This window comes from Stomoxys calcitrans, chromosome 3, assembly GCF_963082655.1.
Source record: "Stomoxys calcitrans chromosome 3, idStoCalc2.1, whole genome shotgun sequence".
Taxonomy (NCBI): domain Eukaryota; kingdom Metazoa; phylum Arthropoda; class Insecta; order Diptera; family Muscidae; genus Stomoxys; species Stomoxys calcitrans.
Genome location: NC_081554.1, coordinates 10,950,086 through 11,086,597, shown reverse-complemented (window position 1 = coordinate 11,086,597; position 136,512 = coordinate 10,950,086). Strand labels below are relative to the sequence as shown.

The following is a 136,512-nucleotide window of genomic DNA, read 5'->3' as shown; positions in this document are numbered from 1 at the left end:
GGTGGTCTACATGAGAACTGAGGAGACAGCCCATCGCAGTTTGGAGGTCGGTATTCTGACGGATCTGAATATTATTCAACTGCGTGTCACAAAGTTGACGAGACCACACTGGCACTGGATAACTTACCAAAGTCTCTTTGTCTGCCCCCTAATTACTGCCTGCAAGTGACTTGAGGACCTTGTTTCTACTTTTGACTTTATCGCAAATTGCTGTGGCATGTGGGGAGAATGTGTAAGAGCTGTCAAATGTGACGCCAATTATTTTGGGACACTTGATGGTCGGAATCATTTCTCCATGGACCATCACAGTCAGCTCACGCGTATTTGTAGTGAACAATGTGGCTGAAGATTTGGTGGCAGATATCTTCAGATTTCTTGCAGCATAATATGAGACAAGTCCGTTGAGGTAGACGTACAACCTATCGTAGATGTAGATGCATGATGAAAGGGACATCTCTCATATAGACCGATTTTCAGCTTTAAATTCTTACAGCCTTATTCACAAATATTTAAAAAGAGCTCTATAAACCGAAAATATTGTTTTTTTTGTATTCACAAACATATAATAGCCTATTTTACTCTTAATAAACCTATTTTAAATTTTAAAAAGTTATTGTATGCTCAACTCTTCTTTAACAGTTGAGCCTATAGCCTATTTTTGTATACATTCAAAAAAAATTACAAAATGGATTACAGATGAAAATTTACATTAAGTCAGCTAGACACCATTTAATCTTTGTCCCAGAGCACGAAAATTCGATTTCAGAATACGCGGAGAATATTCCTGTCAATTTTGTGTACAAAATAAAATTTAATAATATTGTTTTGTATAGAAAATATTTTCATTTAATTCTAACAGTGTATGTAGGAGAACTTAAACATTTCAAAAAATGTTCAATTTTAAAATTACACGCTTTGGCCTAATAAAAAGACAAAATACCTGAAAAGCTGACACTTGCATCCCTAATGTACATATTGATTCTTTGTTTTCGCTATTTTTGAGGAAATTGTGAATTTCAGTATAATAAATAATTTCTTCATATGCCACCGTAGCGCAGAGGTTAGCTTGTCCGCTAACTAAGGAACAGGGGCAAACTTCTCACACATTAATGAGTGCAGTCCGATTCAAGTTTAAGCTCAATGATAAGGGGCCTCCTTTTTATAGCCGAGAGAAGCTTTACACGGCATAGTACCACACAAATTTTGCCTGCATTAGGAGGGGTAAACCACCGCTGAAAATTTTTTATGATGGTCTAGCCAGGATTCGAACCCAGGCGTTCAGTGTCAAAGGCGGAGTGTGGTATAATATACAAACCAACTCGGATTCCGAAAAGGAACCGGTTCATGGAACAGAAAAATTTTGTTTTTTTTTTGAAGTTGCGGGCAAGTGTCAAAACGCCCTATAAAAAGCTTTTGCGAAATGACTACGAAATTTTTTCAAATAAGCAGTACTAAGTTCTTTTTACGAAATGATTTAAACATGATGATAGCAACATTGTCAAATTTCGTAGATTTTAAATTTACATGTATATTATTGACAATTGCTATTTACAAAAATTGTCAATATAAATTTTTTAAGATATGTTGTCTTTTAATTTTTTGTTGCAAATTTTTTGAGTAAAGATACTCTGGATAACCTTAGGCTTGGACCAATCCCTGTAAAAAGAGGGACCAGAAAAGTTCGGACGCATTCAGCCCAAAGCTACCTCTCCGGGAAGACAAATTCCAATCCGCCATTGAAGAAAGATCCGCCCGCTACACAATCCGACGCATCGTCAATGCCACGTCGCCGTCCCACGCCATCGGCCTTCCGCAGAACAAACGAATGCCCGGAATCCGAAGAGTGCCATCTCTCTGACTACATCAGTCAGAAGACAGGCCTCAACGTTACGCCCTCCACGTACCACCTATTCGGACCATTAATGGTTTTGATATTGAGTGTCGGCATGAATGTTGTCTAACCCCGCTTGATACGCCTGTTTGTATTGTTTTATGTTGTGCTGCCAAGCATACAGCAGCTTCTGTTTCTAAATCCATTTCTTTGTTTTATCTCTTAAATTTTCTTCAAAACCAATTGGACGCCTTGTAGTTAAAAAATGCTAATTTGTTTTTAGTTTGGTTGACATTCGTAAGATAACAATGATGTCTCCATACAACTGTTTACAACCAAAACAACGCTTTAAACGCCAAATGAAAAGTTGAATTACAACTAAACAAATTAGCAACACTGTTGCAAACATTGTGAGATTTCACAGTTAAGAGATTAATGAAAACTAAAAATGTTGCCAGAACAAAACGAAAATTTGCTGATAAGTCTATCTTAACTATTGGGTTGTTGTTACACGTATTTGAATAAAAAATTTTAAAATAGGTTTATTAGACAACAAGTGTTCAATAGCAAAACTGCACTTCAAACCTATAATAATTTTTTTTAAGAATAATACTGTTAAAGTATGCATTCCAAATATGGTAAACATTCGCAACGCCGCTACACTGGTCTACGGTTTTCGTCTCTGGTTTTTCTCACCATTCATTCATGTCGTTTCTCATTTTCCCTTCTTACTAATCACGCCATAGAATCCAACTTATTGGAACACTTTGAACTTTTGCTTCTACGATGCCTTGAATAAGAAAATTTTTGTTTTTTTTTAATACATATTTTTTATTGTTTATGAAACATTCTTTTCTTTTTTACTGCTTTTATGCATTCATTATTTAATTTTGCATTTAAATTATAAACAAACGAACAAAATGCAAATATAAAGTTTTTGTTTTTAAGACTACAAGGGGGTGGTAGGGAAAGAATATACAATTAAACACAAACAACGTACGTACATATGTAGTACGTTTTTGGTAATAAGTAAAGAAGTAATTAATTAATTTATATTTGTTTTATATGAATGAGAAATCCAGAATAGAGATCTGGCCCTAGATGCGACAGACATAAAATTAAATAATAATAACCATAATTGATAATAACATTTGTATTTTTTGTTTTTTTATTATGTGTGAATTATGTTTTGTGATATTTTTTTTTTTATTTTTTGTTTTGTATTTTCCTTGGGTTTTTTTGTTTTTTTTTTCTTTTTTTTTGTAATAATATAATATAAATTAATAATATACGAGAATCTAATACTACATTTTTTAAGACACTTTGTTTTTCCATTAAATATTCCTATTTAATTCTTTTCTGCATTTATTATATTGGTTTAATGGTTTTCCGTTTTCTGTTTTTTTTTTTGCATTTTGTAAAGTAGAGTTTAATGATAAATTTGAAAAAAAGATATTTATATAAGGAAAAAATGTGGTAGAATAATAGGGGAGTTTGTTTTCATTTATATAGGGGGTAGGTATACTATATACTCAAAGCTTACAACCTAATTGCTTATATGTCTACATTTATATTTCTATGCATTTTTTATATATGTATGTATATATATATATGTATTTATTGTTGTTCTTGTTTTGTTTTCTTATTAATTATATAAATTTACTTGCTGTTGTGTTGTTGTTGCTTTACTCATTGTTATATAAAAAGCCATAATTATTTGATACAAACAAAAAAATCAAAAGTAGTATTTCAAGGAAATGGAGGGCTTTATATATCTACTAGTTACATGTAGTACGTTTATGTGTGTGTTTGTGTATTTATATAAATGTTGTTGTTTGCAAAAATATTATTTCCATTATTAGAGCTTTATAAATACTTAGCAAAAATAGTTGTTGGTTTTTGTTTTCTTTCTTAATAGTTTATATACATTGTTATCATCATTATTTTTAAGTTTATTTATATATATGTATTTTTCATTGAAAATTTTATTCACAATTTATTGCATTTTCTCCACATTCAGAAAGTTTTAGTCTTTCTCTGTTCAATATTCTTTATTTTTTGTTTTTTTTTTTTTAAGGGACATGATATATGAAAGTGTGTTTTTATATACATGAAACGCATGGCGTGTGTACAATAATATTTTTTAATTAGCTATTATTACAATCCTCATTGAAAAAACCTTTAATAAAAAATTATATACATAATAATAAGGCTTAAGTACAAAAGAACAAAAGAAACAAAGAGAATTGAAATAAATAGAAATAGTCCCACCTAGTTTTCCTAATACACATCAGTGCACATTATTTATTCACCACCAAGCAGCAGTTTACCTAAGAATGTATTAGCCCAAAATCTTTCAAAAAAAAAATGGAACGGTTTACAGTGTTTAAATTTGCAAATTACGAGACAACGCAATAAGTTCGAATTATGGGTAGCCAGCATCATAGCTCGTCTCTCGCGAGCCATATGTTGACGTCAAGTCAGGGAATTGGATTACATTCCCGGCACAGGATAACTACGAGCAACACAGTCTGGAATCGATCTAAGTGGTGTTCATAATTATCATCAGCTCAGAGCTACCGGAAGAGTACGTAGTAAATTGCGTATAGTGGAATGCTCCATGGGTATAAAGGGTAACTGCAATTACAGCCGCAGTATCGAGTGGAAAGTCTCCGTCAGAGTTATTGGCGCCTTTAAATAACCAATGGCCACAACGTTCCTTAGCGGAACATACGGATTTTGAGCCACATGTAAATATGTGGCTACTACAACTTCAACAACATAACGGTTATATTTAAAGCTAAACTATTAGAGTAGCTAATATAATAATATACATTCAATGTTCCGAAAACCATCAACATCGTTGGGAAAATAAACTTTCCATAGTAGAATTGGTTTCTACGGTATGGATGTATTAGATTTTCACCGAATTTAAATTCTTATTAAAAAAGCTCTAATTAAAAGAAATCAAATTGTAAAATGTCCCTTAAAAAAGACTATATGTATGAAAGTGTAATTGACAAGGGCATCTTTTATACCAGTGTCCTGCGCTGCTAACGTGGAGGTGCAAAGTATGGAGCCATTACATATATCGTCATTTTTTAAGTTTCTGTTTCAAGAACATAGGACCATTAGTTTGGGAATGCAGTGTGAATGTGCCCTTGGCCCAATGGCACAATGTCACAAAATTTAGGAGAAAACTTTGAAAAATTCATACTTGAGTCGAAGTTACACACATCTGCCCAACGGAGGCCATGTCACAGAGCGAAAACTTTATGTGGAGTAGCTTTTCAAGACTGAAGTGCTCATAATTGTTGCCAAAATTTAATGAGAGAATGGCGATCGCTGAAAAATATTTTCCTAGAAAAACCATAAACTTTTTGTCACTGTATTCGTTCGCCAATTCATCGAAATCAGCTGATTTTATAAAGGAGAAAAAACGGATTTTTAAGAATAGGTGAATGAATCGAGTGAGAAAAAGTTAATGGTTTTGATAGTTCACGTTTTCGATAGTATTCAAAGCCAAATACGTCAAGGGAAGAGTTTTATAGCAGCAACTTTAAATGGAACCTCAAATGGTAACCGCGCTAGAGCTTAACATTTTAAGAAGCAGCTTTTAAGCACTCGAGATATCAATAGTTAACAGATCAATAATATATAATAATAATAAGCGACATGTTTTTATTACTTTTTTTCTTTATAAATAAAAACAATTATATATTTTTAGAATTGAAATGTTAGTTTTAATTTTGATTTTTATTTTTTATTTAAATAAAAAAGTCTAATTGTATGCTGTTCAAAATGTTAATTTTAATTTTTGGTATTTTTTTTATATAAAAATATGTATAACCAGAACTGAACAGCTTTAGTTGAGAAAAATTATTCAGCATAGATTTATAGGTACTTAATTATCGATGTGAATTTTGCTCTCTCGCTCGCGCTGGCTTTTATTTGTAGGCAACAGTTGGCTTTATTACTTGGGGCAATTGTCGAGTTTGTAAAAGAGCGAGAGAGAGGTTAGGGGGATGAAAAAGAAATCATTTGTCTAACATCTCTCTCGTACGAAGCTTTACATATTCAAATATGTTTAACTGCATAGATTTACAGCTTCTTAATGCTTTGTCATGCTCTCGTAAACGTAGGAAACGTAATGTAGGAAAACATGTATGAAAACACTTGCAAACGAATTTTGAACTTCTGCCGAATGTAAACGGAACATTACTTATCGAAATGTCAAATTTTTCTCTCTCTCTCTCTCTCTTCCTTTGGCTCTATAACGGTTAAATAAAAAGTTAACAAAAGACGCAAAATATGCCATTATTTCAACTAATTTCCTTTCTAGATTCCATTTTAAGGTTCACAAAGAAGTAAATCAAAAAAATGTTTGTTTAGTAAATTCATTAAATGTATTTGGGAAAACAAAGAGCTATGAAAACAAAAAAGAACAAATATATTAGGAATAACTAAGCCATTTGTAACCTAAGCCTTTAAAAAAAATAAAAAATTAATAATCGTATTTTTAAGAACTACAATGTAAAAATATAATAACAATATAATAAATGAACCTTGCCTTTTGATGTTATTTTGTTAGTCAGTGGTTGCTGGCTGTTGAGTTAACACGAAGAAAACCACCAACATGGCATGCACCATTTGGGTTTTTTCTTATATGAGAAGGGATAAATGTACAAAAACCTATAAAAAAAAGTAGCCCTACATGATTGTTACTTAAAATTATAAGAAATGTATTAAAGATTCAAAACTTAAGGATATAAATTTACCGTTGCGATTGCGCATAAGTATAAACGTTTTTGTAAGAAATATTAAAAAAGGAAATTGAATCATTTTACATTATTTACATATTAAAACAAAACTATTCATAAAGTTAAGTTATAGAGGGTCAATTTAAGCTATAAAAACAGGTATTCTTTCAATGATGGTTTGGGGGAGGTTATTGTTGTATAGGGGTGCTGGCTGAATGTCACTTAAAAAAATGTGGCTAACTAATTTTATTTATTTATTGCATTTATTGGACCAGGGTTTGGTGTATTTTTGCATAGTTTTCATATATGTATGTAAGTATGTATGTATGTATATGCAAGTTCATATGTAAGTAAAAACAATATATTTACAACAAAATATAAAAATTAAAAAAATATATATTGGGGGTTCAAACTTTAATTATTTTTTTTTTTTTATTTTTTATCTATTCCATTTAGATAAAAACCAAGTAGGGGTGGTTTCTTGTTCCGAAGATGATTTTGAGGTGCGGTAGCCCACAAAAAGAGAACTTGTTTTTGACAACATAAATGTAAACAACGTGAAACTCTCATCTTCGAAGCATTAAAGATTATTCTTTTTTCTGCTATTGATAAAAAATTGACTAGAAAAATATATGAAAATATAACGAAAAAAGGTAAATCGGACAAAAAAATCATAGTAGAGAAAAGTAGACATTGAAGAAGGTTTTGCATTTGAGGGGTAGAATATCGTTTTTCCCACTATGGGCCAAGCGACAAGCCACCAGAGGCCAAGGTTTTGTTGGTGATTAGAGATAATAAATATTGTATTAAATATATCGCGGTTTTATATATTATTGAAATATATTTACAATGCTATGACTATTGCGTTTAATGACATTTAAGGCTGTTTGTGTCTCATCATCGTCGTCCTCATCATCATCATCGACTTCAACATCATCGCCGTTGTCGTTGACATTAACGGCGGTGGTGGTAGTGGTCACAGAAGCAGATACCGTGGCTGTTGAATTGAATGCCTGCGTTTGCATTGCATTTCTTGCAAGCTCTAGATTATTCACATTATGATAATCATGATGACCACCACTTTGGATAAAGTGCATATTCTTGGATATACAACTACTGCTGCTGGTGGCCGCCACCAACTCCGCCGTTGCCAATGCCGTTGCGGTGGTTGCTGTTCTTGGTACATGTTCATTTAACTCTGAATCAAAACTAAAGTCCATATGTTCAAAATGAACCATATTAAGTAAATCATCATTAGCTAATTGACCGCTGACGCCGCCACCGCCACTATTCGAACTACCACTACAGCTACTAGTGTTTATATTGCTATACATACTATCCAGTATGGTTGTGGAGGAGGTAGCCATTGGTGATGTTGTATAATTACACTTATTTACCTTAAACAGTTGATCGAGTTGGTTAGATGTTGTTGTTGTTGTTGCTGTTATAGCTTCACTTATAACCATTGATGGTGATAGCTCGGCTTCGGCATCAACATCATCATCATTTAAGATATTATTTAGGCAAATATTGAATTCATCGAAATCGACAAAGTTAGCTTGATGCTCGGGCAACAACAAGTTGGCCGCTTCTGCAGCTGCCATTTCATTGGCTAGTGACATTAACTCTTCGGGTTCATCTGCTTCACTATCGCCAATTTCATGATATGAGGATTTAACGTCGGCATAATTTTCAACGTTACCAACATCATCATCATCACCATCATTATCCTCAATAAGCACCAACTTTTCCAACGTTTTGTCTTCCTGTTGACTTTCTAAACATTGATTATCCTGCGCCTCGGCGGTCATTTGCATGATTCGACTAAAATTTTTATCTCGAGAATGTTCTTCTGCTTCCTCTTCATCATCTTGAAAAATGTATATCTCGAATTTATCCTCAGTTTGTAAAGCCGAGGCGCAAGACAATGGTCACTTATAGTCTCTGGATCCTCTTCTTCGGCGGCCTTCGGTAATCAAAGATTCTCCAATAACTGAAAATAAAGATGTTAAACGTAAAAGAAGTGTTTAGTTATTTTATACGCGTTTTGCGAAACAGAGAAACATTTATTATACGTAATAAATAGGGGTACAAATAGAAAATCGGGGTTTTCATGACATTTACACGTACGGGAATAAATTTAAACTGACAAAATCAAGGCCAAAACAAGATCTATTCTGAGTTCTGTTAAAGTATAAAAGTAACATGAAACTTCATTTTACACGGGTGGTGGTAAAAGAGCTATTTTGTCTAATAATTGTGCTTCTTTTTGGCAACACTGGTTTAAACAGCTAAGAAACGTCTCGTGTTTTGTTTCACTGTCAAACATTTTTCAGTTTGGTCTATAATTTAACCATGAATTGTTTAAAATTTAACCACTACAAGAGATACCAATGCATCCAGAAAAATTCGCAATTTGGTGTGGTTTATGGGCTGGTGGCATCATTGGACCGTACTTCTTCAAAGATGATGCTAATCGTAACGTAACTGTGAATGGTGAGTAGATGATATCTAACTTTTTTTGACCAAAATGCAAGAGCTTGACTTGCATGACCTGTGGTTTCAACAATAGACTTATTGAGGAGCGAGTTTGGTAAACATAACGTTTGGGACCGGTAAATTGGCCGCCTCGATCGTGCGTTTTAACGCCTTTAGACTATTTTTGTGTTTTTGTGGGGCTATGTTAAAGCTCTTGTCTTGTCTGCAAAAAAGGCCCGCTTCAATTGACTCATTGGATAACAACATTGAAGCATTTCTTCGTGAGATACCGGCCGAAATGGGGGATGGATGGACGCCACCGTAGCGCAGAGGTTAGCATGTCCGCCTATGACGCTGAACGCCTGTGTTCAAATCCTGGCGAGACCATCAGAAAATTTTTTTTTTCAGCACTGGTTTTCCCTGGCAACATTTGTGAGGTGCTATGCCATGTAAAATTTCTCACCAAAAAGGTGTCGCACTGCGGCACGCCGTTCGGACTCGGCTATAAAAAGGAGGCCCCTTATCATTGAGCTTAAACTTGAATCGGACTGCACTCATTGATATGTGAGAAGTTTGCCCCTGTTCCTTAGTGGAATGTTCATGGGCAAAATTTGTATTTATCGGCCGAAATGTTGTAAAGAGAATGCCAAAATTGGACTAAGCGGATGGACCATTTGAGGAGCAGTCAAATCTCGAGATCGGTTTATTTAGAATATATTACAAAGTTTAGACCACTTACTCCAGTTACAGTCTTAAGAGCGCTTGTGGCAAATTTCTTCAGTTACACAAATGGGTTGAGATTTTTTCTGATACTACTAAGGGCAACATGCAAGTTTCGGCGCCTGCTCTAAACCAAATTAAACGTTACCTATATTCCATTAAGCTATATGATCATATTTCTCAACATGTGCAACGTTTTTAATTTGCTCATTTTGGTATTATATTGACTTACGCTCACTACTACTATTTCGAAATGTTTTAAATCATCAAACTCCATCTTTTTGAAAATTAAATAAAATTGAACCCGATAAATTCAAGGAATCGCATAAACATCTAGGTACACGGCTTTTCACTATCTACAGAAAACATTTTTCAGCGGTGGGTATCCCCTCTTAATGCTGGCGACATTTGTGAGGTACTATGCCGTGTAAAAACTTCTCCCCAAACAGGTATCGCACTGCAGCACGCCGTTCGGGCTCCGCTATAAAAGGTGGCCCCTTATCATTGTGCTTAACTTGTAAAACTCATAGATATGAGAAAAGTTTACCCCTATTCGTTAGTGAAATGTTCATGGGGAAATAAAAAAAAATACGGAAAACAATATTGAGAAATTGAATTTATACCCCATCAACAACAACGGCCCTAAATTGAATCTTGGCAATGGCAAGAGCAATATTGACAACCTCCATACAATTGAAAGAAAGCCCATTGTCGGAAAAGGGTAAGGAATTGAACTCAAGCATGTCGACTGAACTTGATAAAGCATTACGCACGATAAAACTATTCACCTCATCTAAGTTCCCACTATACAAGAATTCATCGTCGCCGCCACACTCGGGCTCTCGAAAAACACGCCACAGTCCATCTGAACTAAGCCCATTAAATATTTCCGTCTTTTACTCCGAATAACGTACTTATCTTTGTTTCTATATCGACAATATATTTTCCATTTTTCAGAAGTTTTATGGTAATCAGAATATTTTAGGTTGCGCAGGGATCGAAAAAAACAAAGTTATTAGAGCTCGCCATTCATCCCCAGTATTCCTAATTGCCTTCCTAACAATAGGTACATATGAAAACAGTGACGATATTAACGCACACTTTGCATTAACATCCAAAGAAAATCCAAAGCTGCGAATATAAGTGCATTGCAGGAAATATCAGTGCATTGAACTTGAGCCGATAGCTGCCTTCGCAACCTCTGATAGAGTATAGTACAGAAATCTTATATTAAAGATATCCACTTTTGTTGGAGGCCACCGTGGCGCAGAAGTTGGCATGTTTGTCCATGACATCGAACGCTTAGGCTTAAACCCCGGTCAAAATCAAAAAATTATTCCGTTGGTTATTTCATTACTAACCCTGGCGACATTTGTGAGTTATTTAGACACCTTCTTCTCTTCCAAATGTTATAACTTTAATCGGACTGTACACATTGATATGAGAAAAGTTTCCAAAATTACTTCCTAATATCCCTATTTACTACACAGGAAAGAATAAAAACCGGTTTCAATCACGAAATTAATTGATCCAATTAATATTTAAATTGAAACGGCAAATTTTTTTGAAAAATCTGGATAAACAGATGTCTACCTCCTGGAAAATGAACTTGAGGTGTGTTGTTTGGCAAAAGTTCGTGGGCAATCCTTTCAAAAATCGGTTGTGGGGTGCCCTATAGATTTGTTGTTGTCGTAGCTGTGTGTTGTTCACTGAGATGGCAGCCCTTGGCCGCTTATGGGTCGGGTTAATATGGTAAATAGAAACGGCTGCCATGGGTTCGCTACAGATCTGAAATGTGGGATGTTTGGATCTTTGAAATCTCCTTCCATTTATATCGTAGAGCACGATATGTAATATAGTGTTTCAGTAAAATATATAAAAATTTTTCGATTCAATTAAAAAATGATTGAATCAATAAAATTTTTATTGAAGAAGATAGCATTTTCAATCACATCTTTTATTTGTATTTTTCAGATTCATCAAAAAATTAATTAGATCAATGAATTTTTTACTCGAAAATTGCGAACGTTTCAGCAACAAAAAAATCATATTTATTTATTTTATTTTTATTTATGATTGAATCACGTAATTTTTTAATTCAAAACGCATTTATTTTTATCTAAATTTCGTTAATATTCCAAAGGGGGATAAAACTTTTAATTGAAAATTTTAGGCGATTTATTTTCTGTGTGTGTTTAATTCTCTATTTCTAGACATTCTATATAAGTAATGTTTATCGTTTTTGAAAAAAAAATTAAATTTATAAAAATCAATTATGGAAGATTCCAACTGTCACCATCTACTATGACGCAAAGTTGTTCCTATCATATTTTGAAGAACGAAATAATTAAATAAATGGTTGATATGGAAAATGGGAATATTAGTAATTACAGGATTTCTTTACCTGAAACTCTGTATACATGTATGGGCCTTCGCTATAGAAAATTTCTTATTTGAAAAAAATTTTAACTCTATTAAGCTAATTAAATTTTTTCAAATAAGAGATTGTTAGTATTGGGTTGCCCAAAAAGTAAAAGCGGATTTTTTAAAAGAAAGTAAATGCATTTTTAATAAAACTTAGAATGAACTTTAATCAAATATACTTTTTTACACTTTTTTCTAAAGCAAGCTAAAAGTAACAGCTGATAACTGACAGAAGAAAGAATGCAATTACAGAGTCACAAGCTGTGAAAAAATTTGTCAACGCCGACTATATGAAAAATCCGCAATTACTTTTTGGGCAACCCAATACAATCACAATCTACTATGTAGTTTTGATAAAAACAAACAACGGTCAGGTTTGGAGTCTAATCAATTCTTTAACCGATGACAGCAAACCCCTGTCATTCATATACCTTCGACCATAGAATTAGTATTCGAGAATTTTAAGACAAAAGGCGGTTTATGGCTGAAATTGGTAACCTCACGATAGAATATGAACTATATTTTTTTATTGTCGTGACACATTCACTTCTTTGCGTCACATCAGAATGTTTTAAGTTAAAAGCTATAAATTAAAAATTATACTGGACAATACAGTATTTTGGACGATGTTTTTTTTTTTGTATTATTAAGAAATTAATAATATATAACCTAATGACCCCAAATGCTCGTGTATATTTCACACACACATACAATATGAATGAATGATTTCCAATTTTATTACTATGCTTTGTAATACCTACCAGCACTACGAGTTTTTCGTCGAGCTTCCGCTTCAGAATTTGGCAGCACAGTTGCTGCCTTTGATGTTCCTGTTGTTTTTGCTGCGCCCTCATTATTATTTTGGGTGGCAGCAGCATTCACATTGCTAGCGTTACTACCCCTAGAATAAATCATTTTATTTGCGGCCGCTGATGCTCTTACACTACGACGTGTACCAATTTTTTCGTTATCACTTGGACTATTGCCACTGGCTGTGGTGCTGCTGGGCGGTTGTGGAGCTGCTGCTGTTGTATGATTTGTTGTTGTGGCATTTGAGGTGGCCGATGCCGTTGTCGACATTGCCCCCTGTGTAGAGCCTCGTGTGGCATGTGTTGAATTTGTGGTTGTTGTTGTTATTGTTGATGCTGATGCTGCTGCTGAGGTAACGCTATTAGTGTTATTGCTACTGCCTGCCACAGATGTCGCTGCTGATGTTGTTGTATTAATATTAGTAGATTGACCAGCATTTCCATTATTTTGGTGCGCGGCATTTTTGAGGCCCTTTAGAGAATTAGTGGTACTGTCGCTATTGCTGCCACCAGTGGAGCTCACTGCTGTACTGTTTGAGGCTTCTGAAATTTATGATGATAAAAAGAAATACAATATATAGTTTCTGAATGGAATAGCCCTATATTAGTGTCCCAAAAAAACGAACAAATTTTTTGAAAAGCATACCTATATTTTGATCCTAATAAGGAAATTACGAAATATTATGGCTATCGGTTAACGATAACCCGTGCCGCCAGTGCTTTCTTAATAATCTCGTTGAGTATTTTAAGTCCTAGCTTGAAATTTGTAAACTAAGTATACATGTATACCGTAGCGCAGAGGTTAGCATGTCCGCCTATGACGCTGAACGCCTGGGTTCGAATCCTGGTGAGACCATCAAAAAAAATTTTCAATGGTGGTTATCTCCTACTAATGCAGCCAAAATTTGTGAGGTACTATGCCATGTAAAACTTCTCTCCAAAGAGGTATCGCACTACGGCACGCCGTTCGGACTCGGCTATTAAAAGGAGGCCCCTTATCATTGAACCAAAAACTTGAATCGGACTTAACTCATTGATATGTGAGAAGTTTGCCCCTGTTCCTTAGTGGAATGTTCATGGGCAATTTGCAAGTATACATGTATATGGAATTTTTTTCAAAACCACAAACTGTTTCCTGCACCACAACTGTGGCTGTGATAAAATGTATAGTTCGACGATTTTCTGGTGATTCGGCTTAGCCAAGTCCGTCTGTTCGCATATCCTTTCTGTGCTGATAGTCCGTCTCTCGTTTTTTTTTTATTAAAGGTAGAGATCGCATTGGTTATCCAACCATCATGAAAATTGGCTACATTATTTCTTCAACCCGAAATCCAAATCTGAACCGATGTTTACCAAAATTGAGAACGTTTGTCTTTGGGCTAAAAAAGTTACATGCAAATTTTCGTAATGTTTGGATGACAAATGCGATTTCCACCTTAGTTACAAAAAAAAGCGACAGACAGACTATCAGCACAGAAAGGAAATGCGGACAGATGGCTAAGCCGAATCAGCAGGAATTTCTGGGTCGAACTGCATATTTTATCACAGCCACAGTAGTGGTGCAGGGTACAATTTGTAAATGTTGATTTTTTAAGAGCTATAGGAAAGTTTTTCAATTTCAGAAAAATGCATGGAATCTTTACGAAAGTATGGTCCATATAATTTAATGTTTGAAGATTATTTAAAAAAAAAAAAACAAAAAAAGGTGGATGTCATATCACGGTAGCGCTCACCATTCACAGTTACGTTACGGTTCGCATCACCTTTGCAGAAATACAGTTCAATGTTGCCACCAGCCCATAAAACGCACCAAACAGTGACTTTTCTGAATGCATTGGTAGCTCTTGCAATGCTACTGGCTGATCTTCACGACAATTCTGCTAACTTGCGTATCCATTAAGCCGAAAATAAGCTTCGTCGCTCAATGAGAGAGGCGCGCGGATAACTTTCTCAACAGAGCACACATTTTGATAAAACAGGCCTGAGCTGTTTAAACCAGTGTTGCCAAAAAGATAATTGCTAAAAAATCAACCTTTAGTTCTGTAATAAATGCCATATAAATTTTTACTAGGTTTACCAATTTCATGCTAGAACTAAAATACTCAATAAGATTCCTTAGAAAGCACTATATGCAACTTTGGACGTCGTGGCGGCACGGATGATCGTAAACCGATCGCCATAATATTTCGTATGTTGCTTATTGGGACCAAAAGGAAAAAAATGGATGTTATGCGTAATTCTATTTGCAAATAATTCTCCTTTCTAGTACGGGACATTCTACGCTATATTGGTGGATAATACTCACTATTGTGTTGCTGATGAGAACGACTGTTACGTGTAATCTTTTCCGCCGTGTTGCTCTCAACCGAAAGGGGGTTGGTTGTGGCATTAGTGGTTGATGTAATAGTATGTTGGTTGTTAGTTGATGAGTTAATAGCTGTTTCATTGCTGCCAGCAGCTGCTGCTTTCGAACTTCTTACTTTCCCAGCAACCTCAATAAGGGGTTCATCGGAGTCGGATGACTCCTCTGCCTTTTTGGCTCCTCCAACACCAGTTGCAGAATTCTTTGTACTATTGTCATCATCGGATTTCTTATTAGCTTCGCTTGTGTTCTGAGTAGAACTGTTGGCAGCACAGCTGCCACTTGTACTGCCGCTGCGAGCACGTTTTGAATCCGTTTCACCTACACTAGCAGCATTACCGCCACTCTCTGATTCCAGCCTCTTGCGTTTATTAGCATTGTGATGCTGTTGTTGTTGAACGATGGTGACAGATGATGCAGGTGAAGAATTCGAAGGTGGCGTAGGATTTGTTGAAGTGTTAGTAGATGATGATGACGATGTGTTTGTCTGCTGATTGATCTTTGGGCTAACAGCTACTCGTTCGTGTATGGAGGATTTGGTAGCCATGAGATGTTTGTTCTTTGTGGCATTTTGAAGGGTAGTCGAGGCAACAGAAACCTCTAAAGATGGACTAGATTTAGCAGTGTCCATAGGACTCCCTAGCCTACTGCTAGCTCTAGTTCTAATACGTGGGGAGTCTACATCTGTATGAGTTGGAATTTCTATGGATATTGGTGTCAAATTAATGGTTAGCTCTGATTTTGCAGATGACTCCTCCTTTGTCTCCAGTGCATTGGCAGTAGCCTTTGCTGTTTCTCCTCCACCCTCTGCTGGTGTTGTTGTGTCATCCAGCTTAACACAAGACTCTGAGGTATTTTTCTCTCCAAGCGACAACACCACCACTTTATCGTAATTGTTGTTGTGGTTTATTTCAGCCTTAGGTGATAGTTCCTCTTTTAAAATTTGTTTACTTTTAGAGTCATTATTTTGGGGTTTGTTTAGATTTGATGAATCTTCTTTTACTGAGACTTCCTCCCTGACCTTCTCCCTAGCGTCACTGTCTCTTTTTTCCTTCTCTCTGAGCTCATTCTCCAATTTTTCTTTTGCTGCCTTTTCTCCAGCCTCATGTTCTTCTATTATGCTGGCTGTTAGGTTTTTTATTAAATCATCTTCGTCATCATCATCATCATGGATCTGATGATGATGATGGTGGTGATATCCATCCTTTTTTACGTGATCTTCAAAGAGAATTGTTCGATCGCCATTTACCTTAGTGGGATCGTTTAATTTGCCATCATTGGAGGAGCTTAGCAAGTGGTCATCTTCAGTGAAGCCCTCCATTTTGGCCAGTTCTTTTTCAATCTCATCATCGGCTAGATGCAATTGAGTAATATCCTCATTCGTCTTTGGTATTTCAACAGAGGTCACTTTAGTCGCCATCAATTGCGCTGGTAACTTTTCTGAAGGCATCTGGGGCTGTAGGGATTGTGGACTACATGAGGTCAGTTGATGCGGTGACTTTTCGGACAAAGCGTCCATAGACTCAATTCCGCTATCCTCGCCGCCAGTGCTATTAGCGTGTGCTGGAGTGCCACCTCCTGTGCTGGCGGGTGAGTTTCTTAACGTTGTAACAAGGGATGCTGATGAACTGTAACTCATATTATTAATACTTCCGCTTCCACTAACAGTTGTTGTTACCGCTGCAGTAGTATTGGCATTTACATTTGAATTGTTGGTATTATTCTGATTGGGTGTGGTTGCTTTCTCTCCAGCGACTGCATTGGTAATTTTTTCCTTAGCATTTACTGCTGACCCAGATGAAATGTCCAATTTTGCAGTTTGCGAAGCTGTTGTTGTATTTGTGGCATTGGTGTTGGCATTGGCATTAACGGAGGTGGATATTACTTGCGTAGGTTTTATTGTTGTTGATGTTCCTTGTATTACGGTTGTGGTCGTCGCCGATCCAGTTGAAGGTGAACCCGTCGTCGTTGAGGCTGCCGTCGTCGTCGCCGTCGCCGTATTAGTTGCTACAGGTTCATTGGATTTCACCAAGACATGTTCTATTACCTTTCCCGAGGCATCTTTGCGTTCGACCTTAGTTATTTCAACCCTCTTCAAGGTAGTAGCACTCGGTAACATTGTTACCGCTGCGGCAATCATTTGCTGTTGAGTCTGTTTCTCTGCTAGAGCGGCTAATTGTTGTTGCTGCTGTTGCTTCTGTAACTGCAATTGTTGCACCGCCGTAATATACGACGGTGGTTTATGGTTTTTTGTTATAGGCTTTCCTTGAATTGGTGTAATCGTGGCTGTCGTCTTAAGATTATGTTTAATTTGCAAATTACCCGACGACACTCCTCCACTCAAGCCACTCGCAGCGTTTGGATTCGTAATGGTACTCAAGGTAATGCTATTCGGCAGAGACGTAATTTTGGCCAATTGCTGCTGAGTTGAAGGCTGCAATAACTGTTGCGGTGGTAAATGGGTCACAGTACCAATGTTGCTGGAGCCAAGGCCTTGACAATCCATTAGTGTTTGCGATTTATTGCTAGTTGGGGACTCCAAGCTTTGCATTGCACTTATGGTGAGACCATTTTTTCCTGATAACAAAGCCGCAGCAGAATTTCCGCTAACAACTTGTTGGGCTTGATGCTGAGTTGCCAAGGAAACTTTGCCCTGCATGTCGTTAGATGTTGGCGAAGCACCATTCATTTGTTGAGTTTTTAAAACATGCTGTACAATTTTTGCCTGCTTTGCATCGGGCACATTCGTCGTGTCATCTGTGGAGGGCATTTGAGTAGCATCATTTGCTAAAGGAACCACTGCTGCTGCAGAAGCCGTTGTGTTATGTGCTCGTTTCAGCTGGGATTTCGTTTTGTTTTCCAGTGAATCCATACTGCTGCCATCCGTGGTGGCATTATTTGCATTTTGGGCTTTCTTGCGCTCCTTGCGAGAATTTTTAATAACAATGGAATTTTTGCCCCCGCGTAGGCTTATATGCAAAGGCGGAACTCTTGGCTCCTCAGTAGGGGTGGTGGTAGTGGAGCTATTGGAGGGTATCGAACTGTTTGTTGTATTTACACCGGCTGATGATTGAGGAAAAGTATTTTCCTGCAGATGTGTTGTCGATTGATGATGAATTTGATACTGAGGTGGCGGGTTTGAAGATGGCTGATTTTGCGATGTCATTTGCTGCAACTGATGATGATGTTGCTGCTGCTGGTGTTGCTGCTGAGAATTGCTAAAATTCAGATTTTGCTGAACATGAGCAGATGACATTTGCTGTTGCTGTTGTTGTTGTTGCTGTTGTAAAGTACTGTTCGATAAAAGTTGAGCATTGAGTTGAGACTGTTGCTGTTGAACAGCATCATTGCCAAAGGAATTATCCACTTTATAAGCCGGTGGTGCCGGCTCTGATTTGCCCAATTTCAGACGCAACTTTATTTTCTCGGTCGCTCCAATATTTGGCAGTGTCGCTGAAGAAGGCCCACTGCTAACGTTTTCAGCGTTTAGCATCGATTGGCCCGTTTTTGAAGGAGCGTTATGATTCGATACTACCGTATTGACGTTAGTGTTTGCAATTGTTGTACTAATGGCGCTTTTCTGCTGGGCTTGGACTGATACTCCGGCGGCTTTTGATTTACTGCCAGCCTTAGCCCTTTCCTTTTTAGGCTTTGGAGTGCTTGCATTCGCTTCTTTACTCTTCTTTTCACGTACACCCTGCTGCAGTTTATCTCTAAGTAAATTGTTTTTCGATTTTTTACTAGCACTTGGCGCACTGCCAGCCATCATTGCACCAACCGAAGGAGAGGAAGATGCCGATCTTGGCGAGCCCATATCACCTGGTTTATTGCACGTGGAACTGCTGGACACAGGCCCACCACCGCCAGCCGAAGAAGTGACAGCAGTTTTCGCTTTTTTGCTTTTCTGTGACTTATTCGATATTAACGAGTCCCTCGAACGTTCTGTGTCCGAGCCGGCGCCGAGATGGAGAGGGGTTCCGCTGTTATTATGGTCCAGTGCAGATAGTTTCGAAATTGCTGTACTACATGAATTAGAATTTGAATCTTCGGAAAAATGCGATGAATTGGGTAAGAGGTCATAAATGCTGCTGTTGGCGCTGTTATTTGATGTAAAAGTTGTATTCATTGAGGAATTATTAGCTGCTAGACCATGTGGTGTTAATTGGGTCTCCTGTTCCGCCTCTGTTTCACTATCATCGCTTGGACTAGGCTCCAATTCGCCTGTTAGAGGATTAATAAGAAATTGTTTTTGTTGCGACTGAGGTCTTGTACTAGAGGAGCTATTAAAAGTAGATGCAGGAGCGTTCGAAGAGGATGAGGAGGATAAATTGTTGAAGCTGGTTAAATGTTGCTGCTGCTGAATCATAAATTGGCGCTGAAGTTGTTGTTGCTGCTGTTGTTGTTGCTGACTTGCATTCATAAGAAATTGTTGCTGAGGCACTGGATTTTGGTTTATTGATTGTTGTTGTTGCTGCTGTTGTTGCATTTGTTGTTGTTGAAGCCGTTGTTGAAGTATATGTTGTGATTGTTGCTGCTGCTGCTGCTGTTGCGGTTGTGATTGTTGCTGCTGCTGTTGCGGTTGTGGTTGTGGTTGCATTGGTCTTTGCTGTTGTGTTTGAAGTTGCATAGGCTGCTGCATTATTTGCTGCTGGACATGCTGCTGCTGGTTTTGTTGTTGCGGTTGCTGCACCGCTATTGGCTGCGATTGTTGCATTTGCTCCATTGCCAAAGTTACATTTGGGGGTATTTGCTCATCCCCTGCTAATAGAGAAGTTGCAGCAGCCGCCGTTTCATCTATATCCATACCCTCTATCAAATCCAAATCTAGGTCTTTCGCATCTTGCAACAAAGACTCCAGCTCATTCTTATCATCCAAACTTAATGACGAATCAATATCACAGCTTAATGTAGGCAAAAGAGCATCCAAATCGTTTGTCGTTAACGCATCCAGACCCGTTAGAGAAATTAATTGTTCCGTCAATTCGTCCACATTATTGGGGTCTATAGAAGACGCGTCCACCACACTGTTAGTGCCACAAACCGCTGTTGTTGATTGACCCGCATTAACATTACCCATGAGGTCTGTGGACTTAGAAGGTGCAGCACCTGGTAAAGAGTTTGCAATATTTGAAATAATTTGTTGTTCTTGCTGTTGCGTTTGCTGCTGTTGCAAGTTGTACTGCATCTGGTATCGGGTGAACTCTTGAAAACTACTCTTGGTTGCAGAGTCCATGGGCTTGTTCAGAGCAGCCGGCCATCTGGATACTGAGGCAGAACCTGCTGTCACTTGATTATAATCGGGTGGTGGAGGTATACTAACATTCGCAGCGGATGTAGCAGACGGTGAAGAAGGTACAATGTGAGTTGTGGGGGTGGGAGGAGCAGCATTTGCATTATGCGCCAACGCCGGCGAAGGTGACGGTGGTGGCAACAATTGTTGTGAAATTTGTGACACATTGTGTGGAGATTGGGCGGGTGTTGTCGAAGGAGATGGTATTTGTTGCTGTTGTGGATGAGATGAATGTGGTGTCATATGAGGACTATGCATCGAATGGTGACTGGACGCGGGCGAATGTGCTGTCACAGGTGACATATTACCCGCATTAACGGACATATATTGTTGTTGTTGTTGCTGTTGTCCCGGTGTTATGCCCATTAAGCGTTGCTGCTGCAAAGGTGATTGTGGCGTTTGCTGCGACAAATTTCCAACACGTACTTGTCTCATCTGCTGCTGCTGTTGTTGTTGCTGCGCCAATAACATGGAGTTAGTTCCCATAGTTTGCTGCATGATTTGTTGCTGCGGCGAATGTTGTTGCATAAAGCGTTGCTGTGGTATACCACTCGCAGCAGCCTGCATCTGTTGTTGGCGCTGTAACTGCTGCTGACGCAATAAGGCTGCTTGTTGCGGTGACATCTGCTGCTGCTGTTGGAAACGTTGTTGTTGTTGCTGGGCATACATGCTACTGCTTGGACTTACCATAACCTGCTGTGGTCCTTGTTGAATGTTCCGTATGTTATTTGAAGCAGTGGGCGAAGAAGGCACATTTAACACATTATCTGGAGTTCCCGGAGCAGCCAACATATGTTGTTGTGGCTGAACTTGCTGCTGCTGAGCCATCATGTAATCCATACCTGGTGTAGCAGTTCTCATGGGTGAATTCATGATATGTTGCTGTGGACTGTTCATGGCAGCCATCATTGGCGACTGCTGCTGCTGGTGCAACAATGATTGTTGCTGTTGTTGTGGTGATGTCATTGGTGATTGCTTCATGTTGTTCCCTTGTTGCGAAGACATGGAATTACTATCGTTTTGCAGCAAATTCACCAAAAGCGGCGATGACATTGCAATATTATTCCCATTATTACCACCTGCACCAACTGTCGGCATTCCATTAGGTGCAGCTCCTGTGTTAGATGAGGCCACAACACGAGAATGTAAATAACTTGGAGCTGGTTTTGCCATTTGACCACCTGCAACAGGAGAATTCGGAGAATTAATATTTCCCACTCCCGGATATGGAGGAGGAGGTGGCTGCAAGAATTGTGATTTGCCTGTGGAGCCAATTGTGGTGGTAATCATTTCACCGCTGTGTGGATTTTTTATGACCTTAAGGGCAACATTAGGTGGTGGTCCCAAAGAACCCATCAGTTGTTGTTGTGTTATACCCGAGGCAACAGATGGTTTTCCACCGGATAGGGGTATGCCACCTGGTGTTTGTACCGATTGTCCGGGAGTATTTAAGGCGTTATCACGTCCCTGTAAAACTCGAGCTTGGCGCATACTTTCAAACGGAAACTCTCTGGAGCCGTTTCCAAAACTTCCCGACCCCACTGGCAATGGAGGCACGGGAACTTTGCCATCCATTGGACACACTGTGTTTGGTGACTTGAAAACACCTTGTTGCTGTGGCTGCTGGCCTACAGCGGCCCCATAAGCGCCCTGCTGTTGTTGTTTAACTGCAGCATTACTCGTACTGGGTCCACCGAGCATAATATTTCTACGCTGCTGCAGCATTTGTTGTTGCTGCAGTGACATTGTTTCGCATGTTCCCATGTTTTTGCCAAATCCAATCTGGCCTGGCCCAACATTAGCCCGCTGTTGCTGTTGTAGCAATGAGGCGGGGGTTTGTTGTGACACCTGTACAAATGCGCCACTTGTACCTGCAGTAGCAGAGCCAGCAATATCACCCACATTGAGTAGCTGCGATAGATCACCAATATCAGCATCGCCTCCGCCCCCACCATCAATGCCACTGACAGACGTTCCTGACGCCTCATGACCCAAAACGGATGATATGTCTGAAATACAAATTCATTATATTCGATTATAGTCAATTTTATCAAATGAGAAGATGTGCAGCTTATTTTTACCTGATGTTTTGACATCGACTTGCTGCCCACCAACATTGAGTGATATCACAGAATCCCCTTCTAGTTGAACGGAGCTAATACCGAGAGCCCGTAAAGTTGCATTGCTCTCGGTAGCCAGTTGGCGTAGCCTTTGCGCCGCATCCTTAGGGATTTGCACTGTTATCCGCATGTACGGTTCAAGCTGCTACAATAAATTAATAAACAAAAATCAAATTAAAATTTCGAAAAAAAATTTTGTAATTTTGTAATAAATTGTTTTCACTGTCTAATTTCTCTGTAATTGTATTGAAATTATGAAAACAGTCGATTCTGAAACCCCTTGACATCCGGGAAGATAATCTGCATCTTTCAAAGACTAGATTAGAATCCTGGTGAGAATACCAGGATACGTTTTCAGCGTCGCTCATCCCCTGGCTCTACAAATTGCTTTACCATGTTTTTCAGCTACGTCCCATTCGGATGCGGATAAAAAAAGGTACCTATCATTGAACTACAAATTGAATCGAAAAGCAATTGCTGATAGATAGAAAGTTTAATATTGTTGTTGTTGTAACAGTGTGTTGTACAACCCTTGCCGATGAAGTACTCCATCGGGTCAATCTGGTACGTACAACCGGCTGTCATGGGATTGAAAGTTTCCTATTAGTCGAATAATTTGATGTTCCTGGGAAAACTTTAGCATACCTGCAAGTTGATTACATGCCAAGGATGGATTACATGCCATCGGCCAGAGGCTGCCGCCTCAGAGAAGAAAACGTTGGACCATGGTTCTTTTCGGTGCATTTCCGTTCGTTCTCTGGCTTGACGTCATTGCGGGAGTACAGTCATACTAACTACATTGCAAATTGGTATACTAATGTAGTCGGCAGTGGGTCTTCGAAGACTTCGGTTTCTTCATCGTCAGACTTTTCCCGTATCCCAAAAACTTCTCTCCAAAGAGGTGTTGCACTGCGGCAAGCCGTTCGGACGCGGCTATAAAAAGGCGGACAATGAACTTAGCACTTGAATTGGACAATATTCGTTGATATGTGAAAAGTTTGCCCCTGCCCTTTCTTATTACGAAATAAAATGAATTGAAATTGAATGTTCATGGTCAAATTTATTTTATTTTCTGAATTTTATAATTTAAAACCCTATAAGAGCTTATTCAATTTAGTACCCCACCCCAATTATTTCCTAGCCTGGTCATGAGAATGCATCGTTCTTGAATTTTAATTGCATTTGTTTTTGAAGCAAGATTGATGATTTGATAGAAATAAAGCTGACCAACACCTGCAGCATCCAAAGTTGTCATGGTTACAATGTGCTACGTAAGGATCGCACACGGAATGGAGGCGAGGGACTGGTTTTCTTAATACATAAACCATTATTTATTAATTTATTCAATTCCTGTTGTAATACATTCTATGCAGTATAGACCAATCTCGCCAGCGCCTGGTGTCGCCTATATAAAATATATTTAGGACGTTGTTGGACCGCGAATAACTTGTGTTGTGTCCAGTTGCAGGTGAAATTTGCTACTGCAATATGTGACATATTCAGCAGTTGAAAAAAGGTAGCTGGTAGCATTAGGATTGCAGACATATATCCCATGTCAGCCAGTTGTGCGAACCTGATTGACCGATGGACTCATTCATTATTCAGTTGAGCGACTCCCTAGTAGAGAAATACACAGATACTCTATAATACCTCGTTTGACGCTGAGTTCCAATCCCGGCAAGAACATCAGAAAAAACTTCCAGTGATTATCCTCCCTCCTAATGCTGACGACATTTGTGAGGTATTTATATCAGGTATTCAGCACTATAAGCTTCTCTACTAAAGTGGTCTCGCTCTGCGACAAGCCATTCGGACTCATTATTATCATTGAGCTTTAACTTGTATCGGACAGCATTCATTGATATTGGGAAGTATCCCCACTATTCCTTAAAGGAATTTTCACTTTCATGAATTGCAATTTTATTTATTTGAACTGAGCACTTTTGCATCAACCGACATAAGATGTCAGATTGGTTCTTCATGGCTATGTGATAGCAAGCTCAACTTACCAGTTTGGTTTCACGACCTGGGATAACTATAAGCACCACATGGGTTGGAATTTTGATATCCGATTTGTGTTGTGCTCATCGTTATAGGTGGGAAGCTCAGCTAAGAGTAAACGGGCGCGTCCAAATGTTGCGGATAGTGGAAAGGTAAGATACAATTGCAGTCGGGGGTTCTAATGGAGACTCTCAGTGAATGGCCGGGCGGAATCCTGGCTCTTGCTTTAATATTGAGTGCCTGTGATACTCGATATGAGAAAGCGAATTATGCAAATATGTGGTAACAGCACAACAAACAGTATGGGGTTCACTGATTCGGTTTAAATTAAAAGCTTTGGTCTGTCGCCACAAAAATATCGTAAATATTGTAAAAATTTTTGTTTTTAATTGCAGACTACTATTACAACTTAGGTTATGTTAGGTTAGGTTGAAAAGGTGCAGATATTAATCTGCCTACAAAATCCTTTATTGTTTTCCATATCACTCCCCTAAGTTGGTTCATGCCTGGTATCCCCACCTAAGTACCGGTGTCTGTTAACCGCGAAAGCTGGGCAATGACATAGGAAATGCTCTAATGTCTCATCATCTTCCTCACATGCCCTACACATGCCATCACTTGCCGCACAGATTTTGCATCAGTTAGCTCGTAGTCCTATGTGTCCCGTTATGACACCAAAAGCTATACTGACCTCCTTCTTACTTCCTTTCAGTAATAGCTTCGTCCTCTCACGATCCGGATCACCACAACGTAACATATTGTTGTTATTGCTGTAGCCACATACTTACATGTGGGGGTGGCGATCATTGGCAAGCTCATGTGTTAGAGAGAGTTCATTCCGGTCTATGGACTCGATCGCAGAAGTCCTTGGCTAGTATTGTAGTATTCCTGAATAGTGAACCTTATCTACGTTTTATTGTCGTGGTTTGTCAATACTTCTAACCGCTTATTCTACTCTCAATGTAAAACAACAAACCAGCTATTCCCCGACAATGTACTTTTGTAAAAAGCTAAAATAACCAACTTAACCGGAACTGCATACTTAATTTAACCAATCTGCATAGCCATTGTTAAATTGTACATTTCACTGCCCACAGCACCTAATGACACTTGCAACTGTAATATCCCTTTTCCAAATTTATTTTACTACAATTTGTCAAGATATTAACACATTTAAACATTTATTTATTATTTCTAATTTGTATTCCTTATTTTGGGTCTATGCATTTATCGAGTATCTCAATATGCTGCCATGGATCATTTTCCACTGCATGGGTTAAAAGCAAAAGTCCGCCTTAAATCTTGATTAATACTTATACGGTAACATTGTTTTCTTCAAAAAGTATGGCAATACCATTTTGAAAGTAACGAGTTGTGGAAAATTAATTGTACATGCAATAACCATATCGAAAAAATCTCCACTTCTTCTGCATAGTAGTTTGATGCAATAAACAATTCAACCTTTTGTACGAAGATACATTTATTTTTGTTTTTGCATTTATTACTATAATTATATTTTAATTCCTTTTCTGTGCTTCATGGGAAACAAGTAATTTTGCATTCGAACGAGTAACCAGCATTCCAATACATTATATATAAACAAATGCAGTGTGCTAGAAAGGGAAAACTATAGACTCACGTTTGGTTGGAAATTTTGCATTGGAAATACAATAATTGTGTATAATGGATATTGCGTTAATAACTTTTTCTGTCTACACCACAAGCAATGCACTATTAATTAGAGCACAAATTTCATTTAAATTTGCAAAACAATGCGTTTTCCTTCTTTAATTTTGTATTAAATAATTGGCCGCCATTTTGACAAACTCGTCGCACGAGTGAAAATCGTCGAGTAGCGAGTGAAAACTTGATTGAAAATAAACTAAAACCAGGGTTGCCAAATTCCATTTAACCACTACGAAAAACACTTATCGGATTCTTTCTGGTAAATAGGAATTTGCTAAAAAAAAATCAAACATTTCTTCACCAATTTCTTCTCACCTATACAAGCCAAACCTTACCTGTTTAAGTTGCATATCATCACACGACGACAATCACGCTTGACGGGGATCTTTCTGCGTTGTTTTGATGATTGTTTTAAAAATTTTTGTTGATGTTTTCTAGCGCCTATATTTACTAATTATACAATTAGTAGATAACGCTAAAAAATTTTCTTTCCCTCCAATATATTGTATACATTCGCAATTGATTGCGTTCACTTTGAATCCAACAAGTTTTTTGGGTGGGAGAATTTTCTCAGAGAATACCCAAAAATCTAGATTTTGAATCTATGACCACAACTTTGCCATTTTCGCATTGAAACGTCATTCGAAACAACACTTTGAAGTGGCAACAATGAAAAAAATTCTACGCGAAGTTTTACTTTTAATGTACACATTTGTTTATTATTTGGACTTTTCCGTCCTCACGTTATTTTTCACTTTCCTCTTTGTCACTAAAAACAATATGTATGGCAACTCTTCGTAGAGGTGGATTGCTTGCAGGTTATTTTATTTTAAGCTGTTTTCCCCCACTTATGTTTGTTTTTTTCTTATTAAATACAATAAAAACAATAAACGATCATTGGGCAACTGGCTAGTCATATATCACGTTACCACATACTAATAATTTGCCCAGCACTTGCCACAAATATTTTTTGTAGATAGAGTGGCTGGTGTTAGTGGCGACGGTAACACTGTTTTCTCTATCACTTCTTTCTCCTTTTCTTATTTTTTCTTTTGGGCGAACTTTTGTTTCACTAAATGATGATGCTTTGATGTAATTCTTTTGGATTTCAGGATTTTATGTCTATGCAAAATAGACACGGGTACAGCATGATTTTTTCATCGTCGTTTTTGGTTATTTCTGTTTTTACATCTGTTGTTATTTCGACGGTTTCTATGTTTAAAGGAGGCCCAATACAACCGAGAAGCTTATTGCTTATTTGGAGATCAAGCTGCTACCAAATATTCACAGGCGTAAAAAACGAACCACGAACCATACGAACTTTTTTCTTCACTTTTTGTTGTTGTTGCTGGTGTTGTATTGGTAGCAAGGGGCCAGAAAAAAATATGATTGACGACAAAATTTTTCTCTCATAGACCCGACCCGAACTTCAATTGATATTTTTCATGTTTATCTTTGCACTTTTCATAATAATTTCTATCACACACACATAAAAAGAAGTTAAATTGTACAATAAATTAATAAATTGTATTGTATATTCGTATATTCTAGTTGAAAATTGATTGAAAATGTAAAAAAAATTCGTGCTGTATTTCCGACCACGAACAATAACAACCGCCATTTGCATTTGAGTCACTTCCATTCTCCACTCGCCACTCGTCTCTCCAGTTAATCTACACCAGGGATGATTAAAAAAGTACCTAAAAATATTGTAATTGTACTATTACACATCGAATGGTCTGTTCATGTATGTTGGCATTAAATATAAAAATTTTGCATGGTATAGGTATATTTCATGGCTGAATAAAGCCTAGAACTTACTTCGACTTTTCGTCCAAGCATCTGTCAAAATGCATTTTAAAAAATTTCACAAATTTCAATTAATTGCATATGTCATTAATCGCACCAATTAACTCTGCTTCAGTGCTGCTGTCTTTGTTGTTGTTTAGCTTTTATTGTGTACTGGGGAAGAATAGAGTTGTCGGCTTTCACATAATTTAAAAGGAATTTTTGCTGCGAATGAAGTCTGTACTAGGCTTGAAAGATGGCAGGATTCACTAATAGAAGGTTAGGTCACATGTAAAAACATAAAGTGGATAGGCCCCATAAACATCATTAAGGATGTCAAATCTGACGATTGAAAATGTCATCATATAGGAGAAAACGTCAGGATTCACTGAATAAGGTTAAGCCAAGCGATCAGCCGATATACTTTTTTTTTAATATTTGGCAGTACTTGGCATTGAGGATGTCAACTTGTTCTCTTTTTACATTCATTCTTTGTTTACGTTTTCTCCTATATGATGACATTTTCAATCGTCAGATTTGACATCCTTAATGATGTTTATGGGGCCTATCCACTTTGTGTTTTGCATGTGACCTAACCTTCTATTAGTGAATCCTGAGAAAACGTAAACAAAGAATGAATGTAAAAAGAGAACAAGTTGACATCCTCAATGCCAAGTACTGTCAAATATTAAAAAAAAGTATATCGGCTGATCGCTTGGCTTAACCTTATTCAGTGAATCCTGGAAAGATGGCATAGTGCATTAAAAGTGAGCGTTATTAGTACTACAACAAAAATCAACCCCCAATGAAACTACCTTGATTATCAAATGCCATAAATTCAAAATGGTTTTATAAATAAACTTTGTTTTAAAACTTATCTTTTTCATATGTGTTTTATATTTATATTTTCATCATTATAAAACTGTTTTGTTGCTTATGTGAGAGATGTCGGATTCAATAAAACAACGTTTTAAGATTAAGAAAAAATCACAGCTGTGTTAAAAAGCATTTGACATTTAGTGTTATTGCAAAGTCAAAACAAAAATTAAAGACTTGTGCTCAGCTGTTCGAATGACCTCACCGCTATGCACTTATTAGAAGTGCATCCTGAAAATGAGGTTAGGTCGCTTGATGAAAACATAAAATGGAAAGGTACTATGAACATTAAGGATGTCAAAATCTGATTAAAAATGACACAAATAGGAACGTAAACAAAGAATAAATTTAAAAAGATAACAAGTTGATATCCTCTGTGGCAAATACTATCAAAAATTAAAAGAATTGTTTGTCGGCTGATCGCTTGACACAACCTTATTCAGTGAATTCTGGCATCCTGGGTATATTTGTACATGTTAACATATTGAAGACTTTTATGGTTTTATGTGCAATGCACAATGAGGTTTATTCAGATGTTCTGCAAAGCCATTTAGCAATGTATATCTAAGTGTGATAATAACTGATAAATTCTAATTTGTGTGCAAATTAAATATGGTTTATGACGGTTCAATCGATAAAATTTTTGTGAATTTCATAAAATCCAGGATTGACTAATAGAAGATTAGGTCACTTGGGAAAACATAAAGTGGATAGGTCCCATGAACATCATTTATGATGTCAAATCACTGAAAACGTCATTAGATAAAAGAAAACGTAAATAAAGAATTAATGTAAAAAGAGAACAAGTTGACATCCTCATTGCCAAATACTATCAAAAATTAAACAAAAATGTATCTCGGCTGATCGCTTGGCTTTACATTATTTATAAATGATAAAAGTCAGATATCGACCAATGATGAATTGTAGCATTCGATAGTAGCAATAGGCTGTATGGGATGGTGCTCTATCCGGCTTTACACGTGTACAACTCTCAAAATCCATATAAAAAATTGTAAACAAAAAATGTGTGAAAAATTAAAATTTATTTTTTAGTCTAAACCTAGTACTGACATCGACTTTTCGCCCGAACAACTGTCAAAACGCATTATAAAAAAATGATGACGAAGAAAATGCGAACACATTCCGTAGAACTGGTACTGAATTCTATAAGCAAACTAGCAGTGACATGGCCATGGCGAAACAATTAAAGATGGTCTCGTTCGTGCAACAACCACAGATCATATGGTGCATTCCGCCATCCTACCATCAAGCCGATCGAAGTTTTGCCAACACACACAAAGAAATTTGTGTGGGTGTGTGTAAACGTGTGCGTACATGAGCAGAGAATATGCGAGAAAGAAGATAACAACAAAGAGAATGCAAACAAAAATCTGACATTTTAATACCGTTAAACCTGGCCGTCAGTTAGCGTAAGGCCACCTTTTTAAATCCGCCTTGTGTGACATATTAATTTGTATATCTAAATGGCAACATTTTGACCAAAGAAACCCAAACAAAATCAAATGTGTTTAAATCATAAAGATGTGAAAACAATTTAATTTGGGATTGTTTCATTCTGACAACAACAACAGCTGACTTCTTTATGTTTTTGTCGGAAGGAATAGAGCACCGTTCTAAGCAAAAAAAAAAAAAAAAACAATAGTGCTATTTTGAAGTGATTTTCACTTCAAAGGCTCTATTACACGGCATATATGTCTTATAACATGCCAAATTAAGCACATGTTGAGTTTTACATGTCGTGTGATACAAACGGAATTAACATATGAAAATCACTTTTCAAAATAGCACATGCAATTTTTTTGGAATAGAGCGTGCTCTATTCCTTCTGACAAAAACATAAAAAATCAGCTGTTTTTTGCAACCCCAAATTAAATTGGGGTTAACAATTATTACGGATAAAAAAAACAGATTTTGCTCAATCTTTTAGGTTATATCATAGGAAAATAACATACAGGTGCGATAGTAAAAATGATAAATCGTATATAATTGGCTATTTTGACAAACATTTTCAATTACATGTGAATACAAAAAGTGGCATGTCATACGACATCTACATGTCGCGTAATAGTGTGCCCACATGCGTTCTTTGGGTTGAGTTATATACCATGCGCCTTTTGTTTCAAACGAATTTCTACAATTCAGCTAATTTATATCATTTCCAAAGTTAATTTCATTGAAAATTTTTAATATTATGGAGAAAACAAAAAGTGCTGATAAAAAACGTGTTTTGGTATGGAAACAAAAACATTTAATTGCTGCCAAACTCCGCTCAAGCAACAATTAAAAATTTCTACAACAATTTCGAAAGCAGAGTAGAATACCAACCCTTAGTTTCAATCGTATCACACTTTGTGTCTAGGTAGATTTAAGTAGGTAACGTCATAAGCCCAGTTGATAAAATTTTTCAATTTTAGAGTTGTACAAACTACTCTCTTACGTCAAATGGTTTGTTTAGATTTTAAAGTTTGTTCAACATTGTGAATTTTTACCCCATTCCCTCAAGATTGTATCGTTGATCTCGTTGTGTTGGGCTTATGAATTTACATTTTTAAATCTTCCTAGCTATGTCTGCAACTTTAACAATAGCAAAATTAGACTTGTCATAAGACAAGAACATATAGTGTGATGGCACCTTAAGTATTTCATTAGCTTGCCAAATGTTACTCAAAAAGTACAAAATTTGGTACCATCTCATTCCTGTTGTTTGTGGAGACTTCACGATTAAATTTTCAGTATTGGCAACCATGGGAGATAGAGCGAGATAGATATACATATATACCGATTATAGAAAGAAGAGAATTGTAGGTATGTACCAAATCGGGAAAGCAAATGTAAGGTAAGCACGTCATAACCTTATTTGTTGGCAGTGCAAAGATGAAAGGGATAGTTATGGATATCATGCGATAACACACGCCAATAATCCGCCTGTTGCACGATCTAAAAAGTATCCTCGAAAATTTTAAGTTAGGAATTCAGTGCTACTTAAAATATTCTTGTTTTCCATGCCACGACCCTAAGTTGGTTCATGTCTGATATTGTGTCCCCACCTAAGTATTGGTGTCTTTTAGCCGCGAAAGCCGGGCACTGACATAGGAAATGCTCCAACGTCTCGTCATCTTTCTCACAAGCTATCACTTGCCGCACCGATCTTGCATAAGTGAGCTCGTATTCCTATGTGTCCTGTTATGATTGGGGGTATATACATGAAATAATTGCCAGTAGTGTACCGTAAACAGCTATTAAATTTTTTCTCGCGAAGTGCACTTCGCAACGAAAAATGGCGCGAACTAGTTACATACACAAAATCTAGTGCACAATATTTTGTTGTTGGGCAACTGCCACTACCTGTAAACGAATATATCTTGGGTATATATACAAAAATAGAATCAGATAGAAGATATATATGTATACAGGGCTGTTCCGATAACTGCAATCGCAAGAGTTTTTGCGAATTCAACATTCATTTATGTTCCGGTAATTGAAAATCGCAAAACTTTTCCGGTTTCAAATCGGTCAGACTTGCCTCTGCGAATTGACAATAATGCGCTGATTTCATTATAAATATGAAATATTTTTTAAAAATATTACAATGTTTTGATCCATACGTAAATAATTAAATTACAACTAAATAATTCATTTGTATATATTTTTACATTGAATTTTAGCATGATGCACTAATAAGGTGAGGTCATGCGACCAGCTGTGTACATTTTTATTTTTGTTTTGATGTTGCAGTAAATCTAAATGTCAAAAAAGGCTGCGATTTTTTCAAAAATCCATGGCACAATTCAGGATTCACTAATAGAAGGTTAGGTCACATGTAAAAACATAAAGTGGATAGGCCCCATAAACATCATTAAGGATGTCAAATCTGACGATTGAAAATGTCATCATATAGGAGAAAACGTAAACAAAGAATGAATGTAAAAAGAGAACAAGTTGACATCCTCAATGCCAAGTACTGTCAAATATTAAAAAAAAAGTATATCGGCTGATCGCTTGGCTTAACCTTATTCAGTGAATCCTGGGCACAATTAAGAGGTAGGGTATTTAGCACAACAACAAAACTCTACCCCCAAAGAAACTACATTGAGTGGCAAATGCCGTAAATTGAAACTTTGTTTTAAAACTTATCTTCTTCAAATGTGATTTATTTTTGTGTATTCATCATTATAACACTGTTTTGTGGCTTATGTGTGGAACATCGGATCAAAAAGAACATCCTCTCGAGATTTTAGAAAAAAAAATCACAGCTGTGTTATCAAGCCTTTGACATTTAGATTGACTACACAATCAAAACAAAATTAAAAAAAATTTACTCAGCTGTTCGCATGATCAATTCTTATAAGTACATCCTGTCTAAGGACAGGACACACATAAGCAACAAAACAGTGTTATAATGATGAAAATACAAATACAAAACACATTTGAAGAAAATAAAACCCTGTTTACACTGCTCATTAAATCCGGATTTAAAGGTCTCGTCAGCTGATTTTATAAAGGGAAAACAGATGATGAAGCCATTAGATCCGGATTTAAAGAACATTTTAAACTGTGTTTAAGTTTTAAAGCCTAGTACTGACTTCATTTAAAGCGAAAATTATAAAAGCCCGGTAATTCAACACGTAGTCGGTCCTCACCATTTGCCTTTGATGCTAGTACAATCGGAGATGCGTATAACGATGATGATGGATGGATAATGTCCAAATCTAAAAGCTGTATGTGTCTATGACGTCACATTCGAATATGCGAAGATTTCTATTTCGAAACTGCAAGGCAGAATACAAAATTCAGTCTGGAGGCCAAAATAGACTTCGATCAAAAAACGTATACCAAATCAAAGGAGAGATCCAGGATGCACTTATATGGTGAAGTCATGCGAACAGCTGGGTACAATTTTTTTTATACATGTTTTGATTTTACAGTAAATACAAATGTCAAAGGCTTGATAACACAGAATAAAAAGAAGAAGAACAAAAAGAATTTCTATTTGATCCGATAATCCACACATGAACAACAAAACAGTGTTATAATGATGAACATACATATATAAAACAGATTTGAAGAAGATAATATGTAGAACAAAGTTTATTACTAAAGCCACTTTGATATTTCAATTAATGACATTTGTCACTCAAGGTAGTTTCGCTGGGGGTAAATATTTGTTGTTGTGCTAACGACGCTACCTCGTAACTGTATCATAGGAGAGATCAATACCTTTCATTTGAAATACCACACTTAGCCACTGTTTTTCGTTGAACAAGCTTCCACATTTGTGTTTCGAAACTGGAGGGCAGGTCACAAAATGCAGTCTGGAGCCATAAATCGATTTAGTTTAAAAAGTGCGTGCACCAAATCAAAGTGGAGATCAATACCCTTATCAATTTTTTTTCTCAATTTTGACGATTTTTCATGAAAAATACCTGGCACCACTGACTGACACATTTTGCTCATTAAAATCTTCATGTGCCAACGACCTATTAGTCCTCTATCACGTAAAAAGGAAATCGATTGTTTTTCGATTCTTGTGTCATTATAATCAAAAGGAACAACATCATTATTAATAATAATCGAAGACGTCCATTCACTAATTTGCGAGTTGAGTTGCGTATTCAGGTAAGACAAGAAAAAACAAATTAAATTTTATACAAGTACAGCCATTTTAATGTTTGTAATTAAATTACATGTATGAAGGAAAATGTTATAAAGTTACTATTGCATGTATCGGCTTATGTAAACTCTTACAAATTTTAAAAAATGTCTAAATTATTTTCGAAGATTATTGTTACATAACCTCCCCTCTTTTTTTCAGATTCAAAATCCTTAAATAATCAAAATGACCAACGCTCCTGCAGTATCTGGCTCTGCTCCCGTCATGCGCGGCTTGCACAACATGCAAACTAAACGTGGTTTGATGATTGCTATCGGCTTGACCACAGTCATCACCACTGCCTTTAAGTTCTTGGTCAACGATCCCAAGAAAGCAGCCTATGCAGAATTCTACAAGTAAGAAAATCTCGGTTTTTCTACCTGCTTTCAGTGTGTTTAATATTTGGTTGTTTTAGGAACTACGATGCCCAGAAGTCGTTTGAGCGCATGAAGGCCAATGGTCGTTTCCAATCTTGTTAGGCGATGGTGTGTGGCTGTAACGCATTTAGCCGAATTGCTAGTTTTTTTTAGCTTTAAACAGAATGAAGATACAAAATAAAACGAGATATCTGTGAAAACTTAGTCATAACCAAGAGATATATTGAATCAAGCCTCTCCAATCAAAACATTTCAAGACATGGGTGTTAAAGACATTGGCGAATTCAAATAATATTCAAGATTTCAACATCAAAAATTTGTCAATTGAGAATATTGCAAGTAACATATGTTAATGGTAGGTAATATTTTCTACGTGGGTTAAAAAATTATTATATTTTTAATTTTAAGAATTTAAACCAAACCTTTCTTATCACTTAGATAAGAGGTAGATAAGTGATATAGTAAAAGAAAGTAAAAACGATTTTTCCTATCCATAGGCTAATATTCATTCCAGGGTCTATTGCCTTGTGTTGTTGTTGTAGCCACATTTAAATGTGAACTTGGCGATCCTCGTCGAGCTCCATAGGTGAGCAAGCTTGTTCCGGTTTTTAAAGGTGTCAATACCTCTAGTATCGCAGGCACTCAGTATTTAAGCCAGTGTCGGTGTCCGGACTCTCACTGAGACTTCACTCGATACCGCTGATTGTCCGCGACGGTTGTTGTTGTAGCAGTGTTCTACACTGAGGCGGCAGCCCTTGCCGATGAATGACTCCATCGGGTCAATATGGTACGTACAACCGGCAGCCATGGGATTGCTATTTTTGTTGTAACAATGTTTTGTTCTACCTTTCGTCTGCTTGGTTCTGTTGAATATCCAGATCCAGGAACTCTGCGATAAAGGTGGGGTGTTTCGAGAGGGATTTGGGTCTGAGTGAGTGGGTCTAGCTGTGCAGTTAAACAGGTGGTCCCAGACCACTATTGGGACACACATCCGTAGTATTGTAATTGATCTAGAACTACTCTGGTTTGTCGGAGGATGTCAATTTCTTCAGGTACTATAGGTGGCGGTCGTTTTCCAAAGACAGCAATTACCTGCCAGCTATTCACCGTGTCTGCATGAGCGTTGTCCAGACCCGCTTGATCTAGAGGTTCTCTCTTCTAGCGTTGAACCTCTCGCTCTAGATCATAAATGAAGCAACTTGAGGTATTTGGGCGGTGAATACCTATCCACAAGATGATGATTTGGATGTTCCCTGCGATAACAGCTCAGAAGGTATGGCTTAGACAGCATGTATTTATGGCTTCGCACGGGTATGATCTTTGTCTCCTGATGAAAGTAGTCCACGTTAGAACTGAGGAGACAGCTCGTCGCAGTTCGAAGAGCGGCATTCTTACAGATCTACACTGACAGCGACTACACTGGCGCTGCATATCTCTCTACTGACCGCCAATTGCTTTGTGCGTGGTCAACAAGATTTCTTTGTGAGCACCCCAAATGCTATCGGCAAGTGTCTTGAGGACTTTGTTTCTTTTTCTGACCTTATCCCAGTTTGCTGTGGCATGTAAGGAGAATTTGTAAGAGATGTCAAATGTGACACCAAGTATTTTGGGACTCTTGATGGTCGGAATTGTTTCTTCACCGACCATCACTTTCAGCTCCCTCACCACCTCATGCTTGTATGTAGTGAACACTGTGCCTGAAGATTTCGTGGCAGATATCTTCAGATCACTTGCAGCGAAATAAGAGTCAAGTTTGTTGGTTGTTGAGTACAATCGTGCGCATATGGTAAGATCTCTATACCTTCTGGATGGGGTGGTATGGAGGATTGGTAGAGGTTAAACAATGACGGAGATATCACCACGCCTTGGGGAACTCCCTGTTTTACTCTACGGTGTTTCGATTTCTTATCCCAAAATTCCACAAATCATCGTCCATCACACAGAGGGAGGGATGTGTTGACGATATCATCAAATAGTTTGGCATGGCTGATTGGCTTGATCCCAAAGAAATGGCAGCTTGCCAGGATACGTCACTCAGAAGATCAGAGGAGGCAATGCAAATGTTTGGCGAGCTGCTGCACCTCCTCATAATTTTAGTAGGGCATCCTCATCCTCCTGCTAAGACTGTGTCCTGCTGGTCTTTTCTTAGAGAAGAATACCATGAAACGTGATTCGCATTAAAGTCTCCTAGAAACAGGCTATTATGGCCAGATTATGTCGCGCCTGTAAACTTGACATTATCTGGAACACAACTACCAACCGACGGTATGTACACGTTATACGGCTCTATCTCGCAGTACCAGTCCTGACTGCTATCCTCATACATTCCATGTAGAGGTCACTATACTGCACGGAATGGTGTATCAGGCGGCTAACCCCCACCTGCACTCCTTAAGCGGCCCTTAAATAGCACATTGCACCCGTGACAACTGTACAAGCTTCAGGTGTAGGTCCGCTTTGTCTCCTGGATGGCTGCAACCAATATGTTCTTCTGAGTGATAAAATCTACTATCTCGTCGATCTTGCCTCGCATACCGTTGCAGTGCAACTGTAAGAATAATACACTTCCCGGTACTGGCCCGGCAATATTCTGGCTGGGGTGTTCCTGTTGCGTATATTGCCGCACAGAAGAAGTCAGAGAAGTCACATTGTCCGACGACGATGGTGCTGGCTATGTTTGCACAAAACCTTGCAACATATTCACTGCGACTTTACTTCCGTAGTGGCGTAAGGCCAGAGCAAGATCGGAAATGCTCCCACTGGTATCTGGTACACGGAACCGGCTGAACCGCAGAAAAATTAAAAAAAAATTCAACTTTAACGCTTGAAACCGAGCGCCACCCGGTGTTTTCACACTTGAAATAGTGCTTTTGTACGTCAAAGTTAAAAATTGTCTTACTTTTGCGAGTAGCTTTTTTAACATTTGTTTCCACAATCGTATTTTTTAACGCTCCTCAATGCGCTCATCTGTTTAGGCCTTAAGCCTAGTACTGACTCCGACTTTTCAGCTGTCAAAACGCATAACAAAGAAAATGTTCACTAAGAAAATACAAACACATTCCATAGAAGTGGTAGTGGGTTCTCTAAGCAAAATATTAGAGACATGTCGCTGCGCCAATACAAATTTTGCTTCATTTTATTGCCAGTGTAATTAAATGCTCACGAAATGGGCATAAATAAACTCTGCTTCGACTTTTGTTTGTGTTCTGGCCAATAATGGATTTCGCAAAAATTTTATAGGAATTTTCGATGTGAATGAAGTCAGTACTAAGCTTTAAGACGAATATAAAACCATGTTTCCACTTGGAGCAAATCTAGATTTGCGACGAGATTTCGGAAATCTCGTGCGTTTGCATTGAATACCGGTTATAATTGGGGGTTTTAGGCAGCAATTTTTCTTAAAATCTGACACTTTCTTATTGAAATCATCAAATTTAGTAGTAATTTAAGTTCGGTATGGATTTTTATATTTAAATAGTAATAAGGTCGAATAAATAATTTAGATTTGGAAAGAATTCATCATCAGCAGTGCCAAATATGACAAAGTTGGCTGTAACTTACGCATTCTTCGTGAAGGCAGTTCCAAGAAGACGTTGGAAACGACTTATATTAATAAACAGTCAAAATATATCTACATCGTCGGCACTATATAGTAAAAATATTCGCGATCGTCTAAAAATCAAACACGATTTAGAAAGGTCCGTATGTCTGTCGGTTGTAATCACTATACAATCATTGAGTTTGAAGCTATCGAGCAGAAATTTAGTTTATATTATTTTGTATATATATTATATTTTATGGAGTTTTTACTTTGCATTCTTTCTAGATGTTAGTGCTTAGAAAGAGCTTAGCAAGGGACGTTCATTGACGAACATATAGGCCGGAGAGTGGTGTCGCTTATATGAATTTTCGGTAATCCGTATAGTTCAGGCGGTTTCGGCGAAGGACTGTTGTTGTTGTGACTGTAATCGTGTTTCTGTTTGCCTCAATTATTTCCTTTGTTTTTCTTAGATTTTTTATATAAACATTTCTCTTTATCGTCATTTTTCGTGTGTCGTTTATATTTCGTAATTCTATTAGCTATTTTGGATCTAGCTGTTTCCTTTTCCCAGACGCGTCTATATCTGGGAGCCACTGTTTGATATCCGCGATAAGTTGGGTATTCTGTTCAGTTTTTTGAGCGGGATGCTGTCAAACTCCATATAAAAAAAACGTTGGCGAAACATTGGCTGAAAATCGGCGGGAATTAGTATTCTGTTTATAGTGAGGAAAATGGCAAAAAACTACTATAGTGGCAACATTTGAAACTATTGCCGGCATCATTTTAGATTAGTTTAGTGCAGATAAAGAAACGTTTTTTGGTAAGGAAACAAAAACATTTGAGTTCTGTCAAATTTCGCTCGCGAAACAATTACAAATTTAAGCGGCTATTCCGAAAGGAATATCAACCCAGAGTGGGACTGGTGCAAAATGATCTTTGTTGCCTAGGAGTGCACATGTTGCTCCCATAGATAGACGCCATTTACATTTGTGCAATATGATACGTCCGTTTTATTAACAAACCAATTGTCATTGTTCTGAGAAATTATCTGATCTTACACATTGGAGAGTCTAAGAATTCAACACAGACTTAAGGAGTCGATAAATAGCAAAGAGCACCAATCCCATGGCAGCCGGTTGTATGTACCGGATTGACCCAAGATATATTCATTTACAGGTAGTGGCAGTTGCCCAACAACAAAATATTGAGTGCATTATCTGTCAAAATCAGTGATTAGTGCAACTCTAATTTTGTGTATGTTACTAGTTCTAGGTTCTTATCTACAATAGAAACACACAAACAAAACTCGTTGACAGATAGTGCACTTCGCGAGAAAAAATTGTACTTAGCTGTTTACGGTACACTACTTGGTAACTATGTCATGGATTGACCCGATGGATTCATTAATATGCAAGGTCTGCCGCCTCAGTGTACAACACTGCTACAACAAGGCGTGTAGTTGTCTTATGACATGTCAAATTTAGCACATATAGAGTTGAACATGTCGTGTGATACAAACGAAACTAACATATGAAAATCACTTTACAAAATAGCACATGTAATTTATTTCTATTAGAGAGTGCTCTATTCCTTCTGACAAAAACCTAAAGATATCAGCAGTTTTGGTTGCCAGTGAAATTAAAGCAACCCAAAATTAACCTGTTTTCGCAAATTTATGATTTAACCAGCTTTCTCACAACTTTAACAATTATTACTCATAAAAAATCAGCTTTTGCTCAAATTTTTAAGTTATGTTATACGAAAATAACATACATGTGTGATGTGAAAAATTATGAATCGTATGTAAATTGACAATTTTGACAAACATTTGCAATTACATGTGAATACAAAAAGTGACATGTCATAAGACTTCTACATGCCGTGTAATAGCTCCTTAAGCTGCAGTATTCCATCGCAATAACTTGAAGACGACTGTTCTGTGATATAAGTAATAAGTTTAAATTATTAATTTAATTTAACGAAGGTGTAAATTGAATCGTAAGTCTAAATGAAAATACTAAGAAAACAAAACATGTACTACATACAAAAAATACTTCCCGGAACGGGAAAGCTGTGAGCATCACACAGGGCGGAACATTGAGGTCCGATCTGTGTGGTGTTCATTGCGGAGAAGCTTAGCTGCGAGCTACCGGGCGCGTTCCCAGGTAGCGGATAGCGGAATGCTCCATACGGAGTAGCTGCAATGCCAGTCGCGGACAATCAGCGGTATCGAACGGAGAGTCTCAGTGAGAGGCCGGATGGCTCCGGCTCTTGCTTAAGTACTGAGTCCCTATGATGCTCGGCGAGTTATTGGCGTCTTTAAAAAACCAATGGCCATTATGTTCCCGCGACGATCGATCCTTTGGACCGGAATGAGCTTGCTCACCTAAGGAGTTTGACGAGGATCGCCACCTACACATGAGAGTGTGGATGTGTGATGACGTTGGAAAAAATATCCAACGAAACGTCCAGAGAAAAAATTAAAACGATATGTTTTATTTAAATAATCCTTAACCAGATCAAAAAGCCCGTCATCAAAATACAAAAGAAATTAAATACTCATATTGGTAATTAACAACCCAAAAACCAAAGAAACTCATTATATGGTTTAAAATACACAGCAGTATGAAATTTTTACCTTTACAGATTTTTCTGCTACATTACTTGTTTTGGTTTGTTCTTTTTTAGTTTTACAAACATGCGCCAGATTATTTTATGAATAATGAAAATAATAAAAAATAAAGCAATAATATTACATTTTTCTTAATCCTAAACAACAAATTCTAACAGAGAAAGTTATTATAACACTAAAATCGTATATCGAATGTCTTGTAATCCAAGCGGTTTAATGTGCCCATATTTCTTAAATCACATTTTTCAATTTGGCAACCAGGTGAGCCTTTCGTAGACAGCCATTCAATCCTGTCATTTAATAAAATTCAAATGAATTTTAAATTGTAGTGGGAGATGGCAGAACTTACATTTTATCCACTTCTTCTTTGGGTCCTTGCATTTTACCAACAATTGTCCCTTGCTTGGAGTTCTTTACCCAACCAGTAATGCCGGCTTTAGTACATAAATCTCGAGTATATTTAGTAAAGTAACATCCTATAAAGAGCGAGAGAAAAAAAGTTAATATCATAGATGAATTCAGATGAAATAATTAATGTTTTACTAAAGAAATAAGCGCAGCATACTTTTAGGAACAAGTTCATTAATATACAATAGTTTGACAATTCAATCAGGAGAAGAAAAAACGCATAAGATCGGAGGATGTTGAAGGCTGTAACATAGTTACAATTGACGCACAGACGCGGAAATCCTTGAATCATTTTACAATTTTGCTACCAATAATAATATATATGTTTTTTAGGATGCAAAAAAATTTTTGTTGTTAGCAGTGTTTTATATAGTTAACTAGCCGAACCGCCTTCTTTAACTCTCTAATATCTTTTTAGGGTGGGGACACTTCGCCCTGAATGTGTATTTCGAATTCGTGCCACTGTAGCCTATGTCCGCCTATCACGGTGAACGCCTGCGTTTAAATCCTGGCGAGAACATTGGACAAAATTTAAAGCGGTGGTTATCCCCTCTTAGTGCTGGCGACATTTGCCATGCATGGTCATGTAAAAAATTCTCCGCAAAGAGGTGTTTCACTGCGGCCCGCCATTCGAACTCGGCTATAAAGAAAAGTCCCTTATCATTGAGTTTAAACTTGAATCGGAAAGGGTTCATTGATGTGTGAGAAGTGTGCCCTTGCTCGGTTTCATTGATAAACTCAACTTGAATCGGAAAGCTTTCATTGATGTGTGCCCCTGCTCGGTTCCTTTGTAAATTTTTTTCGGGGATGGGGTGGCCACCCAGACATTTGGAACTTAATGTAAATATACGCTTTGTGCTCTGCTTACAAATACATTTTATATGAGCTCCATAATGGCACGATCGGTAAATAAATTCTGTTTGAGGGATATTTGTCCTGAAAATGAGTATACATTTTTCGAAAATCAATCAATTTAAACATCAAATAGCTTTTATATAATAGGGAGGTGTTTTCGGGTGGGGCAGTTCCCCAATCACATGGCTATTTAATTGGAAATCTAATTCGTTTTTTTCTCTCAAGCACCTTTCGTTTGAGCTCTAAATTGTCGTGATTGGTCTATATACCCATTTGACGGGTTTTGGACAGCCCCCGAAGCACCCGACCCTAACAATAGAAACCAAAAAAATGGAACGAATCGCATTACCAATCTCCTTTTTAGAGGTGGGATGACGCCTCAGACATTTCGACTAAAATATGGATATCAAATTCGTGCTGCACTCCCAAATCCATTCAATGTAAGTCCCATATTGCCATAGTCGGTAAATATGAACTGTTTGGAGGCCCAGAAAATAGATATCAAATTCGTTTTTTACACCCAAATACAGTTGATTTTAGGTCCATATTGCCATAATTGAAAATGAAGTTCAGTTAAGAGGGTGCTTTAGGGCGTACCCCCAAACACTTGGCTCCAAATTTGGATACCAAATTCATTTTCTACTCTCAAATACCATTCATTTAAGTCCCATATTGTCATTGACTTATTTTTGGAAGGAAAATTTCCACCTAGACTTGAACGCAAATTTTAATGTCATATTCCAAATGTACTCTCAAATGTCTTTCATATGAGGCCCATATTGATATTAACGTCCAATATGGCTGCTGGGGGAATTTTGGGGTTGGGCGGCCCGATGGGTACTTACACCCAAATTTTAATATCATTTTCGTATTTTATTTTCCAATACCTTTCACTTGATACCCATATTGTCCCGATCGGTCCACTTATGATTTTGGGTGGTGTTTTTCGTTAAAGGGGGAGGGTCCGCCCCCTTCTGAAATCAACAAATTATAAAGCTTATTTCTATTTCCTGACCATGTTCGCAATCTACTCCCGAATACCTTTCATTTGAGTCCCATATTGTCATGATCTCCAAAAAAACTTTTTTAGGGGGTTTTGGGGTTGGGGAGGCCCTAGTTACTTGGACCCAATTTTTAATATGAAATTCGTACTCTACTCCTGAATACCTTTTATTTGAGTCCCATATTGTCCCGATCGGTCCACTTTTATTTTTGGGTAGTACTTTTGGGGTAAGGGGGAGGGTCCGCCCCCCTTACGATATCAAAAAATTATTAGGCTATGTTTCCTTCCAGACCAGCCTACACAAGCTGTGAAAATTTCAAGGTAATCTGTTCAGCCGTTTTTGAGTCTATACGGAACAAACAAAAAAATCGACAAACAAACAAACACAAATTCATTTTTATATATAAGAAGATTGATGTGCTGTAAAATTATATGCCTCCATCTTATTGTGGTTGATGTAAGAAAGCAGGAGGCGACGTTTAACCAGCTAAGGCTTCTGGTTTTTAACGAAAAACTCGGACGTTTGGCTTATATGAAGCAAAAAAAGTCCCATGGCAGCCGGTTGTACGTAGCGGAGTCCTTCATCGGCAAGAACTGCCGCCTCAGTGTACGTGTTGGTTATTTTTTCTTTATGGCAGAGGCACATCCCGGAGTCGGAAGAACATCTTGATTGCAGCGACTGACCAACGGCTGCAGCTGGCACAGTTGCCACGGATACAAGGATCTCATAAGGAGTGGAGGTGGAGGATTGGCCTTCGTGATACACCTTTTCATGCAGTATACACCACCAAGCAGTAAAGTCCGGTACTGCCGAGATAGAGCTATAGAACGTGTACATACCGCCGTTTACAAGCCCGACATTAGCGGCTTACCGTCTGGCCATAATCGCCTTGTTTGAGACGATTTTGATGTGAATCACGTTTTATATCATTCGCTCCTATGACATAGCTTTGGCAGAGCAGATTGGCTCCACGTTCTGTACGGTGAATGAGGATACCACCACTAGGATTACGAGGAAGTGCAGCAACTCGCCAGACATTTCCATTGAATTCCCTTTGGGACCAAATCATCTCCCCATAATACTCACCATCGACCGACCACACAACTTTATAACCTCGGGGAATTGGGTCGGCTTCAGAGAGTACACCAATCGCCACATCAGTGAGCTGACACCCTCTCAAATGTGCTAGCTGCCGAGAGGAAATTCTGAGACATCATTAACGCAGCTTGCTCTATACCAGTCTGTCGAATACCTCAAGTTCGGCATAATTTCCTAGAAAGTGGTACTCACAGACAAGCGTGATGGGATTCGTTACACGGACCCCACCAAGAATCCCAGAATCAGCTAGCTGAATCTGGAACAGTGAAGGCCAAAATGGTAATGAGATAGTGTATGTGGGAGAAACTAAAAGTGCTCACCAAGAAATTCTGTGGCAGCATTCAGTGGTCAAACAGACAGCGTCCTGTAAACATGTGTGGGGTGTGTGTTTTTTTTTTCTCACGCTTTGTAGGAAGATTTGATTCATACGTAAATAATAATAAAAATGTTTTTGTTTGTTTAAATCTTGTCTCTCTCATTTGACTGAGAGTATAGCTTAAAAAAAGACTCAACAGACGGCCAAAATCAGCTTCCATTTTGAGTTCATAGTTATATAGAGGTTTCCAACGAATTTTTTCCATGTTTATTACAGTTTTTGCCTCGTGTTGTACGTGTTTAGTGAACTTCAATTTGTAAGTAAATATTACTCCTTTATATTTAAATTCATTTAAAATATTATTATTTCAATTGCCATTATGCATCCATTTTTAGTTTTTGGTTAATTTTTCCCAATTTCTAAAACCATAATTTTTGACTTGGAGGCCACCGTGGCGCAGAGATTAGCACCTGGGTTCAAATCCCGGCGTGAACATCAACACAATTTTTAGCGGTGGTTATCGCCTCACTAATGCTGGCTACATTTGTAAGGTATCCTGCCATGTTAAAACTTCTCTACCAAGTGGTGTTGCTATGCGGCACGCCGTTCGGACTCGGCATTAAAAAGGAGGGCCCTTATCACCGAGTTTAAACTTTATTCGGACTGCACTCATTGATATGAGAGTAGTATCCCCTGTTCGTTAATGGAATGTTCGTGGGAAATTTAGTTAGTTCAGTAACATTTTTTACTTGGATAAGTTTACTTCTAAAGACCATATTTTGCAGTATGTTTCAACGTTATCGATCATACATGTTTCGAAATACGTTTATGTTTCAACGTTATCGATCATACATATTTCGATGTACCTTTATATCATTCGAACAGTACCACCTGCTTAAAAAGGAGTCGGATGTTAATATTGTCCTCGTACAGTCCACCTTCGATATTTTATTTTGATGTACACTCACGGTCTTTGCATACCCACCTCCATGAATAAATCGAAACATCCTCTTATAATAACTCCACTACCATATCCATAGTAATATGCAAATGGGAGTCCCCAGAACTCTTATACAAGATACAGTTTAAGCGTTTAGGTTTCAAACCCCAAATTGGAAGTTCGGTCTATATGGCAGCTATATTCAAATATAGTCTGATCTGAAACATGTGCTGGTCGGATGACGGGAGGCTTAATACAAGTCACTGTGTCAAATTCCAGTGAAATCGGGTAATAAATTCAGCTTATATGGGCTTAAGACCCTTAATCGCCGGATCGGTCTATATGACAGCTATATCTGAATAAAGACCGATCTGAACCATATTTGTGTGGGATATCGGGAGGCTTTAATCAACTAACTATTTCCAATTTCAGCGAAGTCGGATAATAATTGTGGCTTTTATGGGCTTAAGACCCTTAATCGGCAGATGGCAATTATTTCTAAATATAGCCTGATCTGAACCATATTTGAGTCGGATATCAGGAGGATTAAAACAACTCACTATTTAAATTTTTAGCGAAATCGGATAATAATTGCGGCTTTTATGGGATTAACACCCTCAATCGGCAGATCGGTCTATATGGCCATATCTAGATGCGAAGGCTTGAAATAACTCACTGTTTCAAGTTTCAGCGAAATTGGGTTATAAATGCAGCTTTTATGGGTTCAATACCCTTAATCGGCAGTCCCTCTATAGGGCAGCTTTTCTGAATATAGACCGATCTGAAGCATATTTGAGTCGGGTACCGGGAGGCTTTAATGAACTCACACTTTCAAATTTCAGCGAAATCGGATAACAATTGCAGTTCCGCATATATAACAGCTATATGTAAAGGAGCCCTAAAACAATTCACTGTTTCTAAGTCGGATAATAAATACGCCTGTTACGGTCTCAAGACCCTAAACCGGCATATCGGCCTATAGGTTGGGTTTGAATTTCGGGACCCCTAGCACAACTTCCTTTTTAAAATTTCACCGAAATCGGGTTTTTACTGGCTTAAGACCCTAAATCGCCAGATCGGTCTCTATGGCAGCTATATCCAAATATGTTCCGATTTGGCCTATTCAAGAACTTAACCTGCGTATGGAGGAAATACGAGTTTGTGCAACCTTTCAACTCAATATCTCAATTTGTAAAGACTGTAGCGTGATCACAACTGTCGGACACACGGACATCGTTAAATCGTCTTAGATTTTTCGACGATCAAAAATATATACAATTTGTAGGGTCGGAAATGGATATTTTGATGTGGATTTGTTGCCTTGAGCAGTGTTGCCACTCAAAAAATATTTCCCCACCAAAATTTTAGAAAAATCCTACCAAACGCGATCAAAACTTGCCAAATGTTCTACAAGCCAAAATGGGGTATATGTTTTTATACCCGCCACCGAAGAGTTGGCCATTTGGCAATCCATTTGAAACACATCAAATTACACATTTTTAAAGCTACAAAGACTAGATCGTCGTTATTCATATACACTCATAGAAATTCGTTAGTAAAAACAGCAAAAGTGTTTGCTGAAACAGCAGAAAATCTGCAGAAAATGGAACAGCAGTAATTTGTTGCTAAAACAGCAAACATTTTCTGCGGTTATCAAATTCAAAAAAGTTAAAAAAAGCATAAAAATGTAAATATTTCAAAAATAGTTATATTGCATCTTGTTTTTCAAATTTACAAGCATATAGCTTGAATTTTTTTTAAATTTTGTGCAAAAATAACAGCAGACAAAATAAGTACTACTATTATATCTATGCTTTTAAACAAAAAATGTATGCTTAATATCAGACTAATTTTTCTGGGTGTAGAATCTAGCATTATCTGTCTGTCTGTTTGTTAAAATCACTCTACAGCCTTAAGTTCAAAGACGGTGTATATCTTGATATAGCACCCTTAATATCGATCTCTCAATAAGAAATCTTTAGTTCATAAAGTCGTATTTTTGTCCCGATTTCAATGAGCAACCGTGCCGAGTTGGGATAAAGCGATTTACCGATTCAAGTGCTTGAACCAGAAATGCGCTTTTACTTACCATTTTTGCCATTACAGCGAGATGCATGTACTCCTCAACTTTTGAGTATAGACCAGATTTAACCATATTTGTATGCAGCTGGCACATAGCCCTTTTTTCCGATTGAAGGCATTGAACGCACGCATTTCCTATCTAGAATTTACGAAGTTCGGAAGATATGCCTTAACACTTGTACCAGTAGTCACACTCAAAATCAAAACTTACGCCCATTTTCTTGAGATTTGCACCAATGAGACTCTTTGTCCCCTTGCTATCCTTGGCTTTTTTTGCACTCTTAACGAATACACAGAAACGACACGAAGTGAATTAATTTTGAGTCATCCCCGGCGATTTTTTTGTTAATTAACTTGTATGTTGGAAAAACCTACCAAAAATTGAGGTCAGCCTACCAAACTACCAAGAGAATAAAAACCTACCAATTTTGGTAGGAACCTATCAAAAACGGCAACACTGGCCTTGAGATATTATCAAATTCAGCTTTAAAATCGACGTAGAAGCGAATAATTGTTTCTTTTTTAAGTTTCACGATCGAGGCCATGTTACAAATGATGTCAATCGTTGAATAATTCTGTCGAAATCGAGCTTGACATTTTTAGATTTTTATGTTTCTCAATCCAATTTTATAGTCTTTAATATATTAGACCCATAAATATTTTTGCACCACAGTTCATAAACAAAATTCCTCTATAATTTGACGGTTCATCAAGATCTCCTTTTTTATGTGTTGAAAAAAAAGGTAGCTCTTTTGCTATTTTTCACCACTCTCTATAGTTTTTATATCCACCACCATAGGTTGGGGGTATGTTAATCTAGTCATTCCGTTTGTAACACCTCGAAATATTCGTCTAAGACCCCATAAAGTATATATATATATTCTTGATCGTCTAGACGTTCTGAGTCGATCTGTCACAAATACTTCTTATTAGTGTAGGTCGATTGGGATCGTAAATGGCCTACATCGGTCCATGTTTTGATATAGCTGCCATATAAACCGATCTTGGATCTTGACTTCTTGAACCACTAGAGAGCACATTTCTTATCCGATTAGGCTGAAAATTTGCATGAGGTGTATTCTTTATGACTTCCAACAACTGTACTGAGTATGATTGAAATCGATATATAACCTGATATAGCTGTCATATAATCCTTTCTGGGATCTTGACTTCTTGAGCCTCTAAAGGGCGCAATACCTATGGGCTGAAATTTTGCACAACGCGTTAAGTTATGACTTCCAACAACTGTGCTAAGTATGCTTTAAATCGGTCCAAAACCTGATATAGCTGCCATATAAACCAATCTTGGATCTTGACTTCTTGAACCACTAGAGGGCACAATTCTTATCCAATTTGGCTGAAATTTTGAATGAGATGTTTTGTTATGACTTAAAAACTGTGTCAAATATGGTTCAAATCAATCCATAACCCGATATAGCTGCCATTTAAACCGATCTGGGACCTTGACTTCTTGAGGCTCCTGAGGGCGTAATTATAATCCGATTAGGCTGCAATTTTGTACAACCGCTTCTCCCATGACCTTCAACATACGTGTCAAATATGGTCCGAGTCGTTTTTTAGCCTGATACAGCTCCCATATAAAGCGATCTCTTTATTTTACTTCTTGAGACCCTAAAGGGCGCAATTCTAATCCGAATTGGCTGACAATGACTTCTACTATGGTCTCCAACATTCAATTCAATTATGGTCCGAATCGGACCTTAACTTGAGATAGCTCCAATATTAAATCAATTCTTTTCTTTTATCCTTTGTTTGCCTAAAAAGAGATATCGGGAAACGAACTCAACAAATGCAATCTATGGTGGAGGGTATATAAGATTCGGTCCGGCTGAACTTAGAACGCTTCTACTTTTTATTCCTATTATCCTTTAATTATTATACCTTCATTATTATTATACCTATATTATACCTTCAATTGCTCTTCCGAATCTATGATTCCGCATTGCTGGCTCAATGACTAAATGAAATCCAATAAAATATGCCTTGGCTCTTTCCAATTAATGTAGGTGTGTAGAGTACTTTAATTTATTTGACAAATCTTGTGGAAAATCTCGAGTCAGTGAAGAAATCACGATTCAGAAAGCCCTTCAAAATCCTTTCTGAGTTATTTGATATGTTATTCTTTAAACAAAAGCCTTGAACTTAATAACATAAAGCTAGCCACTATCCTGTAGGAAATCGCCAAATAAATAAAATTTTAACAATATTATTGTATATATAAAATGTCGAACTAAAATTTTTATATAAATATATTTTTAACAACATTTTTTATTTTAATAAATTTTTAAAAATTTTTACCAAAAATTTTATTTTGACAAAATTTTTTTCAAAAATGAAGTTTTGAAAAAAAAAATTTTAAGAAATGTTTTTTGCAATTCTTATGAAGCCTTGTCATTTTTTACTTTTCATTGCAAAACGAGAACGATTATCACTCGCTTTTATTCACTTCTTTAAATTGTTGCATATATTTTGCAAATGTCAAGGTAGGTTCTTAACCATTTCATGGGTGTTCTTTGGTGCGTTCACTTACGCATAACACAATCGCCAATATGCTCGCATATCGCAAGTAAAATTTAAAATAAGAAAATAAAAATTGTACTTTGTACATTAGAGAAGTCTTTGGGGCACATCTAAATATAAAATTAATTCACTACCCAGAACCCCAATCATTGACTGCATCTCAGTTCAATTTCAGACCACGAAAATGCAAAAGAAAAAGTAACAGAATTCTATGATATGCGTACTGCATTCAAATATATTTGTTCTATTTGTAATCATAATATTTTGTTTTTTTTTTATTGCGAATGGCTCAACTCCAACTCAATAACTCACCTTGCACATGACCATAAACCTCAAATTCCACAGTGATTAAATGGCGAATGTCTGGAATTCCCATATCCCTGTTTTGTTTGGTGCAGAGTTTACACTGTTATATAAATTTCTATAGTAGATCTTTTTTTTTGAATGTGAAGAAATTGCTTTCCAAAAGTTTGTTTTTGGTTAATTTTTTCAATTCAGTAGAATTTGGAATCCAACACCATTTGTTAGTTTTGTTTTGAATTATTTTTTCCCAAGATTTTGATTTTTTAAACTTAATATTGTCAATTATTTCGTAATTTAAAAGAAAATACTAGCAACGATAGCTAAAAATCGAGTTCTTTCTTTTCTTAAGTCTTTGCTCTTTCGATTCCAACTAAAAGGAAAATTTCAATTGAATTGTATTTTTGTAGTTTCCCTTAAGTAAATGAGTAAATGTTGGCTAACACGCCAACCACCACCCATTGTACTCTGGCGAACAACAAGTTAATGCTAAGTGAAGAGGTTTCTTTTTCAAATTTTCAATTTGTTTTTTCTAAATTGTCCTCGATTGATTTGCTTTAGCTAGTGTTGGCTGCTCATGACTATACTACCGTCACTGTATATTCGAGAGAACTTTGATACAATTTTTTTAATTTTTTTTTTTTGTAAATTCAAAAAAAAAAAAAAAAAAAACAAAAACAATACTGGGGTCGTCTTGCACGGTTTAAGATTTGTAGAGTATAAAAAATGTAACCCATTAAGCTGTGTGGGACTAAATGGTTGCTATTGATGTATGAAAACATGGAAGGACGGGCTAAAGTTGGGAAAAGTCGACGTTCTGATACCACATTGGATATACATACATGCAAAGTGGTCGAAATTAAAATTCGTTAACATTTTATACTGTGGAAGTTATAGAGCAAATCGATAAGCAAAATTTCGTATTTTATGAACGCAGTTCATAAAACCATAAATAGTGGTTTGCGGCGAGAGAGAGAGAGAGACAGGGAGAAAATGGAAATGTGGACGCGTACATTGTATACATGTACTTCCAGAAGGGTAAAATATGCACTGATTCGTGCATTTAGGAAACTCAATTTTGCTTAACACGAAAAATGTACATTTATTCCAATTTTTTTCCTTATTAACGAAATAATTATCTCCTCTTCAAATGAAACTCTTAGCATAAAAAATACCTTTGTATATGAATAAATTAGTATTTGTATGACCTGTTATACAGGAAAAAATAAAAATCGATTTCAATCACGAAATTAATTGATCCAATTCATTTTTTAATTGAAAATGCTTCAATCAAACAGAATTTGACCAGTTACACAAAAAAAAAAACTGTTTTAATCACGAAATTAATTGATCTAATTTATTTTTTAATGGAAACTGCTTCAAACACCAAAAATTATAATATCCATGAAAGTTTTTAAAAAGGTGATTGGAAAAATTTTCATTTAAAAAAAATTATTAAAAATTTTTTAAATTTCCAACTAATTTTTTAATTGATCCAATAAAAAAATTATTGAATTTTTAATTGATTTTTTAATTGATCCAATTAAAAAAATTATTGAAATTTTTGAAATTTTAAAGGAAAATATTCAAATGTTATATTAAATTTTTTGCAAAAAGCGCGCTGTGTAGGGAGGAAGATGTATATAAATAAATGTATTTAAAAACAAATTTTTGTAGTGTTCCACCAGAGTTTGACCAGTTACACAGAAAAAATAAAAAATCGGTTTCAGTCACGAAATTAATTGATCCAATTAATTTTTTAATTGTAGCTGCTTCAATCACGAAAATGATAATATCAATCAAAGTTTTTGAAAAAGGTGATTGAAAGAATTTTCAATCAAAAAAAAAAATGATTAAAATTTTTTGAAATTTCCAATTAATTTTTTAATTGATCCAATTAAAAAAATTATTGAATTTTTATAAATTTGTAATTTATTTTTAAATTGATCCAATTAAAAAAATTATTGAATTTTTATAAATTTGTAATTTATTTTTAAATTGATCCAATTAAAAAAATTATTGAAATTTTCGAAAATTTAATAGAATATATTCAATTGTTATATTAAAATTTTTGCAAAAGTGCGCGGCAGGGCGCATCCTCGATTTTGATGCAACATGGCTCACTGATGTTAAACTTCTGGAACACGAATTTGAGATTTATTTTTGGGTTCAACAGTGCTGTCGGATCTAAACAATTTTCCGATTCCATTAAAAAATTATTGAAAAAACTTACTGCCTTTTTCACTCGGTTCGTTCGCCAATTTAATGAAAACAGATGTTATCCGTCTGTAAAATCAGCTGTTTTCAATGAAATTGCGCACGAATTGAGTGACAAAAAGAAAAAAGTAAGTGGTCTTGGTCGTTATTGTTTAATTGAAAAATATTAAGTTTTCATCATAAAATTTTGTAAGATTTAATTAAAAAATGATTGAATCCATTAATTTTTTTAATTGAAAATTTCCAAAATTTCAATCACGATCGTATTTTCTATTATAAAGTTAAGATTCAATTAAAAAAATGATTGAATCCATCAAGTTTTTTATTTGAAAAATTTCAAATAAATCGTAATTGAAAACAAGTTCAGATTCAATTAAAAAATTAATCGATTCAATAATTTTTTAATTTAATAATAACAAAATTTCAATCACAATCACAACTGAAAAAATTTCAGTTTCAATAAAAAAAATTATTGAATTAATAAATTTTTTTTATAGAATATATGTTTATTTTCTTAAATTAGTAATTGAAAAAAATTTCGTGATATTTTCTTCTGTGTAGTGAATGGAAAATAACCTGTTGGGGAACCACAACTTTGAGATAGTCAGTAACTTTATCTACCTCCGCACCGCCGTAACCGAAACAAATGACACCAGTTTTGAGATAAAGTGAAAAATAATACTGGCAGACAGATGCTACTTTGGACTAAGTAAGCAGTTTAGAAACAAGGCCACCTCTCAACAGATACTACCCGTGTTGCTTTATGGTTCTGAGGCATGGGTTCTTGTGAAAGCTGATGGGGCAGTGCTTGGAGTATTTGAGAGAATGATTCTTCATAAAATATATGGACCAGTTTGCGTTAATGCAGAATATAGGTGACGCATGAACCACTAGCTGTATGACGACGATAGCATAGTTACGATTCACGTATCGAAATACAACGGCTGCGTTGGCTAGGTTATGTCAGAATGGATGAAGAAGCTCCAGCAAAGAAGTCTTTTGAAGGCAAACAAAAAAAGCCCAATGGAAAGTTCAAGTGGTGGAAGACACCTCGAAACTTGGCGTCAGAGATTTTAGAATTAGCGCAGAAAATTGAGGCACTTGGAACCGTATTATACATTACTCTACTGGAACAAATGTTCTGTCATATCCATCTAAAGTAAGTAAAGTAAGTTCTCCCAGGGTTTCTTAATTTATGCTTATCCGTTCCTTTATTGATATATGGTTTGCCATTGTGTAGTAATATCGAGATAGGGAGTATTGTCAACAAGCAGTTGGATGAGATGTAAGAATTATGTCGTTGCTGTTGCGGCAGCCTTCGTCAATGACAAACCCGGACCGTAATGTGCCTTACGCAGCCCGAACAAAATTCTGTGAGGCCGAGGTGACCAAATTTGAAGGTCGACTAGTGGTCCCCGAGCCTGTTAGTGTCCATTAAATTTAGCACATAATTTGTTTCAAGACAGCTTTAGCCAACATAAACATTGTAGAGATACCACTATACGTTTAAAAAATTGGAGACTTTTTTTTCCCAATTTTGGCACCATGGATCGATCATACGTCCAACACACTGAATCGTTAACCGTCAATCACATCAGGATTGATAGGGTTTTCTGTTGTTTGATCTATTGATTGCCCAGTTTCCAAAGTGTCCTGTTTCTAAGAGGCCAAATCTGGTGCTGCTTACTACCATATTTTCAACAGTAATTGGATTTTTTAAATCTTCTAACACAGGTTTTAATCTAAGTCCAAAGTTAATTTCTTAACTTTTAATGATATTGTGATTTTGTATCTTAAAGGCAAAATTCTATTACACTAACATTTAAGAAAAAGTTCCTCATATCAAGTCAACAATTTTTAACCCAACTTTTTTTTCTTACACAAACAGGCAACGAAAAATTCCTCATACCTCGTAATAACAAATTTCACCAAACGAATTGTTTTCTTTTCGTTTTTTAACTTTTAATTTTAACTTTTGTTTACTTTTTAGTAGCAAAATTTTAATTTAATACAACTACCTTACCCATTATCATTTACGGTCCAACATGGTTTAATGATATTTCACATAGCTATTTATTTTATATATTTTTTTTGTTTGTATATAACCTCATGTTTTCGTGAAAGCCCACCAAGTAAAATAATGTTGTGCATCTGCATAATTTGTAGACATGGTGTGGTACAAGAATTCTTCTTATTTTGTTTTTTTTTTTTATTAAAATGAGTGATTGGCAATATATTTTCATAAACGTCTTGGCGCTTATAAAATATTTGAAATGGATAGTCAACAAATATTTAGCACCCGCATTTGAATTTCATGTAGAAAGCGACGTTTGTTTTTTTCTATGCAACTATCAGGTGCTAATGGTGTGAATTAAATATTATGCACATGTTCATTTGTTTATATACCATATTTTTTTTTTTTTTTTAATTTTCTAAAATGATTTGTTCTTTTGTGAAATAGGCAAAACCCAACAAACTTAGATTTTTTGATATAAGCACAATTTTTTAATGCAACAGACTTTTGTGGTATATCGATCTAGAAGGTAAAGCGTCATTAGTTTTGGCACCCATTGAAATAAACAAATAACAGATGTATGATTTTCTTTGGCAATTTTTTATTTTTTATTTTCTATTTTCTGTTTTTGTTTTTTGACTTGGCTATTTTTACTCTTTCAAAAATTAAATAATCTATGCAGAAAATAGATACACGTCTCTTCCATATCACTCATTCATCATAAATTTGACAGAAATGTTTTAATGGCACCATATTAATGGAAAATATGATCATCTAAAAAGCTTAACAAACATTTAAAACACGCAATATAACACTTCATATATGAACTACGTTCGTCTATATGGCAAACAAATTTCATATAGTCATATAGTCGGCGTTGAAAATTTTTTTCACAGCTTGTGACTCTGTAATTGCATTCTTTCTTCTGTCAGTTATCAGCTGATACTTTTAGCTTGCTTTAGAAAAAAAGTGTAAAAAAAGTATATTTGATTAAAGTTCATTCTAAGTTTTATTAAAAATACATTTACTTTCTTTTAAAAAATCCGCAATTACTTTTTGGGCAACCCAATAATTACACTGTGGATACATTATGAAAGAGCAAGTAAGAAATGAATATCACGATTAACTAAGTTATGAAAGTTAACCTTGATAAGCAACCTGAAAACGGGGAGGATTTCCACCATTATGAATTTTACTTTACAAAAGTACGATATAAATATTTATTAGCCAAAAAATTGGCCAATATGTTGAAAGAACATTTTGATTTGGTATAATCCATTTTAAAAAATTTCTTGGCCTCTTAAAAAGAAGAGATTTTTTATTTTTTGATATCGGAAAGGGGGCGGACCCTCCCCCCAAGCCCAAAAGTACCACCAAAAAAAAAAATTACCGATCAGGACAATATGGGATTCAAATGAAAGGTATTCAGGAGTAGAATACGAATTTCAAATGAAAGGTATTCTGGAGTAGAATACGAGTTTCTTATTAAAAATCAGGTCCAAATAACTAGGGGCCGCCCCAACTCCAAAACCCCTAAGATAGGTTCATTGGACGAGCATGACCATATATGGGACTCAAATGAAATGTATTCGGGAGTAGATTACAAATATGGTCAAGAAGAAAAAATATGCTTTATAATTTGTTGATATCGGAAGGGGGCGGACTCTCCCCGTTACCCCAAAAATACCACCAAAATCACAAGTGGACCGATAAAGACAATATGGATATTAAATGAGAGGTATTGAAGGGTAGAATACGAATATGGTATTAAAAATTGGGTCCAAGTACCCTAACCCCAAAATGTCTAAAAGCAGACAATTCTGTCGTCCATATCAATATGGGGCTTAAATGAAAGGTATTCGGGAGTAGATTACGAATCTGCCACACAAATTCAGATCGAAGTGTAGGAGGTCACCCCAAACCCCAAAAACACCCCAAATGGGCATATGACCCATCATGACCATATGAGGCTCGGTTTGTTTGTTTGTTCCGTAGAATAAAAAAAAGGTAACATAATTTTTAGATATCAGATGGTGGTTGACCCTCCTCCTCATACCAAAAACGCCACCCAAAACCAAAAGAGGACTGATAGGCACAATATGGCTATAAAATGAAAAGTATTGGAGACTAGAAAATAAATTTCGTATTAAATTTTGGGTCCTAGTACCCAGCGGGCCGACCCAACCTCTAAAAAGATATATTCGACATTCCTATCAATATGGGACTCAACTGAATGTATCCGGCAGTAGATTACAAATATGGCATAAAAAATTAGGTGCAAGTAATTGGAGGTCGCCGCAACCCCGAATACCCCCAAATGGGCATATCAGCCGATTCGAATGAAAGATACTTGGGAGTAGATTAAAAATTTGAAATTTTAATATGCGTTCAAGTCTAGGTCGCGCTTTTCCTCCTAAAAATGCGTCGAATAGGCAAATAGATCCATTATGGCAACATGGAACTCTAATGAAAGTTATTTGAGAGTAGAAATCGAATTTGATATCCAATTTAGGGGGTACGCCCATAATCAACCCCTAAACTGAATTTTATTCCGACTATAGCAATATGGAACTCAAATCAACGGTATTTGGGAGTAAAGAAAGAATTTGATATCTATTTTCAGGGCAAAGTGCCGGTGGCCGCCCCAGCCCCAAAACACCATCCAAACGGTTCATACTTACCGACCATCACACTATGGGGCTTAAAGTAAAGGGCTTTGGGAGTGGACACGAATTTGATATCTATATTTGAGTCGAAATGTATCCCTAAAAAGTATTTCTCATTACCCTAAATTCAAAAATACTAGATCTCGGAGATTGGTTGTGCGATTAGTTTGACATTTTTCGCACTCTAACAGTCACCAAAAAAAACATGTATTCTATTGTTGGGGACGGGTGCCGCGGGGACCGCCCAAAACCCTCTAAATGGATATATAGGCCAATCACGACAATATAGAGCCATGTGTTTGGGGAGCGGCCCCACCCCAAAAAAGACAAATTCACGACCATAGCAATATGGGCCTCAAATGAAAGGTCTTTGAGAGTAAAGCACGAATTTGATATCAATATTCGGGAAAAAGGGGCCACCCCACCCCCAAAACACCACCCATATAGGACGTATTTGCTGACCATTCCAATATGGGGCTGAAATAAGAGATATTTTGGACTAAAACACAAATCTGATATATATTTTCAGGGCCAAGTCACTGAACGGCCGCCTCATCCCCCAAACTGGTCGTGTTTGCTGACACTAGAAATATGGTGATGCCACCTGATAAATATTTTTATTTACACCTTTAAAACGAATGTGGTGAAAAATATCAAATAACATGTGGAACGACACCTGCCCCCGAAACTGAGGTATGTATATCATTTTCACGATAATATCATAGGAGAAAATCAATTTGTGTTTGTTGGTATGGACTTAAAAACGATTGAACCGGTTTTATTGAAGTTTTCAAAAATGGTACAGAATAATCCCGTGCTGAAAATAGGGCACTCACAATTAATTGTATACCCTCCACCATAGAATGGGGGTCTACTAATTTCGTCATCCCGTTTTTAACACATCGAAATATTGATCTGACACGCAACAAGGTACATATATTCTTGTTCGTCTTGATATTCCAAGTTCATTTAGCCATGTCCGTCTGTCTGTCTGTTCGTCGAATGCACGCTAATTTTCGAAGAAGTAAAGATACACTGAAAAAATGTTTATCCTAGTTTTAAAGATTCGAGCCAAAGATTAGCAAACTTAATTTCAAGATGATAAATTTTCCAAACTTTAAGGAAACATTCCCTTTGGTGAAAAATATTTTCCTTCATATTATGGGTTTTTTTTTTATTTTAAATGGTAGGTTAATAAAACCTTAACTTTGCGTCTTGTTAGTAAGGACAAAAACCTTAAATGAAGGTCGAAATATCGTTGAAAGTTAGGAAACTGACCTTGGCAAGACAACTGTGAACCGTAGTTAAGAAAACAAAATAGTCTTACAAATAGGAGCGTCTCTAAATCTTGAATTTTTTTTTACTTAAGATGCTATGTTTAGAAAAAGAATTTTTTCAAAAAATTATAATTCCACTGTCATCTACGTAAAATTTGAAACGGACGGTCATGAGCGTTAGTAATTAAAAAATTTAATTTAAAATTTTGGTTTTTGGTTAATTTTCATAGCTTAACTCCTACAAATAAGGAAAGATTTGAAATTTTGGTCAACTTTTTGTTTTGAGTGCAGGTGCAATTTTTATCCTATTTGGCTGAATGGTCCAAGTCGGTTCATAACCTAATATGGCTGCCATATAAACAGATCTCGGATCAAGACTTCTTAAGCCTCTGGAAGGCGCAATTCCATTTTTGCATTTTACTATGAATGGTTCAAATCGGTTCATACATGAATAGCTGCCACGCAAGCCGATCTTGTATTTTGACTTCTGACCCTGTACAAGCTTTGAACCAATTCTGGTTCAAATCGTTTCATTAGCTGTTATAGCTGCCATGTAAACCGATTTTTAGATTTGATGATCTAGAGCCTCTAGAACGCGCAATTACCTCCCCATTTGCCTGAAATGTTGCGCGTAAAGTTTTGCTTTGGACTCCAACAGCCGTGCCAAGTTTGGTCCAAATAAGTTTATAACTTGATATAGCTCTCATATAAACCACAAGGGGTGCAACTATTTGGTTGACATTTTAAACGTGGTATCTTTTTATTGCCACCAGCATAGAATGGGGTATTCTAATATAGTCATTCTATTTGTAACACCTCGAAATATTGATCTGCGACCCCATAGAGCATATATATTCTTGATCGTCTGGACATTCTAAGAGGATTTAGTCATGTCCGTCCGTATGTGGAAATCACGATAGCTGTCGAACGCGTAGAGCTAGCTGCACTAAATTTTGCACAGATGCTTCTTATTGATGTAGGTCGTTGGCAAATTGGCCATATCGACTCAGATTTTGTTGTAGCTCCCATATAAATTGGTTCTTCGACTTGACTTTTTGAGCTTCTAGAAGCTGCTATTATTAACCGATTGGGTTGAAATTTTGCACAGCTGTGACTCCCAACAATCGTGCCAAGTATGGTCTAAATCGGTCCGTAACCTGATATAGCTCCCATTCAAACCGATCTCACGATTTGACATCTTAAGTCTCTAAAAGCCGCAGTTGTTATTCGATTGAGCTGACATTTTGCACGTGGGCTTCTGTTATGACTTCCAACAATCGTGACAAGTACAGTTCAAATCGGTATATAACCTGATATAGCTCCTATGTAAACCGATCTCCGAATTGATATCTCAAGGCCCTAGAAGCCTCAATCTTTATCCGATGGGGCTGAAATTTTGTACGTAGTGTTCTGTTACGACTTCCAACAATCGTATCACGTACGCTCCAAATCCTTTGTGTAAACTTTTAGCAGAATCCATGGTGGTCGGTTTTCAAGATTCAGCCCGGCCGAACTTAGCACTTGTTATGAATTCTAATAGTCATGACAAGTACGGTCTATCGGTATCTGTAGATTTATCTTCTATACATTTGAAAAAGTCATTCATGACAAATGCGTTCCATGGCGAAAGAAGGCTCAGCGGAGTGGGCCCGGTCCAGCTTGTATATTCTAAACCAAAATGAAATGAATAAATTCAAAATTCTGTTGTGTCTTTGATTTATTGTCAATATTTACATAGAGTTGCCATAGTCATATATAAACAAAAAAACGGCAAACAATCATTTTCTAATTATCTAATTTAGACTACATGTGTATATTAAAATTTTGGCTTAATTTGAACTTCTGTGAAATGTTTTAACTACCGGATTTTTGGCAATTGCATTGCAGAAGTATGGAATTGGATTGCTATCAATGTTCAATCACAAAAGACGAAATGCAACAAAGCAACCCTTTTTTCTGCAAGAGGGCTCTAAAAATGGAATGTATGAGTGCCTGTTTTACCTTTAAATATTAAGGCCCATATTCACAAAACTTAATGCAGCTTCAAGGTACACATTTCCTTTAAAGAATTGTCAAATAAATCTTCTTTAAAGCTGCATTAGGTTTTGAGAATACCGGTGTAAGATTTTGATCGTTTCTTATAATTGTATAACCTTGTGCTACTTAGATATGTAGGATTTGTACAAGTTTACATTTTTATAGACTAAAATTTAACAAAATATTATATAACTTATTTAAAACATTCTAACAACAATTACAAAAAAACTTTTAAGTATTTTTTTTTAAATATTTTACTTATAAATTAATTTTGATATAAGGCCTATTACAATATAGGGGAATGTTATGGGGGAGGAATTATTTCGTTGTCTTTTTTCTAAAAAATTGCCTTCACTAACTTTGGGTATGGTTTTTTGGTCAGGATTTGGGGTTTGGGGTGATTTGACGAGATTGTGTGTGTGTGTGTGTGTGTGTAGGATGTCAGTACAGTATAGAATTATTAAACCAATTGCGTAGCATCCGTGGTGGGCTGAACTTTGATCTCCTCTTTTGACGGTTTCTCAATTAGAACTCTTTGGGCATTGCTATCATTTGGGGATTTTCCTACCAAATTAGGGGGCTTATGATTGTAAGGCATTGTCTTCCTTTTGTTGCGTTCACGCTCGAAATGTAGACGCACATAGTGAATAGGAATGTCAACACATTCTCCGCCTACACCATCAGCATCTATAAAAACACCTCGCACTAATATCGAGTTGGAGCATTTCAAGGCGGCCAATACAAGGAAGGGTATAACATGTGTCAACCAGTAGCTTAAAATTAAGTTATCTGAAAACCAAAAATACAAGATATCATTAGAATAAGACAAAAAGGAAACAAACAAATCCGAAACCAGCATTACCTGGATATACATAGACATCCAATAGATTCCATATACCACGCCATGCATTGACCGCACCAAAGAATTCGGCAAAATAGTAAATGTCACAGAATACTAATTTGAAAAAACCATTGATACGTTTACTTATCCAGCGTACTATGGGATGTAGAACAAATGTCAAGGCCACTGTGGTGTAGCCCATAATCTATGAAGGAAGAAGCACGATATTGTTATCTGTTATGTATTGGTGCCATGGAATACTTACCAATGACGCCCATGCCGATTTGGCTTTTTCACCTGGATACATTGTAAGATCCATAATGCCCCATAAACCTCTCCACGCTATTACCACCAGGGTACCAATAACAAATATTGAAAATAGCGTGTCCATTAAATATAAACCGGGTTGATGAAATCCCTGTAAAGATAAAGTTAATTAGGATTTTTAAGGATATATATGGTGTGTTATTTTGTTGTTGCTGTAGCCACATTTGCATATGGGCTTGGCGATCCTTATCCAGCTGTTATAGATTAACTGGGTCTTTTCGGTCCATACGACCGAACGTCCATAACCCGCCTTGTCATATCGGGCAAATCAAATTTCAAATATGTTCAAACTGTAATCACTACGGTTCACAAATGACAACATTGTTCAAATTACCCAAAATTTGACGAACATATATATGGGACCATTATCTAATTCTGAACCGATTTCGAGCAATCTTCTCAGGATATGTGGTATTTGTCGAGAAAAGCGTTGTGCACAATTTTGACAAGATTTGTCAAAAAATGCGCTTGCAATGGCTCTAGAAGTGAAAATCGGGCGATATACATATATGACAGCTATATCTAAATCTGGGCCGATTTCATACGAAAATCCTTCCTGCCAAATTTCGAAAGAATCGGTTAACAAATTAGCGCTTTATTGCAATATTTCTGAGAATCTGACGAACATATATATGAGAGCTATACCTAAATCTGAACCGATTTCGAGCAAACTTCTCAGATCTGAGGCAGTCGTCCAGGAAAGCGTTGTGCAAGATGTTGACAAGATGGATCAATATATGCGCTTGATGTGACTCTAGAAGTTAAAATCGGGCGATTTATATGTATATGTATATGGCAGCTATATCTAAATCTGAACCGATTTCTATGACATTTATCTATAATGTCGAGAGTCAAGAGAAAATCCTTCCTGCAATATTTCGAGAGAATCGATTAACAAATGACCATTTGATTGCAATATTACTGCAAATCGGACGAATATATAAATGGGAGCTATGTCTAAATCTGAACCGATTTAGACATAGCTCCCTATAATGTCGAGAGTCAAGAGAAAATCCTTCCTGCAATATTTCGAGAGAATCGATTAACAAATGACCATTTGATTGCAATATTACTGCAAATCGGACGAATATATAAATGGGAGCTATGTCTAAATCTGAACCGATTTCGAGCAAACTGTTTAGACATTGTGGAAGTCATCGAGAAAAGCGTTGTACAAAATTTTGGGAAGATTGGTCAATAAATGCGCTTGCAGTGGCTCTAGGAGTAAAATTCGGGTGATATATATATGAGAGCTGTATCTAAATCTGGACCGATTTCCATTAAATTCATCAGTAATGTCGATAGTCAAGAGAAAATCCTTTCTAACAAAGTTCAAGAGCATCGGTTACCAAATGACCATTTTATTGCATTATTACTGCAAATCAGACGAACATATATATGGGGGCTCTATCTAAATCTGAACCGATTTTTATGAAATGCAACTGTAATGTCGAGAGTCATAAAAAAATCCTTCCTGCTAAATTTCGAGAGAATTGGTTAACAATTTACCATTTTATTGTAGTATTACTGCAAATCGGACGAACATATACAATGGGAGGTATATCCAATCTGAACCGATGTTTTCCAATTCCAATAGGCTTCGTCTGTACGCCGAAAAATAGGCCATATCAAATTTGGATGAAAATTAGTACACAAATTAACATGGAAAGACGGACAGATAGACGGACATAGCCAAATCGAATCAGAAAGTGATTCTGAGTCGATCGGTATACCTATATCTCTCCCTTTTGGGTGTTACAAACAAATTCAGTTATATTGTAATACCCTGTACCACAGTAGTGGTGTAGGTATAAAAAGTACAATACATATGCGAATACATGCCGATTAGAACGCGCTCTGTTCGTATTCGATGTACAAAAGACAAGTCTCATGAATGCAGAAAGTGGCAGCTCATATACTATGTTTTATCGTCTAATGGCATCTCAAGCAAGAGCCGGGGCCGCCCAGCTACTCACTGCAATTCTCCACTCGATACCGCTGATTGTCCGTAACTGCAGTTGCAGATACTCCGTATGGAGCATTTCGCAAGCCGCTATCGTGGACACGCCCATTAGCTCTCAACTAAGCTTTTCGCGATAACGAAGACACATTGGAGCTCAAAGTTTCAGCTTTCTAAGCAAACTTATATAGGAAACACAGAAAACATAAACATCGGTTTCAATGACGAAATTAATTGATCCAATTAATAATTTAGTTAAAACTGCTTCAATCACGAAAATGATAATATCAATTATCGCTTTTGAAGAAGTATTTTTTTTTAATTTTCAATTAATTTTTTAATTGATTCAATTAAAAAAATTCAAGAAATTTGTTGAAATTTATTTTTGAAATTCGGTTGCAAAAATATTGCAGGTATTATAAAAGAAGGGGTATAGGGTGTAATGCTTATTTGTAATTCATACAACTTTCGATCCAATTTTAAAAATGATTGATTCAATTAATTTTTTAATTGAAAATTAAAATATTTCTAATCACGATTGTTATTGAAAATTATTTCAGGTTCAATTAAAAAATTTATTATTATTATATGTCATTTAATTTTTTTTATTGAAAATTGCAAAAATTTCAATCTAGACTGTAATTGAAAAAATCATATTCAATTAAAAAATGGATGAATCAACTAATTTTTTAATTGAAAACGATTTTATTTTAAATTAAATTTTTATTGAAAATTGTTGTTTATGGTGTAGTTATCGATATGATGAGAAAATTGATAACAATAACCGTTTAATTGTGATTTGCACTATGTAGTGCTAAAATGAAACACACCGAAATAGTTTGCTGCCCTCGACAATAGGGTGGAGTATACTTTCCATCCTATTAAGTTTCATTCCTCTTGACCAAATCGATATAATATATATAAATTAATTTAAGTCGTCTAAAGGCCCATCCCGAATGAGCGTGTTGTGCTTTGTTTTTGAGTGTCGTGTTAGAAAATGCAGCTCTGCAAACAAATCCCACAAAAGCAACGCGCAAATCAAGGCGGATTTAAGTAGGTCGTCTTACGCGAACAGCTGTTAACAGCCGGCCAGGATTGACGGTATTAAAATGTCAGACTTTTGTTTGCATCCTCTTTGTTGTCATCTTCTTTCTCCCATATTTTCTGCACATGTACGCACGCGTATATAGCTACGCACACAAATTTCTTTGTGTGTGTTGGCAAAACGGAGATCAGCTTGACGGCAAGATGGCGTATTGCACCATATGATTTTTGTTTTTGTACAAATGAGATCACCATTAATTGTTTCGCCATGCGCGCATAATTAAAACAATTTTTAATTTGACGCCTTAAAACACTATTTCACGTACGGCAAAGTTGAAAATTCTTTAACTTTTGCGCTTTGCTTTTCTGGTATTTGTTTGCAGAGTTGCATTTTTCAATGCAACCAAAGTACAACGCGCTCATTCTGTTTCGGCCTTAAGAGCTGTCGGCTTGGTTGGTAGATTGTCAAATGCAAAGTTTCCCACGCTCATCCAAAAACCAATGCTGAACCAATGTTCTAAACATTTCAACAAATGGAGTAGAAAGGTTCTGTAGGTAAGCTGGGGTACCACATTTTTCGCTATCTTAACGGGACGGATCATCCCCCTTACAAAAATCGCCAGATTTCGAAGAATACTGGGCAATTTATTCGAAATTTTGTTTGTAATCCTTACTGTAACCAAAAAACGAGAATCTGACATGCAAATTTGGAGTAGGGAGTCTAATTACTTTCGGGGGAGCCACCATATCCCTAAGACATCCATCAAGCCTGATATATTTACCGGCCATAGCAAGATGGCTTAAATATTGTAAAAGGTATTTTGGAATAGAGCACGAATCAAATGAACACTCTCGGGACCAAGTGTCAAAAAGGAAAAAAAAGTGCAGCAGAGCGGGCTCGGTTCGTCTAAACCGATCTGTAGTTTGAAATTCACTTTCGAGACAAAGCGCCAGAGGGCCGAGCCATCCCCAGCCGGATATGTTTATCAACTATGGTAATATGGGGTTTAAGGTATTGGATGGTAGTCCAAGAATCTGTTATCCTCTTTCGGGACAAAGTGAAGGCTAGAGAAAATTTTGTTCCTCTTATTATAAAAGAAGGGACAGCAAAGCGGGACCTCTCCATCTAGTCTCTCATGTGAACGAGTCCTGTTTGTTTCCGTTTAAACTCAAACGACAAACTAAGCAATGAGCATATAAGCATATGATAGAGCTAATAAAAATTGCCAGTGGAAATTGCTAACACCAAAGATCACGCACAGTGAATTCGAAGGCAAAAAAGTGGAAACACATTCCGGTTTTGCTCTATACTGATTTAAGCCCTTATGGTAACCTTAAAACCCAATTTGGGGAACATTTTGGGATCAAGTAATCTAGGGGATAAGCGCCCCCTGAGTTGGTCACTATTGCGGGGGTCGTAGGTTCGATTCCCTTCAGAGTCTTTAGTCTGTCGCTACTATGGTATTACAATGGCCTAAAGACAATTTCAAAGTGAATTTGTAACAGACTGCCACTATTACTTAACCCAAACTAGGGAAATGCTCCCCCTCTTACTCATCTTAAACTGCCAGGTAGCATGATCAGGACAACATGAGTGTCGAATCAAAGGTATTTTGGAGGAGAGCAGGAATCTGATATTAAAGTTTGGCGGGCCGGCCAATCACAAAAACCCCCTATTGGGCACGGAGACCTGCCGGAACCATACTAGACCATAAGGGACTTAACTGAGCGGTCTTTGGAAGTAGAGTACAATAAAAACTGGGGTCAAGTAACTGCGAGTCTGAAATGAAGTAAGAAGGAGGTCAGTATAGCTTTTGGTGTCATAACGGGACACATAGGACTACGAGCTTACTTATGCAAAATCGGTGCGGCAAGTGATTGCATATGTAGGGCATGTGGGGAAGATGATGAGACGTTGGAGCATTTCCTATGTCATTGCCCGGCTTTAACGACTAACAGACAAAGGTACTTAGGTGGGAACACGATACCAGATATGAACCAACTTAGGGGAGTGGTATGGAAAATAATTAAGGATTTTGTAAGTAGCACGGAATTCCCAACTTAGATTTCCTTTTTCGAAGTTAATTTTTTTAGTTTTTAGAGCGCACAACAAGCCGATTACTGGTTAAGGTTTATGTCCATAGTGGCATTAGGCGGATTAATATCTGCATCCTCTTTTCAACCTAACCTAAACTAACTGCGAGTCCACTTCATTTCTTAAAACTCTCAAATGGATGTGTATGACAGCGAGAACAATAAGGATCGAATCTAAATTTAAATTTAGGGGTAACCTGAGGAAACGGTCCACCATCAAGACCACCAAAGCTGACATATAACACAATAATGGTGTCAAATCAAAAGTATGTATTTTGGAAGGAGAATACGCATATGACATCTAAATTTGTGCCAAAATACCTGGGGGCAACCCCACCTCTAAGAAGCACCAAGGCGGATTAGTGCACCGTTCGGGACTATTTGGGACTCAACCGAAAGGTCTTTGAGAGTAGAGTACTAAGCTGACAATCAAATTTAGGGTCAAATGAATGGTAGTTTGCCCCATCCCCAAAGCCCCATATTTGGGACCTTACTCAGCAGTAAGGTCTTCGGCAGTAGAGTACGAAGCTGACTGAGAACCTTCCAACCAGGAGAATATGGAACTCAAATCCAAGGACATTTGAAAGTCAAGTACCCGCCAGAAAACCGCCCTTATGGTGAACCATTGCTTGTGGCATTCCCGAGGAACATTATAGAATAGGGTGTTGTACAACACCCAACGTGTCATAGGATAAGCATGTCCGCCTATATTGCTATATTCAATCCTGGTGAGAAGATTAGAAAGTAATTTCAGTGGTTGTTATCTCCTCCAAATGCTGGCGACATTTGTGAGTTATTTAGCCATAAAAAGCGTTCTTCGGATTCGGCTGTAAAGAGTAAGTCTCTTATCACTGAGCTCAAACATTTATGGGAGAGCACTGTTTGCAGTTTGCCCCCTGTTCATAAATGGAATGTTTGTAGCCAAATTTGCATTAATAAAAACTTTTGTTGACCTCTGTATTTCCCCTTATGATATGGTGCTACAATTGGCAATTAAAATTTTCATCAACTTACCGGTATTTTAAACATTGTCTCCACATCAAAATAATCGCTCTTGTGATCCATTATCACAGAGTAGGGGGCAGCGCCAAGATTCCGCAGGGTTCGTGTCGCTATAAGAAACAAAATGGCCACCGAAGTTACTACACAGATAATAATCAAGGAAGTTGAGCTTGTCAACCAATCACACAATACCCAAGCTCCCCGCCACATATTGACGCAGACTATGCCAAAAACAAAGGTGTAACATCGCGATAGTACATAGTATGTTAGACGATGTTTGTCCGGATGTATGTTATCGATGAAAAATCTCTGTGTGAGTGTGAACACTAGATGACCAATGCCTCCAATAAGGAAAGAACACAGCGCCGAGAGTGGTACATTCTGGGGAAAGAGTAACACACCGATCAGTTCCCAGGTGCCACGCCAATAGGCTATGACACAGGGCGCCACAACCAAACACGACAACAAGACATCTAGTATTTCGAGCAGCAGATCGTGGGAGTTTCGCGGTTTTTTCTTAGCGCGCGTTGCATTGGACGTGGAAGCAGGTGGCGCAGGCGCAGCTGGTGTTGGCAATATTTGAGGCTTCTGAAAGCTGGATAGGCAAGGCTCTGTATCGCACAAACCTTTGTGATCTCTATCATTTGTTAGCATCATATTGATGTCGTAATGTGGCCTCCTTCGTAATGGAATAAGACTTTGGCTTATATGATTTTCTAAAGTGTTTGACTCACAATAAGGCCGCTATGGCCCTATGACAACTTAATACCTGTAATGGGAAATACTACACTTGCTCTGCTCCTTCTTCACTGGGGTGTTATGTGTGTTAAACGTTAAGATCGAATATCATCTCAATCCTGCATCATAGGGAAACATTTTCATTTTTGGCAGAATTTTCAATAAAAAGAAGCTCAAATTAGGTTTGTAAATGGTTTCCTTGGTTAACGATATGTTTGATGGTTTTGCCTCTTAGTTGGGGTACCTGCGTTTCTCAATAATCAGAGGATATATGACTAGGATTCCACTTCAGCTCTGTTCTCATAACACGTGTGCACTCCAAAATAAAAACAACCATAAATATGTGACAATTATAAGTCAGGTACAGGTACTAATTATCACTCTGAAATCCTCTTGGTGATGCAGTTAAATTCTGTGCTGTAAATTGGTTGGGCGTTTATTCAAATTCCAAGAGGCTATATGTATTGTGTTGCTATAATTGTTGTCACTGCCTGTGTAGTAATTCTATAATTATTTCCTCAAAATTGTATTTTGCTTTCGTCACCGCTTGTTTGTTCTTTTTTATGATGTCTTTGTAAATCTTTGGTATTTTTCCAATTTATGGTGTTCCAGTGTTCTTTTGTATAGAAGCGACTTAATTTTTAGGAAATTTTCCAATATTGGCATATTTTGTCAATTGCGGCGTTTAAATGCATGATACTTCTACAGCCATCAGTGTTTGTCTGTCTATCGCTTCTGTGTACATCACAAGTTGTCAATGTGTTTGTTCCGTGCTGGCAGTCGATGTCGTTGGTTTATCTGCAAAGTAAAGAGAAAGGCAACGTAGGGATTTATAGTGGGGTTGTCTAAACAAAAGTTTTATTAGTGTCATTTAACATATTGTAAGATGAAATTAACCAACTATATAGAAATTCATATAAAACGTTTCAGAAGATTAGCACTGCAACTTATTGCTTACACTCATAAAAAAAATATTGCTGATAAGAGCAAATGGATGATGTGATTTTCGGAGAGGTGTGCTTTGGTACGTAATGTTAGTGATTGTTACACCGAAAGAATATGTCAAATACGAAAGTAATTTCTGTTTGTTTCTCTTTCGAGATGTGCTCAATGATTGAAGATTTTTTATACCCTACACCACTACTGTGGTACAGGGTATTATAACTTAGTGAATTAGTTTGTAACACCCAAAAGGAAGAGAGATAGATTCATTGATAAGTATTCCGATCGATTCAGATTCACTTTCTGATTCGATTTAGCTCTGTCCGTCTTTCTGTCTGCCTGTCTGTCCGTCTGTCCATGTTAATTTGTGTATAAACTACATGTCGCAATTTTCATCCGATCGTCTTCAAATTTGGTATGGGCATGTTTTTCAGCCTAGAGACGAAGCTTACTGAATTTGGAAAAAATGGGTTCAGATTTATATATAGCTCCCATATATTTGTTCGTCCGATATGCAGTAATAATGCAATAAGATGGTCATTTGTTAACGGAACCTCTTGAAATTTGTTAGGTAGGATTTTCTCTTGACTCTCGACTTAACTGGTGAATTTCATGGAAATCGGTTCAGATTTAGATATATCTCTCATATATATATCGCCCGATTTTCACTCCTAAAGCCACTGCAAGCGCATTTATTGACTAATCTTCCCAAAATATTGTACAACGCTTCCACATCCACAATGTAAATAAAGTTTGCTCGAAATCGGTTCAGATTTAGACATAGCTCCCATATATATGTTCGTCCGATTTACAGTAATATTGCAATAAAATGGTATGTTTTTTACCGATTCTCCCCCAACACTGATTGCAAGCGCATTGTTTGATCAATCTTGCCAAAATTTTACACAACGCTGTTCTCGACGATTATCTGAGAAGTTGCTCGAAATCGGTTTAGAATTAGATATAGCTCCCATATATATGTTCGTAAAATTTCGTGTAAATTGCAATAAAGTTGTCATTTATGAACCGTAGTTATTACAGTTTGAACATATTTGCTCGCCGAGGTCCATCAAAATTGGTGCAAAATTGAATATAACTCCCACATTGTACTTATAGGGTAGGTGTAGTGTATTATACAGTGGTATAAAACAATATTAGGTGTGGAGGCTTCAAGGGCCACACATTTGTAGGTCGTACTGATATCGAATAATCCGTGAAAACGTTTCTACAATATAAGAACTACACTGACCAAGTTTGCCACCTTTCACATTAGCTGTTCTTTTCCACCGCATGTGTTTTTGTTCCTTTTTAGTAATGGAGACTTATTTTCCATACTACTACATGGCCCCCATGGTATACACATGTTATTTGTACATCTTATAAAGTAATTTGTATTAAGTTGCAGTTGCAAGATACCCACGTTCGTGTTTAGAGGAGAGAATGCTCTATTTACTGAAAGCGCAAAATACCTGAATATTTTGCTTGACAAAAAATTTAACTTTCTATCCAACATTTTGTAAAAGGGGGTAAAGGCTACACTTATTGGCAAAATTTTGGGGATTTAACCTATGTGGTATTGGTTGTTTGGTGAACGGTATTTCACGATGAAGACATCATCTGATGCAATGAATTTAACGTGGACATTGTGGCTTGACAAATTGTTGGGACCATTGCCGTGAAGATAAGACAGCTTTCTCTTTGGTTAAGCAGCAGCTACGAACAAAATCCTGTCTTGGCTCTCGCAGATTTTTCAATGAGATAAATGAACAGGTTTGTGTATTCTGAATGCCGGGACTCAGAGTTATTCCAGGGAATTGTAAAGCAGCCAATCAGACAAAACTAGGAACTACCTTACAAATTTCACCCTGAATTTTTTGCCCGAAGGGCATAAGATGACAAATGGTTACGAATTGGGGACCTTCACTGCCCAAAAATACACCTGTGGATTAATCCAAACTGGCAGATGCTTATTGCTATGCTGTCGTTGGCTACTAAAAAGTCTCACTTATCGTTACAGCACCGGCACCGGCAAGAAGAAGAAGGAGTTTTACCTTAAATTCTTATTTATTTGAGGACTTTGCAGAATTACCGGATGTGAACATTGCTGGTTCAGTGGTACCAACTAGAAGGCATCTTCATTCTCCTGTTGCTGTGGTTTCTATTACAATCGACTAAATGAGTCTGATTCCAGACTGCCACTTAATCTTGCCTAACTATGTAAACAACCACAGGTTATGGGTATACTTATCTAGTCGTTCAGTTAGTAATACTGAAACATGAAATATCGTTACCAATAGCGATCATGTAAGGCATAGGTATTCTTTTTATTCTATTTCGATTTAACTACGTTTGTACATCTGTCGTAATATATATAGCGGTTGCACGAAAACATCTATGCCCTTAATATTTGCCACATACAATTCTTACTGATGGAGGTCATCATGAAAAGGGTCATTTATTTATTTACAGGGTCCGTACCTATGGCACTATGGCTAATCATGAATGGAGATTGAAAGAAACATAATAGCGAGTCGTCAAAACCAGCAGAAATGGTTAACATCACCAAGAAGACGGAAACGAATAGGCTACGTCGGACAACCCAAGGTGCTTTGGTTTGCAATATTCGAACAACGCAGAAATCGTTTGGCTATGAATCGGATAAATAAAAACGTGAGTAGACCGCATTTCATTTCTACAGAGTGTGTTAACAGATTAAAAAGCTCATAATAAAATCTAGTACATAAATTAATTATAAATAGTACATAATATCTACATAGTGCAAAGGGTGACCCTACCCGTGAAACGTATTGTAATTCTGAAATTAAATAGTATAAATCAACTTCTCCATTGATAAGCTTGATAATGAAAATTTTACCAACATAAAGGGTGTACGTTGAAATGTGGGAAGATTAATTAATTTGAGACGATCAGTGCTTGGAGATAAATCAATCGACTACTCACTCCATCCATGACCTCAAAGCGTAAAGATTGAGAATTGTTTTTGGACCGATTCAACTCTGCCAATGTACCTTTTTTATAACAAAGGAACCAAAAACAACCGATGCATATTCCAAAACGGGTCTAACTAAAGAAGTGAAGGGCCCTTTGGTCCAATACGGAGCGAGATATTCCTGATACTAAAGGGTGATTTTTTTGAGGTTAGGATTTTCATGCATTAGTATTTGACAGATCACGTGGGATTTCAGACATGGTGTCAAAGAGAAAGATGCTCAGTATGCTTTGACATTTCATCATGAATAGACTTACTAACGAGCAACGCTTGCAAATCATTGAATTTTATTACCAAAATCAGTGTTCGGTTCGAAATGTGTTCAAATTTTGACAAATTTTGTTCAGCGATGAGGCTCATTTCTGGTTGAATGGCTACGTAAATAAGCAAAATTGCCGCATTTGGAGTGAAGAGCAACCAGAAGCCGTTCAAGAACTGCCCATGCATCCCGAAAAATGCACTGTTTGGTGTGGTTTGTACGCTGGTGGAATCATTGGACCGTATTTTTTCAAAGATGCTGTTGGACGCAACGTTACGGTGAATGAACACATTTCGAACCGAACACTGATTTTGGTAATAAAATTCAATGATTTGCAAGCGTTGCTCGTTAGTAAGTCTATTCATGATGAAATGTCAAAGCATACTGAGCATCTTTCTCTTTGACACCATGTCTGAAATCCCACGTGATCTGTCAAATACTAATGCATGAAAATCCTAACCTCAAAAAAATCACCCTTTACCTTCCCTTAATAAAATCCAATAAGCCTCTTGCTTTGTTCACAGATTCGTCAATATGAAAACTGAAATCAAGCATACCGTAAATCATTAGTCCCCAACTTTATACGAAGATGAAAGAAGAACTCTCGAGAAAATATTGGTTTTTACATTCGTCAGTATTTAGGGCTATGCCATTGACAGAATTTAACGAATTTATTAAAGTCATCAAACATGAGCTGATGTTTATTAATACAACCAAGTGATAAGAATAACTTCACGACATCAACATACAACAAAATATTAGATGACGATATAACGAAAGGAAGATCATTTAAGTATAAATGAAACAGAAGAGAAGAAATATGACTGCACTAAGTGACACCATCTCACCCGAATATGATTAGATACTCCTAATGTACCATTGGATACAATTGTTTTGGTTTCTGCCCAGGGCTGCGGAGTCGAGTTTTTGAGGTCGGACTATTGAGCCGGAGTCGGAAAGCGGTTCGGAGTCGAAGCAAGCGTGCCCGAACCGCTTTCCGACTCCGGCTCAATAGTCCGACCTCAAAAACTCGATCGAAAACTCCGATTTCGACTTACACTCCGTCTCGGGGTCGGAGTCGAGGACTTGACTACGCAGCCCTGGTTCTGCCACACAAATATGAGTTATAAACGTGATAAGTTCAGTCGTGCCGAACTTTGGAGACCCACCACCATGGATATATTAATCATCCTATTTTATTATAACTCCACTACAATAGCCATAGTTATATCTAAATAAGGGCTGGTCTGGTTCATATTTTATTTAGGTCCCGAGATCTATTATAAAGGGTGATTTTTTTGAGGTTAGGATTTTCATGCATTAGTATTTGACAGATCACGTGGGATTTCAGACATGGTGTCAAAGAGAAAGATGCTCAGTATGCTTTGACATTTCATCATGAATAGACTTACTAACGAGCAACGCTTGCAAATCATTGAATTTTATTACCAAAATCAGTGTTCGGTTCGAAATGTGTTCATTCACCGTAACGTTGCGTCCAACAGTAACAAGTAACAGTTTCAGCTGTCTTTATGACAGCTATATCTAAATACAGTTCGATCTGTAGCATATTTGGGTCAGATGTCGAAAGGCTTTAAACAACTCACTGTTTCAAATTTCAGCGAAACCGGTAATAGATGAAGCTTTTGTGGGCTTTAGACCCTTTATCGGCAGACCGTTCTATATGGCAGCTATATTTAAATATAGTCCGATCTGAACCATATTTGGGTCGGGAATCGGTAGGCTTAAAACAACTCACTGTTTCAAATATCAGCAAAATCTGGTAATAGATAAACCTTTTTTGGGTTTAAGACCCTTGATCGGCAGACCGGGTAATAAATAAAGCCTTTACGGGTTTCAGACCCCTAAACGGCTGAACGGTCTATATGGCAGCTACATCTAAATATTGTCCGATCTGAGCCATATTTGGGTCGGAAATCGGGAGGCTTAAAACAAATTACTGTTTCAAATTTCAGCGAAACCGGTAATTGATGAAGCTTTTATGGGCTTTAGTCCCTTTATCGGCAGACCGTTCTATATGGCAGCTATATTTAAATATAGTCCGATCTGAACCACATTTTAGTCGGATTTCGGTAGGCTTAACACAACCCATTGTTTCAAATTTCCACGAAATCCGCGGTAAAAAGACGTATCTGTGTCAAATTTCAGCCCAATATCTCAATTTTTGAAGGCTGTAGAATTATTACGGACGGACGGACCGACAAACGAACATCGTTAAATCGCCTTAGAATTACGACGATCCGAAATATATTGCTTTGTAGGGTCGGAAATGAATATTTCAATGTGTTGCAAACGGAATGACTAAATGAATATACCCCATATCCTATGTTGGTGGGTATAACAACTTATCAAATAGGTAGGAAATCCCAATGCATTAAGCTTAAACAAGGCCGTATCAAACGCTTTACAGATCTGTGTTAATAGCAACAGTTTGAAGAAAATTACTTTAGAAATTTAGAAAATTACTTTAATACGCGATAAAAAAATCTATCAAGTTAGTCACTGTTGTTCTTCCTCTCATTTATCCATGTTGGAAGACGAAGACAATACTCTCAGAGCAGTAGCTAATCTATTCGAAAACAATCAATCAAAGAGTTTGGGGATAACACTCAACATAGCAACATCTTTGTAATTTTCAATATTTCATCTGTTGTCCTTCTTGTGAAGAGGAATAATATAACTTTCCTTCAATATGTCAGGAAATCATCTATTGTAGTTCTAAGTGACAAATTAAAAAGAAAGCCATCAGGACCGAGACAAAAGGGTTTAGACAATGCATTAATAGCATCAAAAACCTCAGAATTAGTTTCAGACAATGGTATCGGGCAGAGTAGAATGTGTTGGAATATAATATGGATAGGAAACATCAAAAAATTAATCATCATTGTATGATGCTTGGAAAGCGAACAAAAAGTTCGATATGTCACTGCCAACATTAGAGTCCTGGTCCTTAAACTTCAAAGAACTAGGGAAACAACTATTTCTTCTCTTAGGATTTAAAATTTTGATATTGATACAGGCGTGAACATCAGAAAAACTTTCAGCGGTGGTTTTCCCCTTACTAATGTTGGCTACATTTGTGAGGTATCCCGCCATGTTAAAACTTCTCTACCAAGTGGTGTCGCTAGGCGGCACTTCGCCAAGACTGGGCAAAAAAAAGGAGGCCCTTATCATTGAGCTTAAACATTAATCCGACTGCTCTCATTGATATGAGAGAAGTATCCCCTTTTTCTTTATGGAATGCTCATAGGAAATTGTAGTAGTAGTAGTCAAATATTGCTGCCATATGAACCGATCCTACCATTTCTAGATTCCTTTATTTTTATGTCACTTCTCTCACTGTTGGCATATAAACTACATTTATTACATACATTTAATACCTATTTAAACCAGTCCCCTGAGCTGACTCCTTGAGTCGCTTGAGTCCCTTGAGATGAATCCTGACATGACAGATAATTAGTATGTAAAATACTTTTATATTCTCCAACACCCACACCAAATGTTCCGATTTGGTTCCTTGATCCCCAAAAATCTTTATATAATTTCCTGACTCGTCCGCAGCAGACTTATAGCTAGAGCAAGCCCTAGCATTTCATCGTTCACCCTCTTTTATGGCCTAAACGGCTGTACTTAAGTTCTTTAGTATTTCCAGTCATTGGGACTACAACCATATCTTAAAATTTGAAATTGAGGAGATTTATTATTGGTAGAAGTTCCGCTCTTCTGACCTAATACTGACTTCATTCACAGCGAAAATTCCTATTAAAATATTGCAAAATTCGACAGACTCTATTGTTTGCCAGAACACACGGCGGATGTAAAAAGTAAGTCTCATGCGAACAGCTGTTAACAGCCGGCCAGGTTTGACGGTATTAAGATGTTTGCATTCTCTTTGTTGCTATCTTCTTTTTCGTATATACATTTCTCATGTACGCACACGCATACACACACGTTCAGAAATTTCTTTGTGTGTGTTGGCAAAACGTCGATCAGCTTGATGACAAGATGGCGGATTGCACCGTATGATTTGTGGTTGTTGTACAAATGAGACCACCTTTAATAGTTTCGCCTTTGTCAGAACACAAACAAAAGTCAAACAACCATTAAATCAGAGTTGATTGGTAGCCATTTCGTGAGCATTTAATTACAATTGCAATTATTAAAAACGAAATTTTATAATGGCGCAGCTACAAGTCGCTATTATTTTGCTCATATATACCACTACCACTTCTACGGAATGTGTTCGCATTTTTTTCGTTACCACTAGGTTTTAAAGGAAAACTTTCTTCTTTTGAATTTGAATGAATTCTTGATAGTGTTCGACCATGTCGTTCATTAAAATCAACGCTCATCGAACTAGTTCGTTCATTTAGTACATCAATTAGTTTGGTTCAATGAGTTTATTTCAATAGTCTTAAACCAAATTGGAATATTAGGTCAGGCATTAATATTATCAAAAAAGTTTTTTTTATGAATTTGCTGACTAAAAGACGCTTGGGATCTGCTTACACAAGGAAATTTTTCGTTATAACTGAACCTCTTGGAAGAGTACTGTCTCCTTTTATCTGAAAAAATAACAGGAGCAAATTGTTAGCGCGATGTTTTTCAGCGGACTAAAAGAGATTATTTGTAGCCTCGTCGTTCACTAAAAATCCCTCTCAATGAATTAATTCGTTCAGTTAGTTATTTTGGTTTAGTGGGTTGTGCTTGTTCATTTGTTTGTTTCAGCGCTTTACCTCACAAATGCTGTCCACAGAACAGAACATTTATTAAGCATATCGTGTATACTCTTTCAACTTCTACAATACCTGTTTTGCACTCGTGGTAACTCAATATACTCAATATACAGAATACTTAAATACTCGAGCTTAAAGTTTTTAAATCGAATCTAATTTTGGATACAACGTTTCTTCTTTATACCCAAAGGATGGGGGTATATTCATTTTGTTAATTCGTTTGCATCACAGCGGAATGTCCATTTCCGACCCTATAAAGTATATATATTCTTGATCAGCGTAAATATCGAAGAAGATCCAGCCATGTTGGTCCGTCCGTCCATTGAAATCACGCCACAGTTTTTAAAAATAGAGATATTTCACAAGGTTAAGTTCGAAGATGGGCAATATCGGACTATATCTTGATATAGACCGATCAGACGATAAAAGGTCTTGGGCCCATAAAGCTGCATTTATTGTCCAATTTCGCTAATATTAAGCACAGCGAATTTTGTAGGCCGTCCGATATACCGAGCCGAATATTGTTCATATCTGATAATTTTTGGATATAGCTCCCATATATACCCATCTCCCGATTGATGTTTTCGGGTCTATAAGAGGCACATTTATCCAACCTCGCTGAAATTTGGCACAGTGGGCTATGTTACACCCTTTGACGTCCCTGCACAATATGATCCAGATAGAAAAATCACCCTTATTCCCGTTGTAGAGGGCGGAAATCACATTTCATGGTATTCTGTAACTTATTCGCCTTCGACAGTTTGATAATTCAAAAATAGTGTGTTAAATAAAAAAATAATATAAAAGTAGGTTCTATACTCTTTCGACAAACAGACGCGATGTACAATAGTTTAGAATGCACTTTACTTATATTGGGTTGCCCAAAAAGTAATTGCGGATTTTTTAAAAGAAAGTAAATGCATTTTTAATAAAACTTAGAATGAACTTTAATCAAATATACTTTTTTTACACTTTTTTTTCTAAAGTAAGCTAAAAGTAACAGCTGATAACTGACAGAAGAAAGAATGCAATTACAGAGTCACAAGCTGTGAAAAAATTTGTCAACGCCGACTATATGAAAAATGCGCAATGAAAAATCCCAATATGTTGATCGTTTTCGTCAAATTTAACAGTCGAATTCATCTTATGTGTATGTAAACGAATTTTCGTCTTTGACAACCACAATACCATTTTATAAAAATTTCGACATTCGACTACGCCAACTCCGAACGGAATAAGGGGGAATATTTGGATTTAACTGCCTTATATACCAATCTACCGATTTAATTTGCTGTAATTTGGTACAATGATGTGTGTGGCACCCTTCAATATCCGTCTTTAATATGCTTTAGATCTGACTATAATCGACTATAGCGGCCTTTCATTCCGATCTCCCGATTAAAGGTCTTGAGATTATCTTAACTTCTTGAACCTTTAGACGATGCAACTCTTATCTGATTTCACTGCAATTTGGTATGAGGTGTTTTGCTATGATTTTCAACAACTGTGCAAAGTATGGTCCAAATCAGTTCAAAACCTGATATAGTTGCCGTATAAACCTATCTCGGATCTAATTGAGCCTCTAGAGTGCCCAATTATTATCCGATAATGCTGAAATTTTTCATGATTTTTGTTTTGGATTCCAAAAACTATTTCAAGTATGATCTAAATCGGTTCATAACCTGATATAGCTCCCTTATAAACCGATCTCCTTCTTATACTTCTTGAGCCTCTAAGGAGCGAATCTTATCTGATTTGGCTGAAGTTTTGTCAAGCACGTCAATTTACCCCCATTATCCTTTGTTTGCCTACAAAGAGATATAGGGAAAAAACTCGACAAATGCGAAGGTATATAAGATTCGGCCTGGCCGAATTTAGCACACTTTTACTTGTTATTTTTGTCACTTTATTAATGCTAATTAGGGACAAGAATGGATATTATATATATATATGGATTATTATTAGCAACATTTGGACTTGTGCTCAAAACAAGCCTTAGCAGCAAATGTGAATATAAATAGTTTATATTTGTTTATGTTTCAAAAATAATTTTTAACCGGTTTTGTGAAGACATATTTCATTGACTATTTTTGTGTTTGTAGATGGGACTTACCTATGGATAAAATACAAATAAAAAAACTCAAGGGTTGTGCTTTTTTATGTTTGCGCGATTGGTGCAGTATAAAACAATTAAAGCGTGCTACTACTTCTTTATGTTGACAATATAGTAATACCTCGATTTACGTCGTTATTGATTCCAAAAAATCGCAATCTAAATCGAAATTCAAATAATTCATACGTCAAAACGTGAGTTTTATTAATTGATTTTAATTATTTTTATATAAGTGCATAGCAAAAGTGTGGTTCAGGGGAAAAGGGTTATATTCGGCGTGGTTTTATTTGAGTGGAGAATGAATTCGTGATCCTGGGTCATTTTAGGAATAGGATTGCAAAGATCGATTTTTTTGTTTTTTTTTTTTTAATTTCGCCGTAAACTGCACTTTAGCCCCATTTTTTAGCATTGATCGAATTTTTGTCTGTGGCAATCTTATGGCCAAAACAGAAAAAGCGCGTTGACCTTTGTTTTTGAGCATTGAGTTGAAAAATGTAACTCAAGCGACGCTCAAAAGTTAAACAATTTTTTACTGTTTCAGGCCTTTAATGTGTTGGCAATATTAAGAGTCTTCTCACCAAACAAGCAAACAGGAACATCGAATAAATTTAGGATTCCCGAAATTCACAAACCAAATAATAAACGCCTATAAACAAACACGCACAATGACCAACATTGGGATTCCCCGAAAAACCCAACAAGTACAACCAAAAAGTACATCGACTGAAGGCCTGGTTATGCTCTCGTATACATACCGTAAATGTAGGAAACGTGTCAGCTGTTACGTTTTACTTTATGAAAACGCATGCAAACGATTACCGAACATTTGTCGACCGTAAACGGAGAGTAGAATTCAGTAAAAACAAAATTTGATGTTCCGTTTTCGTGTCAGGTGATAAAATTTAAAGTTTGAAGAAATTTCAAAACCAAAAATGAATGTTTAGAAAACTGCTATTCTCCTATTCTATTTCTCTGTGGCAATTCAAGTTCAATGGGGTAGTCCATCATGAAAAGGTGGTCATTTTAACCTGTTGTGAAAAAAGTGAGTCATATTTGAAAACAAGAAATTACAAGAATAGAGTTGGGGTAAGCGCCAATACGGCGCTGTCGTATCCGCCAATCCATGTTATAACTATGTCGTAAAACTAAGGTCTATTCAGGGATTCCACACACTTCGACCTCACCGTACTAGAGCCCACGGCCTTGAGGGCCGCCATATACACACACTGATTTCGACCCGGCACGCGATGATTATAAGCACCACATCAGTTGAAACTCTGAGCTCCAATTTCTTTGGCGTTCATCGTCATTATGAGAAGCTCAGTTGAGAGTTATTGGGCGAGTCCATAGGTTGCGATTGTATGCTGAGTAGCTGAAATTGAAGTCGCGGACAATCAGCGGTATCGAAGGTAGAGTCTCCGTGGGAGGCCGGCAACGGCTCTTGCATAAATACTAAGTGCCTGTGATACTCGATGTGACGACCTATTGAGGTATTTTAATAACCAATGATCATAACGTTCCCGCTGCGATTGGTGACCGGAACGAGCTTGAAGAGAATCGCTACCTCCACATACAAATGTGGCTATAACACCATCAACAACAACTGATTTCGAAAACTGTAAATCCCTTTCCAGAATTTCTTTTGCGTCTATCGTTATGGCACATTGCTCTCCCTGAAATGTTGTGTGTGTCGCAGTATAGTCCCAATCCAGTCCCTGTCTCCTGAAACCCTCCTCAGTCTGCCCACCCCATCCATAGTGTCCAGAAGGGAAACTTGGCCTATTCTGTCTCCCCGTGCGGCTCAGATCGATTACTGTCGACCCATCTCTTGCATTGTTAAATGCCCTCTCAGTATTCGAGAAGGCCGCCATTGCGTACTCCTTCAGTTGGAGAGACGTCTCAACTTCAAGCATCACTGCGTGGAGGGCCGTCTTTCCCAACCTGCCCTTGAGTTATGCCTGAAGTTCTTCGACGTCAGATCCCTCACACCTTCAAGTCTTTTTTTGTTAAAAAATTTTTTTTTTTTGAAATGTCAAATGCTACGTTTGGTAATAAGAATAATTGCGTCTTTACATTTACGATACATTTTTTTCTACATTTACGAGAGGTTATGCTCTCGGCCTTGCGACGACGTACATCGAATGACGACGTAATTGGAAGTTGTTATGAAATATTTTTTTGAATCTAAGCGAAGTTTACCGAGACGACGCACTATGACGCGGTCAGACAAAAAAGGTGGCAAAAATCAAAATTTTCATGTTTTGGTTGATAATTTCGAAATATTAAAGGAGAAAAAAATCTAATATTGAAAAAAAGTTTTTACCCCACTTAATTACAATTTTTCCTCAAAATTTTACTTTCATAAATCATAACTTAGCACCTAAAAGGCGTAGCTCCCTTATCAAACATTCATTTTACAGACTGAATACTTATCTATCATAAGCCGTTTGAATCGTTCTTATTCGGCGCAATATAAATAATTTCTGCAACAAAAAACTCACACGCGCCCCAGCTATATCTAAATCTGGGCCGATTTCTATGAAATTCACCAGCAATAAGAAAATCCTTCCTACAAATTTTCGATAGAATCGGTTAAAAAATGAGCATTTCTTGCAATATTTCTCAAAATCGGACGAACATATATATGGGAGCTATACCTAAATCTGAACCGATTTTTTCCAATTTCCATTAAGGCTTCGTCTCTAGGCCGAAAAACACGCCCGTACCAAATTTGAAGACGATCGGATAAAAATTGCGACCTGTAGTTTGTACACAAATCAACATGGGCAGACAGACATAGCTAAATCGAATCAGAAATTCTGATTCTGAGTCGATCGGTATACTTATCAATGGGTCTATCTCTCTTCCTTTTGGGTGTTACAAACTAATTCACTAAGTTATAATACCCTGTACCACAGTTGTGGTGTAGTGTATACAAATGGGATTTCAGGCTGTAGTCCCAAACTAAGAACTTTATCTGCCCATGGAGAAAAAGCGGATCCCTATTATAATTCAGCTCAATACCTATTTTATTACAATAATTGCAAAGTGATTGAGTATTGTATTGAGTATTGTAAAATATTGGACAAACACTCCTAATAAAATATACGCATTTCGAATATAATTAACCTCACATTCAAGCCAAACACATGCATCCAGGAAGCCATTCATTTGCATCTGTAATGATCTGCAATATCTGCTATTTGTTATATAGAATTAATGAAACCAAATCGTTATAAATTTAAAAGTTGACAATTACTGTCGTAAGAACCTTGTCACATCGTAATAATAAAAAAAACGTGAGAATATAAGCAATTTTGAAAAAGAATGTAATCAAATTTCCAAATGAGTTGCAAAGTACGAAGTTGTTGCTTAAAGCGCGTTTTATCAAAGTTCATTAATTTATTAGAAATGAGATCGCTTTTGACAAATCGTAGAAATAACTTTGTAGAAATACCCTTTGGATAGAAGATTTCATTTATTACCGATCTCAGAGATTCTCGAAAGGAATGCAAGGTTATGTAAAAGAAGACTATGATGCTCGCTCTATGTTGACAAGAGCATTCATTCTATGGCATTTTTCATTTGCTTGGTTGGTTGCCTCTGTATCATTTCCTTTCAAAATGTTATTTGATTAAAATTCTATTGTGTGTGTGACAGGTATATGGACATTAAGCCATGTAGCTGATAGAATTATTCCACACATTGACTTGAAGGCATTCACTAACAGTTCAGTTCAAAAAAAAACTACAGTGGTGCATAAAGGTAAAAGAAACTAAAAATTGTTGAAGATTTCGTTTGCATAAAAATGGAAATTTTTTAAATTTGTTTAAAGCTTTGGGTAAAGAATTTCTATAATTCAACTTTCTTAGAAAAGAAACATAATTTTTGTTATATAAAATAGAAGTGAAAATTTTATTATTGTCAATAATTAACTTTTATAGCAAATTGTGTAAACATATTTGGTAAAATTTTATTTGTAAATTAATTTTTTTTTAAGTTCAATTTTGTATAGAATTTTCCTAAAATATTTTGTCCGAATTTGTTCAGTTTTGTTCTGGTAGATTTAGTATCATTTCCCGTAGGAAAAGAAAGATTTGTACCCTTAGGGTAGGGAAGATTAAGTACGCTTTTCCCAAAGAAAGGGTAGTTTTAGTACGCAGTCCCCATGGAATAGATAGCTTTAGTACCCTTCCCTTAATATTTTGTCCGAATTTGTTCATTTCAGTTCTGGTACCCTTACCTTTGGAAACGGTAGATTTAGTATCATTCATTTCAGACACACCACCCAGAGAAAAGTTTATACCAAACGTGCTCGTTTCAGTACCATACGGTATTGATAGTAAAGCAACACAGTATGTTTTTTGTACCAATACCGGATGGTATGGATGAAACATAAAATGATTAGTATCGTTTGGTACTAGCTTTATTACCGAACTGGTTTTGATTTTAATACCAATCTGTTATTGGTTTAAGCACCATACCGTTATTGGTTTTAGTACCAAGCTGCTATTGATTATTCCACCCCCTAAAAATTATTGTTATCTAATATTGTTTCGATCATTAATGTCAATAATTTCAAAAAGTAAGGTTACACCGTGACCAACCTCAATTCTTTGTATTCAGCAATTGATTCCATATCCATTAATTCCCAGGAGTGGTTTTCGTATGAATACACAAACACAACATCGTTTTCCACACAAGAGACTATCATGTTTTTGATGTAGAATGTCCTAAGAATTTGTACTATTTCCATTTTCACCGCTTTCCAAAATTTGAACAGATTTACGCACTCAAATTGTATTAAAAAAATATATTGATTTTTTTACAAATATTTTATAATTGCGTCAATATTTTAAGTACAAAGCTCAACAACAATTCTGGCGCGATGACAAGAATACAAATGTGACGCCGTCAATTCTTAATAGCTTTGTCTGGTATTGAATTGATACCAAATGGTATTAAAAATCTTTGCAAATGACGTGAACAAAACAATACCACCCGGTATTGGCAAAATACCGTCATTTTTCTATTAGTGTTTACTTAATATCACAAGATAAATTGAAAAGATACATTTTTATTATTTTTCTCCATCTTCCAGTAGACTTCGGTATGTACTAAAGTTAATTTTATGGCATATTTCTTTTTTTCCACCAATATATAAAAGTTGTAAAAAAGTGCAACCTTTTGAATTTTTTCCAAAAAAAGAAAAGTGACTTGGCATATTTTACGAAAAAACTATTATTTCTGTATTAATCGGGAGAGTCTGACAAATTCGTTACAATTGTTTTTTATACCCACCACCGAAGGATGGGGGTATATTCATTTTGTCGTTCCGTTTGCAACACATTGAAATATACATTTCCGACCCTATATATACGTATATATGTTATTGATCAGCATAAAATCTTAGACGATCAAGCCATGTCCGTCCGTCTGTCTGTTGAAATCACGCTACAAACTTTAAAAATAGAGATGTTGAGCTGAAACTTTGCACAGATTCTTTTTTTGTCCATAAGCAGGTTAAGTTCAAAGATAGGCTATATCGGACTATATCTTGATATTGCCCCCATATAGACCGATCCGCCGATTTAGGGTCTAGGGCCCATAAAAGACACATTTATTATCCAATTTTGCTGAAATTTGGGACTGTAAGTTGTGTTAGGCCAGTCGACATGAAATGGGTGAAGTAGCCTTTGAATATTGAGGAAATGGTAGTAGTACCCTTTCATTAAGTAAAGGGTAGTTGAAGTACCCTTTCCCTAAGGAAATTATTGTTTTTGTACCCTTTCTCTAGGGAAGTAGTTTGTGTAGTTTGAGTACCCTCTACCTAAGGAATGTACCCTTGTACCCTTTCTCTAAGAAAAGGGCAGATTTAGTATCCTTTTATTTAGGAAAAGGTAGATTTAGTACCCTTTCCTTTCGAAATGGGTGGTTTAAGTAATCTTCGCTTCGCAAAGTGTAGTTTTAGTACCTTTCCCTTCATAAAGGGTAGTACCCTTTCCGGCTGGGAATTTTGTCTGCCCTTCTATGACATTCTAACCATACTATAATTTATGTTATTTTGTTTTTTGGCCTTTTTCCAATAGTAAGTATCAGAGATGCCAAACTATCAATAATCACAACATTCGATACTTTCGATATTTCTAATAATAAATCTCAATAGTTGTTAATTTCAGCATATCGATTTCTATAGCAGCAATATCAATGCACAGACCTTATAAAACCAAATTTTATAAGGTTAGTTGGAAGTCATGGGAGAAATGATTGTTCAAAATTGTAGCCCAATCGGATGAAAATTCTGCCCCCTATAGGCTCAAGACATATTAAAACATACATTCAGTGTCGAATCGCTTATTTTTGTTAAATTTTGCAGAAAAATTTACTTTGCCGATAGTATCGATAGGAAAAATATCAAGTGATATTCAGAGAAAAAATTAAATATCGATAGTGGATGGATAATTTGCCAGCTCTATTAAGTAGTAGTAGTTATGCGTTTTTACTTTTTTTGAAAATATTTCCATTATCTATAAATTAATGCTGCTTGGCTTTCTTTTTCAATAAGTTCAACATTTGTCAATTGTTTTTGCGTGCAAACATCTTTAAAAGAGAGAAAGAGAGAGAGAGGAAAAGATGAACAGGTGTTCAATATGTATAGATTGGGAGTGAGGAAAAGATTAACAGGTGTTCAATAGGCATAGATGTGCTTTCGTCTCTTTTAAGAGAAGAGAATTTAAACGAAGAAAATAGAGAATTTCAACATAACTGTGTATGAACAACGAATGAGTTTTTAATGGATTATGGAATGTTTTTTGTTTTTAATCTTTAAATTATTTGAACAAAACACTACTTAACTTTCTTGTTAGCTTCTTTTTGATAATTAACTTGTGTTTTTCTGCAGTTTTTATGTGCACCCAATTCCATTTGGGTGACTCTTAAGAATGGAACAAAAGAAAACGTCAGATTTCTAATCGTTGTTTGTTGTTGCCATTTGTTTGAGAGAGAGAGAAAGTTCATCTATTTATAAGAAATCTATAGTCTATGAAAAGAATGAAAAACAAAAACACTGTGCATGTCAAACTTAAGTGGACAGTGGTAAGTGGTGTCATTGTTTGTTGTCGTTAAGCATTCTGAAGTATGACGGGGTGCCACGATTGTGGTGTGGATAGTGTCATGAGCATGTCATTCATTCTCTCTCTCTCAAAGCTGAGAGCTGCTGTTTTTTTATCTGCCATTCAAATCTTAAATTCAAAATGCCTAATCTGGGCAGTCATTTGTCAGATTCCAATTCTTATCAATTGCTAATGCAAAAATATTTTTTTCTTTATCTCAGCTATTTGAATGAAAGAAAACACAACACTCTGAAGTCTAGTGCATACCATGGACCGATACGCGTACATTGGTTGCATGGATTTTTTCAATCAAAAAAAATATGCAATTAAAGATTAAAAAAAACTAATTTTGCTATATAAAATACTTAACCACGTCGCTATATTTGTAGCAGCTCGAGTACCGATCTATAAACCTATTAGGTGCTTGATTTTCTATTGATTTCAGTTGATGTATTCATGTCCGTCTGTCCTGTCATTTAAAATTCAATCTAATCACAATGCATAACAATATTTTTTTCTGTGTAGAAATAAATGTGCAACAAAATATGTCTTGATGATTTGGTACCTTTTAATGATAATTTGAAGTGTCGGTAATGCAGTTAACACTGACAAATAACAAACTAAGTGATATATGACAGCGGAATTTAACATACAAATACGTAGAGCACCTGCAGTCATAGTGTACATTTATACATACCAACCATACATATGTATGTATGCATGTCCAGTTTGTATATGAATGCAATAGGTATGGACAAAGATATGAGTGAATTATAACAAAGATACGTATTGGACAAGAAATTGTTTGTTGGGTCGTATGCAGACTACAACCAAAGAGTATGAAATGATTAGACTTAACAGCTGATCGATGTTGCCAGATCTAAATCAAGATTAACGATATGAGAATAGCAAAAAGCATTTAGAAATTAATGTAATGTATTTTTGCCAATTCCTACCTTTGCTTTATTTTGGGTAGTTGAACTCGTAGATGCTGAGTGAAAGAACTAAGACATTGAATTTATGCTCTGCTTTTATTCCAATGACACTGAAGCGTTTTCAATTGACTGACAAAGCACAATGTCATACTAGTCAGTGCCATGGAATTGCTTGTGTCTAATCAAGGAAGTCTTGCTGAGTTTGTTTATTTTCCAATTCCCCATAAAGGTTGGCAAACCACAGGAGGCCTAGTTAATATAAAAATGGGCATTTTTGTAAGTGACTGACTGGCAGCAGTACACATTTGAATCCAGCTACCACTATTGCAGTATGAAATGTGTAACCTCCGTTGGTATACGGTCAGGGTAGTTTTGATTTTGATACTGTGCGGGACAGCACAGATTTCAATTTCAATGAAATCTAATATTAGAGGACACTTAAAATTTTTCAAATGTTGCCAACAGAAAATCTTACTGTATGCACAGCAATGTTTAATCAAATAGAGATTTTTGACATATGAGTGCTAAATTTGTCCATTGTGTTTGATTGATTCTATAATAAATGATTAATCACTTATGTACGTTAAAGTATCAGAGACATGAAAGCAGTATCTAAGGCGGTAGATTACAATGGGAATGGATTTTTATAATGGGCACAGGATGTTGCCAGATCGATTCTCCTAAATAAATTTAAAGTCGTGTAATCAGGAGGAACAGCCCATTTTGAACAACAGGGGTCTTAAACCATGTTTCGACTTGAAGCTAATCTAGATTTGGGACGAGAATTCGGAAATCTCGTGTTTCATTTTCAATTTGGGTAAATCTTCTAATTTGTGGAGATTTGCAGCAAATCTTCTCCCAAATTCAAATGCAACACTGCGTTTGCATTGAATGCCATTTATTATTGGGGTTTTTGAGTAGCACTTTTTCTTAACATCTGACAATTTCTTATTGAAATTATGAAATTTAATAGTAATTAAATAAAATCGTATCACAAACTTAATTGCTGACCACAATAGAAATGCTAAACACAATAAAGACGCTATCAAAAACGTCACTGTTGTCAAATAAAAAGCGCATAAATCGTGGTGGAAACGGGTTATGCAGATTATCTCAAATCAAGTGGATATAAGAGTGGAGCGCCCATCCGAAATCCTAATTTTGGATTAAGGATCCGCTGGCAGATCCACAAAATAAAAAAAAGAAAAAGGACATGTAGAACGATTGAAACAATATGGCTCTTAAATAAAAGGGCATTGGTATTGGAATACGAATCTGTTTACCAAATTTTGGTTCAAAGGCCACCCCAGCCCCCAAAAAAATAGGAACAAATAAGGACTTAAATGAAAGGCCTTGGAAAGACCACACACCAAAAATTTCCCAAACGCTGATGTGGGCCGATATGGGCAATAAGGAACTCACATAAAAGCTCATTGAGAGTAGGGTTTGCATTTTGGTTTGTATTCAACACCAAGAAACTGGTGCACTCCAACAGCCAAAACAAACATGTAGGCGGATCGGGACAAATAAAGTAATTGGACTAATATGCATTCTCTGCTATAACTTGAAAGCAGTTTGAGAAACAAGCTTGGGCTCGAAGAAGAATTTTAAGATCCTTCTTATGGTCAATACTTAAGCGATTTATTAAGTTTGCTAGCGATCGGAATAGATGGTAATAACAGACAAAGCAAAAAGGCATCTAGGAGCTTAAGATACAAAAATGGAAGATAAAGTCTATAACGGGCCTTTATTTACTTACGGACCTATCAGGACCATATATGATGTGGGTGTTGGAAGGCATAAAAACCAAATTTTAACCACACCATGTAAAATTTTAAGTAGGCGGATCGGGATAAAGAAGGCAATTGGAGCAATATGCATTCTCTGCTATATCTTGAGACCTGCTCCCAAGCAGTTGGAGAAACAACCTTGAGCTCCAAGAAGAATTTTAAGATCCTCTTTATGGTCAAAACTTAGGCGATTTATTAGGTTTGCTAACGAACGGAATAGATGGTAATAACAGACAAACCAAAAAGGCATATAGGAGCTTAAGATATCAAATTGGAAGATGGTGTCTATAGCGGACCTATATCGCAGGCATAAAACCAAATTTTAAGCAAACCATGTAAAATTTGAAGTAGTAAAATTGAAGGATCCGTTTATATAGACCATCTTTGAGGTCTTATAAACACAATATTGGGATGAGTAGGGCCCAATCATTGAAAATAAATTTAGATAAAATTGTCTTTCAAAATCAAATTAGAAAATTTTTTTATTTTTACTCAATTTCTTGCTGCATGTATATATGTCCTTTATTTACAATTGGTGTACATTAAATATATTACAATAAAATATAGCCAATAGTATGAGCATATGACATCAACAAGCTCTCTCCGTCGAGCTCTTTCGTTGGCCAAAGCCACGATATATAGGTTGATTCCAACTCTTTCTTCGTACGGCGAATCCATATGTTTTTCGGGCATCCCCTCCCTCTCTGTCCTTGCGGGTTCCATAGACATACACAAGTTAGGGGTTCTCTCTGCGTATGATTGATTTATAATCAGTCAGTTATTTATATCATATCTAATTGATGAACGTTTAATGACAAATTTGGCTGCAACCCTAGGTTCTTGAGTGTGGTGCCTGAGCGCGCCAGCGTGACGCTAGTCCATTTAAATCATTGACATCCTCTCAGAATTAATGTAATTTATGGCTGAATTAATTAAAATCATCTCGTTTGTTTTTATCATCATCGTTTTTTGTGTTCTTTTTTCTCTTTTGCGGATTAGTGTTCAAATTTGAGTTAAAGCGCTGGCTGGTTGGATTTGTTGTGTGCTTTGTATTCGTAATTTAACATTGATCTAATTAAAAGTGGACACAGACTGTGTCCGATGACCACAACATCGGTAAGTAGGCAAATATCTCACCCACTGTCGTCGTCGTCATTATCATAGCCACCGCCAGTAGCAGCGGCAACTGCAGTAGCAAGCACCAACACTCATTATCAACATAGGGCCACTAAATACCGCGAGATTTTTGTTGATTTTAGCTGCTAATTTATGTAAAATGGCCATAAATTTCAAATTAGCACATGACATGTGCTGCTACCTCCGCATTGATGGGTAGGCGGAGAGACGTACATAGGCTTAAACTGATAAAGATAAACGGTAACCAGAGGAAAGTTCCGTTTATAGAGTATTTAGAATCGATGTATGGAAGTACAACATAAATTTTTCCTTATATATTCTATTAAGGACCAAGGGATACTTCTCTCATAGCAATGAGTGCAGTCCAAATAAAGTTTTTGCTCAATAATAAGGAACTTGGAAGAGAGGTTCTTAAATTTCTGACACCTCTGGACAAATTTCGACAGACGGACAGGGCTAGATTTATGTAAAATGTCTTGATGATGAAGAATAAATCTACTCTAAGGGGTCGTAGAGGAATATTTCGAGGTGTCACAAACAGAATAACGAAATTATTGGGTTGCCCAAAAAGTAATTGCGGATTTTTCATATAGTCGGCGTTGACAAATTTGTTCACAGCTTGTGACTCTGTAATTGCATTCTTTCTTCTGTCAGTTATCAGCTGTTACTTTTAGCTTGCTTTAGAAAAAAAGTGTAAAAAAAGTATATTTGATTAAAGTTCATTCTAAGTTTTATTAAAAATGCATTTACTTTCTTTTAAAAAATCCGCATTTACTTTTTGGGCAACCCAATAGTATAACCTATCCTATGGTGGAGAGTATAACAAAGTCAAACAGCCGTATTCACAAAAATTTACTAATGAAGCTTTAAAGTGTACAATAGTTATTGAACGGTTATTGTGCAATAAACTCATTTTAGCATTTCGTATTCGAAACCCTACAATAGCAGGTGAATAACTATTGTTAGTTTTGGCAACGCTAAAGGCCTGTTTATGCTCTCGTTAATGGACTATAAATGTAGAATAAATGTATCGTAAATGTAAATAAGCAATTATGCTTATATTACAAAATAGTAGCATTTGACACTTCAAACAAAACAATTTTATTACCAAAATAGACTTGAAGTCGAGGGAGGCTCATACATCGGAGAACTTCAGGCATGCCCTAAGGACACAACCTGCTTTCCTCAAGGGCAGATCGGAGAAGACGGCTCTTCGCGAAGTGGTGCGAGAATTCGAAACCGAGAAACCGAAAGAGGAGAGAATGATATATCGGTCTTTACAGGTGGCTCCAAGATGGGGACAGGGGCTGTATTTGGTTCTATACGACACACACAACATCGGTATGTACGTGAGACTGCTGGACGAGTGAATGTTCTTTCAGGCAGGGCTCTGTGCCATGAATATAGCCGCAAAAAAATTTCTGGGAAGGGATTTAGGATATATGCCGATCCTGTATGCCGTGGATTCTAGAACAGTGAGGTCGAAGAGCGTGGAATCCCTCAATAGACTTTGGTTTCGCGGCATATATAGTCCTTACATGGTTTCGCAGATACACGAAGGCACCGTATTGATGCTTAACCTCAACACTCATCTGGTAATTTCTCCTTATGTATATGTACTGGCCACCTAGTGAACTCACCTTTTCTTGGTGGGCAAGCCATTCAAACTTAACCTAAACTATTGTTTAGGTTAAGTTTGTTGCAGGGAGAAATCATAAAACAGGAATGACAGTTTACTAAATAAAAATTTTTAGTTTTGAAACTCGTTCAAACTTCAAATGTTATCAGCTGTCACGAAAACGGAACGTACAATTTTGTTTTTACTAAATTATACTTTGCGGTTACGGTTGACAGACGTTCGGTAATCGTTTTGATTTGTTTTCATAAGGCAAAACAAAACAGCTGACATGTTATTCCACATTTACAGTACATTAGCGAGAGCATAACCAGGCCTTTTGCTTCGGTTTTTTGACAATCGGTTCCAGATGTTATACAACTTATTTGTTTAACAATTAAAAAAAAATGTAATTCACTAAAAACAAATGCATTTATTATAGTCATAAGCAGCTGAGATATAATGAAATTTTAAACATAAAAAAATCTCTATTTTTATGTACCGGTGCAGGGTCGCATGTTGGGTTTGTTTTTATTACAAAATCATAAAAATTTCACAAATATCCAGAGGAACATCTCAAATTGCAATAAATTATAAGCAGCGTAACTTTAGAACAACTCTTATTTAACTGCTCCACACCGCACAAAAAAATGGGAGACACCAATTGAAAAATGTTTATTCTGCTTTTGACTTTTTCGGACTTTCATGGCTATGTTAGAAAATATACGCGTCTGCTTCAAATTCTTTCGATTATTTGTCGTAGCCAATAAAACAAATAGTTTTAGAAATATTTTTAAAATTTAAAAAAAAATTTGTGCTAATTAATAAACTGGTATAAAATATAGTATCTGCGTATCGTAAGGAGAGTATTTTCCAAAGTTTCGTAAAAATTCTTCTGACAGGTTTTTATGGAAATATTAGTTTGTAAATATGTCAGGACCTCCTATAATTTATGATCTCTTTAAGCCCTTAACAGGCTATAAGTGTGTTAGTGAGCTCAAAAATTTGTGCAAATTTGCACAAATTGTTACTGAAAGTCGGTTGCGTACTTTATTTGCCGGCGAAAGAGAGCAGGAGAGTGTGTGAGAGAGAGCAAAATTTTGATAGTTTAGTAATTGAGGGCTGCAAACTTCTACTGGAGGTTTTTCCCAGCAGAAATTTGCAGCATCGAACATTTGTTTTATGAAAACCAGCTGGTTAATTCAAATAATTAGCAAACGAGAGTAAAGGCTGCTCTTACCCTCCTACACATAATTGCTGGAAAATTTTTACTGAGAAAGTACGTGAACAGACCTTATTAAATGTTTGTGAATACGGTTTTTGGTGCATATGCCTACTAGTAGTTTTTAAAGCCTCTTTAACTTTTTGTGAATACAGCTGTAAGGTTGTGCATTCTACCTTGAATTAAACTCAACACTTTTCCAAATACTCAAGGGTAAACATTTTAAATTCAAATAAACAACATCAAATCTTACTTTTCATGACAAATTTTATTAAATTGTGCATTTCAGGGTGGATGTTGGATTTTTCCTGAAAATATATAAAACAAAAACAAGTGAAAAGGCATTTAGTTCAGCCTGGCCAAACTTTGGATACCCACCACCTCGGGCATATATAAAAACCCCCTTTCGGCGCAATCCGGTGAAAATTGGATAACTTAGGCACCCAAATTCGACACGGATATTGAGTGGGCTAATAATTATATAAAAGTCACTGTTGAATTTTGTATTCCAAACTTTAAGAAAATCGGGTAATAAATAAACCTTTAATGAGCTTCAGACCCTTACCCGGCACATCGGTCTATATGACAGCTATATCTAAATACAGTCCGATCTTTACCATATTTGGGTCGGATAACAGGTGGCCTAAACTACTTACTGTTTCAAATTTCAGTGAAATTGGATAAAAAATAAAGCTTTTATATCGGTATGTATGGCAGCTATATCTAAATATAGTCCCATCCAAAGCATATTTGGGACGAATATCAAGAGACCTTAAACTACCCACTGTTTCAAATTTAAGCGAAATCGGATAAAAAATAAAGCTTTTATGGGCTTCAGACCCTTTATCGGCGGATTGATCTATATCGCAGCTATATTTAAATATAGTCCGATGTTGTCCATAGTTGGGTCATATGTTGGATGGCCTAAAACTACTCACTGTTTCAAGAAATCGGTTAAAAAATAAAGCTTTTATGGGCTTAAGACCCTTTATCGGGGGATAGGTCTATATCGCAGCTATATATAAATATAGTCCGATCTGAACCATATTTAAGTCCTATATTGGGAGGCCTAAATCTACTCACCGCTTCAAATTTCAGCAAAATCGGTTAAAAAAAAAACTTTTATGGGCTTCAAACCCTTAATCGGGAGATCGGTTCTACATAGCAGCTATATCTAAATACAGTCCGATCTGAACCATATTTGGGTCCGAAATTGGGAGCCTCAAAACAACTCACTGTTTCAAATTTCAGCAAAATCGGGTAATAAACTAAGCTTTTATGGGCTTCAGACACCCTATCGTCAGATCAGTTTAAAATTTTAGCAGAATCGGATGAAAAATAAAGTAATTTTTGGCATTAAACCCTTTATATATGGTCCGATTTGGCCCGTTGAAGAACTTAACCAGCGTGCATCAAAGAGACGTATCTGTGGGAATATTGGGAATATTTGTTTAATTTGTGAGATTTATATTTTAAGAAAATTTTTATGAATTGTTGTTAATTTTGTAGGATTAAAGCCACATATGGTGGCTATACGACAAACAAAATACTTTTATCATGAAGTTCTGCTTTTATTGGAACCGTGTAACCTTTTGCTCCAACATATCAATCGTTAGCCAAAAAAGTAGTTTTACTGAACGGAACTAACTTTGTTGTAAACCCTATAGCAGATTCTTCTACAGTAAAAGGTTCTTCCTTTTGTGGTAAAACCAAAAACTCTTTAATTGCAAAAATGCTTCGATAGCCGCAAAAGATTATTCGTGTACTGGACCGATAATTATTCTTAAAGTGCTTTAATTGCCAACTGAGATCTGCTTATTATAATTCGTAAAAGTTTGTATTATGTTACGACATTAAATTGAACTTGGCATCCTTTTCAATATGCACAATCCAATGTTTGAAGTTAAATTAATTAATAAATAAAGAAAAACTAGTTGAAACCCCGACCAACATGTTCTATATATCAGGAATAAAAGGTATTGTTAGGAAGAAAACAAAAACTTAATATTTGTCCTTGCAAGAATTTATCGCAAACAAAGTTCAACGTTTTCAGGAAAAAAATTTACTTGACAAAACTTTATTTTATGTCAAACGATTTATTTTTTGCGTGTGAGTAATAAATGAGCCAATTAAATTAAAAAAATTAAATACAAAAGGATTCCACGTTGCTCTAATGATTTTTGTCATTGGACGTATCATGGCGAAACTTTACAAATTTTCCATTTTCGAGTTTGCCATCTGCCAATTATTTTTTATCCATCACTGCTCTATACGCCCACATACTCACCCTCCTCTCTTTAGTAGGAGAGACGCAAGAGATTTAATTATTGTCCCGGTAAACGAATAATTGTTTTGCGGCTATCGAACACTTTTCCCATTAAAGAGTTTTGGGTTATACAATAAGAGAAAGGTACTTTTATCGTAGGCAAAGTTGTTAAAGGGTTAGTTACATTCAATAATTCTATGTTTATGGCTAACGTTTGATATGTTAAAGCGAAACGTTACATAGTTACAATAAATGAAAAACTTCGTAATAAAAGTATTTTGTTTCTCGTATAAATGTCTCAAAAGTTTAATTTTTGTTGTGTGTAGATATAAGATTTTTGTTTAACTGATAGCCGAAGTAGCCATTGCTTATCTTGTATTTACCACAAGACTAGTATTAAATAAATAAATAATTAATGAGATTGTTATCATTAATCTACTTAATTTGTTTGTAACACTTTGAAATATCGATATTGAGCGCTATATAGTATAGAGTGGTTGTTTGTCGTAAACACGGCAAGGCACGGTGGAAAAAATCAAAGAAAATGTAGTAGAAAATATGACGTGTGAGAGCAGGTGGTGTTGACTTCGAAACTGTAAGTTAATGGCACGCCTCACAGCCACCCAATTGTATCATTACTACCACTCTATATTTGGTCTGCCCACGGCAAGACACAGTAAAAAAAACTAGTAGAACATATGCCGTGTGAGAACAGGTGGAGATATATCTTTAATACACTTTTTTTACATTTTTTGAATTCCAAATTTGAACCGATCTGGGCCAAATTGAAGAGGGGTGTCGAAGAGCCTTACACAACTAACTGTCCCAAATTTCGGCGAAATCGGACAGTAAATGCGCCATTTATGGGCTCTAAACCTTAAATCGAGAGATCGGTCTATATGGCAGTTATATCCAAATCTGAACCGATCTGGGTCATATTTCAGAAAGATGTCGAGGGGTCTTACACAACTCACTGCCCCAATTTCGGCGATTTCGGTCAATAAATGCACCTTTTATGGACCCAAAACCTTAAATTAAGAGATCGGTCTATATGACGGCTGTTTCCAAATTTGGACCGATCTAAGCGATATTACAGAAAGATGTCTAGGGGCCTAACACAACTCACTATCCCAAATTTCGGCGAAATGTGACAATAAATGCATTTTTTAAGGCCCAAAACCTTAAATCGAGAGATCGGTCTATATGACAGCTGTTTCCAAATTTGGACCGATCTGAGCGATATTACAGAAAGATGTCGAGGGGCCTAACACAACTCACTGTCCCAAATTTCGGCGAAATATGACAATAAATGCATTTTTTGTGGCCCAAAACCTTAAATCGAGAGATCGGTCTATAGGGCAGCCATATTCAAATCTGAACCGATCTTGGTCATATTTCAGAAAGATGTCGAGGGGTCTTACACAACTCACTGCCCCAATTTCGGCGATATCGCTCAATAAATGCACCTTTTATGGACCCAAAACCTTAAATTAAGAGACCGGTCTATATGGCAACTATATTCAAATCTAGAATGATCGGGGCCAAATTGAAGCAGGACTTCGATGGGTCTAACACAACTCACTGTCCCAAATTTCGGCGAAATCGGACAATAAATGCGCCTTTTAAGGGCCCAAGACCTTAAATCGAGAGATCGGTCTATATGGCAGCTATATCCAAATCTGAACCGATCTGGGCCAAATTGAAGAGAGATGTCAAGGGGTCTTACACAACTCACTGTCTCAAATTTTGGACAATAAATGCGCCTTTTATGGGCCTACTACCCTAAATCGGCGGATCGGTCTGTACGGGGGCTATATCAAGATATAGTCCGATATAGCCCATTTTCGGTGATGGGTACAAAAATGTCAACAAATAAAAATTAAAACTCGTATACCCCCAAAAACAGGGGAGTGTGGTATTGTACACCAGTGTTATTATTGTACACCTAAATCCCTTGTTGGGATTTTTGAGCACTATTCACCGAGGTAATCAGCTTTTGGGGACTGCCAAAAGGGGCCAGGACAACCTTGGGCTTAAAATTTTGCCAAATTCAGCTCTAACCATTCAAAGAGATATCTCTAACCGTTCTCACACGTCATATTTTTTACTAGATTTTTTTTCGGTTTTCTCCCACAGTGCGACGTTCGAACAAATGAAGCTAGCCGCTTAAAAACCATCGCAGCTTTTGCCTTTTCAAGTTTCGTATTGATATATTAATCTGTTGTAAAATATGACATACTTATTGCACGTATTTTGTTTTCCCTTCCCATGTGTTTTTAAGGCCCAAATGTTTGACTTTAATATCTTAATAAAATCATGATCAGTTCGGTGGTGACAGCGGAGAGAACATAAAGAATGAGGTAAATGCGAGTAGAAGCATCTCCTTTGTTAAATATATAACCATTTAAATCAATTATCATCAATGTAGACGGTTGGTTGCCGACGCACAACCACACACACACACAGTTACGTACAACACGGAAACAACCTCTGGCCAAAGTGTGCGTGCAAATTCACAAACATACAGTGATGAAAAAAAGCTATTGGCACAAGAATCTAAATTAGTTACAAGTAAAGTATGGCCAAAAAAAGTGATGTTACCGCAAGATGGGAAACAAATACTCGATTACACATAATCAAGCAACAAAATATGGATAACGGAAATCTTTTAAGACTTGTATAGGTTTGCCCATGAAAAGTTGCGCAACCGCTTGATAGACCACCGTGTATACTAGTGCAAAGCTCCATCTGCATCTGCTTGACATATCAGCTGTCCCATACAAAATGTCTTAAAGATATCTCTGCCCAAATATTTTCCAATTTTTTCCTATCACATAGTGCTACGTTTTACTTGTTTACCTGTTAGTCTATATTTATACCCTACACTACTACTGTGGTGCTGGGTATTACAACTTAGTGCATTTGATTTTAACTTCTAGAGTTCTTACAAGTGCATTTATCAATCGATATTCTAAAAATATTGCCTAACCCTTTCAACTACCACAATACCTGCGGCTTTTGGTCGAAACCAGTTCAAATTTGAGTATGCCTGCAATGTACATACATATGTATATGATCGTCCGATTTGGACTTATATATGACACAAAGGGTTCTCTTATAGCTCTTGCCATTGGCCAATTTACTTTCTTAATAATAATCATCATGTAAACTGGTGGAACATTTTCTGGTTTGTGGTCTGGGATATGGAAAATCCTAACTTTGTGTGCAGTAGAAATTCAATGCTCGATCCGGTCTAATTGAGGCGTTTTTACTTGTTTTCTTTTAAAATAAGCATATTTTGTAATATATTAAACAAATTTATCGATAGTATCTATATTTTAGGAGAACAATATCGAATGGATCGAATATCGATAGTTTGCCAGCTCTATTTGGTGCTCATATTTTACCCCTCTCATATAGATGTACTAAAACTTTTTCAATTCACTGTTTATCCCTGCCAGCAGTCACACAAGAAATCAGCGCACTTAAATTAAGTCTGACTTAAATTTAGAATTTATGCGTTTTGCTCGCAAGCAGCTGAACCTCTAGATGAGCAACATCTAGTGATGGTCTCTGAAATGAGTTTTTCAGCATCAAATGACCACACGCAAGTATAATTTAGGAAAGTAAAATATTGTAGTTGACAATGCCACGTCAAAGAAAAAGAGCAAAAAACCCCCTACTACTATTAGTACTATTTACAATGTCAAGTGTCAAAATTAGGCATTTAACAAATCATGAAAGTTGGCAGTTGATTAGCTAAGAGACAGAGTTCATTGGCTTTTTGCCTTGCTTTGGGGTAGGTTAAGCCAAAGCCAATGCAATTCAAGATATAAATAAAAAATTTAATTTTCAGCTTTCGACGTCATGTTTTGTAATTAAAAAACACGTTCCAGGTTCAGGTTAAAACTCGGATAAGTTAAAACACTTTTTAATAGTCCACATTAGAAAAGTTTTTGGGAGAAAAGAAATAGAAAAATTTTTAACAGATTAAGAAAAAGGGTTTGAGAAGGAACGTAGCCGAATAGGAAACAACCACTAAAGCCGCTATTACACGGCTTGTAGTTGTCTTATAACACGTCACTTTTTGTATTCACAATTAAATTAACATTTTTGTCAAAATTGTGAACTTTACATTCGATTCATCAATTTTGCTATCACACCTGTATGTTATTTTCGTATGACATAACCTAAAAATGTTAGCAAATCTGATTTTTTTATACGTAAAGATTGTTGATGTTGTGAGAAAGGTAGTTAAATCATAAATTTGTGAGAACAATTTAATTGGGGATTGCCTTCATTTGACTGACAGCAAAAACAGCTGATTTCTTTATATTTTTGTCAGAGGAATATTTAGAGTCACATAATGGCTGGTACTATGTTCGTTTTTCACTTTTGAAAAAGTTTTTTTTCGCTATTTGAAATATGAAAATAACAATTTTATTAAAATTTGACCATATGTATTGAGGGAATGTCCTACTGATTCCGTTTGTAACACATCGAAATATTGATCTAGGACCCCATAAAGTATATATGTTCCTGAACCTTTCGACATTCTAAGTCGATCTAGGACATGGTCCGTCCGTCGGTCGAAATCACGATAGCGGTCGAACGAGTAGAGCTAGCTTAAAATTTTGCACAGATACTTAATATTGATGTAGATCGTTGGGGATTGCAAATGGACAGCCATGGCACTTCAAGTCGATCCAGCCATGTTCGAAGGATTAAAGCTAGGTTCTTGAAATTTTGCACAAATCCTTCCTATTTGTGTAGGTCGGTTAGAATTCTAAATGCCATATCGGTCCATGATTTGATATAGCTTCCATATACATCGAAGTTCCGATTATACTTCTTGAGCCTACAAAGAGAGCAATTTTTGTCCGATTTGTATACCCTCCACCATAGGATGGGGTATACTAACTTCATTCCGTTTGTAACACCTCGAAATATGCATCTAAGACCCTACAAGGTATATATATTCTTGACCGTCATGACAATTTAAGTCGATCTAGCCATGTCCGTCCGTCCGGCCGTCTCTCTGTCGAAAGCACGCTAACTTTTGAAGGAGTAAAGCTAATACTTTTTATCAGTGTAGGCCGTTTGGGATTGTAAATGAGCCATATCGGTCCATGTTTTGATATAGCTGTCATATAAACCGATCTTGGATCTTGACTTCTTGAGCCACTAGAGGGCGCAATTCGAATATTCGATTTGACTAAAATTTTATATGAGGTGTTTTGTTACGACTTCCAACAACTGTGCTAAGTATGGTTAAAATCGGTCCATAACCTGATATAGCTGCCATATAAACCTTTCTTGAATCTTGACTTCTTGAGCCACTAGAGGGCGCAATTCTTATGCAATATGGTTGAAATTTTGCATATAAACCGATCTCCCAATTTGACTTTCTAAGCCTCTTGAAGGCGCAATTATTACTCGATTTGTCTGAAATTTTGGAGGAGGTTTTTTTCTATGACTAACAGCCATGACAAGTACGGTCCATATCGGTCAATAACTTGATGTAGCTCATATGTATATTGAAAATGTCATTCAAAGGAATTCACAATTGCGATCCATGGTAGAGGGTATATGAGATTCGGCACGGTCGAACTTAGCGCGCTTCTACTTGTTTGTACTATGACGATTTCTATACATCCAACAGATGTGCCAAGTATGGTTCGAATCGGTCTTAACCCTGATATAGCTCCCATATAAACCGATTTACCGATTATACTTCATGGGCTCCTAGAGGGCGCAGTTCTCGTCCTACTATGGTCTGCAGCATCCAAACCATGCATGGCCTCAATCTTTGCATAACCCGTTATTGCTCCAAGAGCAGAGCAATTCGTATCCACTATCCTTTGTTTGCCTATAAAGAGATACCGGGCAAAGAGCTTTACTATTGCCAACCATGAAGGAGGGTATATACAATTCGGCCCGATCTCAGCACGCTTTTACTTGTTTTATTTGTGGTTATGCTCACTGCTATACGCACTAGCCTAATAAAACATATCAACAAGGTATGTGTTTCTGCGACGCGCAAAAGAGCTGTGGCTCTAACAACTCTAATTAATGTAAGAGGATACCTTTTAAGATTTCTACTTTGAAAGCTTACTGATTTTCATTTATATCGGTCTCATACCAAAAAGTCCTTGATAATGCCCATCGCTTGTGAATAGCTTAAGTGGGAATTCACAGCACTTCAAGAGTTAGTAGCACCAAAAGTGAGTTGAGACATACGAGAGTGGTCCCAAAAAGACCCGACCAACAATGAAAATACAAAAAATTTGAGAAAAATGTTCTTTATTTGTCAACCTAATCCCCTTATAGCTCGATACAGGACATAAATTTGCATGAGGCTTTGTAATCAATCGAAAGCTTAAAAATTTTTTTTTTCAGAGGTTTTCCAATTTACAAGAGGCTATCTTGGATCACATCAATGTCAAATATTGAAACAGAAAACTTATCTGGCCAATTTCCCAAACTAAGACAAAGCTGAGCAGACCAAATATGTTTCTACAAGGACTTAAAAAGAACATGCGGGTGCTTTACAAGCCATGATATTAAAATTTGTGTGCTAGGGATATGAAAAGGACAATAGGTATTTTTGATCTTACTTGATAAAGTTAAGCCTGCACTAAGAAATATTCAATAACGAAGTGAGGGACGAGGCAAAAGTCTATCTGTGGATATGCTAGCCAGGATCCGCAAGGAACCTAATTCATTCACCTGTGCGATAGAAGAACAAGAATGTGCTGCAAAATACGAAGATTGAACGAGAAAATATCTTTAGTCCAAAGGTGGGAAAATAAAAGCGGCATACTCCACTTGACTGACCCAATTGTAAGTAAAGCGAAGCACTTGGCTATCAAAGCCTCCCCCAGGAACCCAAGATACGATCAGGAGTGTGCAAATGATGTATAAGCTAAGAATGCGAAAAGGCATGGAAAGGAAAAGAGAGAAGAAGCGTCTACGGCACGAAGAAGTCCGGAAATTCGACCAAAGAATTGAACATTAAACCAATGGCTTTGATACAGATACAGGAACAACAGTGTGCATAGGATATTGAAGTAACCTTTGGCCTTTTCTTGGTATCCCTTGGTAAAGGCGACAATAATCCTACAGGACCAGTTGCTGATGAGTGTATAGTATATATACTGCCTAGTTAGAATGAGGTCATCCTAGAACTAACACGTCTAAAAAAACTGAGTGGCGGTAGACGCTGGGTTGACTGCAGAACTATTTAATCCTGTGGAAAACACCCTAAAGTTTGTATCATACGTATGTATTGTCACATGTGTTTGCAAAAATAGTAACTCTAAAAGTTATACACATCGTGTGATGCGTACGAAAAATTGAATTATGCAACTCCTTCGATTAAATCGAACAGCACATGTCTATAAAGAGAAATAAAATACATATGAGAGTGCATTTCGATAATTCGTACTTGACGTACATAAGGAATGTCTTCCGGACAGCACAGATGTAACCCTCATATCTGTGATTGCAGCTGAATGAAGCTCGCCTGTGCAACATGGGTGGAAGTTAGCATACGCGATGATTGGAACCTCAGCGCCGTACACAAGAAAAATAAATGCAAAGGAATAGTCCACCTTCCCATAATATACAAGATACTGTCGAGCTTATTTTGGAGACATTAAAATCGAGTGTTGTCAGGAGATCAAATCTCATTTTGCCAAATTGACAAGAAATCATTAACAAAAACGTTTCAAATCTTAACCCGCTAACAGTTACAAGCCACAATATATTGAAAAAATAATTGATGGCCTAATAACATAACACATTCTTAACAGCAGTGTGATACAATACAAATGTAAATTTAGATTTCTAAAATTAAACGGCTTTTAATCCATTCGTTTTTCATATGGATTGCTGCACTTTGTTCTCAGACTTAAACTTGGCGTAAACACGTTGCTTGCTAAAACAATTTACAGCTGTAAAAATATAATCGATAAACATTTATCGATGTTTTCTTTGAATGTAAATACCTTTTTTGGCGCCACTTATTTTCCAGCCATGAATGAGAGGGAATTAAAGAAAAGGACAGATGGATCATGTCGGGCAGCCGAGAATTGTTGTTTAATGAAATGCAAATATTAACGTATAGATGACGTACTTAGTTTACTTAATACACTTTTGTTTTGTTTTTGTTTTTGTAAGAACATACGCACTCGTTGTTTCTTCGTTGAGATTAAAAACAGACATTCATCATTAAAGGTTATTGTCGTTTTCGTTAAATATGGCAAGGGAGCAAAAAACAAACATCACAACAACAAAATTCAAATCACCAGCGCAAAGAGACATGGGGAAGTGAAGTGAAACTGGAATGGCACAGTTTTTGCAGTTACTGTTTTGACACGTTTTTTTCAATTCTTCTAATTTTTGTAATTCACTTTTTTTTCTTTTTTCCGTTATTTTGTTGACTTTTCGTTTATTTTGTGTTTCGGATTTTAAAAAACGACACTAATTTATGAAATTCGCATATACAATAGAGCCATACACAAAGCCACTCACGCACACTGGATATACGCAAAACATTTAAGCTATCACTCTCGAATATCCATACACCTTGTCTCTCGCTGCTTCTCCTTTCTTCGTGACGTGTGTGTGTGTGTGTTTTATTTTTATATTTAGGGGGGTTTCTGTTTATTCGTAATTCCAGTTTTGGTGGCGTTTAAAGGTGTGTGGTGTTTTTCACTTCTTCATTTCGCATAAATTTCCATATTAAAATTTAAAATATTTATACGTAGATACATTTTACATTATTTTTGTTATCGCGTCTGTGTGGGTGTGTGTGAGGCTAGTATTATTTTGTTGGTACGTCGAACATTAACACCGGAAGTTTTCCATAAAAAGGATATTCCTCGTTGGCACACCACAATCAGTATCGAATTGTTATCGGCTCGCTATCTGATATAAATCTTAACTCGTTCGTTTGGTTAAAAGCTAAATATGCAACTGATCAGATAGCGGCTGACGATTAGCCACCGATGCTGTTCAAATCAAATCCGACTCAAATGCCAACTCAAACAACTGCAACAACAGCAATCGCAAAATTTGATGGGTGTAAGGCGGCGATCGGCGATAGTTCTACTCGCGCCGCTTCATGGAAAACAAAAAAGAAGATGGTGGTGGTGCTCAATTTGTAGGAGAGCAAAAAGTTGATGTAGTATCTGTAAGCACCACCGACGACTCACAATAAACTAAAAGTGATTTCCGAGCTCATACAACGATTATCCCTCCAAACCAGAACAGAGCAGACCACCTAGCAAGCCGACCTGCCGACCTGCCGTCCTACCGTCCGACCGTATTAGTGGTTAGTCTTGCTTGGAACGTTGGATTATTATTATAGTCTGCCCCGTCGCTATGCCCACAACAATAGCCGCCGTACTCAAATCTTATCACAGCAAGCGTTTAGTGTACGGATAAAAATCACTCAATAAAAATTAGCAGAGATAAACAAAAAAGACACATTGCTTTTGCTGTTTGTTATTTTTACAGTTATTTGTTTACATATTAGAAGCATATTTTCAGACACACACGCATAAATGCAGACATGCAGGCGCATACGCTTGCTCACCAATTGACTTTTACTAGATCAAGTGTAAAATGCACAGCACTGAGGGGTGCTTGCCATTCGAAAACCTCCAAAATCAAAACCGAGCTACTATTATTGGGGCTACCTCAATGGTTTCATTTTGTTCTTATTTGCTTTACATTGCACGCTTCTGTGTTCACTCTAATTTTTTTTTACAAACATCTCTCTCATGTTGCTGTATGGCTCATTTTGGAAGGGAAGTTCACTCTCTTTTCACTTGGGGTTTGTTTGTATGTATGGGGTAGCGTATGAGTGATATAAAATGTACATTGTAAGGTTTTCACACATTTCTCAACTCTTTTGTTTGGCGTCTAACAAGATTTTAGATTATCTATGTATTTATTGTATTTGGCATTTAATTATGTATGTATACTTTGATATTTTTCTGTGTTAGTTTTTAGTTATACGATAACTTCTCTTGAAATGGTTTAAAAGCAAATAAGACCCAGTGATTAGCTAATGCTTGTTCTTGTTGGCCTATGACATATAAAGGTGATCACGCACAGATGAGTGATAACATGTAGAGTTGAGAAAGAATGCAATCATTGTTTGGTGGGGTTTTGTAAGCTTGAATTGACACCAAATTGGACTTAGCTGTTGCTTAAAACTTTAAGACTGGCACTATATTCGTTTTGCACAGGTGAAAACACATGTTTTTCACGTTTACTTTTTTGAAACACTAAAAAATCTCAATGATAACATAATACTTTTATGAAATTTTTTCCATAAGTAATGCTTGGTGACAAGCACGTACTTGAAAAACAAACTACTGTAATTATTATTTACTATTTGTAAAAAAATGTGTTTTTATTACGCCGAAACAAGTGTTTAGTTTATATATCTACATAACAAATGGAATGGTGTGAAAGAGTTTTGGTTGTGGGGAAAACGAAGTCTAACTTGAATGGGCTATAATGTAAAATTTTCAAAATTTTGAAATTTTTGGTCATTATTTTTATACATTTTATATGTGATGTGAAAGAGTTTTGGTTGTGGGGAAAACGAAGTCAAACTTGAATGGGCTATAATGTAAAATTTTCAAAATTTTGAAATTTTTGGTAATTTTTTTTTTATACATTTTATTTTTATTTATTTTTTTTTTTAATAGATAATAATATAAATTTATTTTTAATAGATAATAATATAAATAATAATGCAAATGTACAAAAAGATCATAAAATGGTATAGTTAAGGATATGAAGGAGAAGGCATTTCTTCTTTGTTGGTTAAAATCATACTCTAATGAATGAAATTAGCAAGTTTTTTTGCTTCAAAATCTATTATCTAAAAATAGAAATCATTAAAAAATTTCGCCAAAAGCGAATATAGTACGATGCACTGTTGTTGAGTTAATCCACGTCGAATGTTGTAAAAAATAATCGCACGAAAATGTTCACGATTTAATTCCATTTTTTGGGCGAGATGAATCTTTTACTTTACTGCAAACAACACAAATAGCGCTCGTATGTGAAAAAGTTCAGAGTACGTATAACCTCAAAAATGTCAAGCTTTACTATAGAGCTATCAGTTGGCAGATTGCAACACATGGGTTGTCCAATCCCGAAACATAAAAGGCAACGCTTGCCCACCATTTATTATGCAAAAAAAGTCATTTAAGTAGTTTCATTAGTTAAAAAATTAATACCTTCAGAAGGGTAGGGAGGTGTAAATTAGGCAAGATTGGAACTCTTCGCCAGAACGCAAAATATTCAACAACAACACGCATCAAAGACAAAAGCATTGAAGCAGAGCTCTTTGGTGCCCATTTCGCGAGCAATTAATTGCATTTGCAATTAATTCAAGCAAATTTATTATGCAAAAAAGTCATTTAAGTAGTTTCATTAGTTAAAAAATTAATACCTTCAGAAGGGTAGGGAGGTGTAAATTAGTCAAGATTGGAACTCTTCGCCAGAACGCAAAATATTCAACAACAACACGCAACAAAGACAAAAGCATTGAAGCAGAGCTCATTGGTGCCCATTTCGCGAGAATTATATTGCATTTGCAAAATTAGGGTCTGCGTCGGTAAATTAATTGCATTTGCAATTAATTTACCGACGCAGCGACATGCCGCTACTATTTTACTCATATGAACTCAGTACCACTTCTACGTTTTAATATGCGTTTTAACAGTTATTCGGGCGAAAATTTAAAGTCATTTCTAGGTTCTTATCAATACTATTAGGATTAATGAAATAAGGTTGCGCCAAGCAATAAGCCGGCATAAAATGTTTCAAATTTTAAATTTTCCATTTTTATACCCACCAGCGAAGGATGGGGGTATAGTCATTTTATCATTTGTCCGTTTGCATCACATCGAAATTTCCGACCCTATAAAGTATATATATTCTTGATCAGCATAAAAATCTAAGACGATCTAGCCATATCTGTCCGTCTGTCTGTTGAAATCACGCTACAGTCTTTAAAAATAGAGATATTGAGCTGGAACTTTGCACAGATTCTTTTTTGTTCATAAGCAGGTTAAGTTCGAAGATGGGCTATATCAGACTATATCTTAATATAGCCCCCATATAAACCGATCCGCCGATTTAGGTCTTTGGCTCATAAAAGACACATTTATTATCCGATTTTGCTGAAATTTGGGACAGAGAGTAACGTTAGGCCGTCCATCCTTCTACAATTTGGCCCAGATCGGACCAGATTTGGATGTAGCTGCCATATAGACCGATCCGCCGATTTAGGGTCTTAGGCCCATAAAAGCCACATTTATTATCCGATTTTGCTTAAATTTGGGACAGTGAGTTGTGTTAGGGTCTTCGACATCTTTCTTTAATTTGACCCAGATCGGTCCAAATTTGGATATAGCTGTCATATAGACCGATCCCTCGATTAAAGGTCTTGCGCCCATGAAAGATGCATTTATTGTCCGATTTTGCCAACATTTGGGACAGTGAGTTATGTTAAGCCCTTCGACATCCTTCTTCAATTTGGCCCAGATCGGTCCATATTTCGATATAGATTCCATATAGACCAATCTCTCGATTTAAGGTTTTGGGCCCATAAAAGGCGCATTTATTGTCCGATTTTGCCAACATTTGGGACAGTGAGTTATGTTAAGCCCTTCGACATACTTCTGCAATATTGCACAGATCGGTTCAGATGTGGATATAGCTGTCATATAGACCGAACTCTCGATTTAAGGTTTTGGGCCTATAAAAGGCGCATTTATTGTCCGATGTCGCCGACATTTGGGAAAGTGAGTTGTGTTAGGCTCATCGAAATGTTTCTGAAATTTGACATTGACTTATATTAGGCTTTGCGTGTCGTGTCGTATATATTTCAGATCGGTTCAGTTTTAGACATAGCTACTAAACAGACCATTTTTTTGTTATACACAATAGAATAATGACTTGTACTAGTATTTGGTCCAAATCAGAACATATTTCGATATAGCTGCTATGGGGCGTAAGGTATGAATTTTTCACCGGATTTTGACGAAAGGTGGTTTACATATATACCCGAGGTGGTGGGTATCTAAAGTTTGGCCTAGCCGAATTTAACGCTTTTTTACTTGTTTCATATCATTTTCGGTTTAAGTTTTCTTTTCCTTGTGGCATTTTTATTCAGCACATTTACACTGGTATTCCCAAAACTTTATATAAATTTTAAATATATTTATTTCACAGATTTTCTTTATAGAACTGTCAAAAAACCTAGTTTTAAGGTGGTACTATATTCATTATTTGCAAAATATTTTCGTGGTTACTTTTTTAGATAACAGACTTTGAAGGAAAAAAGTACTGTGTTATCATTGATATTTTTCAAAAAAGGTAATCATGAAAAACATGTGTTCTCACCTGCGAAAAACTAACATAGTACCCATGACATAATTACCAGGTATATAATTACCGTAAACAGCTGAGTAAAATTTTTTCTCACGAATTGCACTGTTAACGAGTTTTGGTTGTGTGTGTATTATAGTTAAGAACCATTGCACACACAAACAACGAAAAATGGCGCAAACTAGTTATATCTATAAAATCGGAGTTGCACTAATCACTGGTTGTGAAGATAGTGCACCAACTATTTTGTTGTTGGGCAACTGCCACTATCTGTAAATGAATTTATCTTGATAGTACCAGCCATTACGCTTCTTTTATGGTGTTCATGGGACCTTTCCACGTTTGGTTTTCTGCAAGAAAGCTTCCTTTTATTATTGAACCATGCAACAGTTCTAAAGGTGTCAAGTTATCTTCAATTTTGAATTTTGAGCTACTGTTTATCTGTGGGATAAATTCTTGACAAATATCAAATTATCCTCAATTTTGCATTTTGAGCTACCGTTTATCTGTGGGATAGGTTCTTCACAAATGTATTAAAGTTTGGAGAATTGCAAATTGTAAGATTTTCGTCACCATTAAACATTGAACATGAGTTAACATACACATGCTATTTAAATTCTTCTATATTTCACACTGCATATCACATTTAAGTGCAGCAATTATGATGATAATTAGAACTAGTTAAGCTCAGCTAGGCCGAATCTTATATACCTTCCGCCATGGATCGTATTTTTAAAGTAGTTTCTATAATTTCTATTATTAAGCAGACACTTAGTCGTATCCATGACATAATTACCAGGTAGTGTAATGTATACAGCTGAGTACAATTTTTTCTCTCGAAGTGCACTATCTGTTAAGAAGTTTTGGTTATGTGTGTGTATTATAGTTAAGAACCATAACACACACACAAACAACGAAAAATGGCGCGAACTAGCAACGTTCAACATCAGAGTTGCACTTATCACTAACTTTGGCAGATAGTGCACTCAATATTTTGTTGTACCTGTAAATGAATATATCTTGGTCGTATCCAAATTGGATTAGAATTGCACACATTGCAGCACGATTTCAAAAGGGTATGTAGATGCTATAATAAGTTAAATATATTGGAAGTCCGACAGAAGACATTGTATTGTCTAAAGGACCAGGAAGTAAAATCAGAAAACGGTTTATATAGAAACTTTATAAGGAATAATTTCAACCTAATTAGATTGGAATTACGACTTCTACAGAACAATAATATCAAAAATAGGAGATCGGTATATATAAAATAATGTTACAGATTGACTTGGATCATATTTGATACGGATATGGGAAATCGTAACAGGAGATATCATGAAAAATTTCAGTCCAATTGGCAATAAATTGCTTAAGAGTGAAATAGAGATCGGTTTCTATATCGGTCTATAACTGAGTTGGAACATATATGGTAGAGATATTGCAAATGCATATTTGCCCATGAACTTTCCACTAAGGAAGAGGGGCGAACTTCTCACAAATCAATGAGTGCTGTCCGTGAACATTCCACTAAGGAAGAGGGGCGATCTTCTCACAAATCAATGAGTGTTGTCCGATTTAATTTTAAGCTCAATGATAAGGGGCCTCCTTTTTATAGCCGAGTCCGGACGTCGTGCCGCAGTTCGACACCTCTTTGGGGAGAAGTTCATACATGGCAAAGTGATATTGGAAGTCATAATAAATAACGTCATGCTAAAATTACACTCTCTAAAAGCTTATGCTTAAGAAGGTATGTTTATATAGGTGTTATACAAATTAGAGCCATTTACAATCCCAACCGGCCTACACCAACAGAAAAAAATTTAACAAGTTTTTGATTTCACTCAATCAAAATTTAGCTTGACTTTGACAAACCAGCTGGCGGGGCTAAATCTCCTTAAAATATCGTGGCTGTTAAGAATATATATACTTAATAGGATTTTAAACCAATATATTAGGTATTTCAAAAAGTATGATAGATTCACTATACCGCCATCCTAAGGTGTAGTTTATACCAAGTTCATGGTATTTACATAGCCTAGCTTTCAGTTAATAGTAAAAAAATAAACAAACAAACTAAGTCAATAAAGTGACTTAAAATATAATGCCTATAGGCACGAGATAGAATTTGTTGTTATTTTGTATGCATTTAAATCTAGCGAGAACAATTTTAGTTTCCCTCGGTGGTTTTTTCCTGACTAATGCCGGCAGCTTTTGTAAATATTTCAGTCATGTAACACCTTTTTTAAGAAGGTGTTGTTCTACACCATATCAATCGAAATTGGTTTTTCAATAAGAATCGAGAGTAAAACTGCTGTTAGTGTCGGTGTTTCGCGGTTTTTTGAACTTATAAATTCGTTGGTTCTAATTTAAAATAGATGCAAATTGAAGATGTGCTGGTTATTCATATTGTAGATTTACACGAAAGGAATTTTTCACACACGCCCAAGAAAAAAAGTTATTCGCTAATGCTTAAGCCTAGTACCGACTTCGAATTTTCGGCCGAACAACTGTCAAAACGAATATTAAATATGGTGAAGAAAAAAATGCGAACACATTCCGTAGAAGTGGTACTAAGTTCTATGAGCAAAATAGTAGGGACATGTCGCTGCGTCAGCATAAATTTCGCCTCATTTTTTTTTCTATCAACCAACACGCAGGGGATGTCCCCTATGAAATGCAGTGCATTGCGTTGCCGAGAGGAGATTAGGAACTGGCGGGAAGGATGTAGTGTTTATTGACATTTGTGTTAAATCTTTGAATGTCAAAGTGGGTGGGAATTACTTTAGCCGGAAGTCGATCCCACATACGAACGGTTCGGGCGAAATAAGAATTCTCTCTATAATACATTGTGCGATCGGCCGGCCAATCAATTACAAACGGGTGTGAGTTCTGGAAAGTCTAGTATCCCTGACATACAGTCTTACATCAGGAATAAGAAAACGAATGTCAGACGAACACACACCATGAAAATACCGATAGAAGAACCCACATTGCGAGGAAGATCAAGGGAGGCAATAGAATTGGATACCCTACTGTCCCCAATCAACGCCATCGCTCTACTCTGTACACGGTCCAGTAGCTCCAGGGATGATTTTGAAACTCCAGCCCATACATGTGAGTTGTACTCCATTTTCGCCCAACGTGCTTTTTCGTATAAAAATATTGATCGCTTCGGAACTGGGGAGGAAGCAGTACGAAGAGCAGAATACGAAAAAGATGATGAAAAAATGCAGTGATCAGAGTTGCCAAGAGGTGCAGGAGTATTAACTTCATACTTTTCAGGGTGTGAAGTTGAAAAAAAGTCAAGAGTATTATTGTGGTGCCCTTGGACACATGCGTTATGTTTCGGTTCGTTCACTAGTTGCGCCAAACCATTATGCGCAGCGAAAAGCTCAACGTATTAGCCCTCAGGAGTCGTATGACTCGAATGGGAAAGCCAGGAGGAGTTGTGGACATTGAAATCCCCAGCGACAACGATTTCACTGCGCGGAAAATCCTCCAAAAGATTTGTAATGGAATCAGAAAGGGCGTAAAAGCCGTTCATGGAAGCCTCCCTTTCTGAGTTTGGACTTCTATATAGAAATCCGACTTCTATATAAATTCTCAAGAAATGGGCATCAATTAAATTTCTTTGTTGTGTTGTTATTCGACTTTTGTTTGTGTTCTGGCATTTTCGCTGCAAATGAAGTAATTACCAGGCTTAAGCCAGTAATCGACTTGTTGTGCGCTCTGAATACTAAAAAGAAATCTAAGTCACTTAATAAGGTCACGCTAAGCGATCAGCCGACATACAAAATTTTTGAATTTTTGACAGTTCTTGCATTGAGGATGTCAACTTGCTCCACTTTTACATTCCTTCATTGGTTACGTTTTCTTTTATTTTCAACAGGCACATTTTGACACCCTTAATGTACATGGGGCTTTTCCACTTTTTCATGTCGGCATTGAAGATATCTTTTTTATCATCAATGTTTCTATTCTTCTCTACAAATATTTTGAATATATTGTACTGTTCACATCAAAAATTGAGAAATTATTTACGGTTTTTGCCGTTGGGATTGTGCGACGTAAGCTTTCAAGACACCAACACATGATTGTAAAATATCAGACCTTTGTCTACTTTTTTCTTGTCTCTTGCCACTGTACGTTTTTAATTTTGGCTCCCCCCAACTTTTCAATATGTGATAGGGCCAACCAGAATTATTTCAGAAATTTCGGAGAACATAGAAACATTTTGTCATTAAGAGCTATGTAATAAACATGTTTCAGTCCTCTGATTACGAACAATTAGTTTTTTAACCATACCAATACCTATTACAGTCTAAACTAAACAATTTGCATTGATTTAATTTGTCATAAGCAGCGATTTTTATTAAATTTTAATGTTCTACTTCAGATTTATGCGATTTTTATGAGTTACCCTCTTAAGTTGTTAGTTTTGTTATTCTCAACCAATTTAAATAATCGTTTGTTAACTACTACATTGAACAACTTCCTCTAATCTGAAGTATTTGCGGTGGTTGGCAATCAGCGCTACTATTTAAATGTCATAAAAACAATTTCTCCTATGGGTTGTTTTTTCCATTGGCACTTTCCTCTGCCGGCATTGCTTGACAAAATTATTGATAAGAAAATAGCAGTGAGCGTCTAGTACCTGTCCGTTACCTAATCATGTTATGATCTACGACACTACAAGTTTTAATTGACATCACCTCTCTTTTGTTTTTCTTCTTGGGGAAAAAATAAAGATAACTCATCAAGTGTTGTTGATTATAGGTGATAGACTTTAGGTTGTACTGTAATGCCAAGAAATTGTTGTGGATATTTCTATTCGTTGTTATTTCATTTCAAAAAGTCTATTAAAATTGACGAGAGCCTTAGGATTTGTTTCTGATTTTCGTTGGAATGACTAGCTGATGGAACTGTTGAGAATTGGAGTAGAAATTTGGGACAAGGGGATGAAGGTAAATGGCATGACACAATAGTAATAGAAATTTGCGTCACTTGCAGAAAACCAAAAGTGGAAAGGCCCCATGCCTCTGTTCCCTAACGGTATGTTCAGGGGCAAATCTTGCATTGCATTTGCAAAGAACCTATGTTTATTAAAATAAGAAATGTACCGATTCGAAATGCACCAAATAGAAGAAAACGTAAACAAAAGGAATATTGACGACCTCAAAGGCTAGAATTATTAAAAATTAAAAAAATGGCTTATCACCTTATTTGTATACCCTCCACTTAGCCGGCAAGCTTTGACGGTCTTAAGATGTCAGATATTTGTTTACATTCTCTTTTCACGCACGCACACACATTTCATAATAAATAAAACCGTATAAACCGTAGAGGGAACGGTGTTTTGGAGATTATCTCAAAGACCTTGCAGGGCTTGGGTATAAACATTACCCTTGTTTCCTGCCAGTCCTTCGAAGTATACGCAAGCCCAAGGCACGCCATCAGGTTCGGGTGAATTAAATGGTTAAAACCATCTCAAGGCTAACTTAACCATAAGTTCCGTAATAATGAGCCCTCGATCAACCTCATTATTCCCGATTTCCAGTGTCTCCCTTTGTCCCCTCGTATCCAATGCAGTAGAAAAGAAATGTTCATCAGATGCCCCCTCCGTTCTCCCTGCTCCTACTCAATGTCGTCTGCTTACTACTTTTGGGCATCGCTTTTAAGAGATTTCTCTTTTCATCCCGTCGGAGTCATTAACGCAAATCGACCTGTTTGCAGAAAAGCTTTCAGGAGCTACGTTTAGCTCTCTGATCATCTTATTGTATAAATCGATCTCCTGATTTTTACTTCTCATTTTCGTGTGAAATAAAGGTGATGGGAAATTAACGGTAGTATCGATACTACCGATATTTATTATTAAAACTATCGAAAATATTGAATGTTGCGATTATCGATAGTTCGCCAGCTCTATTTCATAATGTATCGAATTTCCCCGGTGATCCAGGGTTTTTCTTGGGCTGATATTTTTTTTGTCTTGAAAAGGATGACTATTTTTTTTTTTAACAAATTATGGCTGGTACTTTGTTCGTTTTTCATCGTTGAAAACCCGTGTTTTTTGGGATTACCTTTTTTTAAACACTTCGCAAATAACAATGATAACATTTTTATTAAAATTTTAATATAAGTAATTAGGGAAAGACCTACTGAATAAAATCAGCAAAATTTTTTTTGCTTTATTATGTTTTGTCTAAAAAAAGTAACCGGCAAAAATATAGCGAAAAGCAAATATAGTACCAGCTTTTATGGAAAGAAAACGAGTCGCTCATACAGGTATTTTTCGTCTGAACTTCTCATAGAATATTGACAATATTTTTGCCTACCCTAATTTTCCTATAATGCAATTTAGGTAGGGATCAAACACTGTTGCGTAACCAGACTTAAAAATGTTCGTACGTAGATTCCGTAATTTGAAGTTTGGGAAAGTTGCAGCAACTAACAAGAAGCAAAATTGGGAGATCGGTTTATATGCGAGCTGTATCAAGCTATTGATCGATTCAGACCATATTAGACACATGTGTTGAAGGTCATGAGAAAAGCCGTTGTACAAAATCTGCCAAATCGGATGAGAATTGCGCCCTCTAGAGGCTCATGAAGTCAAGATCCAAGATCGGTTTATATGGCAGCTATATCAGATTATGAACCGATTTGAATCATACTAGGCACAGTTGTTGGAAGTGATACCAAAACACCACGTGCCAAATTTCAGTCAAATCGGATAAGAATTGCGCGCTCTATTGGCTCAAGAAGTCAAGATCCAAGAACGGTTTATATGACAGCTTTATCAGATTATGAACCGATTTGAATCATTCTTAGCGCAGTTGTGGGAAGTGATACCAAAACACCACATGCAAAATTTCAGTCAAATCGGACGAGAATTGCACCCTCTAGACAGAAGTTTGGTTCATATGGCAGCTATATCAAAACATAGACCGATTTGGCCCATTTACAATCCCAACCGAACTACACACTACTGCCTTACTCCTTCGAAAGTTAGCGTGCTTTCGACAGACTGACGGACGAACGGACAGACGCACTGACGTGGCGGGATCGACTTAAAATGACATGACGATAAAGAATATATATATATATCCTTTATAGGGTCTCAGGCGCATATTTCGAGGTGTTACAAACAGAATGACGAAATTAGTATACCCCCATCCAATGGTGGAGGGTATAAAAACCATTTTATCTATTGATAACCTAACATTTTTGTTTTATCATTGTTATTTTCGTATTATTTCAAAAAGTAGTCGCGAAAAAAAGTGCTAGCCACTAGAAATTAAAAATTCTCTTCCCTTTAACAAATTGCACGGATGAGTGGTGCAATAAATCTTGCATACTATTCTTAATAAATAATTATTATTCTCTTGCGTGAGTCAGTGCATATTTAAATACCTGTTGGCATACTATCATGATCTTATTTAGCTAATGAATTCATAATAAGCCTAAAGATGGAGACGTTGGTCCGGGAAACTCTGGGAAACAAATGCAAGCAAAAGGAAAATAATTGACATTGAAAATATCAGTGCTTACAATGTTCCTCTATTTTTTTGTTTTCATTATTCATACCAAAAGTCATGTTGTATTTACAACTGTAGTTGTTGTTATTGTTCTTATTGCAGCCGTTAATTATATCAATTTAAATTTCTATAATTATGCATCAAGTTTTAAAACGTAGTAGAAAATGTAGTGACTGCACCAACGTAAACGTCAGCGGCCAGCTCATAAAAATACAAATTAATTTATGCATCCTTTTGATTTATTTAATCCGGTACCACGTTGGAAATATACTTTAATTATGTTTTTTTTTCCAAATGGGGACTGTAGAAGTTCCACCAAAACACAAATCCATAACTACGCAGTTCATTGTTACAGCTTCTTTGTGAAATTCGATCGATAAATATTAATTGGATTGATTAGTGTGAAGAGCACATATTCAAATAGGTTGTCACAACGCCTTGTTAAACATAATTCGATGAATGTTAATTCAATCGATTAGTGTGACGCACACGCTTCAAGCAACATAGTTGGTAGAACGAAATCTTTATTATGCGATCGTTATTTCAATATTTTTGTTGGTCTAAACTTGTTAATATTTTCCACGCTTCTGAATGATTTAAAGTTTTGGAAATTTGCATTAACGGCTTTCACGTGCTGTATACACTAACGCGGATTTTTATGTTATTGGCAAAAAGAAGGAAAAATGTTTAATACCACTTTTTTTCGTAAAGTTGGGGGGGAGGCTGACCTTCTTCGCGTTACACTGTTGGTTTACTAAATCGATTTTGGCAAGAATGAAAATAGGGTGGCGAATGAAAAAAACAAACAATATTTTTCCAAATACATTTCATTGTCTAGATGAGTTGAAACATGTTATCAGTGCGTCCAGAGCGGCTTTCTGCTGGCTTTTGTTAAAATGTCCGAGTATGCCTGACGCACACACATGTGCTATGAATGTGAAAAAGAAAAATTATTTATTTTGTGTTATTATTGTTGGTGGACTGACTGTTTTTATAATCTTCTGCCATGATGTCCGAACATTGTCAATGCACAGTGGTTTACTGCAATGCGGAAATGATCATCAGCGTACTTTAGCATCGTGGAAAACTGAGAAATCACAATGGTGCTTGGCCAATCTTCAAAATTTTGGTGCATAAGAAACACATTTGAGCTGAAAACTGAATTCCAACATGATTTCAGATGTCAACTGAACGCAGTTATTATAGCATTTTAAATAAAACCTAAGGAGGCCACCGTAGCGCAGAGGATAGCATATGACGCTGAACGCCTAAGTACGAATCCTAGGGAGAACATCAGCTAAAAAAAATGGTGACCAAGATAATGCGAACACATCCCGTAAAATACCTTTAACTTAATACCTTTCATTTGATACCCATATTGCCTCACAAAAATTCTCAAGATCCCGTAGGTTCAATTTTTATACCCTACACCACCACTGTGGTACAGGGTAAGAAGGAGAAGAGCTAGACCCATTGAAAAGTATACGAACCGACTCAGAATCACTTTCTGATTCGATTTAGCCATGTCCATCTGTGAGTCCATTTATTCTTGTAATCAAAGTGCAGGTCGTATTTATTGCCCAATCATCACGAAATTTTGCACATATCACTTTTTTGGCACAAGGACGAACGCTATTGATTTTGGTAAAAATCGGTTCAGATTTAGATATAGCTCCCCTATATGTATGTATAACCCGATTTAAACTTATAAGTCCGCTGTAACTACAAGTTTTAACCAATCTGCACAAAATTTGGTTTGGTTGATTGTTTTCTTGCTGATTTTAATATATGTGCAAAATTTCATCAAAATCGGTTTAAATTTAGATATAGCTCCCATATATACGTATCGCCTGATTTGAACTTAAATAGACGTAGTAGCAACAATTTTCAATCGATCTGATCTCAATATAACTGCAAAATTGCATCAATTAGATATAGCTCCCATATATATGTATCGCCCGATTTGCACTTAAATTGCCGTAGTAGCTATAATTTTCAATCAAAATTTGGCACGAACTGTTTAGTTATTGATTTTAAAATATCTGTAAAATTCCATCAAAATCGGTTCAGATTTAGATATAGCTCCCATATTAATCTATCGTTCGATTTGCACTCAAATAGTCTTGTTAGCTAAAATTTTCAACCGATCTGCACAAAATTTGGCACGGATTGTTTTGTTACTGATCTTAACATATCTGATAGATTTCACCAGAATCAGTTCAGATTTGTATATATCTTCAATATATATTTATCGCCCGATTTGCACTAAATGGTCGTAGTAACTACCATTTTCACCCGATCTACACAAAATTGTTTTGCTACTGATCTTAACATATCTGTGAGATTTCATCAAAATCGCTTCAAATTTGGATGTAAAAACTGTTTAAAAGTCGGTTCAGATTTAGATATAGCTCTCATATACATATATAGCCCGAATTTATGATTGTGGGGTAGGTGTAGGGTATTATATAGTCGGCTCCGCCCGACTTTTGCCTTTCCTTGTTGTTTTTTGCTTTTCCTTGTTTTTACATATTCATAATTCGCTAATACCTTTCATTTGATACCAATATTGCCTTGGTTGGAGCACTCACCCCCATTATTTAGAGGTGGATATAAAACATAGCATTTTTAAGTGCCCGGAGTCGGAGTCGAGCAATTTTATACGGAGTCGGGGTCAAACCAAAATCGCAGCCCTGGTCCCAAGAGTGCACAGGCAAGGATGTGCACCGCAGCATAGTCATTTCTATCGGGGTCTAGATCTGTCACAAATCGTTCAATTTAGTATTATATGGTGAAAATCACTTTTAAATGGTTTTGTAATCTGTAGAGTCCGAATTTTGTCCAAAATTTAAAATTTCCCAAATACTGTTTGTAAAATGCGGTAGCATTTTCTTATAAAATTTATGTTTTTTAACATATAGAATAGAAAGCAACATTTTTATTATGCATATAAATCTGGACTCTACACAAAACAAAATATCACAAAAAATGTTCAGTAAAAAATTTAAATGAAAATAAAATGGTTGTCAATTAAAAAATTTATTGATTCAATAATATGATTTTTGTTTTCAATTGCAGTCATGATTAAAATTCCATCCAATTAAAAAATTAATTGATTAAATTAATTTTTTAATTGAATATAAAAAATCACAATCGTGATTGAATATTTTGTAATTTTTTGTTAAATATTTAGTTGATTCAATAATATTTTTAATCGAATTTTAAAAATTTTCAAGTATGGTGCTTATATAAATTAAATTAAGGCTATTTCGTCCCCTACAATATAAAGGAAAGGATATTTCAAACATCCATACGTCCCACATTTCGACAAATCTATAGCAATACTATGGCAGCCGGTGCCGGATTAAACCGATGGAATCCTTTACCGGCCAAAGGCAGTGCACAACACACTGCTACAACAAATCTATAGGGCACTCCCACCCGTCAACCAATTTTTTTTGGAGAAACCCCGCGGAGTAGTTTTTTTTTATACGTGTAGCCACGGACCTTTACCAAACAACGCACATCAAGTTCATGTTCCATGTACACATCTGTGTATCAAATATAGAAATCAATTGCAATTTTCAAAAAATTTCACTCGTTTGTTAATTGGATCAATAAAAAATAAATTGAAAATTTTAAAAATTTCAAACTGATTTCTGTTTGTGTACCTCATTTTAGACGAAGAATTTATCTGACGACAAATCGAACAACAACGTAAAAATGGTTTTATTTATATTTAACAAGTAAAAGCGTGCTAATATCGGCAGGGTCGAATCTTGAGAACCCACCACCATGGATTCTGCTAAAATATGGGAGCTATATTTAGTTATAGGTAGAATTAGACCGTAATTGGCACAGTTGTTGACAGTCATAAAAGAACACTATATGCAAAATTTCAGCCAAATCGGATAAAAATCGCGGCTGTTAAGGGCTCAAGAAGTCAAATCGGGAGATCGGTTTATATGGGAGCTATATCGTGTTCTGACTGATTTGAACCGTACTTTGAACAGTTGCTGGGAGACTTAACAGAACATCATGTATAAAATTTCAGCCAAATCGGTCAAAAATTGTGGCTTCCATGGGCTCAAGAAGTGAAATCGGGAGATCGGTTTATATCGAAGCTATATCAAATTCTTGACCGATTTGGACCGTACTTGGCAAAGTTGTTGGAAGTCGTAACGGAACACTTTGTGCAAAATTTCAGCCAAATTGGGCAAAAATTGTGCTTTCTATGGGCTAAAGAAGTGAAATCGGGAGATCGGTTTATATGGGAGCTATATCAGATTTATGAGCGATTTAGACCATACTTGGCACAGTTGCAAAATTTCAGCCAAATCGGTCATAAATTGTGGTTTTCTTGGGCTCAAGAAGTGAAATCGGGAGATCGGTTTATATGGAAGCTATATCCAAATCTGAACCGATATGGCTCATTTGCCATCCCCTACGACCTACATCAATATAAAGTATATGTGCAAAATTTTAAGCGGCTAGCTCTACGCGTTCGACCGCTATCGTGTTTTTGACGGATGGACGGACGGACGGACATGGCTAGTTCGAATCAGTATGTCGAGACGATAAAGAATGTATATACTTAATGGGGTCCTAGATCAATATTTCGAGGTGTTACAAACAGAATGACTAGATTAGTTCATGTCCGTCCTATGGTGGTGGGTACAAAAACGGTTGTCAAAACTGCGAAGCAAATGTCAAAATCAGCTACTTGATTATATGCTTTCGAGAGAGAATTTTTTAAGCAAAAATTTAAAGAAAAATCAAGAGAAATTCAATTAATTGAAGCGAAGTTTATACTGACGCAGCGACACACTATAGGATAGAACCGACCAAAAAGTAGTAAAAAAAACCAGCCATTGGAGAACGGATAAAGGTATCTCTTTGAAATTTTGAAAGGTTAGATGTGAGGTGTGCGAGATAATAAGGAGATTTGACAGGACAAACAATTCTTCGAAATGCTGAGGTGATCAACTTTAGGGCCCTGCCAAGAGGCGCCCTCACCACCTAAGTTCTTACAATTTTGCATATGATCTCGCAAACACCCCAGCTCTTACCATTTCAAAAGATTTATCTCTATCCGTTTTCAAATGGTATACTTATACCCCACACCACCACTGTGGTATCCTTATAGATTTTTGCATTTGTTTGCAACGCTAAAAAGGAGAAGAGCAACTTTGCTCTGATGTTTTATCCATAACATCTGACTTGCACTGGATAGGACTAAGATTAACACAGCAAATATCAATAACCACATCGCACTTGACATCTCTCCAGTACACCTGACGTGCATTGAATGTACATAAAAGGCTAAAAAAACAACGCCATCTACTCTTTACAACTTCAAAAATTGTGCATCCATCGCCCCACTTGACACCATACATTATTAGTGGGTTTGGCAGTTAATGAAAAGTAATATGAAGCGTATTTTTGTAGACTTCATTTTTGGTCATCATCACCACTGTTCCTTCATCTACATTTAATTGTAAAATTTTGATCTTAAGTATTCCGCAAAATAGAAACTTGTATAATCCGCTTTATAGCCGGAGACAATATAATGAGAAAGTGCTTGTAAAGTGAAATATAACCAGCGTCTCGTATACGTAATGGAAATAAAGACTGATAGTAGAACAAGCCGTTTGAACAAATATTGAATATGTATGTATGTTTGTGTGTTTCTTAAAAATATACATACATACATACAGGAATACTTCATGCACTGCGGTACCGCATTTTCATTAGTGTTCAATCAGAGCATGAGTTGAATCTTCTTATCAATAGTTGTCAATAGTATGAAGACTCTTTTTGTCTGTTGTCATTTGTAAAGAGATGTATGTATTTAAAATAGTATCAAGAGTCATCAATGAAAAATTCTCCCATCCGGAAATTATTCAAATAAGAACACCTTGTAGCATTCATTCAAAAGAGAAAGTTATGGCATGGGATTGGATATTCATTATTACTAGTGGAACAGAATAAATTAATTACAGTAAATTAATGCAATTGTAAATGAATGCAATGTGAACCTGCTCTTCTTCTCGAAAGCCCATAGTGTAAGTTGAATAACAAGAAAAAATTTAACTTTACTGGGTAGCTGATACGAAGTGGTTCTAATTCAAACGACATTTTTTGTGTGAAAATATTTGTTATTGATAAGATGTTCGGCCAAAAATGTTTGCTCGATATGACCACCTTTTCCCTTGACTATTGCTTTGAATCAGTCAAAAATCCCAGCCGACATAAAATTTGTTGCATTTATTAAAAAATATTTGACATTAAGCATAGTCACCAAAAACCATGACATAATTACCAGGTAGTGTACCGTAAACATCTGAGTAAATTTTTTCTCGTGAAGTGCACTATCTGTCAACAAGTTTTGGTTTTGTGGGTATTATAGTTAAGAACCATAACACACACACAAACAACGAAAAATGGCGCGAACTAGTAACATATACAAAGTCAGAGTTGCACTATTTATCACTGATTTTGATAAATAGTGCACTCAATATTTTGTTGTTGGGCAACTGCCACTACCTGTAAATGAATATATCTTGCAAAAACAGAAAGTGGGTAGGCCCCACAAACGTTAAGGATGCCAAAATATGCCGATTAAAAATGACACAAATAGGAGAATTCGTTAACAAAGAATAAAGGTCTGGTTATGCTCTCGTAAGTAGTAAGTGTAGAATAAATGTATCGTAAATGTAAAAGGCAATTATGCTTATTATAAAACGTAGCATTTGACATTATAAACGAAGCCATTTTATTAACAACCAGTAAGGAAAGGCAAAAGTCGGGCGGAGCCGACTATATAATACCCTACACCTACCCTACAATTATAAATTCGGGCAATATATAAATATATATGTATATGAGAGCTATATCTAAATCTGAACCGACTTTTAAACAGATCGGTTACCAATTGTGTTTATTCTAGCCGTATAAGTGTAAATCAGGCGATACATATATATTGGAGATATCTCCAAATCTGAATCGATTTGGTGAAATCTCGCAGATATGCTAAGATCAGTAGCTAAACAATCCGTGTCCAATTTCGTGCAGATCGGTTGAAAGTTGTAGCTACTATGGCTATATAAGTGCAAATCGGGCGAAACATATATATGGGAGCTATATCTAAATCTGAACTGATTTTGATGCAATTGTTCAATTATATTAAGATCAGTAACAGAATAACATATGCCAAATTTTGTGCAGAATGGTTGAACGTTGTAGCTACTACGGCCATATAAGTGCAAATCGGGCGATACATATATATGGGAGCTATATCTAAATCTGAACCGATTTCGATGAAATTCTGTAGTTATATTAAGATCAGTAACAGAATAACTCATGTCAAATGTTGTGCAGACCGGTTGGAAGTTGTAATTACTACGGCTATATAAGTGCAAATCGGGTGAAACATATATATGGGAGCTATATCTAAAGGGTGATTTTTTTGAGGTTAGGATTTTCATGCATTAGTATTTGACAGATCACGTGGGATTTCAGACATGGTGTCAAAGAGAAAGATGCTCAGTATGCTTTGACATTTCATCATGAATAGACTTACTAACGAGCAACGCTTGCAAATCATTTTCAGTGAATCATTTTCAGTGAAATCATTTTCAGTGAATCGACAAATTTTGTTCAGCGATGAGGCTCATTTCTGGTTGAATGGCTACGTAAATAAGCAAAATTGCCGCATTTGGAGTGAAGAGCAACCAGAAGCCGTTCAAGAACTGCCCATGCATCCCGAAAAATGCACTGTTTGGTGTGGTTTGTACGCTGGTGGAATCATTGGACCGTATTTTTTCAAAGATGCTGTTGGACGCAACGTTACTGTGAATGAACACATTTCGAACCGAACACTGATTTTGGTAATAAAATTCAATGATTTGCAAGCGTTGCTCGTTAGTAAGTCTATTCATGATGAAATGTCAAAGCATACTGAGCATCTTTCTCTTTGACACCATGTCTGAAATCCCACGTGATCTGTCAAATACTAATGCATGAAAATCCTAACCTCAAAAAAATCACCCTTTAAATCTGAACTAATTTTGATGCAATTTTTCAATTATATTAAGATCAGTAACAGAATAACATATGCCAAATTTTGTGCAGAATGGTTGAAAGTTGTAGCTACTACGGCTATATAAGTGCAAATCGGGCGATACATATATATGGGAGCAATGTCTAAATCTGAACCGATTTCGATGAAATTTTCCAGATATATTAAGATCAGAAACAGAATAACTCATGTCAAATTTTGTGCAGTTTTTGTTGAATGTTGTAGCTACTACGGCCATTTAAGTGCAAATCGGGCGATACATATATATGGGAGCTATGTCTAAATCTGAACCGAATTCGATGAAATTCTGTAGTTATATTAAAATCAGTAACAGAATATTTTCATGCCAAATTTTGTGCAGATCGGGTGAAAATTGTAGCTACTACGGCCATTTAAGTGCAAATCGGGCGACACATATATATGGGAGCTATATCTAAATCTGAATCGAATTTTACCAAAATCAATAGCGATCGTCCTTGGGCCAAAAAAGCGACATGAGCAAAATTTCGTGATGATTGGACAACAAATACTACCTGCACTTTGATTACAAGAATACATGGGCTCACAGACGGACATGGTTAAAACGAACCAGAAAGTGATTCTGAATCGATAGGTATACTTATCAATGGGTCTAGCTTTTCTCCTTCGAAGCGAATCCTGTGTTTGAAGGGAATGATACCTCGGTTTTTATAGATAGCTCCAAGATGGAGGCAGGATTCGAACACAGGAGGTTTGATACGATGTTGAAAGGGCGGATTATCAGCCCATCATTGGCTCGTTAATGAAAATTGTAACTAGAAGAACTCCGTAAGCAGTGGTGCTATCTCCTCTATTGTGACTTTTGATGATCAATAGGATTTTGAGGTCTTTTGAGAGGAAGAGCCCCAAGGTCGTTGTCTACACGGACAACTATTACGGATCTCGTTCAGGGAACTTTAAGGAAGCTGTCATGATCAGCAATTCAAACTGGATTGGCATAAATTCTAAAAAGGCTGAACTGGTCCTTTTCATCAGGAGTAGGAAGCTGGGTTTTTTTATGGGACCTGTCCTAGATGGGGTGGAGCTACCGCTCTCCATCGCAGGCCAAGTATTTGAGGGTGATTCTTGACCAGAAACTAAGTTAGAGGAGAAATGTCAAAGAAAGGGTCAAAAGAGACTGAGTTGGGGCTAAGGCAGGGGACGCTGAACTGGATGTTTGTGGCGGTCGCCATCTATGGTGGTTTAGTGCGGCACAAAACTCTGGACAACTGTGCCCTTCGCAGGATGTCCGCGAAGCTACCGCGGCAGTGCGAATCTCTGGGGCAATGAGAAGTACTCCGAGAGAGGCACTGAATGCTATTCTCTATCATGAGCTTTTGCATAACAAATATCGCCATGGGACTGAGTGAGTCAGGTACATGGTGCTCCTCTAATTTCGGCCATTCTTCTGGGGCTATGCTATCTACTGCGCTGGGAATCCATTTTCGTTAATGCGTAGGAGGTCGTTTTCCCGAAAAGGGATGTCTGGGTTTAGGGCACCCCACCCTTCCCAGGACCCTCTGCATACACGGATGGGTGTAAATTGGATGGGGGTACTGGAGCAGTCATAGTCTTTCAGACGGTGGTCTTCGCAATCGTGAAGGCACTGGAGATTGTGTGATGCGGGAGAGGCGGCCCGATCAGACCGTCAATGACTGTCAGACAGCGCTGGAGATTCTGGCGTTGGGGTGCATGAGGTCTAAACTAGAACTAGATGCAAGGAGCTCCTTCGAACCATGGGAAAGGCTGTCCGGCTCTGCTGGGTTCCAGGCCGTTAAGGTATGGCGGGCCGACGAGCTGGTCAAGAATGGATCGCTGATTGCAGTATATCATGCTATGTCAGCTTCTTTGCCTATAGGCTCTAAACCCTCTGGTCAATTTAGAGTTCTGTAGAGGACCGTATTGGCTGACTGGATCGAACTACCGACGGTGAGTTTTTTCTTCTCGTCTTATGCATTAGTTTTTTTTTACTATCCTTATTTGCTGTCTTGCATCGTTCTTCTAGGGTGAACCCCCTAATGTAGCGGCTGGCAATTGAGATTGCGTTCCTCCAACCTAACCGAAGTGAAGCCTGACCATTAAAGTTTTCAGCTTGTTTATCCATTGTTAACGTTTCATTGTGTTCGTTTTCTTTTATTTGTGTCATTTTGTATTGTTAATCTTAACGTTTTTGTTGTCGACAAGTGACGCTATCTCTATCCGTCCATTTCTTTCGTCATCCAATCAATCGCACATACATAAATTATAATTGAATTGTGAGAAAATGGTCCTATATACATTTTAATAAATACATTTCAATAAATTTTTTCTTTCAATATTCCATCTTAAATTCAAATTTTGTACGAGAATGAGTTGTAACAATATGTTTTGAATTTACAAGTGGAACAATTGGTTATAAATTATATCGGTTGTTGTGTGAGATAATTTTAAATTAAGTCCAGAAAAAATATAAAATCAATTCAATTGTTTTTCTACAGATATACGATGTTATGTAAAATAACGTTGAGTTATTATTGAAAAGTAATTTATTTGCCTAAAGTCTCACACTGACGTCAACTTTTCGCCCGAGCAACTGTCAAAACGCATTATAAAAAAGTTCGAGGAGCAAAATAGTAGCTACATGTCGCTATGTCAGTAGAAATTTCGCTCCAATTAATTGCAAATGTAATTAAATGCTCAGGAAATGGGCACCAATCAACTCCACTTCAATCCTGTTGTCTTTGTTGTTTGACTTTTGTTTGTGTTCTCGCGAAAATAGAGTCCGTCGGATTTCGGAATATTTTAAAACGTATTTTCGCTGCGAATCAAGTCAGTACTAGGCTTAAAGGTTTGGTATTCTGTTCTGCTTTCAGAATAGTCGTTAAAATTTTTAATTGTTTGAGGAGAAAATTTGACAGTATACATTTATTTTTGCTTCCATACAAAAATAGGTTTTTTCGTCTTCATTTATTGTTAAATTGATTGATTCTTTTCTCACTATAAACAAGGTACTATTTTTTCGCCTATTTTTCCAACGTTTTGCCGACATATTGTTACATGAAGTTTGACAGCATACTGGATGAAATGCTGAACAAAATACTTCCTCCAAAAGCTAAGTACAAAATATGGTTGCGAAATATGCCGCATTCTATTGGACGATATTACACAAAGAAGAGTTATAGAAAGCCACACAACAAAAGCAACTACGTTGATACCATGACATAATTAACAGGTAGTGTACCGTTAACAGCTGAATACAATTTTTTCTCGCGAAGTGCACTATCTGTCGTAGAGTTTTGGTTGTGTGTGTGTATTATGGTTAAGAACCATACACACACAAAAAATGAAAACTGGCGTGCACTAGCAACATACACAAAATCAGAGTTGCACTAATCACTGATTTTCACAGATAGTGCTCTCAATATTTTGTTGTTAGGCAACTGCCACTACCTGTAAATGAATATATCTTGCTTGATACAGACTAACTTGTGACCCAGTTCGTGAGCAACTAATTACCTTTGCAATTAATTGAAGCGAAATTTGTGTAAGGGTAGCGGCATCTCGCATGTATTTTGCTCAGTACCACCTCTACGGATTTTGTTCGTCACCATTTTTTTATAGTGAGTTTTGACAGTTGTTCGGGGAAGTCGATGTCAGTACTAGGTTCATTGAAAATGAATACCTATCAAAAAAAAAAAAAATAAGGAATCTATATCAGTCTAAATCAATAATTAATTTTCATTAAATACTTGAATGTTCATATTAAACAAGCTAAACCTTTTTTAGTCTGTTGAACATGATCAATGTTTGCCCTACCGACAGTGTACTCTGTTCGGCTTTTCACGCGAAGTGCTGTCAAACTCCATATAAAAAAACGTCGTCGAAACGTAGGAAAAAAAATATGCGTAAAAGTAGTACACCGCTAATAGTGAGGTAAATTACAAAAAAAATAGTGGCAATGCTTGAAACCATTGTCGGTATGATTTTCGTAAGTTTTATTGGTTTTAAAGGTTCGTTTTTTCTTTTTGTTATTTTATTTATTTGCGAATAAAATATAAAAGTCATAAATACAGATAAAAAAAAACATATTTTAATATGAAAATAAAACCAAATAGATACTGTCAAATTTCGCTCGTGAGACAGTTAAACTTGTGGGTGACTATTCCGAAAGCAGAGGAGGCCACCGTGGCGCAGAGGTTAGCATGTCCGCCTATGAAGTCAAGCGCATGGATTCTAATCCCGGCGCGAACATCAGAAAAAAATTTCAGAGGAGGTTATCCCTTTACTAATGCTGGCTACATTTGTTAGGTATCCTAAAATGCAATGCAAATTTTGCCAATGAACATTCTACAAAGGAACAGGGCCAAACTTCTCACATATTAATGAGTGCGGTGCGATTCAAGTTGAAGCTCAATGATAAGGGGCCTCCTTTTTATAGACGAGTCCGATTTGCCATGTTAAAACTTCTCTATCAAGTGGTGTCGCTACGCGGTACGCCGTTCGAACTCGGCACAAAAAAGGAGGCCCCTTATCATGGATCTTAAACATTAATCGGACTGCACTCTTAATTTGAGAGAAGTATCCTTTCTTCCTTAATGAAATGTTCATGGGAAAATTAGTTTAGTATTCCGAAAGCAGAATAGAATACCAAACCTAAGCCAAAAAACGCTTTGTCTGCAAAAGATCTGCTATGTTGAAAAATATTCCCACATACCTATGCCAATTTTTGAAACAACCTTTTTAATAATTCATTGACACTTTCATCTTGCTTAGCAATAACTTGTCTTCTTCAAGGGACATCAGATTTCATATACATTTTTAATCGGGTGCAAAATTCTACAAATTTTGGCAAATGAAAAAATTAATTCCGAGGTCATTGAAACAATTAAAAAGTCTCTGTTCTAGATGTGTGATAAGCTTTTGTTGATGACCAAAATATAAAATATGTATATCAACGGCCTCTGGTCCAAGTACAGGAGACAATGTGTTTTCCCAAACACACACACACACACATACCAACCTTTAAGAGACTTCTCTAATTTCTTCTTATCAATTTTCCGTTAGTTTTTATAGTATCTTGTAGCTACGTCAAAATAATCATTTCTTGGTTTGGGGGTCAAAATAGCCAGTGATGTTAGAGATTATTTTTCTACCAAAGTGAGTAATGCTTTTTTGAGATTTTGTATTGTGTCTCTCTGAAGTAAAAGTTTGTTTTAATTTGTCCCAAGTCGTAATTTCTTTACCCACCAGCAATATTTTGCAAACTTTATCTATATGTGATTAAACAATGATTAAAAATCTGACGTATTCTTTTGCCTCTGTCTTAAAGCCTAGTACTGACTTCGACTTTTCGCCCGAACAACTATCAAAACGCATTATGAAAAAATGCTGACGAAGAAAATGCGAACACATTCCGTAGAAGTGGTACTGAGTACTATAATATAGTAGCGACATGTCGCTGCGCCAATACAAACTTCGCCTCAATTAATTGCCAATCTAATTAAATACTCACAAAATGGGAACCTATCATCTCTGTTTCAATGATGTTGTATTTGTTGTGTGTTGTTGTTTGACTTTTGTTCGTGTTCTGGCAAAGAGTCACCGTAGAGAGGAGAAAAAGGAATCGGGGAAAAATAAAAACTGCAGAAAAACTCAACTAGAAGCCAACAAGAAAATTAAAAAGTGTTTTGTAAAATAATTTCAAGTTTAAAAGCAAAAGTGTCCACACTCGATTGAAAACTAGCCAAATCACGGGCCTAATTCTGGACTCTGTTATCGAGCGAGTTTTTGTTCGAATATTAATATCGTTCCGTAAATACAAATTAATGATGACTTACGATCGTAATTTGTCAAAAAGTTATCGATTTCGGGGAGAAAAATCGATCCGCCGAGCTTATTTTGTCATCTCAAAGGCAAAAACAAAGCAAATGGTGATTATTAAAAAAAGTTGTTACTAGTAAACAATACTTCATTCTACTTTTGATTTCACATTAGGGTTGTCTTATTTGTTCCCTAAGTGGATTTTCTCCCTTATTTTGGTATGGAGAAAAATACTTACTAAGCGGCTTATCTTTTCCCCATCTTTTATTGCCGATTATTATTGGCATTGTTGCTAAAGGCTGGTACTATATTCGCTTTTCGAGATATTTTTCATTACTTACGGTAATAAAATTGTAATTTGATCATTGTTATTTGGGTAGAGTTTCAGCAAACAGTTCAGTAAAAGTTTTTCTTGCGAATTGCACTATCTTTCAACGAGTTTTGGTTGTGTGTGTGTGCATTATTATTAAGAAACATAACACACACAAACAACGACAAATGGGGCGAACTAGTAACATACATCACTGATTTTGGCAGATAGTGCACTCAAAATTTAGTTGTTGGGCAACTGATCCTACCTGTTAATGAATATATTTTGGTTTTCAACGGTGAAGAACGAACATAGTACCAAGACAAATTTAACAGGTAGGAGCAGTTGGTCAACAACAAAAAATCGAGTGCACTATCTGTCAAAATCAGTGATCAACGCAACTCCGATTTTGAGTATGTTCCTATTTCGCGTCATTTTTCTTTGCTTGTGTGTACTAAGGTTCCTAACTTAAAAGCACACACACAACCGAACGTTATGAACTCTCGTTGATAGATGGTGTACTCGGCGAGAAAAAAATTTTACTCAGCTGTTTGCTGTACACTACCTGGGTAAATTTGTCTTGCATAGTACCAGCCATAAAAGTGTAAAATAAAAACCATATGGTGTCATAATCACTCAATCCGAATGAATATATATTTAGTTAATGACTAAACGTTCAGGAACGAATTTTAGTAAAATCACAATCATTAACTTTATTATTTGTTTCTCTTTCAATCATTAACATCGAGAAACAATTATATACTTTCTCAGTACTGTCGACAACATTGGCATCCTATATGAATTAGTGCGATAGTATTAGACCAAATGCAACCGTGGCGCAGAGGTAAGCATGTGCAGCTATGACGCCGAACGCCTGGGTTGAAATCCCGTCGTGAGCATCAGAAAAATTTGTCAGCGGTGGTTATTCCCTTGCTAACGCTGGCTTCATTTGTGAGTTATCTTTCCGCGTTAAAACATCTCTACCAAGTGGTGTCGCTATGGTGCACGCCGTTGGGACTCGACATAAAAGAATGTCCCTTATCATTGAGCTTAAAACTTTACTCGGACTGAACTCATTGATATGAGAGACGGGAAATTTAGTTAGTAATATTTTTAGATCAATTAGGGAAAAGTGGACGAGGGTCCGCCTCACCCCTATAACCCTCCTCAAAAGTTATTTAGATAATTCGTTTTATAAGGAGTCTTTATTTATTAATAAACTTATCTGGAGCATGTGGGGGACCATTATCTTGCGGAGGTTAGCATGTCTGCCTATGACACTGAAGCCTTGGTTCGAATGCTAGCAACAAAATTAGGAAAGATTATTTGTGGTGAATATACCCTTAGTAATGCTGGTGACATTTGTGAGGTATTTAACCATGTGAAAATTTTTGTTATGTTAAATAAATTAAAATTTAATTTTTTTTGTGTTACTCGATGGCATGCCGTTTGGGCTCGCCTAGGATGTACTTATAAGGTGAGGTCTTTCGAACAGCCGAGTAATTTTTTTTTAATTTTGTTTTGATTTTGCAATAACATAATAATAATAATAAATGTCAAATGCTTGTTAACAAAGCTGTGATTTTCTTTTTCTTTATTTGATCTGATATTCCGCAAATAAGCAACAAAACAGTTTTATAATGACGTTAATACAAATATAAAACACATTTGAAGAAAATACATTTTATTTCTAAAACTACTTTGACATTTTAAGTTATGGCATTTGCTAATCAAGGTAGTTTCTTTGGTGGTAGATTTTTATTGTTGTGCTAATGAAGCTACCTCTTAATTCGACCATTGGCTCGCCGTAAAAAAGGTGGTTCCTTAACACTGCGCTTAACCTTGAATATGGCAGCACTCTTTGATTGAAAAAAAGTATTCCCTTCCCTTCACTTCTGGAATGTGAGTGTACAATTGTTGCGTTTGACGTGAGTATTTGAGGGGATAGGTGTACATCCAACTAAATTTCAGTCGAATTGGGTAGTCCGTTTATATATGAGCCATATCCAAGTAGGAACCAATGTATACCATTTGCAATTCCCAACAACCAGCATCAATTAAATAAAAAATAAGCATTTAAAATTCTCAAATAGATATTCATAATGGAAAATTGGACAAAAATCCATATAAAAGAAAATTCAAAAATTTTAATTTTTGCTTTCTTAGTTTTGTTTTATAAAATTTCCGTTTTTAATCATAAATTATTTTAATTAAAATTCTGCATTTCAAAACATGCTGTTAACCGTAATACATACAATAGCTGTTTAATAACGGCCAAATCTAATTAGTTTTTACACAGTCTGTTTTACACTATGTTGTATCATAGCATACAAAATAGAATAGCATATTTTTAGGCGCCAGTTATTTATTGCCAAAACACTTATGATTTAACGACAAGTTATATGATTAACGACAAGTTGTACAAGAAATTCGAACAATAAACAAACATATTAGGCGGTATTTATAAAAATTTAATGAAGCCTTAAAATAGGTTTAAACCCCGTTTACACTGCTCATTAAATCCGGATTTAAAGCTCTCGTGAGCTAATTTTGTAAAGGGAAAACAGATGATCGAGCCATTAAATCAGGTTTTAAAGAGCAGTGTAAACGGGGTTTTATTCGACAGTTGTATAAAGTAAATCTGTCAAATAAACCTATTTCAAAGCAATATTATGTTATGCCTACATTGACACGTTTTGTTTATGTGGTTTTGAAAAACATCTCAACCATTGACATTAGTTGAGATGCTTGCCATGAATGAAACATTTTTTATTTAGAAGTATATATATATATATATATATATATATATACAAATTCTTTCTGGTAACGAACTGTTTTCCACCCCAAGTAAGTACATGTGAGCACGATCACTAACACTAACAACAAAACACTTAGTTACAATTATAAGTTTGGCGATCGCGTTTATTATACGTAAGAAAACGACTTGTTGCCCACTGACTGTGGTTGTGCTCTTTTTGGGTGCCGTGAAATGTAAATTTTCCCTAGATGAAAAAACAAGTTCTAGCGAAACGAACGGTTTTCATTAATAATTTCCGCTTATTTTTTTTTTATATGGAGTTTCACCGCGAAACCCTAATATAGTGCCAACCTTAAAGGAAAAACGAGTCGTTTTCAGAGCATTATAAAGCGAAAACGAGTCGTTTGCTTAAAACAGCATAAAAAGATGGTTATAAAATCCCGTTCACACTGCTCATTAAATCCGGATTTAAGGATCTTGTCAGCTGATTTTATAAAAGGAAAACAGATGATCGAGCCATTAAATTCGGATTTAAAGAGAAGTGTAAACTAGGTTTTAAGTTTATTGAATAAGGGTATGAAAAGGTTAACGACAGTTTTATTTGGAAATCTGTCAAATAAACCCATTTCAAAGCCACATTAAGTTTTGCGAATAACGGTATAGGGTATAACGGTTTTGTAATACAGCTGAATACACACACACTACTAATGAGTTTTAGTAGTGTGTGTGTATTATAGTTAAGAATCATGACACACACACAAACAACGAAAAATGGCATACACAAAATCAGAGATGCACTTATCACTGATTTTGACAGATAGTGCACTCAATATTTAGTTTTTGGGCAACTGCCACTACATTTAAATGAATATATCTAGATAATAACCCTAAAGCTGCCACATGGTACAATTAAGAGGTAGCGTCGTTAGCACAACAACAAAAATCTACCCCCAACGAAACTACCTTGAGTGGCAAATTCCGTAAATTGAAATGTCTAAGAGGTTTTTGAAATAACTTTGTTTTACAACTTATCTTCTTCAACTGTTTTTTTTATTTTTGTATTTTCATCATTATAACACTGTTTTGTTGCTAATGAGTGGCACATCGCATCAAATAGAACATGTTTTTAAAATTTTAGAAAAAATCGCAGATGTGTCATCAAGCCTTTAACATTAAGATTTGCTGCAAAATCAAAACAAAAATGAAAAAAATTTTACCCAGCTGTTCTCCTTATAAGTGTATCCTGAAGCTGCGATTTGACGGTTAGACCTGTCACTTTCTGTATTCATAAGACTTGTCCTATGTACGTCGAATGCGAATAGAGCGCGCTCTAATCGGCATGTATTCTCAAATGTATTGTACTTTTTCCATAGACATGTATCTACATGTATGTTCGATGAGATAAAAGCTCGATTTTATCGAAAAGTTGCATATTTATTCCATAATCCATTTGTCATATTAAATTTTTCGTACCTATAACACGATGTCTACAGCTTTCAGAGTTGCTGTTTTTGAAACTACATATGACATATTTTATCGTCTAATGGCAGCTTTAAGGTTGCAATAAGTTTTGTGAATATGTGCCATGACATAATTACCAGGTTGTGTACTCGCGAAGTGCACTATCTTTCAACGAGATTTGGTTGTGTGTGTATTATAGTTAAGAACGATTACACACACAAACAACGAAAAATAGCGCGAACTTATTATATAATAACGTACTCGAAATCAGAGTTGCACTAATCACTGATTTTAACAGATAGTGCACTCAATATTTTTTTGTTGGGCAACTGTCACTACCTGTAAATGAATATATCTTGATATGGCAATACAATATGTAAAGATACGGCAAAAAAGCCTATTAGGAATAATTTTGAATGCATAGGTGGTATTTTATGCATTGGGATAGAACCACTATCACGTATTCTTCAAAAAAAAAATAATATATAACATACTAAATATCCAATTTTAGGAAAATCGCTGAAAAAAGACTGGGTAAATTTTGACTAACTACACCTGTTGACTACTTTATGTAACTAAAATATAGGAAAAAGATTGGGCATGGCTTAATTTTTTAAATGTTAGTACAACAACGTGAAACCATATGGTGAGCAAAAAATATGCCATAGATAGATTTAAGAAGGTCATTTCATAACCTCAGCTGATAGCATTTTCCAATTTCAGAGTTGTATCCAAACACACTCTTATATCAAATGGTTTGTTTAGATTTTAAAGTTTTTTATCAACACTTTGTTTATTTTTTCACATTTTTAATGTGAAATCTTTTAATTTTTTTCCTGCTGCG

The 136,512-nt window shown here is 36.3% G+C and overlaps 4 protein-coding genes across 12 annotated transcripts; 1 reads left to right on the top strand and 3 right to left on the bottom strand.

Annotated features, from left to right (window-relative positions):
* Positions 1 to 8,494: 8,494 nt before the first annotated feature.
* Positions 8,495 to 28,053, bottom strand: LOC106095397 (nuclear receptor coactivator 6). Of its 2 annotated transcripts, none has more exons than XM_059364232.1 (5): positions 26,817 to 28,053; positions 22,756 to 22,939; positions 15,328 to 22,683; positions 12,975 to 13,565; positions 8,495 to 8,584 (listed from the first exon to the last, which is right to left on the bottom strand). In XM_059364232.1, the coding sequence occupies exons 1-5, from the start codon at positions 26,829 to 26,831 to the stop codon at positions 8,523 to 8,525; spliced, it is 8,208 nt and encodes a 2,735-aa protein (XP_059220215.1). In that variant the 5' UTR covers positions 26,832 to 28,053; the 3' UTR covers positions 8,495 to 8,522. The 2 variants fall into 2 exon arrangements, with proteins under 2 accessions (XP_059220215.1, XP_059220216.1); XM_059364233.1 differs by lacking the exon at positions 26,817 to 28,053 and adding an exon at positions 26,198 to 26,207.
* A 6,623-nt stretch (positions 28,054 to 34,676) lies between these two features.
* LOC106087073 (cytochrome c oxidase subunit 6C-1) lies at positions 34,677 to 35,397 on the top strand. Its single transcript, XM_013251980.2, has 3 exons — positions 34,677 to 34,782; positions 34,979 to 35,172; positions 35,232 to 35,397. The coding sequence occupies exons 2-3, from the start codon at positions 35,003 to 35,005 to the stop codon at positions 35,293 to 35,295; spliced, it is 234 nt and encodes a 77-aa protein (XP_013107434.1). The 5' UTR covers positions 34,677 to 34,782; positions 34,979 to 35,002; the 3' UTR covers positions 35,296 to 35,397.
* Positions 35,398 to 41,333: 5,936 nt separating this feature from the next.
* On the bottom strand, positions 41,334 to 51,391 carry LOC106087069 (acylphosphatase-2). Its single transcript, XM_013251966.2, has 3 exons — positions 50,923 to 51,391; positions 41,716 to 41,842; positions 41,334 to 41,656 (listed from the first exon to the last, which is right to left on the bottom strand). Exons 1-3 carry the CDS (start codon positions 50,984 to 50,986, stop codon positions 41,542 to 41,544), a joined length of 306 nt encoding a protein of 101 aa, XP_013107420.1. The 5' UTR covers positions 50,987 to 51,391; the 3' UTR covers positions 41,334 to 41,541.
* A 9,392-nt stretch (positions 51,392 to 60,783) lies between these two features.
* On the bottom strand, positions 60,784 to 118,023 carry LOC106087031 (uncharacterized). 8 transcript variants are annotated; one of them, XM_013251941.2, is made up of 6 exons: positions 104,295 to 105,601; positions 69,159 to 69,925; positions 68,402 to 69,068; positions 62,228 to 62,380; positions 61,984 to 62,167; positions 60,784 to 61,910 (listed from the first exon to the last, which is right to left on the bottom strand). In XM_013251941.2, the coding sequence occupies exons 3-6, from the start codon at positions 69,044 to 69,046 to the stop codon at positions 61,582 to 61,584; spliced, it is 1,311 nt and encodes a 436-aa protein (XP_013107395.1). In that variant the 5' UTR covers positions 69,047 to 69,068; positions 69,159 to 69,925; positions 104,295 to 105,601; the 3' UTR covers positions 60,784 to 61,581. The 8 variants fall into 8 exon arrangements, with proteins under 8 accessions (XP_013107395.1, XP_013107374.1, XP_059221073.1 ...); XM_013251920.2 differs by lacking the exon at positions 104,295 to 105,601 and adding an exon at positions 117,937 to 118,023 and having other exon boundaries at positions 68,402 to 69,925; XM_059365090.1 differs by lacking the exon at positions 104,295 to 105,601 and adding an exon at positions 117,971 to 117,990 and having other exon boundaries at positions 68,402 to 69,925.
* Between the last annotated feature and the right edge of the window lie 18,489 nt (positions 118,024 to 136,512).

What these genes read in the sequence shown, in the direction of transcription:
- LOC106087073 (XM_013251980.2), top strand. Translation starts at nt 35,003, where the DNA reads ATGACCAACGCTCCTGCAGTATCTGGCTCTGCTCCCGTCATGCGCGGC. An exon ending in GCCTATGCAGAATTCTACAA is followed by an intron (nt 35,173 to 35,231) that starts GTAAGAAAATCT and finishes TGGTTGTTTTAG; the next exon opens with GAACTACGATGCCCAGAAGT.
- LOC106087031 (XM_013251920.2), bottom strand. Translation starts at nt 69,046, where the DNA reads ATGATGCTAACAAATGATAGAGATCACAAAGGTTTGTGCGATACAGAG. An exon ending in AGACAATGTTTAAAATACCG is followed by an intron (nt 62,381 to 68,401) that starts GTAAGTTGATGA and finishes TTATCTTTACAG; the next exon opens with GGATTTCATCAACCCGGTTT. An exon ending in AATCGGCATGGGCGTCATTG is followed by an intron (nt 62,168 to 62,227) that starts GTAAGTATTCCA and finishes CTTCCTTCATAG; the next exon opens with ATTATGGGCTACACCACAGT.
- LOC106087069 (XM_013251966.2), bottom strand. Translation starts at nt 50,986, where the DNA reads ATGGGAATTCCAGACATTCGCCATTTAATCACTGTGGAATTTGAGGTT. An exon ending in GGTTTATGGTCATGTGCAAG is followed by an intron (nt 41,843 to 50,922) that starts GTGAGTTATTGA and finishes CGCTCTTTATAG; the next exon opens with GATGTTACTTTACTAAATAT. An exon ending in AAAGAAGAAGTGGATAAAAT is followed by an intron (nt 41,657 to 41,715) that starts GTAAGTTCTGCC and finishes ATTAAATGACAG; the next exon opens with GATTGAATGGCTGTCTACGA.
- LOC106095397 (XM_059364232.1), bottom strand. An exon ending in AGTCGATGTCAAAACATCAG is followed by an intron (nt 22,684 to 22,755) that starts GTAAAAATAAGC and finishes TTTGTATTTCAG; the next exon opens with ACATATCATCCGTTTTGGGT. An exon ending in TTCTCATCAGCAACACAATA is followed by an intron (nt 13,566 to 15,327) that starts GTGAGTATTATC and finishes CATAAATTTCAG; the next exon opens with AAGCCTCAAACAGTACAGCA.